General features: G+C 40.2%; 18 protein-coding genes and 2 long non-coding RNA genes across 22 annotated transcripts; 17 read left to right on the top strand and 3 right to left on the bottom strand.

Annotated features, from left to right (window-relative positions):
• The first annotated feature begins 7578 nt into the window (after positions 1-7578).
• On the top strand, positions 7579-8326 carry LOC135934836 (uncharacterized). Its single transcript, XR_010574144.1, has 2 exons — positions 7579-7720; positions 8157-8326. It is a non-coding gene; the product is annotated as an uncharacterized LOC135934836 (long non-coding RNA).
• Positions 8327-20102: 11776 nt separating this feature from the next.
• On the top strand, positions 20103-33091 carry LOC135942985 (transcriptional repressor CTCFL-like). The gene is made up of 4 exons (XM_065489370.1): positions 20103-20108; positions 20162-20854; positions 32290-32521; positions 32997-33091. Exons 1-4 carry the CDS (start codon positions 20103-20105, stop codon positions 33089-33091), a joined length of 1026 nt encoding a protein of 341 aa, XP_065345442.1.
• Positions 33092-36502: 3411 nt separating this feature from the next.
• Positions 36503-36978, top strand: LOC135942982 (uncharacterized). The gene is made up of 2 exons (XM_065489356.1): positions 36503-36804; positions 36861-36978. The coding sequence occupies exons 1-2, from the start codon at positions 36536-36538 to the stop codon at positions 36976-36978; spliced, it is 387 nt and encodes a 128-aa protein (XP_065345428.1). The 5' UTR covers positions 36503-36535.
• A 7250-nt stretch (positions 36979-44228) lies between these two features.
• Positions 44229-45244, top strand: LOC135942974 (uncharacterized). Its single transcript, XM_065489346.1, has 2 exons — positions 44229-45069; positions 45127-45244. The coding sequence occupies exons 1-2, from the start codon at positions 44798-44800 to the stop codon at positions 45242-45244; spliced, it is 390 nt and encodes a 129-aa protein (XP_065345418.1). The 5' UTR covers positions 44229-44797.
• Positions 45245-53955: 8711 nt separating this feature from the next.
• LOC135946830 (zinc finger protein 490-like) lies at positions 53956-55960 on the top strand. Its single transcript, XM_065495250.1, has 3 exons — positions 53956-54333; positions 54390-54484; positions 54549-55960. Exons 1-3 carry the CDS (start codon positions 54086-54088, stop codon positions 55706-55708), a joined length of 1503 nt encoding a protein of 500 aa, XP_065351322.1. The 5' UTR covers positions 53956-54085; the 3' UTR covers positions 55709-55960.
• Positions 55961-56696: 736 nt separating this feature from the next.
• Positions 56697-58573, top strand: LOC135937969 (oocyte zinc finger protein XlCOF6-like). Its single transcript, XM_065481388.1, has 3 exons — positions 56697-57083; positions 57142-57236; positions 57293-58573. Exons 1-3 carry the CDS (start codon positions 56845-56847, stop codon positions 58366-58368), a joined length of 1410 nt encoding a protein of 469 aa, XP_065337460.1. The 5' UTR covers positions 56697-56844; the 3' UTR covers positions 58369-58573.
• A 419-nt stretch (positions 58574-58992) lies between these two features.
• Positions 58993-61342, top strand: LOC135946483 (zinc finger protein 182-like). Its single transcript, XM_065494712.1, has 3 exons — positions 58993-59856; positions 59913-60007; positions 60070-61342. The coding sequence occupies exons 1-3, from the start codon at positions 59618-59620 to the stop codon at positions 61314-61316; spliced, it is 1581 nt and encodes a 526-aa protein (XP_065350784.1). The 5' UTR covers positions 58993-59617; the 3' UTR covers positions 61317-61342.
• A 460-nt stretch (positions 61343-61802) lies between these two features.
• Positions 61803-64579, top strand: LOC135937968 (zinc finger protein 569-like). Its single transcript, XM_065481373.1, has 3 exons — positions 61803-62981; positions 63038-63132; positions 63197-64579. Exons 1-3 carry the CDS (start codon positions 62743-62745, stop codon positions 64438-64440), a joined length of 1578 nt encoding a protein of 525 aa, XP_065337445.1. The 5' UTR covers positions 61803-62742; the 3' UTR covers positions 64441-64579.
• A 1151-nt stretch (positions 64580-65730) lies between these two features.
• Positions 65731-67961, top strand: LOC135937951 (zinc finger protein 814-like). Its single transcript, XM_065481332.1, has 3 exons — positions 65731-66115; positions 66174-66268; positions 66328-67961. Exons 1-3 carry the CDS (start codon positions 65877-65879, stop codon positions 67608-67610), a joined length of 1617 nt encoding a protein of 538 aa, XP_065337404.1. The 5' UTR covers positions 65731-65876; the 3' UTR covers positions 67611-67961.
• Positions 67962-69698: 1737 nt separating this feature from the next.
• LOC135947675 (zinc finger protein 761-like) lies at positions 69699-71721 on the top strand. Its single transcript, XM_065496568.1, has 3 exons — positions 69699-70075; positions 70134-70228; positions 70293-71721. Exons 1-3 carry the CDS (start codon positions 69837-69839, stop codon positions 71537-71539), a joined length of 1581 nt encoding a protein of 526 aa, XP_065352640.1. The 5' UTR covers positions 69699-69836; the 3' UTR covers positions 71540-71721.
• Positions 71722-73365: 1644 nt separating this feature from the next.
• LOC135937963 (zinc finger protein 814-like) lies at positions 73366-78333 on the top strand. The gene is made up of 5 exons (XM_065481361.1): positions 73366-73753; positions 73809-73903; positions 73964-76812; positions 76868-76962; positions 77024-78333. Exons 3-5 carry the CDS (start codon positions 76574-76576, stop codon positions 78271-78273), a joined length of 1584 nt encoding a protein of 527 aa, XP_065337433.1. The 5' UTR covers positions 73366-73753; positions 73809-73903; positions 73964-76573; the 3' UTR covers positions 78274-78333.
• A 648-nt stretch (positions 78334-78981) lies between these two features.
• LOC135945888 (zinc finger protein 354C-like) lies at positions 78982-82121 on the top strand. The gene is made up of 3 exons (XM_065493828.1): positions 78982-79605; positions 79661-79755; positions 79814-82121. Exons 1-3 carry the CDS (start codon positions 79337-79339, stop codon positions 80962-80964), a joined length of 1515 nt encoding a protein of 504 aa, XP_065349900.1. The 5' UTR covers positions 78982-79336; the 3' UTR covers positions 80965-82121.
• A 75-nt stretch (positions 82122-82196) lies between these two features.
• LOC135945946 (zinc finger protein 600-like) lies at positions 82197-84226 on the top strand. The gene is made up of 3 exons (XM_065493899.1): positions 82197-82689; positions 82748-82842; positions 82904-84226. Exons 1-3 carry the CDS (start codon positions 82445-82447, stop codon positions 84148-84150), a joined length of 1587 nt encoding a protein of 528 aa, XP_065349971.1. The 5' UTR covers positions 82197-82444; the 3' UTR covers positions 84151-84226.
• Positions 84227-85237: 1011 nt separating this feature from the next.
• Positions 85238-87387, top strand: LOC135937957 (oocyte zinc finger protein XlCOF6-like). Its single transcript, XM_065481346.1, has 3 exons — positions 85238-85735; positions 85795-85889; positions 85952-87387. The coding sequence occupies exons 1-3, from the start codon at positions 85467-85469 to the stop codon at positions 87199-87201; spliced, it is 1614 nt and encodes a 537-aa protein (XP_065337418.1). The 5' UTR covers positions 85238-85466; the 3' UTR covers positions 87202-87387.
• Positions 87388-87912: 525 nt separating this feature from the next.
• Positions 87913-89944, top strand: LOC135946368 (zinc finger protein 37 homolog). Its single transcript, XM_065494581.1, has 3 exons — positions 87913-88321; positions 88377-88471; positions 88533-89944. Exons 1-3 carry the CDS (start codon positions 88053-88055, stop codon positions 89750-89752), a joined length of 1584 nt encoding a protein of 527 aa, XP_065350653.1. The 5' UTR covers positions 87913-88052; the 3' UTR covers positions 89753-89944.
• Positions 89945-90611: 667 nt separating this feature from the next.
• On the bottom strand, positions 90612-112008 carry Atg1 (serine/threonine-protein kinase unc-51-like protein Atg1). Its single transcript, XM_065497564.1, has 16 exons — positions 111521-112008; positions 102609-102701; positions 100669-100719; positions 99427-99459; positions 99320-99356; positions 98712-98894; positions 98581-98654; positions 97994-98154; positions 96352-96885; positions 96031-96295; positions 95876-95965; positions 94147-94776; positions 93793-94090; positions 93585-93730; positions 92483-92618; positions 90612-92426 (listed from the first exon to the last, which is right to left on the bottom strand). Exons 1-16 carry the CDS (start codon positions 111617-111619, stop codon positions 92353-92355), a joined length of 2904 nt encoding a protein of 967 aa, XP_065353636.1. The 5' UTR covers positions 111620-112008; the 3' UTR covers positions 90612-92352.
• Positions 112009-112348: 340 nt separating this feature from the next.
• LOC135948368 (zinc finger protein 436-like) lies at positions 112349-115318 on the top strand. The gene is made up of 4 exons (XM_065497599.1): positions 112349-112504; positions 112561-113220; positions 114078-114508; positions 114591-115318. Exons 2-4 carry the CDS (start codon positions 112584-112586, stop codon positions 115266-115268), a joined length of 1746 nt encoding a protein of 581 aa, XP_065353671.1. The 5' UTR covers positions 112349-112504; positions 112561-112583; the 3' UTR covers positions 115269-115318.
• LOC135948346 (mediator of RNA polymerase II transcription subunit 15-like) lies at positions 115275-122168 on the bottom strand. Of its 3 annotated transcripts, none has more exons than XM_065497575.1 (14): positions 122002-122168; positions 121862-121949; positions 121750-121801; positions 121538-121648; positions 121207-121425; positions 120247-120341; positions 120078-120188; positions 119863-120026; positions 119690-119790; positions 117962-118242; positions 117732-117907; positions 116727-116826; positions 116502-116661; positions 115275-115542 (listed from the first exon to the last, which is right to left on the bottom strand). In XM_065497575.1, exons 1-14 carry the CDS (start codon positions 122064-122066, stop codon positions 115367-115369), a joined length of 1899 nt encoding a protein of 632 aa, XP_065353647.1. In that variant the 5' UTR covers positions 122067-122168; the 3' UTR covers positions 115275-115366. The 3 variants fall into 3 exon arrangements, with proteins under 3 accessions (XP_065353647.1, XP_065353654.1, XP_065353662.1); XM_065497582.1 differs by having other exon boundaries at positions 121583-121648; XM_065497590.1 differs by lacking the exon at positions 121538-121648.
• A 2424-nt stretch (positions 122169-124592) lies between these two features.
• On the bottom strand, positions 124593-124956 carry LOC135935782 (uncharacterized). Its single transcript, XR_010574250.1, has 3 exons — positions 124829-124956; positions 124689-124776; positions 124593-124629 (listed from the first exon to the last, which is right to left on the bottom strand). It is a non-coding gene; the product is annotated as an uncharacterized LOC135935782 (long non-coding RNA).
• A 1041-nt stretch (positions 124957-125997) lies between these two features.
• LOC135934366 (uncharacterized) lies at positions 125998-127951 on the top strand. The gene is made up of 4 exons (XM_065476063.1): positions 125998-126308; positions 126367-126831; positions 126896-127143; positions 127201-127951. The coding sequence occupies exons 1-4, from the start codon at positions 126117-126119 to the stop codon at positions 127493-127495; spliced, it is 1200 nt and encodes a 399-aa protein (XP_065332135.1). The 5' UTR covers positions 125998-126116; the 3' UTR covers positions 127496-127951.
• The last annotated feature ends 4625 nt before the right edge of the window (positions 127952-132576 follow it).

Raw genomic sequence — 132576 nt, 5'->3', positions numbered from 1 at the left:
TTCTTTTAACTTGAAATTATATGTCTATAAATTACAAATTATTAGGAACAAGCATAATTTCCAGGTTATGCCGTTTTAATTTTTGAGAAAATCGCTAGAATGTCATGTTTTTATCAAAATTTGTCTGCCTACCGTAAAAATACGATTTTTTTCAATATTCCATTTTTTACGTAAAATTTTGCACATGGATCGTAAAGAAAAGGATTCAAATCATGTGAAAAATAGCAAAAATATGTTAATTTTTTCTAGATATTTCGCAAAATCTTAAATTTAAATGTTCCGCCACGCTGTTTCATTTTTGTCCATTTTTAAGATACCTGGGAGTCCGGCTTGCGTTCTGTGTTAGTTTTTTCCGGTTCAAAGTGAAGCTGGCATCGAAATGGAGGATGTTTCCTAAAAAACGTTAAAAACTTTATATTTGTTTGTGTATACGCCCATTTTCAAGAAGCGCAATAAACTTGTTCGTATCTCAAGCATGCGCGGCATGTTCAGATCGCTTCTTCGTCTATACAGGGAGTTCTAATCTCATTACTGCGCATGCTTGACCCAAATTATAACCTTCTTGTTTGCGAGTTGCGATCTGTGTTGGTTCCCGCCGGTCAAAAGTCATGATGGCGTCTTAATAATGGAGACCTATCAGGAGACAGTCCAGCGGCCAATAAGAAGCGTCAAAAAGGGGCGTGCCGAATCCCGCGTATTTTGTTTCATTTCCAATTACCTGATGTGCCATATAAATATCAATTCACCAACTGCTGGGCGAATTTCGTGATGAATTTTCCAAGCTATTAATTTCATTTTAGGTCTTAAATGTTCTAGGCGCTAAGTTTCAGACACTTTGTTTGACTAATGGATCATTTTTTACGCGGCAAATAAAGAGAATACCTTGAATTCCTTGCTTGTTTTTAATCACTTTTTTACTGTTGTATTATATTCAAGGTGTTATTGTAATAAATGCAGCTCAGGTAGAATAAAAAGTTCAATACTTTTTGTTGCAACCAAATAATAAATCAAAAAAGATGGCTATTATTTATTTTTCTAACATTCTTTATAGAATTGTTAAAACCTTTCTCAAGCAGGACCTCTATAAGTGGAATGATTAATGAATGAAACAACTTGAATATTTCAATCTTTTAAACTGACCTGACCGGTAATCCGGGTTCAATTTACGAGGCAACAATAAATATTATATTCCAGCCATTTGAGTGAATTTGACTTTTCCTTTCCCCACATTGGTGCTTGGTGCTGCCCGAAATGACAACTGAAGACGAGATGCCAGACGAAATGCTAGCCAAATCCTCCAAGGGATTTTTCAAACCACCACCACTCGACCAACCACGCTGATAAATTCTTCGCAAATAAATTCCCGTTGCCTCCTCCCTCAAAGGGGGAGCCCCTGTGGGGGTCGCCTGGCGGCCTCGGCAACCTGCGGTGCAGGTGCCTAACGAGCGCAACGCGCATGCGGTACCTGTGCCGGCAGCAGTGCGAGTGGTGTAATTTAACCTTCGGAAATGGAGCGTGCATGGCATGTGTGGTGACTTAGCTAATTTCATGCTCGTCATTGAGTGAAACCCCATGCACTGCGACACGTTTAGCTCGTGACGTTTGACTGACCCTTTGAACAGCGTTCAATTGACATAATAAACGACACCAGATAGAGAACTAGTTGGAGTGGTTTTATTACATTACGTCCCCCACAGCATTTAACATTGCCAGCATAGGAAGAAAAAGCAGGGTATTGATACAGCCCAGCCCACTGCTTAGTTCGTGTCTTTTTCTTTATATACTTTAATGTTAAGGCTGTGAAGCAAAAGGGAGCGCGCTGCTCCAAAAGTATAAATAGATCACCCGCTGCTCAGATTTTTCCTTCTCATTGTCAGCCGACCACTTTTGTGTACCTTATGACAATGAAAAGATGAATTGAGAGTCGCGATGCTGGGAAAATGCGTTGAAAATCAAGACGTGAACAAAACAAAATATTCGTTTATTTGCTTGAATATTATATATATCTAGGGTTGGGACACTTAGACGATCGACTGTTTTTTCTTTGCTCTATTTCTTTCCAAACAAATGAAATCTTCACGAATCATGAAAAATGAATGTCGATTGACACAGACTTTAAACCGTCTAAATTGCCTAAAATCGTCTAAACTAACATAAAACCATCTAAACCATCTCAACTTCCCCGATATACTGTATAGGACATATAGGATGAGATTCTCTCATGAAAATTTCAAAATGCTTATCGTTATCTACCACTTTTTCAGCTTGGATGACGAGGAGAATTAATAGATGATCCCGACTCCTGGCGCACAAAAAATACAACAAATAATAATGAGATTATTCTTAAAGTATCTGGATTTCGCGCCAGTCAAAACGCACTGAACGCTGATTGGTTGCCTCCAAAAGTATGATAGTGAAAAGATAAGGAGTTAATAGCATAACTTGAATTTTTAAGTTTTAAAGTTGAAATATAGAGTTATTTTAGATAATCATCAAATTAGAAGAGCAAAGTAATAAAAATTAAACCAAAAAATATTAAATGAAACATGAAAAACATAAATAACAGCACAAAATTTCCTACTCCTTGTCGCACACTCCACTGCGAACGTGGGAGGCGTTGCTTCTAAACACGGTAAACACATGTGTTCACAGGAAGATGCAAGCAGCAAAAGTTCCGCTTGAAAAAATTCGCTTGTTTTTGCCGAGCCGACCCAATCAGGAACTGGGAATAGCAATTTAACGGTTAAAACCATTTTGGGTGGAGACATGGAGAGACATTCCAAGACAAGAAGCTTAAGGAGCCGAGAGATGCAGCCGCCAAGAGTCGGAGAAGCAAAACCTGCTATTCAAAAGCCGTTGTGCAGACTGTGCGAGTGTCCGACGTCGGACGGCCACGTCCTCGCGTCGCAGGTGGACAGGTTCAAGCTGAGGAAATGGGCCATGGAGGTCATGAACCTGACGGAAGAAGACGAAAACCTGCCGGAAATGGTCGAAGAAGACACTTTGATTTGCTATTTTTGCATCTGGCAGGCAGAGTATGTTATTTCACTATCTTTAAAATTTATTTAGTTCAACTTGTTTTTAAAGGTTTGGGGACGAGTCTGGAGACGAGGCTGTTGCTTGGTGGCCGAAAAACCTTGATTTGGAAGAACCCGCAAAGGTGCTGCGGGAGAATTATTCAGGTAGGGAATTTTTAACTAAAATTTCATCATGGTGGTTACTTTTCTCCAAATTTGACAGTTGGAGAAGTTGAACAGTGTTGGGTGCAGTTGGAAGAGATTGATCTGGTCAAATACGAAAAGGAAATCCCTAAGAAGAGGAAAGCCATCAAATGCGGAATTCGGGGCTGCACGACTTACTTTCACGCCATGGAGGAAAAAGAGCGGCATATGCAGAAGGATTTTCACGAAAAACTTGAAAAACCATGCGAGAGCAGGAAAATTCGTTGCAAATATTGTGTAATCATCAAATTGTATTCCAAAGTAAAATCGTGGAGGGAGCACATGAGACTCAAGCATCCAAAACTGGTGGCGTGCACGCATTACGGCTGCATTGAGTACTTCAAATCCAAGCCTGAGATGATTCTCCATGTCAACTCATTCCACAAACGTGGCATGAATCAAGGTCTTTTCGAGTGCGGGCATTGCGAGTATTTCACAACGAGGAAGGACTTCATGGTGCTACACCAACAGTCGAAGCACTTGCCAAAGAGGTTCAAATGTGACAGCTGCGACGCCAGATTTGGCTCGAAAGACCTGGTTATCATTCACTACAAAAATTGTCATACATTCGACAAGTGCGAATCTTGTGGCCAGGACGTTGCTCGCGGACAAAATGCACCCCACAGAAGGCCATCGGTTTGCTCCAAATGCAAACTCAAATTCAAGTGCTCGGGTCTGTTTCAACTGCATATGAAGAGCTGCAAACAAGCCCCCTATATTTGCGAGGAGTGTGGAGAATCGTTCACCTTGAATAGAGAGTTTAATCGCCACGTGAGAGAATTTCACAGCAAAACCCCAAATATTCGCTGCGACCATTGCGACTATTCCACATTTGAAAAGGGCTACATGGCGAATCATATGCAATACAGACATCTCCCAAAGACTATTAAGTGTGGAGAGTGCAACCAATTGTTTGCCTCTGAATCATTACTCAAGGATCACAAAAACAAGCGGCACAAATACGTTCGTTGCTCACAATGTGTCCAGGAGATGATTCGTCAAGCCATGTCTAAACATCGGACCATCAAGACTTGCCGCCGGTGCAAGCGCAAATTCAAGTGCTCAGGACTTCTTAAAAAGCATGTCTGTCTGCAGAGCAATAATTTTCATTGTGACAAGTGCCCGAAAATTTATATGAAAAGGAATCATTTGTACTGGCATATTGTCAAGAAGCACATTGGCGTGTAAATAAAATGAATAGCGGCATTCTAAAAAGTTGTTGCCTATTAAATTAAAACCTCCCACGATATTTTGCTTTGATTTGTGTAAAAATGTTTTTGTAATTGGGCTATTCTGAGTCTAAACAATATTATTCAATTGACCAGTGGCATAAACCCAAAGTGTTCGAAGCCACCAACAGATGGCGCCACCGTAGACTTTCGCTTTTAAGACACTTTCACTGCGATTTCAGACTCAATCCTGCCATTTTGCATTCCTCACTTAATTTTCTTTCTTTTGACGTACTGAAAACCAAAAAAGGTTCAGTTAATCGCTGGATTATCTTGAAAATCAATTTTGTTCTAAAAAAAAAATATCCAAAGTTTCTACGCCATTTGGCAGGTTGTATGCATCGCAATGGGAATCGTATGGCTTCAAACGTGCCTAAAATATAGTTTGTTTTATGTTTTAAACCGTTTTGGAATAACATATGAATGTATATGAATTTACCATTTTGCCGGTGTTACATTAGAACGCATTCGTTATGTCCTGACTCCTGGCGAGTAAAAAGAACCACAAAAAATAAGATAATTCTTTAAAATTATCTGGATTTTGCGCCAGTCAAAACGCATTGAACTCTGATTGGTTGCCTCCAAAAGCATGATAGCGGAAAGATAAGGAGTTAAGCATAACTTGAAAATTTAAAATTTAAAGTTGAAATCTAAAGTTATTTTAGAAAATTATCAAATTAAAAGAACAAAGTAATTAAAATAAAACAAAAAATATTAAAAAAACGTGAAAAAACATAAAATAGCAAAATTTTTCCTTCTCCTCTTCGCACACACCACTGCAAACGTGGGAGGTGTAACGAAGGGGTTGCTTGTAAACACGGTAAACACATGACTTCACAGGAAGATGCAAGCAGCAAAAGTTCCACGTGAAAAAATTCGCTTGCTTTTTCCGAGCCGACCAAATCAGGAACTGGGCATAGCAATTTAACGGTGAAAACCATTTGGGTGGAGACATGGAGAGACATATACCAGGACAAGAAGCTTAAGGAGTCGAGAGATGCAGCCGCCAAGAGTCGGAAAAGCGAAACCTGCCATTCAAAAGCCGCTGTGCAGATTGTGCGAGTGTCCGACGTCGGACGGCCACGTCCTCGCGTCGCAGGTGGACAGGTTCAAGCTGAGGAAATGGGCCATGCAGGTCATGAACCTGACGGAAGAAGACGAAAACCTGCCGGACGTGGTTGAAGAAGGCGCTTTGATCTGCTATTTTTGCATCTGGCAGGCAGAGTATGTTATTTCACTATCTATAAAATTTATTTGGATTTTGACACGTGTTTTTGTAGGTTTGGGGACGAGTCTGGAGACGATCAGGCTGTGGCTTGGTGGCCGAAAAACCTTGATTTGGAAGAAAACGCTAAGGTTCTTCGGGAGAATTATTCAGGTAGGGAATTTTTATTAAAATAATCAACGGTGTCATATTTATTCTCCAAATTTGACAGTTGGAGAAGTTGAACAGTGTTGGGTGCAGTTGGAAGAGGTCGATCTGGCCAAGTACGAAAAGGAAATTCCTAAAAGGAGGAAATGCGGCAGTAAAGTGTGTCTTTACTGTGGAAAGAGATACGACCATCTGACACATCACGTCAAACGAATGCACAAAGAAGCCATCAAATGCGGAATTCGTGGCTGCACGACTTACTTTCACACCGTGGAGGAAAAAGAGTTGCACATGCAGCAGGATTTACACGAGAAACATGGCAAACCATGCGAAAGCAAGAATTTTCGTTGCAAATTTTGTGAAAATGGAAAATTCTATTCCTCATTTCAAACGTGGAGGCATCACAGGAATGTCAAGCATCCAGAACTGGTGGCGTGCACGTATTACGGCTGCAAAGAGTACTTGAAATCGAAGCCTGAAATGATTCTCCACATCAACTCATTTCACAAACGAGGCAAAAATCAAGTTCTTTACGAGTGCGAGCATTGCGAGTATTTTTCAACGAGGAAACACTGGATGGTACACCACCAACCGGCGAAGCACTTCCCAAGGAAGTTCAAATGCGACAGTTGCGACGCCAGTTTCGGCTCGAAATACCTGGTTAATTTTCACTACAAACAATGTCACACATTCGACAAGTGCAGATCTTGTGGCCAGGACGTTTCTCTCGGGTACAAGGCAGCGCACAGAAGGCCATCGTTTTGCACCAAATGCAAACTCAAAATCACCCGCATAAAAAAATATAACCCAGGAATATTCGGAACAATCCTAGATTAATCGAAATTTACCCGAAAAAATTAATCCAAAAAAAATGATCCAGGAATAATCCTGTATTAATTGAGATTAATCTATGAATGTTTAAGATCAATCTAGAGATTAATCTAAAAAAACATCCTCAAATTATTCTTTGGATCATTCTCAGATTAATCCAAAAAAATAATTTTTGGAATGTTCGTGGATTTAACCCAGATTAATCTTAGAATGTTTTAAAATCAATCTAGAGATTAATCTTCAGGAATATCCCTAGAATATTCTCAAGGGGCGAAATTAGAATAATGTTAATGGATTATCCCCAGAATGTTCTATGGATCATTCTGAGATTAATCTAAAATATTATTTTTTGGAATGATCCTGGAATATTCTTTTAAAAACCCTTAAAGAGAAGAACTTAGAAATTTTTCTTGAAATTGAAAACACAAAATTAAATATGAAACATAACTCAATCAAGAAAATTAACTGCAATATTGTTAAATGTTTTGAAAATCGTTATCACAAAAATATTTTGCTCGCTAATATTTTTAATTACTGCAACGGATTAAATTTTAATAATAAAACCTAACATTTTTCATTATCTAACACAAAATAATGATGCCTTTTTTCAAAGATGCTGCCCGATTAAAAAAGGTACAAAATCATAAATTCGATTGAATATATGAATTTCTTAACACAAAAAGTCCTAATTAATGCCACCGACAAACGGGCAAATTTGTAAAACAAGGTCCGAAGGTCAAAAAAGGGTTAAAAGGACGATTTAAGTCTGTTCGCGGGAGCTGCGGCTGCACATGCATGCACGCACTTGCATGGAATGCCTGCTGCTGCTGCTGCCTGCCTCTGTTGTGGAGCGGGGGAGGGGCGACGGGCGGTGGCAGCAGGACTAGCGAGCAGCAGCAGCAAGAGACTTACAAAATCCTGCCTCGCTCTTTGTCTAACGCGTCAACGGTCAACCGCCGTTCAAATCAAAGTTATTAACGGACGCAGGACGCCGGACGCCGCCAGTAAGGGACAACACGGACGTCCCGCGGACTCGGACGGATGGCCTGGATCTTGCGTTTAACAGGGTAAGTCTCATTTTATAGATTAGCGTCCAAAGAAATCAGAATAGATCGCGCAACTTTGACATCCAACGGTTTTATGGTAAAATTACACTTTTCGCCGCTACTTATGCAGTTTTCGCCACCAATATTTTGATATATGGGATTCTCGCCAGTCCTTAAGTTATCAATTAGAACCCCGTAAATAAGTTTGGGTGGCGGAAACTGTGAATCGGTGAGGAAGAATGTAATTTTTCCGTGTAAATTACGGTGACATTTCTTTTTCGCTTGCGAGAATTTAGAATGGCATGCCTTACACATTCTGATTCAATTGGCGTTGCAAGGAAAATGGAAAAATATTATGCTTGAACTTTTAATACTTGAACCTTCCATTTTCCAAGCAAAACTAATTGAAATAAGCTTTTATTTATTTTTTCCTATGAGTCGCTTCCCCTTTTTTTAGCTTCAAGCCATCCGCAGATATTTTGCACGACGGAAAAAGATGTAACCGTTGAAGTTCTGCAGTTTGGGCATCAAGATCGGCGATGCTGGCATCGTAAAATAAAAAATTTTGTAGCTGTAATATGTGATATGGTTGAAAACTAATAAATTTTGCATATTTTGTACATTAAATGAAGTTTGTAATTTTTTTAAATAATTCCAGATAAATCGCAATAACAAATTATTTTGGTATATTCTAGGAACATTCTGAGGGTAATTTTAAGAATAATATAGGGATAATTTTTGTCACACTTTATGTTAACCTTAAAATGATATTAGAATCACCTAAGAACATTCTTAGATTAACCTAAAAGAATAATCCTATGTAAAGATTTGTAACGCAAAATATTAATCCTGGATGAATCTGTAGATTAATCTAAGAGAATATCCTTAGAATGTTCTAGGATCATTCTTTAGAGCTTTTTGAAACAAACCCCGGCAGAATAATCCTGGAACATTCTAAGGATATTCTCTTAAATTAATCTACAGATTAATCCAGGATTAAGAAAACGCGTTACATAAATTCAAATAATATTAATTTTTTAGATTAATCCTGGGCGAAGTCGGTATATTCTTAGAATATTCTCAGGCGATATTTTTTTATGCGGGCAATTGCTCGGGTTTGTATCAACTGCATATGAAGAGCTGCAAACAAGCCGCCTATAGTTGCAAGGAGTGTGGAGAATCGTTCACCTTAAATTGGAAGTTGAATCACCACGTGAGAAAATTTCACCCCAAAACTCCGAATTTCCGGTGCGACCATTGCGACTTTTCTTCCTCTGAAAAGGTGTACATGCAGCAGCACATTCAACGCAGACATTTACCAAAGACGTTTAAGTGTGAAGAGTGCAACATATTGTTTGCCTCTGAATCATTTCTCAATAGTTACAAGTACAAGAAGCACGAGTATGTTCGTTGCGCAGAATGTGATAACGAGATGAGCCGTGAAGCCATGTTTAAACATCGGACCATCAAGACTTGCCGCCGGTGCAAGCGCAAATTCAATTGCTCAGGACTTCTTGAAAAGCATGTCTGTCTGCAGAGCAATAATTTCTTTTGTGACAAGTGCCCGAAATTTTATAGGAAAAAGAAACAACTGTACCGTCATATTGTCACGAAGCACATTGATGTGTAAATAAAATGAATAGTGGCATTCTAAAAATTGTTGCATATTAAATTAAAATCTCCCATGATATTTTGCTTTGTTTTGTGTAAAAAATATTCGTCATATAAGACTTTTTTGAATCTCAACAATATTATTCAATTCACCAGTTGCATAAACCCTGAGTGTTCGAAGCCGCCAACAGATGGCGCCACCGTAGACTTTCGATTTTAAGGCACTTCCGCTGCGATTTCAGACTCAATCTAGCTACTGTGCATTCTTCAATTAATTTGCTAATTTTTAACGTACTGGAAACCAAAATCGGTTTAACCAATCGCAGGAGAAACGTGAAAAACCATTTTTTGAATTATTATAATATATTTTCCATCGTTTCAACGGCGAATAGCTGAACTGGTTTTGGTTTTCAGCAAGTCAAAAAAAATATATGTGAAGAATGCACAGTGCGAGGATTGAGTCTGAAATCGCAGCGGAAATGCGTTAAAATTAAATTTACTACGAAAGTTTACGGTGGCACCATCTGTTGGTATACAAACTCTTAGGATTTTATGGAACTGGTGAATTTCAATCGAAAATAAAAAAAATTTGGGGGTGGGGGTAGTGGGCAGCTGTGGCTTGGAGGGACGCAAAAATGAACAGTCCCGGGCAGAAAATCTGGCACCAGTCCGGGCCAGAGAGGAAGAAAAGGCAGGGTAGGGATACAGCCCAGTCCACTGCTTACTTTCTTAGTCCGTGTCACTTTTCTTTATATAAACTTTAATGTTAAGGCTGTGGAACAAAAGGGGGCGCGCTGCTCCAAAGTTATAATTAGATCGCCCGCTGCTCAGATTTTTTCTTCTCATTGTAAGTGGGCCACTTTTGTGTGCTTTTTGACAATGAAAAGAATTGACGATCGCGATGCTTGGAATGCGTTAAAAACAAGACGTGAACAAACAAATTATTCCTTTATTTGTATGAACATTATATATCTAAAAATATCTGCAATCTTCTCTTCATTCTAGTTTAATTTAAAACTTTTATGGATCTCGATTTCGCCCATTGTCAAATATAATTGCGCGTGTCCAGAAATTACACATCTTTCCACTTTGTTTGGAGGGTGAAGTTAAGACTGCAGCCCTTTCAAAACGGACAATTAGAACAGCCAAAAGCAAAGTTATTTTTCAAAATCTGACAATCCAAACCGTGGGAAAATCATGTTTTTTAATAAATTCCTGTCCTACAAATTGAACAAACAACATTATCAACGGGCGGTCAAAAAGGATGGGAAGTTACTTGCCACGCTGACTTTAGAAGGGTGGCAAACAGGAAGAGTGACTCATTATTTTCTGACAATCCTCGATTCCCCTTTTTCCCCTACCTTTTGAATCTTACGGATGGTCTTATAGTTGCCATAACCGTGACATATTCGCAGGTACAAGCGGATTATAGCTCATAAATATTCTTTTGACAGCTTCTTCGTCCCTTGGGGGCTGCAGGCTATCGCGGAGGCGAGTGCGTGCCTGCGCGTAAGGAATTTGGCTCTCGCGGCACACAATCGCTCAATGAACTGAGCCATTGTTGAGAAATCGGGAAAAAATCTCACAAGCGAAAATCAACTTATTCAAAGGAATTTTATATGTGGCTCGGTTGAAGCAATAAAAAATATGTTGATCAATTACTTCACTTAATAAATAGTTTAGAAATGAAATAAAACCCAGAAAGAAATATTTCGCCATTAAAAAAATTTAAGTTTATTCAAAAACAGAGCATTCACAAAAAATTGATAATTTTAATCAGAATATTCCATTGTTGCGATTCTAAAACACTTTTAAATGCTTTTTTGGGCGAAATAATGAGATAAATTTGACATAAAATTCCAGGAGATAGATTTCGAGCAGGAGTAGAGGCTGGCATGTTCGTGAACCGGAAATGAAGAGCGTGATTTATTAAAATATTAGAAAAAGCACACAAAATACAACCTTTTGAAACTTATTATATCGTGCCTTCTGTTAGACCAAATTCATTGAAACAAAAAATTTAACTCCTAGTGAAAGCAGAATGAAAAATCAGACCATAATTTCTGACCGTTGAAATAATTAAATCTGTAAATGTCTCATTTTTAGTTTAATTTTGAAATATACAACAGGAAAAGTAAACTTACGCTGTATTTTTATGTTCCAAATAAATTAAAGCTAATAAAATTTAAATTAAAAATACGGATTCGTAAATATTCAGCTGAGAGCGTATGAACATAATTTTATTTGAAAACTTGCCCTCCTACCTTTTATTTATCTCTCATTCACAACACTTTTCTCCCCTTAATTCATTCAACCACGACATAAAACATTATTATTTATGATTCCTGGGCCACACAACAAACATAATGGATTATTTTTAGGGAAAATAAAAAAGCCCTGCATTCCTTACTTGTTTTTACTAACATTTTTTGGCTTCTCAATTATATTCAGGGGATTATTTTAATAAATGCAGCTCAGGTAGAATAAAAGGTTCAATACATTTTGTTGCAACCAAATATTAAATCGAAAGAGATGATCATTGAGATTTTACCAACATTTTATTTATATTTGAAAAAACCTTTCTGGACCATGACATCTATAAGTGGAATGATTAATGAAGGAAGCCACTAGAATATTTACACGACATACGACATGGTGGGTCTGTTCCCGTACGCAGCTCCCCTTCTGTGGGAAATTCCATCCACCAGCCTTTGCATGGGGTGTAAGGCAGTCAGGGGAGGGGAAGAAGTCAGCCTAGATCGTTCTTTCAACTCAACACGGTATCAACGGGGACTGGCAGCCACCGCCATATTTAAAATCGGGTGAATACACCCTCCTCCAATTCCATCACAAACTTCCAGCTAAAGCGGCGCTCGCTGTCGGTGACGTCATTGGGAGAGGGAATTTACAGGTCTTTGAATATGGCGGTGGCTGCCAGTGCTATAGTTGTACCGACTTAAGGAGAGCAAACAGCAAACAGCTTGCTCCTCTCTCTCCCCAACTCAATCAGATGAGTTCGTTGCTTGTGCGGAGCTTCACGTCTTGTTCCTGTGCAGCTCTTTAACTTCAATTTACGAAACAGGTTTCCTCTCGTTATTTTCCTCTGAAATCCCACAATTATTATTTTTATTATCTTTGTTTAGTGTTGAGATAGAAAATATTTATTCCTGGCCACAAATTGGCTGAATTTTCATGCAGCCGTTATAAAATTATGACGCTCATCCTGACATAATTTTATAATTAATTTTTTTTACTTATAAATAATCCAAAGTGCAAGTGATAGAGATTTCGAGATGATTTTGGGAGGCTCAAAATGAAAGATTGTATCGATTGAGAAAAGCTAACAATTTTGGCAAGAAGCTCGGCACGTCAGGAAAAAAGCACGCGGCTTTGGAAGCAGTTTTGATTTTAGCTCGAACTACTTTTAAAAAAGGCCTATTTTTATAATTTCAATATTCAGGGGAGAAATTGATAGAGTTCTCATCAAGATGCGGTCCTTTTCAGCGGCTGACAAGATTTTAATCTTGAATTTTTATAATGCCTCCTCGTAAGACATTTTTTCCAATGTACTTTTTAAATTTTGACCCTTTTCTCATCGGCCGTTAGTGCAGAGTGGCAGACAACGTGATCTCCAAAATTATTTTTAATTTTTAATAATTTATTGAACTGTTCGCGAAGGCATATGCTTCTAAAAAAAATATCCCCGTGAATTGTTTTCTTAATTGTGATGTTTTGTCTTGCCATTTCAGAAGCGTAAACATCAGGAAATCTGCCCTTGGAAAATGCACGTATTGTCCCAAACGAGCAGAGGAAGAAAATACTGGTAATTGAAATTTTTATTTTAGTAAAACAAATTTTAAATGACGAATTACGTGATGAATTATAGGTGCATTTCTGATATTTTATAGCTTTTATTTATATTTTTTTGATAGGTCTGTAAAATAATTTATTTTTAATTCTTTCTTTGCTTTTCATATTCCTTATTTGTATAATTCGTTGAACTGTGATGACACCCTAAACTGATTCATTCAATTTTATTCTTAATTATATTTTATAATGAATTTCAAAGCCGACAATTAACCAAAAAGATTTCAGATGTGCCCCCCCCCCCCCCATCATCCTAAGCCATCCTGGAAAGGTGCGTCCGATGCAGCTGATTGAGTGCTTCCCTCGGCGGCCTGACTCTCAAAAGCAGAGATGATGAAATTATGTTGACTGAAGAATTTCAAGGTGATTGAAACTTTTATGCTTTTTAGATCAAATAATTCTTACATGATGAATAAAAGTTGAGATCAATCTGATTTTTTCACTAGTTGTGACGACAACTTTAATCTGATCAATCTATAAAACTAATTCATCATTTGCTTATAAAGTAATTCAGAGCCAGCAATTAATCCATAGATTTTTCAGGTTATCTTCTCGGTCATCCTATATCCCTTGCCGCGAGATGTCTCCTCTCTGATGCCAAGCGGATTCAGTGTTTCCCTCGACACGCCTCTATAAAAGCAGAGATGTGACGAGATTGTTGGCAGAACAAATTCAAGGTTATTTTAATTTTTAATTAAGCTCATTTAATTCTTACATGATGAATAAAAGTTGAGATCAATCTGATTTTTTCACTAGTTGTGACGACAACTTTAATCTGAACAATCTATAAAACTAATTCATCATTTGCTTATAAAGTAATTCAGTTCTAGCAATTAATTAAAGATTTTTCAGATTTGTCACTGATCAACCAGATGCAGCGTTTCCTCAGCCAGACTCTAAAAAGCAGAAATGGTGATTTTTAGCTGTTAATTGAGTGCCTATTCTGCAATCTCAAGGTCATTATAAATCATTTGTCACAGAAGAGTAGTATTAAATTTTTAAGATTTTAAAATCTTTGTTCGTAGGTTGAAATTAAGCAAATGCGCGTGGTCTCTACATTTTTACTTCTCTTGCTGTCAATAATCGTAATTATGTTACGCTTTGAGTTACATTTTAATAAAATTTATTTTAACTTTTAATTTTCAATGTTTTTACTTGATCATATAGTCCTAATAAAAATGAAAATAAGCAGTCATTTTGTCCAAAGTTTTTTTAATTGAGTATAGATACCATTATCTAAATTTTTAATAATCATTTAAAGTTTGCGGATAAACATCCGGAGTAAAATATTTTGTAATAGTATAATAGATTCTTTTAACTTGAAATTTAATCTAAAAATTAGACAATGAAGTATTCAGGAGAGAAGGAATGCGCAGGGCAGTGAAAAGCAGTGGCTTTGTGAGAGTTGATTCATTCGCTCGAGTGAGTGTGGTATATAAGAACTGGAAAAAAACAAATTGAAATCAGTCAACAATCCATTAACTATTAACAGTCATTGTTTATATCACTTGTTGAACATTAAATTTTTTGTTCTAGATTGAGCATTTAATTATTTATCTTTACAATTATCACATTGGATGAAAAGAATTGGTCTTATGTTACACATGGCATTTATAATCATTATTTATCTTTGAGATCTTGCTTTGTCATTGAACTTAAATCACTTTTACATATTTTTAAAGAGTTACATAATTAAATTACTATGCATTAGGCATTTAAATTAACTTACTTCTACGGTGGGTTCACAGATTTAGTCAAGCGAGCGACTAGCGTCGGTACATGCGGTTTGTTTGTCGACCATTCATACACATAATCATGGCGAAAAACAAAAGGAATACACTGTATCACACGCAAGCGCCAAGAACACGTGCGAAGGGGCGCGGCCACTACAACACAAGCAAACTTTCAGAATTTTGAGAACATTTTATCATGAAATACGCGAAGATTGCTGTATTTTAGAGAGAATGCGGTTTTTTTACAGCGTTTTACACCTTACTTGTGAGTTTCTAATTTTGAGAATGGGCTGTCTTCAAAAATAGTTAAGCGCAGCTAAGTGGCTGGAAGCCATCTGAGCTCGAAGGCCAGCCGCCGATCAAATTAAAGTTTGGGTGGCTCAAGATCTCAAGATGTCTACTCTTGACAGACGATAATATATGTTGATGTGCCTGTGTGCCATTCTACCGCTGTTGCACTATATTAAAGCGCGTTCATTATGTCCCGACGTGTAACGTGCATTTAATAATCAGATAATTCTTAAATATCAGGAGTACGCCAATCAGATTGCAGCAATAAAAAAGCGCTGAACGCTGATTGGTTGCCTCTTGAAAACTGAGAGTGTTTAGAAAAGGAGTAGATATCGTAACTTGAATATTTCAGTTTTAAATTAAAAACTCAAGATATTTTAGAAAATATCACTTAAGAGACTCAATATTTATTATAAAGGTGAAAATACTGAAAAAATGGAAAATTGGAAGATACCAGTTTCAAATTTTCTTCTCCTTGTCGCACACACCACTGCGATCGGAGGCGGTGGGCGGTGTCGTTTGTAAACACAAACACACGACTTCACACTTCACACCTTCACTCCTTCACAGTCAGCAACTCAGCAGTCAGTCAGTCAGTCACGAGTCAGTCACAGTGATGCAGCACGAGTTCCGCTTGAAAAAGTTGCTTGTTTATGACTGCGCCGACCCAAAACAAGCAAGGAACTGGGCACTGGGCATTGAAATTTAACGCTTAAAACCTTTTTGGACGGAGACATTGAGATGGAGAGACGTTCAAGGAGCTTAAGGAGTCAAGTAGGAAAATCTCAGATTCAAAAGCCGCTGTGCAGACTGTGCGAGTGTCCGACGTCGGACGGCCACGTCCTCGCGTCGCAGGTGGACAGGTTCAAGCTGAGGAAATGGGCCATGGAGGTCATGAACCTGACGGAAGAAGACGAAAACCTGCCGGAGGTGGTCGAAGAAGACGCTTTGATCTGCTATTTTTGCATCTGGCAGGCAGAGTGAGTTTTTTCATGAGCCCTGAATATTTTAATTTGATTTTAACGCTTGTTTTTTTAGGTTCGGGGACGAGTCTGGAGATGAGGCTGTTGCTTGGTGGCCGAAAAACCTTGATTTGGAAGAAAACGCCAGGGTACTGCGGGAGAGTTATTCGGGTATATTAGCATATTTAATAAAAATTTCATCATGGTGGTAACTTTTCTCCAAATTTGACAGCTGGAGAAGTTGAACAGTGTTGGGTGCAGTTGGAAGAGGTTGATCTGACCAAATACGAAAGGGAAATCCCTAAGAAGAGGAAAGCCATCAAATGCGGAATTCGGGGTTGCACGACTTACTTTCACACCATGGAGGAAAAAGAGCAGCACATGCAGCAGGATTTACATGAGAAACGTGACAAACCATGCGAAAGCAAGAATTTTCGTTGCAAATTTTGTGAAAATGGAAAATTCTATTCCTCATTTCAAACGTGGAGGCAGCACAGGAATGTAAAGCATCCAAAACTGGTAGCGTGCACGCGCGTCGGTTGCAAAGGGTATTTCAAATCCAAGCCTGAAATGATTCTCCATGTCAACTCGTTTCACAAACGTGGCAAAAATCAAGGTCTTTTCGAGTGCGAGCATTGCGAGTATTTTTCAACGAGGAAACACTTGATGGTACACCACCAACAGGCGAAGCACTTCCCAAGGAAGTTCAAATGCGACAGTTGCGACGCCAGTTTCGGCTCAAAATACCTAGTTAATTTTCACTACCAAAAATTTCATACATTCGACAAGTGCAAATCTTGTGGCCAGGATGTGGCTCTCGGACTCCAGAGACAACACAGAAGGCTATCGCTTTGCACCAAATGCAAACTCCGTTTCAAGTGCTCTGGTTTGTATCAACTGCATCGGAAGAGCTGCAAACAAGCCCCCTATAGTTGCAAGGAGTGTGGAGAATCGTTCATCTTGAATAGAAAGTTGAATTACCACGTGAGAAAATTTCACACCTCGAATTTCCACTGCGACCATTGCGATTATTCCACATTTGAAAAGGCACAAATGGCGAGGCACATGCAATACAGACATTTACCAAAGACGATTAAGTGTGGAGAGTGCAACCAATTGTTTGCCTCTGAATCATTACTCAAGGATCACAAAAACAAGCGGCACAAATACGTTCGTTGCGCAGAATGTTCCCAGGAGATGAGCTGTCAAGCCATGTTTAAACATCGGACCATCAAGACTTGCCGCCGGTGCAAGCGCAAGTTAAATTGCTCAGGACTTCTTGAAAAGCATGTCTGTCTGGAAGGTAATTTTTTCTATTGTGACAAGTGCCCGAAATTTTATAGCAAAAAGAATCGTTTGTACCGTCATATTGTCAAGAAGCACATTGACGTGTAAATAAAATGAATAGCGGCATTCTTAAAAATTGTTGCCTATTGAATTAAAAAACCTTCCAGTATATGATAATTGCTTTGTTTTGTGTAAAAATGTTTGTGAAATTTAACTATTTTTTATCCAAAAATATATTCAATTCCATGGATTTTAAATACAGATTGAGTCAAAATTTCTTTTCACTTGAATTTCAGTCTAAAAATTAGAAACAAGCATAATTTCCAGGTTATGCAGCTTATATATTTGAGAAACTCAGCTAAAAGGCCTGTTGATCAAAATTGGTCTCATTTCCCTAAAAATACGATTTATTTTTCAATCATGCAAATTTTTCCTCTAAATTCACACAAGGATCGTAAAGAGAAGGATACAAATCAATAGAAAAATTAGTTAATTTTATTCTAGAAATTTGGCAACATGTTAAATTGAAAAGTTCCGCTACCCTGTTTTATTTTTCGTTCTGTTGATTTCAACTGGTCAGAAGTCAGAAGGGAAGATGGCATTGAAATTGCATGAGGCTTTTTGCTTAAACAAACTTTATATTTGTTTCTGTACACGCCCATTTTGAAGCTGCGCAGTATGTTAATAAGATCGCTTCTTCGTCTCACATGACGTCTTAAACTCATTACTGCGCATAAGTGTGACCCAAATCAAAACGCTCTGCGCAGACGTAATTCCCACCGGGGTGGCCGTGTTTCGATCTGTGTTGGTTTCCGCTGGTCAGAAGTCAAAATGGCATGAAAATAATGAAGACCAATCAGGAAACAGTCTAGCGGCCAATCAGAAGCGTCAATTAAGAGGCGTGCCGATTCCCGCGCATTTTGTTCCATTCCCATTTACCTAATGTGCCATCTATCTGTCAATTTGCCAGCAATTGCTGGGCAAATTTCACGATAAATTTGCCAAGGTTATTTCATTTTGAGTTTTAAATGTTCCCGCCGTAATATTCGAGACTCCATATAATCAGCTGTCGTCTGTTCCCGCCCCCCGGTGTTTTGAGCTGAGTGTTTGCTTAATTTCGCAAATATCCGGGAAGAGATAAGGACGTTGATCCGCGCAGGGTGAACGCGCGTTGCATCAGCCAATCAGCGTCGAGGATTTTGTGAACCCTATATTATCGCTACACGTTATTTCGATTCATTCAAATTTTAATCATCTTTTTATGTTCCTGCAATATTATAATTTGGAAAATCCAGCCGAGTCAACGGAACTTTGCCAGCCAGCCGCCAACGTCTGTATTGACGGTTTGGAGCTGGAATTAGGGTTGCCAGACAACCAAAAAGCTAAAAAACCGGAGATTATTCATGAGCAAATGTTAAATATTAGGACCGTAAACCGGAGATCCCTATGCTCCCGTGTGAAATTTAAAAAAAGAACCGTACACACTTCAGTCCCAAAACGGGATATCTCATATCCTTCGGTCGAAAACCGGAGGTTATGGCTTCCAGCCAAGTATATATATAATTATGTATATATAGCCATTTTGTTGGAATGCCAGACATACCGATCAAAATTTGGGCGGCTTAGATCTCAGATGTCTACTTTTGACATAATATATAATATAATTATGTGGATGTACACCATTTTCCCGCTGTTGCATTGAAGCGCATTCATTATGTCCCGACTCCCGACGCGTAAAAAATAATTACAAATAATGAGATTGAGAATATTCTTTAAGTATCTTGATTTCGCGCCAGTCAAAACGCACTGAACGCTGATTGGTTGCCTCCAAAAGCATGATAGAGGAAAGATAAGGAGTTAATACCATAACTTGGATTTTGAAGTTCTTAAGTCGAAATCTAAATTTATTTTAGATAATTATTAATTCAAAAGAGAAAAGAAATAAAAACGTAAACAAATGAACATTAAAAAACTTGAAAAAACATATAAACTAGCAGAAATTTTCCTTCTCCTTGTCGCACACACCACTGCGAACGTGGGCGGAGTAACGAAGGTGTTGCTTCTAAACACGGTAAACACATGTGTTCACAGGAAGATGCAAGCAGCAAAAGTTCCGCTTGAAAAAATTCGCTTGCTTTTTCCGAGCCGACCCAATCAGGAACTGGGCATAGCAATTTAACGGTGAAAACCATTTGGGTGGAGACATGGAGAGACATACCAGGACAAGAAGCTTAAGGAGTCGAGAGGTGCAGTCGCCAAGAGTCGGAAAAGCAAAACCTGCCATTCAAAAGCCGCTGTGCAGACTGTGCGAGTGTCCGACGTCGGACGGCCACGTCCTCGCGTCGCAGGTGGACAGATTCAAACTGAGGAAATGGGCCATGGAGGTCATGAACCTGACGGAAGAAGACGAAAACCTGCCGGAGGTGGTCGAAGAAGACGCTTTGATCTGCTACTTTTGCATCTGGCAGGCAGAGTAAAAGTTTTTTCACCATCTATAAAATTATTTTGATTATGACGCGTTTTTTTAAGGTTTGGGGATGAGTCTGGAGACGAGGCTGTTGCTTGGTGGCCGAAAAACCTTAATTTGGAAGAAAACGCCAAGGTGCTTCGCGAGAATTATTCAGGTAGGGAATTTTTAATTAAAATTTCATCATGGTGGTAACTTTTCTCCAAATTTGACAGTTGGAGAAGTTGAACAGTGTTGGGTGCAGTTGGAAGTGGTTGATCTGACCAAATACGAAAGGGAAATCCCTAAAAAGAGTGGAGCGTGTCTTTACTGCTGCAAGAGATTCAACGTTCTTAGGCAGCACATCAGAATGATGCACAAAGAAGCCATCAAATGCGGAATTAAGGGCTGCACGACTTACTTTCAAACCGAGGAGGAAAAAGAGCGGCATATGCAGAAGGATTTTCACGAGAAACAGATCAAACCATGCGAGAGCAGGAAAATTCGTTGCAAATATTGTGTAATCATCAAATTGTATTCCAAAGTAAAATCGTGGAGGGAGCACATGAGACGCAAGCATCCAAAACTGGTGGCGTGCACGCAATACGGCTGCAAAGGGTATTTCAAATCAAAGCCTGAAATGATTCTCCATGTCAACTCATTCCACAAACGTGGCAAAAATCAAGATCTTTTCGAGTGCGAGCATTGCGAGTACTTCACAAAGTGGAAACACTTGATGGTGCTACACCAACAGGCGAAGCACATTCCAAAGAAGTTCAAATGCGACAGTTGCGATGTCAAATTCGGCTCGAAAGGGTCATTTGGAAAGCACATCAAACAATATCATAAATTCGACAAGTGCAAATCTTGTGGCAAGGACGTGGCTCTCGGACTCAAGAGACGCCACAGAAGAGGCCATCTGTTTGCTCCAAATGCAAACTCAAATTCACGTGCTCTGGTTTGTATCAACTGCATATGAAGAGCTGCAAACAAGCCGCCTATAGTTGCGAGGAGTGTGGAGAATCGTTCACCTTGATTAGGAAGTTGAATCGCCACGTGGGAAAATTTCACCCCAAAACCCTGAGTTTTCGCTGCGACCATTGCGACTATTCCACATATGAAAGGAGCCACATGGTGAGGCACATGGAATACAGACATTTACCAAAGACGGTTAAGTGTGCGGATTGCAACAAATTGTTTGGCTCGGAATCCATTCTCAAGATTCACAAGGGTAGATCGCACAAATACGTTCGTTGCTTAGAATGTGATAACGAGATGAGCCGTCAAGCCATGTATGAACATCGGACCATCAAGACTTGCCGCTACTGCAAGCGCAAATTCAAGTGCTCAGGACTTCTTAAAAAGCATGTCTGTCAGCATAATTTTCATTGTGACAAGTGCCCGAAAATTTATAGGAAAAAGAACCAACTGTACGTTCATATTGTCAAGAAGCACATTGACGAGTCAATAAAATGAATAGCGGCATTCTAAAAAATTGTTGCCTTTTGAATTAAAGAAACCTTCCAGTATATGTTAATTGCTTTTAAAAATATTTGTGAAATTTAACTATTTTTTATCTAAAAAAAATGTTCGATTCAATTGACTTGAAATATATATAGCTTGACTCAAAATTTCTTTTCACTTGAAATTCAGTCTAAAAATTAGGAACAAGCATAATTTCCAGGTTATGCAGTTTCTATTTTTGAGAAACTCTACCCGCACAGAAAATTATATTCCAAAAATATCCGGAATAATCTTGGGCTATTCGATTTTTATCCGAAAAGATTAATCCGAAAAATTAATCCAAGATTATTCCACGATTATTCCAGGTTAGCCACAGATTATTTAAAGTTCACCCTAAAAATTAATCATCAGGAATATCCCTAGAATATTCCTGGCGGTGAAAATTGTATTAACCATGCATAAATATTCCAGGAATATTCTTTTGTATCATTCCAGGGTTAACCCAAAAAATTAATCTTATTAAATGTTCCAGAAATATTCTTTTGGATCATTCAAGGGTTAACCTAAAAAATTAACCAAATGAATATTCCAGGAATATTTCTTCAAGATGCCCACTAGAATAATTAACTACTTCCCCAGATTTTTCGAGCGGTTCTTAATTATTAAAAATTAAATACATGCATTCCACGTTTTTATAGATTTATCAAACTTGTACGCGCAAAAAATATTCTCGCAAATATTTATTTATAATTTTTTGATGTTGTATTTAATTAAAATATTACGACCAAACAATTTTTTGATTATTTAACTAAAATTTATGAAGCCCCAGAGTCAAAAGTTGAAACTTTGCTTTAAATTCATTTAAATGAACTTATTTACTATCACTAAAGCCAAATAAATTTTCCTAATTAAATTTAACGACAAACGGGCAAATCTTTAAACACAGATCTGGTCTTGACGAAGGACAAAAAAGGGTTAAAAGGACGATTTTATTCTGCGCGCGGTAGCGGCGGCTGCACAAGCATGCACGCGCTTGCATGGAATGCCTTCTGCCTGACTGTGTTATGGAGCGGGGGAGGGGGCGACGGGCAGCAGGACAGACAGGCAAGAACAAGCAGGCGACTTCCACTTCCATAATTCCTGCTTCGCTCTCTTCCCTACTTCCCTAGTCTAACGAAAGAGTCAAGCGCAAGCGAGTCGTCAACGGCCGTTCAAAGTTTAAGTTCAAAGTGTTTTAACGGTTTTAACGGACATCGGACATCGCTAGACGCCAAAAGTGATAGTGAAGGACAATCGGACAGCCGGCGGTTCGGACGGATTGCCTGGATCGGCTAGACAAGGACGCGTCGGACGCTTATTTGCCAACGGCTGCCGCGATCCTCAGTTTTGAGTTAGGCCTCAAGATAAACGATACCGGCGTGTTAGAAAATTTTGTACATGGAAAAATTTCAGTTTCTGCCGGACTTCATTGTCACATCTCGCCAGTTCTTATGAGAATCCAACATAAAAGTATTATGGGAGTCTTGCAGGAACTGGCGAGTTGTGTAGCCCGGCGGAAACTTTAATTTTTCCATAATTTTTCGTAATATGTATGTAATTGTTTGGATAAAAATAAATTATGCTATATTTTAAGTAATAAAGAATAAAGTTTTTGCTATTTAAATCAACAATCCTAAATAAAAGCAAAAAAATAAAAATAAAATAAATAATATTCCAGGGTTATTCTCTAGGAACAATCTAGGGTTAACTTAAAAAAATAATCCAGGGATAACTTATGTCACGCTTAAAGTTGTTCAAAGAATAATCGAAAGGTTAACCAAAATATTGTTCCAAGAATAACCCAGGGTTAATCCAAGAGGCAGAAAATAATTCTTCTCCAAGAATATTCCTGGGTTATTCCAGGAATATTTTTTCTGATTAACCAAAAAGGTTAACCTTGAACAAGAAAAAGCGTGACATTAGTTAACTTTCGGACATAAAAAAGTCATTCCTGGCGGTTAATCTTTGGTGAAGATGGTATAGCCCAGGGTTAACTTTGGAACATATTTTTCTGTGCGGGTAAGAGGCCTGTTGATCAAAATTGGTCTCATTTCCCTAAAAGTACGATTTATTTTTCAACCATGCAAATTTTTCCTCTAAATTCACACAAGGATCGTAAAGAGAAGGATACAAATCAATAGAAAAATTAGTTAATTTTATTCTAGAAATTTGGCAACATGTTAAATTGAAAAGTTCCGCTACCCTGTTTTATTTTTCGTTCTGTTGATTTCCACTGGTCAGAAGTCAGAAGGGAAGATGGCTTTGAAATTGAGGCTTTTTGCTTAAACAAACTTTATATTTGTTTCTGTACACGCCCATTTTGAAGCTGCGCAGTATGTTAATAAGATCGCTTCTTCGTCTCACATGACGTCTTAAACTCATTACTGCGCAAGTTTGACCCAAATCACAACCCTCTGCGCGGTCGTAATTTCCACCGGGGTGGCCGTGTTTCGATCTGTGTTGGTTTCCGCCGGTCAGAAGTCAAGATGGCGTCAAAATAATGAAGACCAATCAGGAATCAGTCTAGCGGCCAATCAGAAGCGTCAAATAAGAGGCATGCCGATTCCCGCGCATTTTGTTCCATTCCCATTTACCTGATGGGTCATCTATCTGTCAATTTGCCAGCAATTACTGGGCAAATTTCACGATAAATTTGCCAAGGTTATTTCATTTTGAGTTTTAAATGTTCCCGCCGTAATATTCGAGACTCCATATAATCAGCTGTCGTCTGTTCCCGCCCCCGGTGTTTTGAGCTGAGTTTTTGCTTAATTTCGCAAATATACGGGAAAAGATAGGGACGTTGATCCGCGCAGGGTGAACGCGCGTTGCATGAGCCAATCACCGTCGAGGATTTTGTGAACCCACGCTACACGTTATAAATAAATATACATGGAAAAATTTCAGTTTCTGCCGGACTTCATTGTCACATCTCGCCAGTTCTTATGAGAATCCAACATAAATGTAATATGGGAGTCTCACAGGAACTGGCGAGTTGTGTAGCCCGGCGGAAACTGTAATTTTTCCATAATTTTTCGTAATATGTATGTAATTGTTTGGATAAAAATAAATTATGCTATATTTTAAGTAATAAAGAATAAAGTTTTTGTAATTTAAATCAACAATCCTAAATAAAAGCAAAAAATAAAAATAAAATAATAAATAATATTCCAGGGTTATTCTCTATGAACAATCTAGGGTTAACTTTAAAAAATAATCCAGGGATAGCTTATGTCATGCTTAAAGTTGCTCAAAGAATAATCGAAAGGTTAACCAAAATATTGTTCCAAGAATAACCCAGGGTTAATCCAAGAGGCAGAAAATAATTCTTCTCCAAGGATATTCCTGGGTTATTCCAGGAATATTTTTTCTGATTAACCAAAAAGGTTAACCTTGAACAAGAAAAAGCGTGACATTAGTTAACTTTGGGACATAAAAAAGTCATTCCTGGCGGTTAACCTTTGGTGAAGTTGGTATAGCCTAGGGTTAACTTTGGAACATATTTTTCTGTGCGGGGAATTGATTTTTACCCTTTCTGTCAACAAGAAAATTCACGTTTGGTTTTTTTAAAGTTGCGCAATTTTAATGGAACCAGGCAAGATGTGTCTAATACATATAAGAATTTCGGTTTTCAGTTGATTCACTTTTTGCAATCGAATTTCAAAAATTTCATAGCTCAGTTTGGTCCGAAAATGTAAACTCTAAATTAAGGCCTTTATTTTCTAAGGAGACACGCAGATTTCATACAAAAAATTAATTAATTTAAAATTTGTAGTTTATGAGTAAAGCACGAAACGCATCTCTTGCAGTTTTTACCAGGATATTCAACAATTATATTCTAAAAATATTAAGCACCAATTTTTTGCTTTAAAAACCTTTAACAGTTTCAGGTTTTTCTGCACTGTTCCAAAAATCAAACTTTATTGCCTCAAAATATAAGTCAGAAATTTTGTAAAAATACAAATGAGACCGCCAGTCAAAAGCGTTGAACCACGCTCGCGCTGAACGCTGATTGGTTGCCGCCAAAAAAGACCGATAGAGGTAAGATAAGGAGTTTATAGAACAAACCAAATTTTTAAGTTTCAGAGTACAAAAACAAGTTTATTCTAAAAAATTATTAAACTTAAAGAGCAATTTTTAAAAAAAAATTAAGCAAAATATATTAAAAAACGAGGAAAAAAGAGATAGTATTTACTAATTTTCTCCTCCTTGTCGCACACACTACTGTGAACGTGGGCGGTGTCGTTTTTTATACACAAGTCTCTCGTCCGCGCTAACCAATTCCATTTTGAGAAATAAAAACCAAACAACTCCAATTTAGAAGCACAATTCACTGTCTTTGTCTTTCACCTTGACCAGCAAAAATATAACAAAGCATTTTTTTATTTGTATAAAAATAATGCTAAAGAAAGAATTCCGTTGGGCTAGACTTGAAATATTTAAATGGATTTTCCTGATTCCCCCTAACAAATAATTGCAAAGGCAAAAGGGATGTCAATAATGGTTATTTGCAACGCTTTCCAGCAGCTTTTATGGAAAATTCGTTTCGATGTGGATGGGAACGATGAAGGGAAAGAAAATGCCTGAAGCCAACCATTCAACTATAAACGAGAGAATATTCGAGAAACATTTATCCACGCTTTGATGGAGACTATAGAGAAGCGGCTCATTGTCAGCCGACAACGCATTGTCCGATCACGAAAAATAGGCGCAGGAATTCCGAAGAATAACAACAGCGTGGGTGGTAAATTGGGAGAGCGTCGCATCGACGTAGGGGGATACTGAAAGGAGCATTCATTCTCCTGTAAAAGCAAGCATCAGGCTCGTCGCAGTCGTGTTTTCGCCCTCGCTCGCTCTCTACGTGTGTGATCTCGCACCCTCTGCAACACAAGCGGTAAGAATATTTTTAGAACTGGTATTTCAGTTCATTTCCGAAATATATGAGGTGATTTTCAAAGTACAAATAGTAAGCCGTGCTCCGATTTGAAAATTGGCTAGAGAACGTATATGGTTGGCAGAGAAAGCTTTTTAGAGAAAAGCGGAGACGGGAAAGCGTAAAATAAAATAAATAATGCTGCGGATAGCTAATAAGTCCATGAGATGGTTTGAAACGTGACCCGACCCACACTCCGACTATTAACAATTAGAGTGTGTCCTTCTTATTATAAATATATAACAAAAATTTTGAATTCAAAACTGTAACAAAACAGGGCAGGAAACGTATAGCAAAACACTATGTGCTTAAATTGCACCATCCGAAATGGTCTGAAACGCGGTTTCGGACCGGTTTCACCCTTCAGGCTAGAAACGGCGTTTAACACGATGAGCTGGTTGCATAACCCTCTTAATTCAAAGCGGGTTGCATACATTTATTATTATTATTGCTTTACTAGAAAAGGTGATTTATCAAAATGATAGCTGCACGTATTGATGGGATGATTATTATTTATTTCAATTGACCAGTTGCATACACCCTTAGTTATTGAAGCCGCCAACAGATGGCGCAACCAAAGACTTTCTTAAAAAATTTGTTTTAAGTGGTTTTAAGGCACTTCCGCTGCGATTTCAGACTCAATCTAGCTACTGTGCATTCTTTAATTAATTTGCTAATTTTTGACGTGCTGAAAACCAAAATCGGTTCAGCCATTCGCCGTAGAAACGTTGGAAAATATTTTTTTATTTCAAAAATAGTTTTTCACGATTCTACGGCGATTGACTGAACCGATTTTGGTTTTCAGCACGTCAAAAAATAGCAAATTAATTAAAGAATGCACAGTAGCTAGATTGAGTCTAAAATCGCAGCGGAAGTGCCTTAAAATCGAAAGTCTACGGTGGCGCCATCTGTTAATTGGCGGCTTCGAACACTTAGGGTTTATGCATCTGGTGAATTAGCCACAACTACAGTTCAGTTTTCACGCGCTCGTCGTTGAGTGGTTTCAAATTTCTTCCAGGCTGTTATGGCTCTCTGCAACTCAGCTTTCCCTGATCTACCATTGACGCTACAATAGCCTATCACGAACGCTGAAAAAAAATAATTGCATTTTAATATAAAGTTTCGCTAGAAATAAATTTTTAAAAATTAAAAATTAAAACTTATTCTGCTTTCAAGAGAGGTTAACGCAATATAATTAACAATTTATCGTCAAAATTTTAGTACAAAAATTAAATGTGCATTAGTTTATTTTCTTGCGAAATTCTTCACAAGGAAAAAAGCTCACCTACTTTTATAGTTTTTGAGTCGTTTGGGCAGGTTGTTGAAAAAGTAAGTTGGTATATTTTCTCAGGGTTGTACTCCTTTACGTCAATGAGTAGCAACCTGGAAGTAACAGAGGAAATATAAATCATGGACACAAATAATATCAAAATAATTTTATAAATTAATCAGAAAATATGTAAAAATTTATTTTATGGAAAAAAATGTTCTCTATCTAAAAATCTCTATTGAATTATGAATTTTCCAGTAAATTGGCATCAAATGATCAAATGCTTGGTTGATTTTCCACTCCGGCCAGACTAAAGGTTTGCGGGGCAACCTTGGCTGATTGCTGGTGTGCGACCCCTTTTTATCAAACAATGGTTTTGTGCGCATATATCATTAGCCAGCAGCCTTCCAACTGAGAGATTTTAGCGCCGGGTTAATATTTTAGCAAAATTGCGTGCTGCGCGCAGCCCGGGTGACGAAAAATAACCCGTTTTGCCGGCACTCTTGGTGGTGCAGGATGTGCGATTCTGACAGTGCAATTCAAAACACGGAGGTTTTTTACCTTCTCGTCAGGGTAGGGTCCCAGGGTCGGCCGGTCAGGGTTCAGATAAGAGCGTAGCTGGGTCTCTGCTGCCGGGCCGCGGTGGCTCCGATGTGCAACCCGGCGCGGGTGCGATCAGCGGCAAAACGAAATTTTCTTTCTTCTCCTTTCTGTTCAGGACAAAGCTCAAAATAATTTTTAAGTGCGATTGGTGAAAAGTTCTTACCTTGAAGAGAAGCCTGGCGTTGTATGCTCTTCCGCGGAACCATTTTTGCGCGCTAAAACTGACCCGGCAAAACGCGGGAGGCTGTCGGTCGGCTTATTCGATACACACTTCGTGCAACTCAATGAAAGAAACTGACTTGAATGGTGTTGTTGCACATGGCCGGCCGGTACATCCCTGACAAAATTTTTATTCCCTCAAACACCCCTCGATGAGGTGAGTGCCCGCTCTTAGGCCGATTTGCCTGCAACCACAATGCGCCACAGCGCCAGATGCGCGGCGAAACAGCCTTTTGTTGTCACCCGCTGCGATGCAGGCGAGCGGGCCAAGAGCCGCGCGAAGGACACGAAGTGACAAAAGAGCATCTCTCCCTTCTCGAGCCAGCACTGCTTGCTATTCGAGTTAAATTTTATCTCAAAATCAACTATTCTCAGAGTGGTTAATTAAAATTGAATTTAAATTTGACTAGTAGAACTGTTCCGATAAAATGCCAAAATATTAAAAAATAAGGGTGTAACGAGTAATTGTATATCACTCGTTTAATTTCTTGTATGATTGATATGTTTCGCCATCTGAGGGATATGTTTGGAAATATTTGTAATTCACTATTAGAATGTTTGTGAGCCGGCAAGAGCGAATGCTCAAGCCTGGCATTGGGAGTGCGTGTCTGGCCGAGTGCAGCACGTAGCTCGTTGAAGGTGGAATGGCCACGACGGGCCATGTCCACAAATGACGCACGCTTTGATGCGGATCTGCGTACCTTTGTAATTTGAACTGATGTTCAAATTAATTTTTGCAACCTGGCCGATAGGCTGTAGCGTGGACATGGACCAGCTACTACTGTTAATTAAGGACGAATCATTAGGATGTTTAATGCTCGGATCGGATCTGTACGAAGATGAGATTAGCTCCATTGAAGATCGTCGATTGAAGACCAATTTGTATATTTGTTGAGTATGATTGTGAATTACTAACCATGAGCTGAAATTTATAATTTAATTGCCACACGTCACTTAGAATTAAATCTGACGGTCTTTATAATTGTTTTAAACAAAACATTCAGTCTATTTCTTCTCTCGCCCCAAAGAAACTTCTATTCATTAGAAGGGCATAGAATTTGTCAAGAGGGCAGCGGCTGACCTTGACCTTGGAGGTGGATGAAAATATTATTAGTCGTTTCCAAATTGGAATTGAAACTCAAATTGACTAAAATGGTGTTAATCCAATAGCTTATTGCAAAGATATTAAGCCTGACAGCTTTTCATGTTCGTCCCATTTTCTTTTTAATTATTTTTTAGTTGAATAGCATAAGGATTGGGAAAACAACCCTTGAATTTTGTTCCCACATATTCGTGCTGTTCGCAAAATTTTGTATGCTTTATTGAATCTACTAAAACAGCCAATAACTTCACCTCAAAAAATTAAATTCAAAATAATTAAAAAGTTTGAACTTTTTTCGATAAAATCGATACGAACTTTTTGATATAAATCTTGTGTGAAAAAATAACCTAAATCAATATGATAGAGAACGAGGAACTTGGGCAAAAGTGATATTTTGAATAAAACCAATTCTCTCGTGCAAGCCGCGTTGCTCTCACTCAAGAACAGACACAGATTTTTTCTTCAAAATCTAAAAATTGGTAACTCCGGTGCTAATCAACGTAGACCCTTCGAATTTGAAACATTTTATTTCATTTTATATTCTTAACGTTTTAAGTTATTTTCATCATTTAGCTAAATCCAACAGGAGCGAAGATAATAATAAAAAAAGTCAATTTTACAATTATTTTAAGAAAAAGTCAATCCAAATAAATGGACCAAGAGTGGCTTGACAACACTACACGTTAACTTAAATTGTTACAATTTTTGTGTGAATGAAGCAATATTTTTCTTCAAATATTTCAAATTATAATGAATTATTCAAACTTTGAATTCCGATTTTGATAAGTACCAAGCGCAATAAATAATATTTCAAATTCACCTTTAATTTAGTTAAATGATACACTTATTTTTAAGGTTCAAACCTTTTAATTGCGAGCTTCTTTTTCTAAATTATAAGTAAATTTTTAGTGTCTATTTGCCGCGCCTGGCTGTACGTTTCACGAGAATAAGAGGTTGCCGCGCGCGCGTGCAACGAAGGAAATTTTTTAAATTAAATAATCAAACCGATTTCGGTAAATCTGGCATTTCAAATAACAATCAAGATTGTATTATTGAAGGGATTAATTGCCTGCTGCTATTTATTTCCATGCAGATTGCCAGCAAATTGAACGCTAGAAATGCCGTTCGTAAAATTAATTCAGGCATGCTGGAAAGGTGCACAGCAACAAAAAAGCAAGTCGTAATTTTTGAAAATTTCACTTACGAAAGCATTAGTGCGGTTTTGAAGCTAATTCAGAATTTTCCTTTAGAAAATAAAATTTTGTCTTAACGCAACTCGGCTCCTACTAAATTCTCATAAATTGAGTTGAAACACTCAAATTTAATCAACGAAGAAAATCGTCTTACTTCCTCATCAACAAATTAAATTTATTCCTAATTGCTCAAATATCTTAAACTATAAATAGAAACAATATTCAAAATTAGATTACGAGTATTAGAATTAATCGTATATAATATTTTTTAATCAATCGTAAAAAATCACTCATTGCCAGAGTGTGTAAAATCCTTAACTTGGAGTTTTGGTCGACTTGATTTTTGTTTCTTTAAGTCTCTTTTGTTGCGAGGAGGCTATTTGACCCTGTTCCCTCGCCTGGCATCCCGCTGTTACCCACGCTTTGTTCATGTAGCGCGAACGAATGTATTGTGCCGGCTGGAGAAACCAACCTCGCTGCCCCGTAATATTAAAAAGAGAGATCGAAGCGACGGACGGCAACACTAACGCATCCTACAGGCCATAATTTCGAACCATCTTACAAATTTAACACTTCATTGACACCCTCTTACTGACTGGCAATATAGGCATATCTGTGGCGCAACAATGCAACGCAGGTTGCATAGTTCCGGGTTTGTTTCTGTCTTTAAAATTTAAATCATTTTAATCTATTTGTATTAATACATATATAATTTAACTGAATTCCTTTAAATGAAATTAAAGTAAAACATTCTTGGTGTGTGTATATATTTATAATAGTAAATTAAAAACAGTAAAATTAAATAAATATTAAACTATTAATTAAATTTAATTATCAAATTTATATAGATAAACTTTTTAATGTAATAATGTATTTTATAGAATAAAAATTTCGATACCAAAATTAAAATATAATCATTAAATCAGCATTTAAACAAATACTGCAGGTGTGTGTTTGCCATATATATATATATATATATATATATATATATATATATATATATATATATATATATATATATATATGCATATTTTGATTTATTAAAACAATTCATAATGCGCGTGAAGTGCTAGATTAGCATATATCATTTACACACTGCGCGCTGAGCCGTGTGGTATGTGTGTATTAGACTCTCCCATCCAGTTTGCTTAATACTAAATTTTATCCAATTCTTAAATCCAGTTTAGAGGGTTTTAACCAATTGTTATCCTTTTTGTATAAATCCCGTTTAGAGAAAAATCGGGGATCCGTTTAGATCTGGCGTTTAGAGCAGTATAAATCCATATTTTAGGACGTTTTACAGGTTTATTCCCATATTACATCAAATTTAATCCCACTTTTACAGGAAAAAGTTTTGGTAGGGAAAATAAATATCAGATTAATAAGTGTATTTTTCTGTTTATTGCAATCAACATGTTGAATCTCCTGCTATAACTAATTATTTGATTTTTTTCAGTTTCCTCTGTGTGTGCTCTGCTTTAAAATTCTGCAAGATGTCTACCAAAGTATGTCAATATTAAACCCCCTTTTGGCTTCATTTTGATAAGTGCATTTTTTTTGTTAAAATTTCCAGTTGCGAGAAATTATTAAAAATCATCAAGTTCGTGTCTCTAGTGAAGCCATTAGATGTTTCGAGGACATAGTCAAGGACTCGGATCCAAGCAAGCTCGCGTGTTGTGGCAAGACGACGGCGCTCAAACTGTTGGCCTATGTCATCCAAGATGAAAACATGGCAAAGCAAAGTTTCAGGTCCAGCGACGAAGGTTGCACGCGTCCTGATTTAAAAGCCTTGAATTGCATTCAAGGTGAATTATTTTCCTTTTTTTCAATTTACTTTGTTTAATAATTTTTATTGTTTTAGAAATTATGAACTCAACGCCTGAGTTTGGAAAAGTTGACGTTTGTGACGTATTTCAAGAACGTGGAGATTTACTACGCGCAAATAAGAAAAGCCTTTCCCTTAAACGAAAAAGGATCGTAACCTACAAGGCGGGAGCAGTGGCCACAAAAAAACGCCAGGCAAACAGCGTTGAAAAAAATGATGCAAAGAAAAGGTAAGACATATAAAGCTTCAATTCAATACATATCTCGTATAAAAATCTATCACGCGGTGTGTGTGAATTTTTAAGAAAAATTCCTGAAATGCGATCAAAATCTTTGAATAAGTAAAAAATGCTTCTATTTTTTTTTAAATAAATGGTATGCCAAGAAAGTTGTTGAATTTTTTTCACTATAATTCAGTGATTCACAATTAAAGTTAAAAGTTCCAATTTCCGTCAGGTGTCCTGGCAGGAAAGCCTCATCAAGTTTGGTTCAACCTGCAGTTGCTCATCAAGACTCGTGTGTCGCACAAGAACTCAGTGAATTTCTGGTGATAAACAGAGTTGCACCGAGCGATTCCAACAATGAAGGGCACGGTTGTGTTGCTGAGAACATTCGAATTGTTACCGGGGAGAGATCCGAGAGCAACGTTCAATACCTAAGCATGCCCGACCTTTTTTCCGATTAAACGCTCACTCCGACAGTCTCACTTCACGCGCCTTGTGTAAACTTCACAAACTTAGGATCAGGTTTTGAAAATCTAACCGTGTTAGTGGATTAAGTACAAAACTCTTGGAACTAAACTAAGCAAGAGTTTAAGTGAACAAAGAATCGTGTGTTGGTACTTCGCTGAAATTACATCAAAACGTTTGGCAAAGCCCGGAAGCGATAGACCAGCAAGACTGACAAGAAGGAAAAGAGGAAGAGCAAGAAGATGTCATCTGCATTTTCAGGTTCTGCAGCAGGACCACTCAAACTTATTTAACTAAGGCGAGAGTAGAGCTTTTCTCTCCTCTCTCCTTAAATAGCGTCTATGACGATGTTTCTAAGCACACCGTCGGTAATTCAGTCGGATTATGGTTGAATGTCACGAGTCACGATAATGATTTCTTCATAAATACTGAAAAACCGTGCATGCTTATTTTCCAACCGAGTATGAGAGCTGATCTATCTCTAGAAATTGTGTGCCACAATACCGAAATATGCTCCTCGAGTTTTTGGGTAAATTATAATTGCTCAAACATCACGCAAGTGGGATTGACTAAATACTTAGAATTATATTAGTTATTGTCGACCAACATTTTACGTGGAAACCACATATTTTATATTTTATACATTTCAAAGAAATTACGTAAGAAGTTATTTGTGAAATTTTTTTAAATCTTATATGCCGTATTATGTGAAATGAATTATGTATTTTTCGTTATTTTCGCTAGTTCATTGTTATTCAAATTATGGCATTACTTCCTGGGGCACTTTAAACTTGACGATTTTAAAAAACCTGCTAGAAAGAGTTTTATGAAATGTGTCCAAAAAACTCAAGTGAATTTTTTTAAGTTTTGGAACAAAATGCCTATTGATAAAATTGATAAATCTTACTTGTTAAATGAGAAAAATATATTTAGGATGGCGATTTTCACACTGAGCAGACGTACCAATATTGCTGAAGACTGATTCAATTAAAAACAGTAGTTGGATCAATAATTGATTGTAAATATTTTGCTCAAACATCATATTCGCTGTGTTACCAGCTGCCACGCAAATTGAAAAACCTGTGAGATGAAAATGTAGTGAAGAAAAAGTGATGTATTGGTTGTTATCATGCGACTTGTTTTGTTTTTCTTTTCGCAAACTATTTTGAAACTGTAAAATTGCATGATTTCAACTTTTGTTTTGTTAAATAGCTGCTGCGATGCAGCTGTTGAGCGAGCACCAGCCGAAAATTCGTCCTGAATCGGCTAGACTTGTAATATATTTTCCAATAAAATTTATTTCCGAAAATAGCCTTTCGTTTTGGCGGGAAAAATAGGTGGAGTATGGTCCAACAAACAGTCACGTGAAAATGCGCGAAAAGAAGCAAGCTTTCGTCAATATTGTGACATAATTTGCATTACTTGTACTAATTTTGTCTTTTGGATCGTGACAAATTCGAGAAAATTTGCTCACAAGGAAAAAACTTTAAATGTAATCAGCCTTCTGAATATCGATTGTTTTTGACGCTACTATCAACTGCTGAATTTTAATGTGGCCAAACACCCACCCCTTTCCAAATTCTGCAATTTTTAAAAATAAAAAATAACTTTCAGCTCACCAGCATGAAGCGGAGTCTTATAGTGACACTTCACGCTAACAGTGGGAGCGATCAGCAACCAATCAGCGCGCTCGCCTGGGTCACGTGACCACTGGAGAGAGCATGCAATGTATATCCGCTAATTTCTCAAAATCTGTTCATTTTTCCTGTTTAGTACTGACATATATGTTAGAGGTCCAATCTTCAGCTTCCCATTGGTACCAACGAAATACTTTTTTGGCCAAAACTATTGATTTCAAAATAAATTTTAAATATTCTGGCAATTTTCATAGAAAATCCTGTCAGTTCTCGGCTTTAATTGTATTTTTGTAATTAATTATATAGTTAAAAATTTAATTCAAGCATAAATGCGCCAAATAAAATATATGTAAAACGTTTTTTTATTTTTTTATGCGAAAATAAAGAAAGATTAATATGAATGCAAATAAAATGTAATATATATGTCTCAAATTTTGAGCTCCTGCAAATTTTGCAAATTTTATTGCATTAAATAGAAAAAAACAATAATAAAACTGCATGGATACCATTTTATTTAATTTCACGTCTGCTAATAAAATTGTAAAAAAAAGCGGGATTGATTTTTAAAAGAACAAATGGTCGGCAAGGATCCGAGTGGCTGGTCGACGGCGAGAAGAACCTTGCCGACGAGGAGCTGTCACCTGATCTTGTTTCTTGTGGAGTAAGAAAATTAAATCGGATTAAAAAACCCTACAAAAATCTTACTAATCATCAAATATCAAAAATTTCGTTGCTCATTTGGGCCTAAAATGTAAACTCTAAATTAAGGCCATTTTTTGAGGAGAAACACAAGTTGTCAAATACAAAAATTTATTAATTTAAACTTTTTCTTTTAAGATTAAAGCACAAAACGCAATTCTTGCAGTTTTTACCAGGATATCTGCCAATTTTTTGCTTTAGAAAACATTATTAGTTTCAGGTTTATCTACATTTTTCTGATAAATCCAATTTTTTCGCGTCAAAATAAGTTAGAAACTGTGGAAAAATACAAATGAGACCGCGAATCAAAAATCGTTGAACCACGCTGAACGCTGCGATTGGTTGCCTCCAAAAACAGTTCGAGGAAAGATAAGGAGTTTATAGTAGAAATCGAATTTTTTAGTTTAAAAGCATAAAAACAAGTTTTTTCTAAAAAATTATTAACTTAAATTGCAATTTTTTTTAAAAGAAAAACAATAAATAATTAAAAACGAGGAAACACAGAGATACTAGTTACTAATATTCTTCTCATTGTCGCACACACCTATGCAAACGTGTGCGGTGCTGATTGGTTGCCTCTGAAAACACGACCAAGGTAAGATAAGGAGTTAAAAACAACAATCAAATTTACAAGTTCTAAGTAAAATACTAAATCTAGTGAACAGTATTATCAATTAAAAAAAATAATTTTATTTTAAATGTAAACAAAAAATAATGATACATGTCGGAAAACAGACGACACGTTGAAATAATTCTTCTCCTTATCACACACACAACTGCGAACGTGGGCGGAGTAACCAGGAGTAACGGATGTATTGCTTGTAAACACACGATATCACAGGGAGATGCAAATAATGTAAGCAGCAAAAGTTCCGCGTGAATAAGTTTGCTCGTTTCTAATTGCCGACCCAATAAGCAACTAACTGTGCATTGAAAATTAACGCAACCTTTTTGGGTGGAGACATGGGACATGGAGAGACATTGCAGAACCAGAAGCTTGAGGAGTCGAGAGATGCAGCCGCCAAGAGTCGGAGAAGCGAAACCTGCCATTCAAAAGGCGCTGTGCAGACTGTGCGAGTGTCCGACGTCGGACGGCCACGTCCTCGCGTCGCAGGTGGACAGGTTCAAGCTGAGGAAATGGGCCATGAAGGTCATGAACCTGACGGAAGAAGACGAAAACCTGCCGGACGTGGTCGAAGAAGACGCTTTGATCTGCTATTTTTGCATCTGGCAGGCAGAGTGAGTTTTTTCACCATCTATAAAATCGATTTGGATTTTGACGCGTGTTTTTGTAGGTTTGGGGATGAGTCTGGAGACGAGGCTGTTGCTTGGTGGCCGAAAAACCTTGATTTGGAAGAAAACGCTAAGGTTCTTCGGGAGAATTATTCAGGTAGGGAATTTTTATTAAAATAATCAACGGTGTCATATTTATTCTCCACATTTTACAGTTGGAGAAGTAGAACAGTGCTGGGTGCAGTTGGAGGAGATTGATCTGGCCAAATACGAAAAGGAAATCCCTAAAAAGAGGAAATGTGGCAGTAAAGTGTGTCTTTACTGTGGAAAGAGATACGACCAGCTGACACAACACGTCAAACGAATGCACAAAGAAGCCATCAAATGCGGAATTCGGGGCTGCATGACTTACTTTCACACCGTGGAGGAAAAAGAGCTGCACATGCAGCAAGATTTACACGACAAACGTGAAAAACCATACGAAAGCAAGAATTTTCGTTGCAATTTTTGTGAAAATGGAAAATTATATTCCTCAAGAACATTGTGGAAGCAGCACATGAGACGCATTCATCCAGAACTGGTGGCGTGCGCGCATTACGGCTGCAAAGAGTATTTCAAATCCAAGTCTGAAATGATTCTCCATGTCAACTCGTTGCACAAAAAAGGCATAAAACGAAATCTTTTGCAGTGCGAGCATTGCAAGTATTTTACCACTGAGAAGCTCATTTTGAGTAAACACCAACAGGCGAAGCACTTCCCAAAGATGTTCAAATGCGACAGTTGCGACTCCAAATTCGGCTCAAAATTCCTGGTTACTATTCACAACAAACAATATCATACGTTCAACAAGTGCAAATCTTGTGGCCTGGACGTGGCTCTCGGACTCAAGAAACAGCACAGAAAGCCATCTGTTTGCTCCAAATGCAAAATCAAATTCGAGTGCTCTGGTTTGTATCAACTGCATCGGAAGAGCTGCAAACAAAACCCCTATATTTGCAAAGAGTGTGGAGAATCGTTCAACATGGGTTTGAAGTTGAATCACCACGTGAGAAAATTTCACAGCAAAACCCCTAATTTCCGCTGCGACCATTGCGACTTTTCTACTTTTGAAAAGAGATACATGCTGCGGCACATGCAATACATGCATCTCCCAAAGGCGATTAAGTGTGCGGATTGCAACAAATTGTTTGGCTCAGAATCCATTCTCAAGATTCACAAGTACAGATCGCACAAATACGTTCGTTGCGCAGAATGTGATAACGAGATGAGCCGTCGAGCCATGTATGAACATCGGTCCATCAAGACTTGCCGCCACTGCAAGTGCAAATTCAAGTGCTCAGGACTTCTTGAAAAGCATGTCTGTCCGCAGGGTAATTTTTTCTATTGTGACAAGTGCCCGAAAATGTTTAGGAAAAGGAAAGGTTTTTATCACCATTTTGTCAGGATGCACATTAATCAATAAATAAAACGAAAAAAGCGTTATTCTAAAAAATTGAAGCGTGTTAAATTGAAAAAAACTTCAGTATATTTTGTTTTGTTTAGTGTAAAAAATTCTTCTGAAATTTAACTCTTTGGAATCTAAAAATATATTCAAATCAATGGATTATAATATATATATATATATATATATATATATATATATATATATATATATATATATATATATATATATATATATGGAAGGATCCATATTAAGTGAACCCCTGTTTGGCAAGTGGTCTTCAGATCTTGATGAAATTCGGTGGAGATGATGCCCTAGGGAACCTAAGTTAAACCATAAAATATTAGGTCAAAATTCCAAAAATTGTTCATTTTACAGGGGTTCAAAATTTGAGATTTTTGAAAAAGGTGATGTTTTCGGCGATTTGTAACTTGGACTCTGTTTATAGTAAACACAAAAATTAGGTATCCAAAATATTTTACGTTTGATGCCAAACAACTTTCCCACGATGACCAACTTCGTAGGTCAAAGGTCAAGGTCACTAAATTGGGGTCAAACTTTTCAAAAAAATCCCACATACCCAAGTACATAAAATTTGGGAAATTCAAAATAGCCAAAATGTGCCTCATATCCATGGTAACAACATATAAAAAATTGGCGATACGTTTTTTTTTCGTTTTCGAGATATTTTGAATTGAGTGTTTAAAATCGATGTTTTCCGAGTCTTCTGATCATCAATAAAAACACGTTTTCCGCTTAATCTCAGCTTCTATGGGTCCGATTTACAAAAACCGCACACCGTTTGATACGTAATGACCTCCCCTAGGTAATGCAAGTGATCATAAGGGTGCCCACCCCCTTCAAACCCTTAACCACCCCCTGGAAATCCGAAAAATTAATTTTTTCATATTTTTAACCTCTATCTCGACAAATTAAGCGTGACACCAATCAAGTATGTCGCAAAATAGTTACAATAATAAATATTATTATTTTCTTTGTAGAGGAAACCTCAAAAAAAATAAAGTTGCTAATATGAAGATATTAAAAAAATTATTTAGGTTTATTTTAAAATAGCATTATATTTGGTTTTAGTTTATTTAAAATAACTTGATTAATCTTTATTTATTAATATTTTAAAAATAAATTTAACATTTCACACTGTTCTTTTATTATTATAAATAAATGCAACCAATACAATATGTAGAACCATCATAATTTGGTGCATATTGTGTGCAATTTCAGATATTTGAATTGGTTGCATTTATTAATTTATTTTTAAAATATTAATAAATAAAGATTAATCAAGTTATTTTAAATAAACTAAAACCAAATATAACGCTATTTTAAAATAAACCTAAATAATTTTTTTAATATCTTCATATTAGCAATTTTATTTTTTTTAAGGTTTCCTCTACAAAGAAAATAATAATATTTATTATTGTAACTATTTTGCGACATACTTGATTGGTGTCACGCTTAATTTGTCGAGATAGAGGTTAAAAATATGAAAAAATTAATTTTTCGGATTTCCAGGGGGTGGTTAAGGGTTTGAAGGGGGTGGGCACCCTTATGATCACTTGCATTACCTAGGGGAGGTCATTACGTATCAAACGGTGTGCGGTTTTTGTAAATCGGACCCATAGAAGCTGAGATTAAGCGGAAAACGTGTTTTTATTGATGATCAGAAGACTCGGAAAACATCGATTTTAAACACTCAATTCAAAATATCTCGAAAACGAAAAAAAAAACGTATCGCCAATTTTTTATATGTTGTTACCATGGATATGAGGCACATTTTGGCTATTTTGAATTTCCCAAATTTTATGTACTTGGGTATGTGGGATTTTTTTGAAAAGTTTGACCCCAATTTAGTGACCTTGACCTTTGACCTACGAAGTTGGTCATCGTGGGAAAGTTGTTTGGCATCAAACGTAAAATATTTTGGATACCTAATTTTTGTGTTTACTATAAACAGAGTCCAAGTTACAAATCGCCGAAAACATCACCTTTTTCAAAAATCTCAAATTTTGAACCCCTGTAAAATGAACAATTTTTGGAATTTTGACCTAATATTTTATGGTTTAACTTAGGTTCCCTAGGGCATCATCTCCACCGAATTTCATCAAGATCTGAAGACCACTTGCCAAACAGGGGTTCACTTAATATGGATCCTTCCATATATTTTAAGAGAATATGAGCTAAAATTCTTGTTAATCAAAAATTTCTCTCCCTATAGAGTAAATTTTGGAATTATTTTTCCTCATTTCGCAACGATCGTAAAGATGCACAAAATCATGAAAGAATTGAATTAATTTATGGGATTTGTTGATATAGCCACCTATCTGTGAAAGAACTGTGTAATTTTATGAAATATATTAGACATTTATTTTATTAAATTAAATATTTGAAAAAATCCAATTTTAATTTTGAGAAGCGTTTTGAAGATTCTAGAAAATTATGCCGATTTATTTGTTCATTTTCATCATGCTACGCGGTTTTTTAAAAGCTTTTCTTATTTAAGACTTTACTAATAAACCGAAATAATTGCATTTAATTTTAAATAATATGATCCACGAGAGCAGTGTAAATCAGATGTTTGTTTGTAAAAATTAGATTTAAAATAAAATTAACACTGAAAACTAAACCAAAAAATTTGCGCCGAATTGTGATGAAAATTTGGATTTCAAAATATTTTTTGGCCATTTTATTTTTACGTTAAAATAATAAACTAAATTTTATAAACAAAGTAGCTTATTTGAACTTTTAACAATAGACGCAACAAAAAGACTTTCGTTTAAAAACTAAAATATTATTGCTTGTAAAATCGTAACAAATACATAGTTTAAATTCCACATATAAAAACGTATTATTGGAGAAAATATAGAGATAGATAAATGGAGAATTCTCAACGTTATCTTGCAATCGCGATTTTTACTGAAATTCCACATTTCCCCCAAAAAAAGTCTGGCTGTCCGATAGATCTGGATGAGAAGATTCCAAATCAGTGGTCTAGCACTGTAAATTTCGGAGAAAATTGGCAAAAACAATCTGATTGGTCAGCACCCAGCGCTGCTGGCCAACAGAGGGGGGCGTGGCACGCTGCCGCTTCCTGTTGGCGCGCAACTTGACTTCGCTCAATTATCATTTTACGTACGTTTTTAATTATCAGATAAATTTGAAATTTTGGAAATTTTCGCACATGGTAACCATAATGAATCTGTCCTTGAAAATAAAATAAAAGTTTCTTTGTATTATACGCAGTCTCTGATAGACACAAGAGAGAGTCCGAGTCCGAGTTTGCCTCTGGAAATCATTTAAATTATTAAAATGAAAAAAAAACCAGAGATAATTCTTGAATAAATTATCTTATTATATTGATTTTTCCCAAAAAAATTGTAAGGTACTTGGCAAGCCTGATTACTAAATAATTGTATGACTGTAAGTTGGCAACATTGACAATATACTTAATCGCATGACACCACTGGGAAAGGACGTGTTTTATTTCACTGCTCTTAAAGGCTGGCTGTAGGATTGGACAGCCGATTTCGTTTGAGTACCTTTGGCTCTTTGTAACTGTTGCCGAGGCTCTTGTCATTGATTACATATATGACCGCCAAGTACCTGCTTGAGTTGAGCCTGATGAGCGACGACAGGTTGTTTGGGTGCGTCCATCACTGCTAGCCGCTGCAGCTCTGTTATTGGCTAACAATGAGAGTGCACAAATAAGGTTTACAACTTCATATCCACCATATTTACCACGGACTTGCAGGAGATAACGCCGACACCAAACGCCGTACCCTGTCGGTAAAACGTCGGCACTTAATTGCCGACGTTTTCGGCGCCGAAATCGACTCGTTAACGGCCTTGCCGAGCCGAAATCGGGGCGTATAAACGATGTAAACAAACATCTGCAGGCTCACTGATGCACACGCCTCTTTTCACGTTTACGCTTAGTTTCGGCCTTATCCACGGCTGAATGGCTGTAAAAATGCTTGTCGACGGATGCAAAGTCGATCATCCCAGTCTCCTTGGCCAATTACGTCGATGTTTCTGCCCAGAAGCCAATCGGTGGACTCAAACCTATACCTCGCCTAACTAAAGGATAGGCACTAAAGGGTCCTTAACAGCTTTCGCTCAGCGCCACGAGGTGGCGCTCGCGAACTTGTTTTTTCGGGCGCGCGAAGTAAAACTCCGTTCGGCCCTGGTTTTTAGGATTCATAAAACATAAATTTTTTAATTCTTTCCTTGCTTTTCATATTTTAATCAAGTTCTCTATTTCTTTCAACTGTGATGACACCCTAATCTGATCATCCGGAGCTGTGAATTTTAGACAATTTTTTTGGCCAAAATAGTCGACCATATTTAGACTGTTTATTCTAAGAGCCAAATTAGTCGTTTTTAGACGATTGTAGCCAATTTAGACTGTTTTATTTTTCATTGTTATTATTTAATGTAAAAATCGTTTTTATTATGAAGACGGGAACTAAAGGGAAAGAAAATGCGTGAAGCAAAAACCATGCAAGCATAACGAGAGAATATTCGAGAAACATTTATCCACGCTTTGTTGGAGAGTAAAATGCGGACGAGCAAAAAGAACGCATTGTCAGATCACGAAAATAGGCAGGAATTCAGAAGAATAAGAGCGTGGGTGGTAAATTGGGAGAGCGTCGCAGCGAAAAAGGGGGATGATTCAGGGTCAACGCTCTAGGCACTGAAAAGACGCCCCTTAATTCTCATGTAAATGCAAAAGCAGCAACTCATTGTCAGTCGTGTTTCCACCCTCACTCGCTCTCTACGCGTCTGCTGTGATCTCTCCCCCTCTGAACAAGTACCAACAGGTAAGAAACAGAACTGGAATTTCATGAGTAAATATTCATAAAATATATTTCATACCTGTGAAATAATATGAGGCGATTTTTTTAAGTACTAATAGCAAGCCTCGCTTCGGCCGATTTGAAAATTGGCTAGAGGACATGGTCGGCATGAACTAGCCAGCTTTTCAGAGAAAAGCAGAGACGGGAAAGCGTATATCCTTACTTATAATTAGAGTACAAAAATGAAGGTTTTATTTAGAGAATGAATTGACCGGATTTAAAATGGAATAAGCGACAGAGCACACCTGCTCTTTTATTCCCCACTAAATAACAGTCCAAAAATTAGGTTTTTTATTTGGAGAGTGAATTGATCGGATTTAAAATCATCAATCATTCATCTTCACTAAGGAGAGTAGAGACTATAGGAGGCGACATTCGGTATCAGAGCTGATACCCCACTATATGCACGCCAGCTTTATTTGCACGGTGTTAGTATGTTGCTAAGCAACGCGACTGATTCCTAGTAAACAATCAGTCTAACAATGGGTCGCAATCTCGAAAATAGCAGGAAAGCCCCAAAATCTCGCGTTCGGGACAGTCGGACAGTCGGATGGATCGCCAATAACAGCAAAAGTGTCAGCCGCGAGTCATAATAGTAAGTGAGCTAAACAAGCTTCTCGTCTAGTGTGCACCAGGTGTGCAAACACAAACAGACTAACCTGAAGACTTTTGCTGTTATTGGCGATCCATCCGACTGTCCGAAGGTCTGTATCCGTCCCGAACGCGAGATTTTGGGGCTTTCCTGCTATTTTCGAGATTGCGACCCATTGTTAGACTGATTGTTTACTAGGAATCAGTCGCGTGTCGCGTTGCTTAGCAACATACTAACACCGTGCAAATAAAGCTGGCGTGCATATAGTAGGGTATCAGCTCTGATACCGAATGTCGCCTCCTAGTCTCTACTATCCTTAATCTTCACTAAATACGGCAGTCTCATCGATCATAGGGGGCGTGGAACTCACGCTTCTGTTGCCTCTGCTGCTTAATAAGCTAACGCATTTTTGTACATTATTCAGAGCGCATGTTTTGACCTTTGGGAGCCAATCTCGGGCCCAAACTATAGTTTGATTTTTGTTCTTTTCAGAGCCCAAAAGCTCTTTTCTTAAATTTGATGGCGCGCCCTGCAAAGAAAAGAGGGCCAGCGCCGCGGGCAAGAAATGTTGAACATGACTAGCAAAATAAAGCTAAAACTAAATTTATGGGATTATTAAAGCTGACAATAAGAAAGGAATCGCCTCAGAAGCATCGTAAAATATCAGGAGTACGCCAATTAGATTGCAGCAATCAAAGAGCGCTGGACGCTGATTGGTTGCCTCTACAAACATGAGATAATTAAGAAAAGGAGTTGATATTGAACTTGAATTTTTAAGTTTTAAAGTTTTAAAGTAGAAATCTGAATCTATTTTTGAAAATATTGTCTAAATGACTTATTTAATATAAATGGCAAAGAGAAAAATACCGAAAAAAAATACCAGTTTCAAATGTTCTTCTCCTTGTCGCACACACCTCTGCAATCGGGAGCGGTGTCGTTTGTAAACAGTAAACACATGACTTCACAGTGCATGCACATGCAGCAAGAATTCCGCGTTCCGCCTGAAATCATTTGCTTGTTAATAATTGCCGACCCAATCAGGAACTAACTGGGCAATGAAAAATAACGCTAAAAATCTTTTTCGGTAGAGACATGGAGAGACATTGCAGAACCAGAAGGATACGAGAGATGCAGCCTCCGCAGCTGCCAAGAGTCGGAGAAGCAAAACCTGCCATTCAAAAGCCACTGTGCAGACTGTGCGAGTGTCCGACGTCGGACGGCCACGTCCTCGCGTCGCAGGTGGACAGGTTCAAGCTGAGGAAATGGGCCATGCAGGTCATGAACCTGACGGAAGAAGACGAAAACCTGCCGGACGTGGTCGAAGAAGACGCTTTGATCTGCTATTTTTGCATCTGGCAGGCAGAGTATGTTTATTTCACTATCTATACAATTTATTTTGATTTTGACGCGTGTTTTTGTAGGTTTGGGGATGAGTCTGGAGACGAGGCTGTGGCTTGGTGGCCGAAAAACCTTGATTTAGAAGAAAACGCAAAGGTGCTTCGCGAGAATTATTCAGGTAGGGAATTTTTATTAAAATAATCAACGGTGTCATATTTATTCTCCACATTTTACAGTTGGAGAAGTAGAACAGTGCTGGGTGCAGTTGGAGGAGATTGATCTGGCCAAATACGAAAAGGAAATCCCTAAAAAGAGGAAATGTGGCAGTAAAGTGTGTCTTTACTGTGGAAAGAGATACGACCAGCTGACACAACACGTCAAACGAATGCACAAAGAAGCCATCAAATGCGGAATTCGGGGCTGCATGACTTACTTTCACACCGTGGAGGAAAAAGAGCTGCACATGCAGCAAGATTTACACGACAAACGTGAAAAACCATACGAAAGCAAGAATTTTCGTTGCAATTTTTGTGAAAATGGAAAATTATATTCCTCAAGAACATTGTGGAAGCAGCACATGAGACGCATTCATCCAGAACTGGTGGCGTGCGCGCATTACGGCTGCAAAGAGTATTTCAAATCCAAGTCTGAAATGATTCTCCATGTCAACTCGTTGCACAAAAAAGGCATAAAACGAAATCTTTTGCAGTGCGAGCATTGCGAGTATTTTACCACTGAGAAGCTCATTTTGAGTAAACACCAACAGGCGAAGCACTTCCCAAAGATGTTCAAATGCGACAGTTGCGACTCCAAATTCGGCTCAAAATTCCTGGTTACTATTCACAACAAACAATATCATACGTTCAACAAGTGCAAATCTTGTGGCCTGGACGTGGCTCTCGGACTCAAGAAACAGCACAGAAAGCCATCTGTTTGCTCCAAATGCAAAATCAAATTCGAGTGCTCTGGTTTGTATCAACTGCATCGGAAGAGCTGCAAACAAAACCCCTATATTTGCAAAGAGTGTGGAGAATCGTTCAACATGGGTTTGAAGTTGAATCACCACGTGAGAAAATTTCACAGCAAAACCCCTAATTTCCGCTGCGACCATTGCGACTTTTCTACTTTTGAAAAGAGATACATGCTGCGGCACATGCAATACATGCATCTCCCAAAGGCGATTAAGTGTGCGGATTGCAACAAATTGTTTGGCTCAGAATCCATTCTCAAGATTCACAAGTACAGATCGCACAAATACGTTCGTTGCGCAGAATGTGATAACGAGATGAGCCGTCGAGCCATGTATGAACATCGGTCCATCAAGACTTGCCGCCACTGCAAGTGCAAATTCAAGTGCTCAGGACTTCTTGAAAAGCATGTCTGTCCGCAGGGTAATTTTTTCTATTGTGACAAGTGCCCGAAAATGTTTAGGAAAAGGAAAGGTTTTTATCACCATTTTGTCAGGATGCACATTAATCAATAAATAAAACGAAAAAAGCGTTATTCTAAAAAATTGAAGCGTGTTAAATTGAAAAAAACTTCAGTATATTTTGTTTTGTTTAGTGTAAAAAATTCTTCTGAAATTTAACTCTTTGGAATCTAAAAATATATTCAAATCAATGGATTATAATATATATATATATATATATATATATATATATATATATATATATATATATATATTTTAAGAGAATATGAGCTAAAATTCTTGTTAATCAAAAATTTCTCTCCCTATAGAGTAAATTTTGGAATTATTTTTCCTCATTTCGCAACGATCGTAAAGATGCACAAAATCATGAAAGAATTGAATTAATTTATGGGATTTGTTGATATAGCCACCTATCTGTGAAAGAACTGTGTAATTTTATGAAATATATTAGACATTTATTTTATTAAATTAAATATTTGAAAAAATCCAATTTTAATTTTGAGAAGCGTTTTGAAGATTCTAGAAAATTATGCCGATTTATTTGTTCATTTTCATCATGCTACGCGGTTTTTTAAAAGCTTTTCTTATTTAAGACTTTTTACTAATAAACCGAAATAATTGCATTTAATTTTAAATAATATGATCCACGAGAGCAGTGTAAATCAGATGTTTGTTTGTAAAAATTAGATTTAAAATAAAATTAACACTGAAAACTAAACCAAAAAATTTGCGCCGAATTGTGATGAAAATTTGGATTTCAAAATATTTTTTGGCCATTTTATTTTTACGTTAAAATAATAAACTAAATTTTATAAACAAAGTAGCTTATTTGAACTTTTAACAATAGACGCAACAAAGACTTTCGTTTAAAAACTAAAATATTATTGCTTGTAAAATCGTAACAAATACATAGTTTAAATTCCACATATAAAAACGTATTATTGGAGAAAATATATAGAGATAGATCAATGGAGAATTCTCAACGTTATCTTGCAATCCCGATTTTTACTGAAATTCCGCATTTCCCCCCAAAAAAGTCTCTGGCTGTCCAATAGATCTCGATGAGAAGATTCCAAATCAGTGGTCTAGCACTGTAAAGTTCGGAGGAAATAGGCAAAAACAATCTGATTGGTCAGCACCCAGCGCTGCTGGCCAACAGAGGGGGGCGTGGCACGCTGCCGCTTCCTGTTGGCGCGCAACTTGACTTCGCTCAATTATCATTTTACGTACGTTTTTAATTATCAGATAAATTTGAAATTTTCGCACATGGTAACCATAATGAATCTGTCCTTGAAAATAAAATAAAAGTTTCTTTGTATTATACGCAGTCTCTGATAGACACAAGAGAGAGTCCGAGTCCGAGTTTGCCTCTGGAAATCATTTGAATTATTAAAATGAAAAAAAAAACCAGAGATAATTCTTGAATAAATTATCCTATTATATTGATTTTTCCCAAAAAAATTGTAAGGTACTTGGCAAGCCTGATTACTAAATAATTGTATGACTGTAAGTTGGCAACATTGACAATATAGTTATAGTTAGTCGCATGACACCACTGGGAAAGGACGTGTTTTATTTTACTGCTCTTAAAGGCTGGCTGTAGGATTGGACAGCCGATTTCGTTTGAGTACCTTTGGCTCTTTGTAACTGTTGCCGAGGCTCTTGTCATTGATTACATGACCGCCAAGTACCTGCTTGAGTTGAGCCTGATGAGCGACGACAGGTTGTTTGGTGTGCGTCCATCACTGCTAGCCGCTGCAGCTCTGTTATTGGCTAAGATCGTCATCCTTGATCACGAGCTCTATGAAGGAGTCCTCTCCGTGAACTACTATGGCTTGGTTTTGAGAATCCTCAAAAATCTATGGAATACATGCTTCATTAGTTCGTATTCTGGAATAGATTATGACAATATCGAGATTGTCATTGCTCTTCTCGCAGATGTCATCCTGGAACTCGATGAGCGCAAAAGATTCCAGGTTTGTTTGCAAAATATCCTGAATTTGTGTGATGATATTTCAACGCGGCGTTTTTTGTATGTTTTAGATTTGGATGATGAAATACTCTGGTGATTTTATGCGTAATTATATCGAATTGAACAAGCAAAGGGTCGAATTGATCTCAAAGGAATATAAAAATCTGTACACATCTCAGGATAAAGGGAAAACCAATTTTAACTAATTCAATATTATATGTCATACACAGTTTAATAGGAACGAATCAACCGTTTGATGGCACATCAGGCTGATGGAAATGTAAAATAATCACGGGAATGAAATTCTTAGGTCGGCACGCCTCGTTTTTGACGCTTCTGACTGGCCGCTGGACTGTCTCCTGATTGGCCTCCTTTATTTCGACGCCATATTGACTTCTGACCAGCGGGAACCAATACAGATTTCAACGCGAGAGCAAGAATCATTCAGGGGCGCGCCCTGCGAGACGACAGCGCTGCACATCCGCGCCTCCTGCCGCCCCCGGCAAGAACAGCGCCTTTTCTTACAGGATATGCAAGCCCTGGAACGACCTGCCACTAATTTTGAAAGACTGTGATGCATTAAAATTTCCACCCTTTTGCGAGAGAGAACAGTAGTCCCTGTGGTGCAACTTTTAAAGTGTTTGTGAATGTGATTTTAATTTTCAACTACTCAACGGCGCGAGACAACGTCGAATCAACCTTTTGTTTCGCGCGTTTAATGCACATCCTGCTTGTCATTTTTTGCCTTTGTTCATGTAATTTTCTTTACTGGAACGAAATGTTATGAGTCATGAACAACAAACATCAATAAACATACAACAATCGGGACACCGGTACCACTAATGAGTCCTAGTCGTGTTGCAAAGTTTCTTGTTTTCTCTTGTTCACAGGTGGAAAACGAGCAGATGCGGACTCAATAATTAGACTTGTGTAAAGCTTATTGAGTGGTATATTTTATTAAAAGTTATTTCAACTTTAAAATTTGAATGTTTTAACTCGACCATATTCCTAACAAAATGAAAAAAGCAGTAAATTTGTTCCATTTTTTAAAAATCATTTTTAAAACGCGGCTTCAAGTCTATAATTCAATAGATAAACCCAAGAATTTTCATTTGAAGAGAATTGAAAGAAATAAAGTATAGAACATTGAATTTCGAAAAATGGCTTCCATATTCTGCAGTAAAAACCTCTCATGAATCTTTGAATAAATGCAAAACGCAATTTTTTGGAGTCTTCATGCATTAAAAGGGAAGGTTGTCAAACGAAACACAATTCGCATTCGATAAGAGTGCCCCCTTTCGCCTGAGAAATCAGCTAGTCGCAAGAGTAGACATCTTCTCACATCCAGAAAGAGCAGTGAAGCACACAACAGATGGCACAGACAGTACCAGTAGTCACGTGACTCAATCCCGCCATCCCATTGGCCAAGAGCAAGCACGCACTGCTTGAATTAAGAAGAAGAGAGAAGCATGAGATATGATCGACTGCTTTGCTTATATCAGCCAATGATGTTGGTGGATCGAGTCACGTGACTTTTTCTAACTTTGTGTTAAGATTAACTGCTTTTGCTGGGTAAGAGCAGATGTCTCTACTGTCGCCTGAAGCAGAAAGATACGGAGTTAAGAGAACAACTCGAATTTTGAAGTCTTAAAGTATAAATCGAAGGCTATTCTAAATTTACTAAACTAAATGAGCAATCTAATACAAAATGTAAATCTAATAGCAATAAAAAACAAGGAAAAACAGAGATACAGGTTAGTACTTACTTTTTTCTCCTTGTTGCACACACCACAGCGAACGCAAACGGGGGGCCAGAGGTGTTGCTTGTAAACACATGGCTTCACTGCTTCACAAGAAGATGCAAATAATGCAAGCAGCAGATACCGCGTGGAAAAATTCGCTTGTTTACGACAGCCGTGCCGACCCAATCAGGAACTGGGCATTGGCAATTATTGCTTAAAACCTTTTTGGGTGGAAACATGGAACGTAATTCCAGAAGCTTAAGGAGTCAAGACATGCAGCCACCAAGAGTCGGAGAATCAAAACCTACCATTCAAAAGGCGCTGTGCAGACTGTGCGAGTGTCCGACGTCGGACGGTCACTTCCTCGCGTCGCAGGTGGACAGGTTCAAGCTGAGGAAATGGGCCATGAAGGTCATGAACCTGACGGATGAAGACGAAAACCTGCCGGACGTGGTCGAAGAAGGCGCTTTGATCTGCTATTTTTGCATCTGGCAGGCGGAGTATGTTATTTCCCTATCTATAAAATTTATTTTGATTTTGACTCGTGTTTTTGTAGGTTTGGGGACGAGTCTGGAGACGAAGCTGTGGCTTGGTGGCCGAAAAACCTTGATTTGGAAGAAAATGCTAAGGTTCTTCGGGAGAATTATTCAGGTAGGGAATTTTTAATTAAAATAATCAACGGCGTAATTTCTATTCTCCAAATTTTACAGTTGGAGAAGTAGAACAGTGTTGGGTGCAATTGGAGGAGATTGATCTGGCCAAATACGAAAAGGAAATCCCTAATAAGAGGAAATACTGCAGTGGAGTTTGTTTTTACAACCAGCTGGCGGATCACGTCAAGAAGAAGCACAAAGAAGCCATCAAATGCATAATTCGGGGATGCACGACTTACTTTCACACCGAGGAGGAAAAAGAGCAGCACATGCAGCAGGATGCACACGACAAACGTGAAATACCATGCGAAAGCAAGAATTTTCGTTGCAATTTTTGTGAAAATGGAAAATTATATTCCTCAAGAACATTGTGGAGGCAGCACATGAGACGCATTCATCCAGAACTAGTGGCGTGCTCGCGTGTAGGTTGCATTGAGTACTTCAAATCCAAGTCTGAAATGATTCTCCATGTCAACTCGTTGCACAAAAAAGGCATAAAACGAAATCTTTTGCAGTGCGAGCATTGCGAGTATTTTACCACTGAGAAGCCCAATTTGAGGCTACACCTACAATCGACGCACTTGCCAAAGAAGTTCAAATGCGACAGTTGCGACTCCAAATTCGGCTCAAAATGCCTGGTTAATTTTCACTACAAACAATGTCATAAATTCGACAAGTGCGAATATTGTGGCCAGGACGTTGCTTACGGAATCAAGGCACGCCACAGAAGGACATCGATTTGCTCTAAATGCAAACTCAAATTCAAGTGCTTGGGTTTCTTTCAACTGCATAGGAAGAGCTGCAAAGAAGCCTCCTATAGTTGCAAAGAGTGTGGAGAATCGTTCAACGTGCGTTGGAAGTTGAATCGCCACGTGAGAAAGTGCCACACCAAAACCCCGAATTTTCACTGCGACCATTGCGACTTTTCCACATTTGATAAATATCCTATGATGGAGCACATGCAACGCAATTATTTTCCAAAGACGATTAAGTGTGGAGACTGCAACCAACTGTTCGCCTCTAAATCATTTCTCAAGAAACACAAATACATGCGACACGAATACGTTGGTTGCGCAGAATGTGCCCAGGAGATGAGTCATCAAAAGATGTTTAAACATCGGACCATGAAGACTTGCCGCCACTGCGAGTGCAAATTTAAGTGCTCAGGACTTCTCGCAAAGCATGTCTGTCCGCAGGGGGATTATTTTCATTGTGACAAGTGCACGAAAATTTATAGGAAAAAGACAAGTTTGTATAATCATTTTGTCAGGACGCACATTGATGCATAAATGAAATGAAAAGCTTTTTCCAAAGAATTGTAAAACGTGCTAAATTAAAACAATTTTCCAGGATAATTTTGCTGCAGTTTTAATTTTTGCAGGTGTTTTGAGTAAAACAAATTTGTGAAATATGAATCTAAAAATTTATTCAATATTCAAAACACCAAATAATCTCATTGAAAATATATTATTCATAAACCCCTAATTATGCTCTCTCTGCAATTTACACAGTAAAAACGATTTTGCAACCTCCAAAAGGGTCTCCTTGGGCAGTAGCTCGGGGGTGATAAACGTGATGGGGCCGTCGGAGGCCGCAGTGGCGGCCGCTGGGGGCGAGGTGCTCAGGAAGCCAGGGTCGACCTGCTCATGGAAGAAGCCTCCTCAGTTCGGCGGCCAGCTGCGAGGTGAGCTCGACGTGGGTGCGGCAGGCGACCTGATTTGCCCCAACATGCACCTGCAAACCTAAGGATGGCTGCCGGACGCTCCGCAGCAGCTACCCAAGAACCACACACAGTTTTATGTATAAAATTGGTCTTTCTTTTATTTTTTCTAAAACGACCAGCCGAGCGCAGTTTAACTTAAAGTAACTTTGGCGCCCCAAACTGTATTTTTCCCCATCACTGACTGGCACGTGACACCCCAGAGGTGTCAAACCACCCCCAAGCTTCGAGGTGGCTATCGCCGGCTCGGAACGGAGACGTTTTCCTGGCCTCTGCCTACTTGTTGACCCTCTTTTGCCTTGCCAGTCAAAGTAACAATTTGTCTTTTATTTTCAAAGTCTCGTCCGCGTTAACTTAACTTCAGAGTAACGTAATTATGGCCAATTTCACGATTGAAAGTCTTTTCCTCTCTGAATAATAAAAATCAAACAACTTAATTTCTAAGCACAATTCTCCGCTGTTTGTCTTTCACTTGACGAGCAAAATATAATTAAAGAAATCTGAATATATCATCATAATTAAAGGCTCACTTAAAGGCAGCCTTTTCTGTCTTAAAGCTTATTGAATATTATTTAAAGTGATTTAAATTGATACAACCGCGGCATGTCCTGATTATTCTCGGCTTGTGGCCTCGCGTGGCTCTCGACGTTGAATAATTAAGATAATTAAGATTGGCTCCGGGACTTATCAATTGTTTACGAGGAAATCTTAGTTCGACTGATCCTGTTTGGGCCTCCTGGCCAATGGAGGAATTAGAGCAAAATATTAAGAATTAAATAATATCTGAGACAACTGAGACGCTCCAGTTCTGCGGGCTGTAAGCCAAGGGGTCGGAGGGTAATAATCATGTATTTTGGTATACGCTGTGTTGCAGATATTCGCAACAACCCCAAAACTGGTGGATTTTTGGCTCATTTCAAAATTGGCGCAATCTGCTATTCAGTTGCTCCATTACTTCCTGGGCGCTGTAAAATAACGTGATTCTTATAACAAAAGATCCATAATTTTCACTGACGAATTGATTTTTTACCCTTTTTTGCAACAAGGAAATTCAAATTTGGTTATTGAAAGTTGCGCAATTTTACCGGGGCCAGGACATTATCAGAAAGAACGCCAATCAAAGCGCGCTGAACGCTGATTGGCTGGCTCGTAAATTCCGATAGAGTTAAGATAAGGAGTTTATAGAATAACTCGAATTTTTAAGATTTAAAGAAAAAATCTAAAGCAATTTTAAAAAATAGCGTCTAAATGACTTATTTAATATAAATGGTAAAGAGAAAAATACTGGAAAACGTGGAAAAACATAAGATACCAGTTTCATACTTTCTTCTCCCTGTCACACACACCACTGCGAACGGGGGCGGTGCCGTTTGTAAACAAAACACACGACTTCACAGTGCATTGTATGCATCAAAAGTTCCGCGTGAGAAAAATTTACTTATTTATGACTGCCGACCCAATACAATCAAGGAGCTGGGCACGGAGCATTGAAATTTAACACTTTTAAAACCTTTTTGGACGGAGACATGGAGATGGAGAGACAATCAAGGAGCTTAATAAGGAGTCAAGTAGGAAAAACTCGGATTCAAAAGTCGCTGTGCAGACTGTGCGAGTGTCCGACGTCGGACGGCCACGTCCACGCATCGCAGGTGGACAGGTTCAAGCTGAGGAAATGGGCCATGGAGGTCATGAACCTGACGGAAGAAGACAAAAACCTGCCGGACGTGGTCGAAGAAGACGCTTTGATCTGCTATTTTTGCATCTGGCAGGCAGAGTAAGTTATTTCAAGATGATATAATTACAGCTATTTAATTTTGACGCGTGTCTTAGGTTTGGGGACGAGTCTGGAGACAAGGCTGTGGCTTGGTGGCCGAAAAACCTTGATTTGGAAGAAAACGCAAAGGTGCTGCGGGAGAATTATTCAGGTGCTTAAGCATTTTTAATAGAAATTTCATCATTGCTATATTTCTATTCTCTTAAATTTGACAGTTGGAGAAGTTGAACAGTGTTGGGTGCAGTTGGAAGAGGTTGATCTGGCCAAATACGAAAAGGAAATCCCTAAAAAGAGGAAGTACGTCAGTGGAGTTTGTTTTTACTGCGGCAAGAGATATACCCAGCTGGCGGGTCACGTCAAGAAGAAGCACAAAGAAGCCATTAAATGTGGAATTTGGGGCTGCATGACTTACTTTCACACCAAGGAGGAAAAAGAGCAGCACATGCAGCATTATTTACACAAGAAACGTGAAAAACCATGCGAAAGCAAGAATTTTCGCTGCAATTTTTGTGAAATCGGCAAATTGTATTCTTCGCTAAAATCGCGCAGGCAGCACATAAATCGCAAGCATCCAGAGCTAGTGGCATGCTCGCTTGTAGGCTGCATTGAGTACTTCAAATCCAAGCCTGACATGATTCTCCACATCAACTCGTGGCACAATAGAGGCACTAATCAAAATCTTTTCCAGTGTGAGCATTGCGAGTATTTTACCACGTCTAAATACGTGTTGAGAAAACACGAACAGGCCAAGCACATGCCACAGACGTTCAAATGCGACGGATGCGACGCAAGTTTCGGCTCAAAATGCCTGGTTAAATTGCACTACAAAAAATTTCATACTTTCGACGTGTGCAAATCTTGTGGCCAGGACGTTGCTTACGGAATCAAGGAACACCACAGAACACCATCTGTTTGCTCCAAATGCAAACTCAAATTCACGTGCTCGGGTTTGTATCAATTGCACAGGAAGAGCTGCAAACAAGCCCCCTACAGTTGCAAAGAGTGTGGAGAATCGTTCAACGTGTGTAACAAGTTGAATAACCACGTGAGAAAATTTCACACTCTTTTCAAAAATATCAAGTTACGCTGCGACCATTGCGACTATTCCACATTCGAAAAGGGCCGCATGGCGGAGCACATGCAATGGAGACATTTACCAAAGACGATTAAGTGTGGAGAGTGCAACCAATTGTTTGCCTCTGAATGTATTTTCAAGAAACACAAACACATGCGACACGAATACGTTCGTTGCGCAGAATGTGATAAGGAGATGAGCCGTCACAACATGTTTAAACATCGGACCATCAAGACTTGCCGCCGCTGCAAGTGCAAATTCAAGTGCTCAGGACTTCTTGCAAAGCATGTCTGTCTGTAGAGCAATAATTTCTTTTGTGACAAGTGCCCGAAAATTTACAGGGAAAAGACAAGCTTGTTTTACCATAATGTCAAGAAGCATATTGATGTATAGTTAAAATTAATAGTGACATTCTGAAAAAAAAACTGTTGCTTATTAAGTTATAAAAGCCTTCCAGTAAATTGTCCATTTTGCGGGTATTTTGCTACAGTTTCAACTTGTGTAGGGTTTTTTGTGTAAAAAAATATTTTTGATATAAATAATTTGAATCCAAAAAAATGTTTATTATTCAAATTACAATTTTCTGCTTAGATAATAATTCTTTAACACCGAGGTCAGGGTTGCGATCTGTGTTTGTTTCCGCTGGTCCGAGATCAATATGGCGTCGAAATTTTCAGTTTCAATATTCGCTCATTATGAAGCTGTGCAGTCAAGTTGTGGGCATCTTACAATTTGACTCTACTTGCTGTGAATTGCGCTGTCTTCAAAAACAGTTAAAAGCGCAGCCCTAGAGGCTGGAAGCCGTCCGAGCTCGAAGGCCAGCCGCCAATCAAAACTTGGGTGGCTCAGATCTCAAAAAATGTCTACTCTTGACAGAAGATATTGTTGATGGACCATTTTCCCTCTGTTGAATCATTAGAGCGCGATCATTATGTCCCGACGTGTAACGTACATTTAATAATCAGTTAATTCTTAAATATCAGGAGTACGCCAATCAGATTGCAGCAATGAAAGAGCGCTGAACGCTGATTGGTTGCCTCTTGAAAAAACAGAGAGTTAAGAAAAGGAGTTGATTTCATAACTTGGATTTTTAAGTTTATAAATAGAAATCTAAAGCTATTTTTGAAACTATCGATTAAATGACTTATTTAATATAAATGTTAAAGAGAAAAATACTGAAAAACGTGGAAAAAATAAAGATACCAGCTTCATTTTTTCTTCTCCTTGTCGCACACACCACTGCGAACGGGGGCGGGGACGTTTGTAAACACTTAACACAGTAAACAACACACGACTTCACAGTGCATGCAGCAAGAGTTCCGACTTCCAAATGATTAAATTAGCTTGATTATGACTGCCGACCCAATACAATCAAGGAACTAGGCACTGGGCATAGAAATTTAACGGTTAAAACCTTTTTGGACGCAGACACGGAGATGGAGAGACGTTTAAGGACCTTAAGGAGTCAAGTAGGAAAAACTCCGATTCAAAAGCCGCTGTGCAGACTGTGCGAGTGTCCGACGTCGGACGGCCACGTCCTCGCGTCGCAGGTGGACAGGTTCAAGCTGAGGAAATGGGCAATGAAGGTGATGAACCTGACGGAAGAAGATGAAAACCTGCCGGACGTGGTCGAAGAAGACGCTTTGATCTGCTATTTTTGCATCTGGCAGGCAGAGTGAGTTATTATTCAAAGTGATAAAATAGCAGTTATTTAATTTTGACGCGTATTTTAGGTTCGGGGATGAGTCTGGAGACGAGGCTGTTGCTTGGTGGCCCAAAAACCTTGATTTGGAAGAAAACGCTAGGGTGTTGCGGGAGAATTATTCAGGTACTTGCACATTTAAAAAAAAATCATGGCTATTTCTATTCTCGTAAATTTTACAGTTGGAGATGTAGAACAATGTTGGGTGCAGTTGGAGGAGATTGATCTGCCCGAATACGAAAAGGAAATCCCTGAGGAGGAGGAGAGGAAATGCGACAGTGCAGTTTGTCTTTACTGTGGCAAGAGATACAAGCGACTGGTGGAGCACATCAGACAGATGCACAAAGAAGCAATCAAATGCGGAATTCGGGGCTGCACGACTTACTTTCACGCCGAGGAGGAAAAAGAGCATTACATGCAGCATTATTTACACGAGAAACGGGACAGCAAACCTGACGAAAGCAGCAAAATGAGTCGCAAATTCTGTGAAAACTGCAATTCGTATGTCTCAGTAAGTTCTTGGAGAAAACACATGAATCGGAAGCATCCAGAACTTCCGGTGGCGTGCACGCATCATGGCTGCCAAGAGTACTTCAAATGCAAGCCTGAGATGATTCTCCATATTAACTTCTGGCACAAACGTGGCATAAAACAAAAATTTTTGCATTGCGAGCATTGCGAGTATTTTACCGCCGAGAAGAAGCATTTGAGTATACACCAACAGTCTAAGCACTTCCCAAAGATGTTCAAATGCGACAGCTGCAACGCCAGATATGGCTCAAAATTCTTGGTTAATTTTCACTACAAACAACATCATACGTTCGACGTGTGCAAACTTTGTGGCCTGGACGTGGCTCTCGGACTCAAGAGACAACACACAAGGTCATCGGTTTGCTCCAAAAAATGCAAACTCAAATTCAAGTGCTCGGGTTTGTCTCAATTGCATAGGCAAAGCTGCCAAAAAGTCGTTATTCGCAAAAATAGTGGAGAATCGTTCACCAGGAGTATAAGAAGGTTGAATCGCCACGTGAGAAAACTTCGCACAAAATTCCCGAGTGTTGACTGCGACCATTGCGACTATTCTACATTTGATAAATATCTGATGCAGCGGCACATGCAAACCTTACATCTTCCAAAGATCATTAAGTGTGTATTTTGCAACAAATTTTTTGTCACGGAATTTCTCAAGCATCACACATACGTGCAGCACGGAGCCGCTCGTTGCGCAGAATGTGCGCAGAATAAGATACGCCGTTAAAACCATGTTGCGACATCGGATCATCAAGAATTGCCGCCACGGCAAGTGCAAATTAGAGTGCGATGGACCTCTTGAAAAGCATGTCTGTCTCGTCTGCAGTGTAATAATTTCTATTGTGATAAAGACATGTTTGTATCAATATTAGTCAGGATGCACATTGATGGATATATAAAAAATAAAAAGCTTATTCTAAAAAATTGTAGCGTTCTAAATTATAAAATCTTACCGAGATAATTTTGCTACATTTTCAAATTTGGTAGATGTTTTGTTTAAAAAGTATTTTGTGCAATTGAATTATTTTGAATCTAAAAATCTATTATTCATTATCAAATTACAATAAAATCTTTTAAATTTTAATGCTTTTTTTCTTATACATATTGTTTAATGCCAGGGTCCAGATTGCGATCTGAGTTTATTCCCGCAGTTCAGAAGTCAATATGGCGTCTAAATAATGCAGGCCAATCAGGAGACGGTCCAGCGGCCAATCAGACGCGTCGAAAAAGAGGCGTTCCAACCTAGTAATTTCCCTTCCGCGCATTTTGTTACATTTCCATTAGCCTGATGTGCCATCTAATGGTAAATTAGCCACTTCAAAAACAGTTAAAAGCGCAGCGCTAGAGCCTGGAAGCCGTCCGATCAAATAAAAATTTGGGCGGCTTAAGATCTCGCAAGATGTCTACCCTTGACAGATGATAATATGTTGATGTACCATTCACCATTCTACCGCTGTTGCATCATTAAAGCGCGTTCATTATGTCCCGGTGCGTAACGTACATTTATTAATCAGATAAAAGTTCTTAAATATCAGGAGTACGCCAATCAGGTTGCAGCAATAAAAGAACGCTGATCGCTGATTGGTTGCATCTTGAACTATGAGAGAGTAAAGAAAAGGAGTTGGTATCACAGCTTCAATTTTTAAATTTAAAAGTAGAAATCTAAAGCTAGTTTAAAAACTATCGACTAAATAACTTATTTAATATAAATGGTAAAGAGAAAAATACTGAAAAACGTGGAAAAACTAAAGATTCCATTCGTATATTCTTCTCCTTGTCGCACACACCACTGCGAACGGGGGCGGTGCCGTTTAAAAACAGTAAACACTGTAAACACACGACTTCACAGTGCATGCAGCAAGAGTTCCGCATGATTAAAATAGCTTGATTATAACTGCCGACCCAAAACAAAGCAACAAACTGGGCACCGACCATTGAAATTTAACGCTTAAACCTTTTTGGACGGAGACATTGAGATGGAGAGACAATCAAGGAGCTTAAGGAGTCAAGAAGGAAAAACTCCGATTCAAAAGCCGCTGTGCAGACTGTGCGAGTGTCCGACGTCGGACGGCCACGTCCTCGCGTCGCAGGTGGACAGGTTCAAGCTGAGGAAATGGGCCATGGAGGTCATGAACCTGACGGAAGAAGACGAAAACCTGCCGGAAGTGGTCGAAGAAGACGCTTTGATCTGCTATTTTTGCATCTGGCAGGCAGAGTGAGTTTTTTCATGAGCCCTAAATATTTTAATTTGATTTTAACGCTTTTTTTTAGGTTTGGGGATGAGTCTGGAGACGAAGCTGTGGCTTGGTGGCCGAAAAACCTTGATTTGGAAGAAAACGCCAGGGTACTGCGGGAGAGTTATTCGGGTATATTAGCATATTTAATAAAAATTTCATCATGGCTTTTTCTATTCTCTTAAATTTTACAGTTGGAGAAGTTGAACAGTGTTGGGTGCAGTTGGAAGAGGTTGATCTGGCCAAATACGAAAAGGAAATCCCTAAAAAGAGGAAATGTGGCAGTAAAGTGTGTCTTTACTGTGGAAAGAGATACGACCAGCTGACACGTCACGTCAAATACATGCACAAAGAAGCTATCAAATGCGGAATTCGGGGCTGCACAATTTACTTTCACACTGTGGAGGAAAAAGAGCAGCACATGCAGCATGATTTTCACAAGAAACGTGAAAAACCATGCGATAGCAAGAATTTTCGCTGCAATTTTTGTGTAATCATCAAATTGTATTCCAAAGTAAAATCGTGGAGGGAGCACATGAGACGCAAGCATCCAAAACAGGTGGCGTGCTCGCGTTTAGGCTGCATTGAGTACTTCAAATCGAAGCCTGAAATGATGCTCCATGTCAACTCGTTTCACAAAAAAGGCATAAATCAAGATCTTTTTGAGTGCAAGCTTTGCGATTATTTCACAACGAGGAAGGACTTCATGGTGCTACACCAACAGGCGAAGCACTTCCCAAAGAGGTTCAAATGTGATAGCTGCGACGCCAGATTTGGCTCGAAAGACCTGGTTATCATTCACTACAAAAATTGTCATACATTCGACAAGTGCGAATCTTGTGGCCAGGACGTTGCTCGCGGACAAAATGCACCCCACAGAAGGCCATCGGTTTGCTCCAAATGCAAACTCAAATTCAAGTGCTCGGGTCTGTTTCAACTGCATATGAAGAGCTGCAAACAAGCCCCCTATATTTGCGAGGAGTGTGGAGAATCGTTCAACGTGCGTTGGAAGTTGAATCGCCACGTGGGAAAATTTCACCCCAAAACCCCAAATATTCGCTGCGACCATTGCGACTATTCCACATTTGAAAAGGTACAAATGGCGAGGCACATGCAATACAGACATTTACCAAAGACGATCAAGTGTGGAGAGTGCAACCATTTGTTTGCATCTGAATCATTTCTCAAGAAACACAAATACATGCGACATGAATACGTTCGTTGCACAGAATGTGCGCAGATGATAAGCCGTCAAGACTTGTTAAGACACCGGACAGTAAAGACTTGTTGCCAGTGCAAGGGCACGTTAAATTGCTTAGGACTTGTTGCAATGCATGACTGTCCGCAGGGTAATAATTTATATTGTGACAAGTGTCCAAAAATTTATAGGAACAGGACCAGTTTGTATAATCATATTGTCAGGAAGCACTTTGACGTGTAATTAAAATAAAAGGCTTTATTCTAAAAAAATGTCGCGTTCAAATTGAAAAAAAATAACCAGGTTAATTTGGCTGCAGTTTCAATTTTGAGTAAAAACAATGTGTGAAGTTTAATTTGAATCTAAAAATATATTCACTATTTAAATTTCATTAAAATTTTTTGATTTAATATATTTAAGCGCCTCATTATGTTCTGTCTGATATTTTCACAGCAATAAACAGGGCATTTAAAAAAGAGTCTCCTTTGGCAGCTCGGGGGGCGACAAACGTGTCGGAGGCTGCAGCGGTGGCAGCCTGTTCGTGGAAGAAGCCGTAGCTAATCCTCCTCAGTTCGGCGGCCAGCTGCGAGCAGAGCGTCCATCGGGACCGGGAAATATTTCGTTTCCCGGAAAATTTCTGATCCCGAGCAGAAGAAAAAGCGGTCGTTATATGAGAATCGGGGCGGGATCGGGTATTTTTTTCGGGACAGGAATTCCGATGAGCAGTTCCTGGCGAATTTGACTTTTAAATTTGGAACGTAGGTTGAACGGGACTTTTGGCGTTTAAATTTTTAGGCGACACTTATGTTCGCTTAAATTTGGTTGTTAATAGATGGAGAAATTCCAAGTTTGAAGCTCAGGAATGGGGACACAGTCAAGAGTCCACTTTTCATACGCAGAACTCGATTTCCACTGCTCATTATTTGCTCAACTTCAAAGAGAATTTTTAATCTCCATTAAAAAAGCATTATATGTGTTCCGGAAAGAATCGGAAAGTCGGCCAACGAAATTTTCCCAAACAGCTGCCGATGTCTCTTTTGGCTTGGAGCTCGAAAACCAACAACCGCCGATCAAAATTTGGGTGGCTCAGATCTCTGATGTATAGTCTCTACCTTTTACAGAAGATGAAAACGTGAATGTACCATTCTCCCGCGGTTTCATTATGTCCCGAATCTCGAAGCGTAAAAAGAACTACAAATATGGAGATAATTCTAAAGAGTTAAGATTTAAGATATCTGGAGTTAGCGCCAATCAAAGCAAACTGAACGCTGATTGGTTGTTCCTAAAACTAGATTGAGTTTAGAAAAGGAGTTCAAAACTTTACTCAAATTTTTAAGTTTTAAATTAAATCTCTAGCTGATTTATAAATTTTCTCGACTAAAAAGTAATTCAATTGAAAAAGTGAGGAAAAGAATTACAAATGTTGGAAAAGAGAAATACCAATCCTTAATTTTCCTCTCCTTGTCGCACACACCACTGCGAACGGGGGCGGTGCCATTTGTAAACACAGTAAACACACGACTTCACAGTGCAATGTGCATGGTATGCATCAAAAGTTCCGCGTGAGAAAAATTTACTTATTTATGACTGCCGACCCAATACAATCAAGGATCTGGGCACGGAGCATTGAAATTTAACGCTTTAATCAGTTTTGGACGGAGACACGGAGATGGAGAGACGTTCAATGAGCTTAAGGAGTCAAGTAGGAAAAACTCCGATTCAAAAGCCGCTGTGCAGACTGTGCGAGTGTCCGACGTCGGACGGCCACGTCCTCGCGTCGCAGGTGGACAGGTTCAAGCTGAGGAAATGGGCCATGGAGGTCATGAACCTGACGGAAGAAGACGAAAACCTGCCGGACGTGGTCGAAGAAGACGCTTTGATCTGCTATTTTTGCATCTGGCAGGCAGAGTGAGTTTTTCCGAGCATATTAAGTTGCAGTATTTTAATATTGACGCATGTTTTAGGTTTGGGGACGAGTCTGGAGACGAGGCTGTTGCTTGGTGGCCCAAAAACCTTGATTTGGACGAAAACGCAAAGGTGCTGCGGGAGAATTATTCAGGTACTTGGGTGTTTTTAATAAAATTAAATTCATCAGAGTGATATCTATTGTTTGAATGTTACAGTCGGAGAAGTAGAACAGTGTTGGGTGCAGTTGGAGGAGATTGATCTTGCCAAATACGAAAAGAAAATCCCTAAGAGGAAATACGGCAGTGAGGTGTGTTTTTACTGCGGCAAGAGATACGACTATCTGATGCAGCACGTCAAACTGATGCACAGAGATGCCATCAAATGCGGAATTCGGGGCTGCACGACTTACTTTCACACTGTGGAGGAAAAAGAGCTGCACATGCAGCAGGATCTTCACGAGAAACGAAACAAACCATGCGAAAGCGGCAAAATACGTTGCAAATTTTGTCGAAACAGCAAATTGTATTCCTCAAGAATATTGTGGAGGACGCACATGAAACGCATGCATCCAGAACTGGTTGCGTGCTCGCGTGTTGGCTGCCAAGATTACTTCAAATCCAAGTCTGAAATGATTCTCCACATCAACTCGTTTCACAAACAAGGCATAAATCAAGATCTTTTCCAGTGCAAGCATTGCGATTATTTCACCACTAAGAAGTTTAGGTTAAGGCTACACCAACAATGGAAGCACTTGCCAAAGATGTTCAAATGCGACAGCTGCGAAGCCAGTTTCGGCTCAAAATACCTGGTTAATTATCACAACAATCAATTTCATAGATTCGACAAGTGCAAATCTTGTGGCCAGGACGTTTCTCTCGCATACAAGGCAGTCCACAGAAGGCTATCGCTTTGCACCAAATGCAAACTCAAATTCAAGTGCTCGGGTTTGTATCAACTGCATCGGAAGAGCTGCAAACAAAACCCCTATATTTGCAAAGAGTGTGGAGAATCGTTCAACGTGTATTTGAAGTTCAATCGCCACGTGAGAAAATTTCACAGCAAAACCGCGAGTTTTCGCTGCGACCATTGCGACTATTCCACATTTGAAACGGGCCGCATGGCGTGGCACATGCAATACAGACATTTACCAAAGATCATTAAGTGTGGAGATTGCAACAAATTGTTTGGCTCGAAATCTATTCTTAAGAGTCACAAGGAGAGATCGCACAAATACGTTCGTTGCGCAGAATGTGCCAAGGAAATAAGCAATCAAAACATATTATTTCACCGGAAAGTAAAGACTTGCCGCCACTGCGAGTTCAAATTCAAGTGCTCAGGACTTCTTGCAAATCATATCTGTCTGGAGGGTAATAATCTCTTTTGTGACAAGTGCCCAAAAGTTTATAGGAGTAGGAAAGGTTTGTGTGCTCATATTGTCAGGATGCACATTGATAAATAAAAAAATGAAAAGCTTTAATCTTAAAAGTTGCTTTAAAAATGTTTAATAAAAAGAAACTAAGCAGGATAATTCTGCTCCAGTTTCAATTTTTGTAATAGCTGTTTAGTGTAAAAAAACATTTGTGAAATTCAATTTGAATCTAATATATATTCATTATTCAAATTACAATAAAATATTATTGGTTATATATTTTTCAACACCTCATTATGCTCACTCTGCAATTTTCATAGTAAAAAACGGGTCATTCAAAAAAAGGTCTCCTCGGGCAGCTCGGGGGCGACAAATGTGAAGGGGCCGTCGGAGGTTGTCTGCGGGGGCGAGGCGCCGAAGACACGGGGTCGGTCTGCTCGTGGAAGAAGCCTCCTCAGGTCCACAGTTCGGCCGCCAGTTGCGAGGTGAGTTCGACGTGGGTGCGGGCGAGGGCGGCCACCTGGTTATCTGTGGCCACATCGCGCGCCAACAGCTTCCAGTCGGGCAGTTTGGCCACTGACTTTTTTTTACGTAAAATTGAGAAAAATGTGGTTAACCCTAAAACAGGTTGATTTTCTAGTTTTTTGGCGCATTGCAAAATTTTCGAAATCTGCTATATCAAGTTGTTTGATTGCGACTTGGCTGCAGTAAAATTGCGTGACTTCTAACAAAATTAAGCTCCTAAATTTTGATTGTCTCTAATTAATTTTCATTTTCACCCCTTTTGCAACAAGGAAATTAACGTTTTCGGGTTTTGAAAGTTGCACAATTTTTCTGAAACTAGGCAGAATATAAAAATATATAGATGAATATCGGTTTTCAACTGATTCACTCTTTGTATTCCGATTTCGAAAATTTCATTGCTCTAAACTTAGGCGGCTCAGATATCAGATGTCTACTCTTGACTGAAGATAATAATGCGTTGACGTACCATTTTGCGGCTGTTGCATTATTAAAACGCGTTCATTATGTCCCGCAGACGAGTTTCTTAAATTTAATAATCAGATAAAAGTTCTTAAATATCAGGAGAACGCCAATCAGATTGCAGCAATATAAGAGCGCTGAACGATGATTGGTTGCCTCTTGAAACATGAGAGAGTGAAGAAAAGGAGTTGGTATCAAAGCTTGAATTTTTAAGTTTTAAAGTATAAATCTAAAGTTATTTTGGAAAATATCGACTAAATAACTTATTTTATATAAATGGTAAAGAGAAAAATACCAAAAAACGTGGAAAAACATAAGATACCAGTTTCATATTTTCGTCTCCTTGTCAGACACGCCACTGCGAACGGGGGCGGTGTCATTTGTAAACACAGTAAACAACACAACTTCACATTGCATGCAGCAAGAGTTCCGAATGATTAAATTATAGCTTGATTATAACTGCCGACCCAATACAAAGCAAAGAACTGGGCACCGACCATTTGAAATTTAACGCTTAAACCTTTTTGGACGGAGACATTGAGATGGAGAGACATTCAAGGAGCTTAAGGAGTCAAGAAGGAAAAACTCGGATTCAAAAGCCGTTGTGCAGACTGTGCGAGTGTCCGACGTCGGACGGCCACGTCCTCGCATCTCGGGTGGACAGGTTCAAGCTGAGGAAATGGGCCATGGAGGTCATGTACCTGACGGAAGAAGACGAAAACCTGCCGGACGTGGTCGAAGAAGAAGCTTTGATCTGCTATTTCTGCATCTGGCAGGCAGAGTGAGTTTTTTCGTGAGCCCTGAATATTTTAATTTGATTTTAACGCTTGTTTTTTTAGGTTTGGGGACGAGTCTGGAGACGAGGCTGTGGCTTGGTGGCCGAAAAACCTTGATTTGGAAGAAAACGCCAGGGTACTGCGGGAGAGTTATTCTGGTAGGGAATTTTTATTAAAACAATGAACGGCGTCATTTCTAATCTCTTAAATTTTACAGTTGGAGATGTTGAGCAGTGTTGGGTGCAGTTGGAAGAGATTGATCTGGCCGAGTACGAGAAGGAAATCCCAAAGAGGAATTACGGCAGTAAAGTGTGTCTCTACTGTGGAAAGAGATACGACCATCTGACACATCACGTCAAATACATGCACAAAGAAGCCATCAAATGCGGAATTAGGGGCTGCACAACATTCTTTCACACCGTGGAAGAAAAAGAGCATCACATGCAGCATGATTTTCACGAGAAAGGTGACAAACCAGGGGAAAGCAGCAAAATTCGTTGCAAATTTTGTGAAAATGGCATATTGTATTCCTCAAGAACTTCATGGAGGGTGCATGTGAATCGCATGCATCCAGAACTAGTGGCATGCTCGCGTGTATGCTGCATTGAGTACTTCAAATCGAAGCCTGAAATGATGCTCCATATCAACTCGTTTCACAAAAAAGGCATAAATCACGATCTATTTGAGTGCAAGCTTTGCGATTATTTCACAACAACGAAACACTTGATGGTGCTACACCAACAGTCAAAGCACATGCCAAAGATGTTCAAATGCGACAGCTGCGACGCCAGTTTCGGCTCAAAATACCTTGTTAATTCGCACTACAAAAAATTTCATACATTCGACGTGTGCAAATCTTGTGGCCAGGACGTGGCTCACGGGTACAAGGCAGTCCACAGAAGGCCATCGGTTTGCACCAAATGCAAACTCAAATTCAAGTGCTCGGGTTTGTATCAATTGCACAGGAAGAGCTGCAAACAAGCCCCCTACAGTTGCAAGGAGTGTGGAGAATCGTTCACCAACAGTAGAAAGTTGATTCGCCACGTGAGAAGATTTCACCCCAAAACCCCAAATATTCGCTGTGACCATTGCGACTATTCCACATTTGAAAAGAGATACATGGGGGGGCACATGCAATACAGACATTTACCAAAGACGATCAAGTGTGGAGAGTGCAACCATTTGTTTGCCTCTGAATCATTTCTCAAGGAACACAAATACATGCGACACGAATACGTTCATTGCGCAGAATGTGCCCAGGAGATGAGCCGTCAAAACATGTTAAGACACCGGACAGTAAAGACTTGCCGTCAGTGCAAGTGTACGTTAAATTGCTCAGGACTTGTTGCAAAGCATGTCTGTCCGCAGGGTAATAATTTCTTTTGTGACAAGTGTCCAAAAGTTTATAGGAGTAGGAGAATTTTGCGTGCTCATATTGTCAGGATGCACATTAAAATAATGAAAAACTTTAATCTTAAATGTCGCTTTAAAAGTGTTTAATTAAAATAAACTTAGCAAGATAATTGTGCTTCAGTTTAAATTTTTGCAATAGGTGTTTATTGTAAAAAACATTTGTGAAATTCAATTTGAATCTAAAATATATTCATTATTCAAATTACAATAAAATCTTATTGAAAATATATTGTTTTTCAACACCTCATTATGCTTATTTTCATAGTAAAAAACGGGTCATTCAAAAAAGGGTCTCCTCGGGCAGCTCGGGGGCGAAAAACGTGAAGGGGCCGTCGGAGGTTGCCTGCGGGGGCGAGGTGCCGAAGACACGGGGTCGGTGTCTGCTCGTGGAAGAAGCCTCCTCAGGTCCACAGTTCGGCCGCCAGCTGCGAGGTGAGTTCGACGTGGGTGCGGGCGAGGGCGGCCACCTGGTTATCTGTGTGGCCACATCGCGGGCCAACAGCTTCCAGTTGGGCAGCGTGACCACTGACTTTTTTGACGTTAAATTGAGAAAAATGTGGTTTACATGAAGTAAAATTGCGTGACTTCTAACAAAATTAAGCTCCCAAATTTTGACTGTCTCAAACTAATTTTCGACCCTTTTGCAACAAGGAAATTAACGTTTTCGGGTCTTGAAAGTTGCGCAATTTTCTGGAACCAGGCAGATTGTATAAATATATAGATGATAATTCAGTTTTCAACTGATTCACTTTTTGTATTCCTTCGAAAATTTCATTGCTCATTTGGTCGTAAAATGTAAACTCTAAATAGAGCCACTTTCTAAGGAGACACACAGATTTCATACAAAAATTAATTAATTTAAAATTTGTAGTTCAAGATTTACGCACGAAACGCATCTCTTGCAGTTTTTATTAGGATATTAAATTAAATAACGTAAGTATATTTGAGACAATTTAATTGTCAAATTTATAAATTAATTTTTAAAATTTACAGTAAAATAAATTATTTTTAACGATAGCCTTACTCGAAAAATTATTACTAAATTTCTTTTTACTTGAAATTGAATTTAAAAATGAGAGATCAGCGAAATTTCCAAAATTTAGAGAATATTGGATCATAAAAAATTCGCATATTTGAGACAAATATGCAAAATTGTAGCAAAATTTTGAAAAAACGCAGCGTTTTACACCTAAATTTCTATTTGCAAAACTTGAGAGTGTGCTGTTTTCATAAAAACAGTTAAAAGCGCAGCGCTAGAGGCTGGAAGCCGTCCGAGCTCAAAAGCCAGCCGCCAATCAAAACTTGGGCGGCTCAGATCTCAGACGTCTACTCTTGACAGAAGATAATAATGCGTTGACGTACCATTTTCCGGCTGTTGCATTATTAAAGTGGAATGATACAGGGCAACAATTGAAAATTATTTGAATTGTTGCATGCCATCGACAATTGATCGATAAACAATTTGTTCAACAATTTGCATTAGTAAAAAAGGACCTACCTACAATAAAAATTCAAATTTTGCCAATTTTCTCCAAAATTTACAGTGCTTGAACATATTTTCTTGGCATATTCCGATTCCTCTCGTCGAGATCTGTCCAACGGTGTATGCCACTTATTGGGGAAACTCTTGCTTTTGAAATTAAATCGGATTTCAAGTAAGGAGACAGCCATTACCATTTGAAAAGCACGCTAACTTTCCAGCCAATTTTCTCAAAAAATCACAGCGCTCCTTAGGTTAATTTAGGCTTTAACAGAATCCTAAGGGATGAGTTTATACATTGGCAACAAGCATTTTCCAGTATCATTCCTCTTTAAAGCTGAAAGCGCGTTCATTATGTCCCGACCTACACCAGATAGTACTTAAATATCAGGAGTACGCCAATCAGATTGCAGCAATAAAAGAGCGCTGAACGCTGATTGGTTGCCTCTTGAAAAATCAGAGAGTTAAGAAAAGGAGTTGATTTCATAACTTGAATTTTTAAGTTTTGAATTAGAAATCTAAAGCTATTTAAGACAATATCGATGAAAAATCGTATTTCATTTAAAAGGTAAAGACATAATAGTGAAAACCGTGGAAAAACAGAAGATATCAGTTTCAAATTTTCGTCTCCTTGTCGCACACACCACTGCGAACGGAGGCGGTGCCATTTGTATTTTGTAAACACACGAGTCACACGACTTCACAGTGCATGCATCAAATGTTCCGCGTGAAAAAATTTGCTTGTTTATGACTGCCGACCCAAAACAAGCAAGGAACTGGGCACTGGGCATTCAAATTTAACGCTTTAAACATTTTTGGACCGAGACCTGGAGATGGAGAGACGTTCAAGGAGCTTAAGGAGTCAAGAAGGAAAAACTCGGATTCAAAAGCCACTGTGCAGGCTGTGCGAGTGTCCGACGTCGGACGGCCACGTCCTCGCGTCGCAGGTGGACAGGCTCAAGCTGAGGAAATGGGCCATGGAGGTCATGAACCTGACGGAAGAAGACGAAAACCTGCCGGAGGTGGTCGAAGAAGACGCTTTGATCTGCTATTTTTGCATCTGGCAGGCTGAGTGAGTTATTATTCAAAGTGATAAAATAACAGTTATTTAATTTTGACGCGTATTTTAGGTTCGGGGATGAGTCTAGAGACGAGGCTGTTGCTTGGTGGCCCAAAAACCTTGATTTGGAAGAAAACGCTAGGGTGCTGCGGGAGAATTATTCAGGTACTTGGGTGTTTTTAATAAAATTAAATTCATCAGAGTGATATCTATTGTTTGAATGTTACAGTCGGAGAAGTAGACCAGTGTTGGGTGCAGTTGGAGGAGATTGATCTGGCCAAATACACGAAGAAAATCTCTACAAAAGGGACACCCGTCAGAGGAGTGTGCATTTACTGCGGCAAGACATACAACCAACTGATGCCGCACGTCAAACTGATGCACAAAGAAGCCATCAAATGCGGAATTTGGGGCTGTACGACTTACTTTCACACTGAGGAGGAAAAAGAGCAGCACATGCAGCAGGATCTTCACGAGAAACGAAACAAACCATGCGAAAGCGGCCAAATACGTTGCAAATTTTGTCGAAACAGTAAATTGTATTCCTCAAGAACATTGTGGAGGACGCACATGAAACGCATGCATCCAGAACTGGTTGCGTGCACGCGTGTTGGCTGCCAAGATTACTTCAAATCCAAGACTGAAATGATTCTCCATATCAACTCGTTTCACAAACAAGGCAAAAATCAAGATCTTTTCCAGTGCAAGCATTGCGAGTATTTCACCACTAAGGAAACCACGTTAATGCTACACCAACAATGGAAGCACTTGCCAAAGATGTTCAAATGCGACAGCTGCGACGCCAGTTTCGGCTCAAAATACCTGGTTAATTATCACAACAATCAATTTCATAGATTCGACAAGTGCAAATCTTGTGGCCAGGACGTGGCTCTCGCATACAAGGCAGTCCACAGAAGGCTATCGCTTTGCACCAAATGCAAACTCCGTTTCAAGTGCTCTGGTTTGTATCAACTGCATCGGAAGAGCTGCAAACAAAACCCCTATAGTTGCAAAGAGTGTGGAGAATCGTTCAACGTGTATTTGAAGTTCAATCGCCACGTGAGAAAATTTCACAGCAAAACCGCAAGTTTTCGCTGCGACCATTGCGACTATTCCACATTTGAAACGGGCCGCATGGCGTGGCACATGCAATGGAGACATTTACCAAAGATCATTAAGTGTGTAGATTGCAACAAATTGTATGGCTCAAAATCTATTCTTAAGAGTCACAAGGACAGATCGCACAAATACGTTCGTTGCGCAGAATGTGCCAAGGAAATAAGCAATCAAAACATATTATTTCACCGGAAAGTAAAGACTTGCCACCACTGCGAGTTCAAATTTAAGTGCTCAGGACTTCTTGCAAATCATATCTGTCTGGAGGGTAATAATCTCTTTTGTGACAAGTGCCCAAAAGTTTATAGGAGTAGGAAAGGTTTGAGTGCTCATATTGTCAGGATGCACATTGATAAATAAAAAAATGAAAAGCTTTAATCTTAAAAGTTGCTTTAAAAATGTTAAATTAAAAGAAACTTAGCAGGATAATTCTGCTCCAGTTTCAATTTTTGTAATAGGTGTTTAGTGTAAAAAACATTTGTGAAATTTATTTTGAATCTAAAATATATATTCATTATTCAAATTACAATAAAATCTTATTGAAAATATATTGTTTTTCAACACCTCATTATGCTCACTCTGCAATTTTCATAGTAAAAAACGGGTCATTCAAAAAAAGGTCTCCTCGGGCAGCTCGGGGGCGACAAATGTGAAGGGGCCGTCGGAGGTTGTCTGCGGGGGCGAGGCGCCGAAGACACGGGGTCGGTCTGCTCGTGGAAGAAGCCTCCTCAGGTCCACAGTTCGGCCGCCAGTTGCGAGGTGAGTTCGACGTGGGTGCGGGCGAGGGCGGCCACCTGGTTATCTGTGGCCATATCGCGGGCCAACAGCTTCCAGTCGGGCAGCGTGGCCACTGACTTTTTTGACGTTAAATTGAGAAAAATGTGGTTAACCCTAAAACTGGTTAATTTTTTTGTGCATTGCCAAATTTTAGAAATCTGCTATATCAAGTTGTTAATAATTGCGACTTGGCTGCAGTAAAATTGCGTGACTTCTAACAAAATTAAGCTCCCAAATTTTGACTGTCTTGAATTAATTTTCACCCTTTTTGCAAAAAGGAAATTAACGTTTTCGGGTTTTGAAAGTTGCGCTTTTTTTGAAACCAGGCAGATTGTATAAATATATCGATGAATATCGGTTTTCAAGTGATTCACTTTTTGTATTCCGATTTCGAAAATTTATTTGATCCTAAAATGTAAACTCTAAATAGAGCCATTTTTTAAGGAGACACAGATTTCATAAAAAAATTAATTAATTTAAAATTTGTAGTTTAAGATTAAAGCACGAAACGCATCTCTTGCAGTTTTTACCAGGATATTCGCCAATTTTATTGTACAAAATTAAGCACCTATTTTTTGCTTAAAAAACCTTTAACTGACCAGTTGCATAAACCCTTAGTGTTTGAAGCCGCCAACAGATGGCGTACCACAGACTTTCTTAAAAAAATTTGTTTTAAGCGGTTTTAAGGCATTTCCGCTGCGATTTCAGACTCAATCTAGCTATTTGGCTTTTTTTAATTAATTTGCTAATTTTTGACGTGCTGAAAACCAAAATCGGTTCAGCAATTCGCCGTAGAAACGTTGGAAAAGATTTTTTATTTCAAAAAATAGTTTTTCACGATTCTACGGCGATTGGCTGAACCGATTTTGGTTTTCAGCACGTCAAAAAATAGCAAATTAATTGAAGAATGCAGAGTAGCTAGATTGAGTGTAAAATCGCAGCGGAAGTGCCTTAAAATCGAAAGTCTACGGTGGCGCCATCTGTTAATTGGCGGCTTCGAACACTTAGGGTTTATGCAACTGAAGTATTGTTTCAGGTTTTTCTGCATTGTTCAAAAATTCAAACCTTTTTCCTCAAAATTAGTCCGAAATTTTTGGAAAATACAAACGAGATCGCCAATACGGCCAATACAAAGCATTGAACCGCGCTGAACGCTGATTGGTTGCCTCCTAAAAACCGTTAGAGGTAAGATATGGAGTTAAAAGAATAAATCGAATTTTTAAGTTTTAGATTATTAATCCAAGTTTATTCTAGAAAGGTATTAAACATAAAGAGAATTTTTTTAAAAACAAAGAAAAATATGATAAAAAAACTAGAAAAAAAGATAATATTAACTAATTTTCTTCTCCTTGTCGCACACACCTCTGCAAACGGGGCGTTGCCGGCGCGGTGTCATTTCTAAACACACTACCTGACAGTGCAAGCGGCAAAAGCTCCACGTAAAAAGATTTGTTTGTTTATGACTCCTGACCTGCTGCCGACCCAAAACAAGCAAGGAACTGCGAGCACAGGGCATTAAAATTTAACGCTTTAAGCCTTTCTGGGCTGAGACATGGAGATGGAGAGAAATTCAAGGAGCTTAAGGAGTCAAGTAGGAAAAGCTCCGATTCAAAAGCCGCTGTGTAGACTGTGCGAGTGTCCGACGTCAGACGGCCACGTCCTCGCGTCGCAGGTGGACAGGATCAAGCTGAGGAAATGGGCCATGGAGGTCATGAACCTGACGGAAGACGACGAAAACCTGCCGGACGTGGTCGAAGAAGACGCTTTGATCTGCTATTTTTGCATCTGGCAGGCAGAGTATGTGTTTTCATGAGCTTTAAATATTTTATTTTGATTTTATCGCTTTTTTTAGGTTTGGGGACGAGTCTGGAGACGAGGCTGTGGCTTGGTGGCCGAGAAACCTTGATTTGGACGAAAAAGCTAAGGTTCTTCGCGAGAATTATTCAGGTACTTGAGGAATTTATAATAATTACATCATGGCGATTTCTATTCTCTTTAATTTTACAGTTGGAGAAGTTGAACAGTGTTGGGTGCAGTTGGAAGAGGTTGATCTGGCCAAATACGATAAGGAAATCCCTAAAAAGAGGAAATACGGCAGTAAAGTGTGTCTTTACTGTGGAAAGAGATACGACCATCTGACATATCACGTCAAATACATGCACAAAGAAGCCATCAAATGCGGAATTTGGGGCTGCAGAACTTACTTTCACACCGTGGAGGAAAAAGAGCATCACATGCAGCATGATTTTCACGAGAAAGGTGGCAAACCATGGGAAAGCAGCGAAATTCGTTGCAAATTTTGTGAAAATGGCAAATTGTATTCCTCAAGATTATATTGGAGGCAGCACATGAAACGCATGCATCCAGAACTAGTGGCGTGCTCGCGTGTATGCTGCATTGAGTACTTCAAATCGAAGCCTGAAATGATGCTCCATATCAACTCGTTTCACAAAAAAGGCATAAATCAAGATCTATTTGAGTGCGAGCATTGCGATTATTTCACACCGATTAGGAACTTAATGGTGCTACACCAACAGTCAAACCACATGCCAAAGATGTTCAAATGCGACAGTTGCGACGCCAGTTTCGGCTCAAAATACTTTGTTAATTCGCACTACAAAAAGTTTCATACATTCGACGTGTGCAAATCTTGTGGCCAGGACGTGGCTTACGGGTACAAGGCACGCCACAGAAGGCCATCTGTTTGCCCCAAATGCAAACTCAAATTCAAGTGCTCGGGTATGCATAAACTGCATCGGAAGAGCTGCAAACAAGCCCCCTATAGTTGCGAAGAGTGTGGAGAATCGTTCAACGTGCGTTGGAAGTTGAATAGCCACGTGAGAAAATTTCACAGCAAAACCCCTAATTTCCGCTGCGACCATTGCAACTATTCCACTTTTGAAAAGAGATACATGCCGCGGCACATGCAATACAGACATTTTCCAAAGACGATTAAGTGTGGAGAGTGCAACCATTTGTTTGCCTCTGAATCATTTCTCAAGGATCACAGAAACTTGCGACACGAATACGTTCGTTGCACAGAATGTGCGCAGAAGATAAGCCATCAAGACTTGTTAAGACACCGGACAGTAAAGACTTGTTGCCAGTGCAAGTGCACATTAAATTGCTTAGGACTTGTTGCAATGCATGACTGTCCGCAGGGTAATAATTTATACTGTGACAAAGTGTCCAAAAATTTATAGGAACAGGACCAGTTTATATTCTCATATTGTCAGGAAGCACTTTGACGTGTAATTAAAATATAAATCTTTATTCTAAAAAAAATGTCGCGTCAAATTGAAAAAAATCACCAGGTTTATATTGCTGCAGTTTCAATTTTGAGTAAAAACAATATATGAAATTTAATTTGAATCTGTGAAAACATTCATTATTCAAATTTCATTAAAATTTTTTGATTTAATATTTTTAAAACGCCTCATTATGTTCTCTCTGATATTTTCACAGCAATAAACAGGGCATTTAAAAAAAGTCTCCTTTGGCAGCTCCGGGGGCGACAAAAACGTGACGAAGGCTGCAGTGGTGGCGGCCTGTAGCTTAACCTCCTCAGTTCGGTGGCCAGCTGCGAGCAGAGCGTCCATCGGGACCGGGAAATATTTTTTTCCGGGCAATTCTGATCCCGAGCAGAGTTAAAAGCGGTTATACGAAGAATCGGGGCGGGATCGGGTATTTTTTTCGGGACAGGAATTCCGATGAGCAGTTCCTGGCGAACGTAGGTTGAACGGGACTTTTGGCGTTGAAGTTTATGTTCGCTTAAATGTGCTTGTTAATATATGGATAAATTCCAAGTTTGAAGCTCAGGAATGGGGGACACCAGTCAAGAGTCCACTTTTCATTCGCAGAACTCGATTTCCACTGCTCATCATTTGCTCAACTTCAAAGAGAATTTTTCATCTCCATTAAAAAAGCATTTATGTGTTCCGGAAAAAATCGGAAAGTCGGCCAACGAAATTTTCCCAAACAGCTGCCGATGTCTCTTGGCTTGGGGAGCTCGAAAACCAACAACCGCCGATCAAAATTTGGGTGGCTCAGATCTCTGATGTATAGTCTACCTTTTACAGAAGGTGAAAACGTGAATGTACCATTCTACCGCGGTTTCATTATGTCCCGAATCTCGAAGCGTAAAATGAACTACAAATAATGAAATAATTCTAAAGAGTTAAAATTTAAGATATCTGGAGTTAGCGCCAATCAAAGCAAACTGAACGCTGATTGGTTGCCTCCTAAAACTAGACAGAGTTCAGATAAGGAGTTCAAAACTTTACTCAAATTTCTAGTTTTTAAATAAATTCTCAAGCTGATTTAGAAATTTTCTCGATTAAAAAAGTAATTCAATAGAAAAAGTGAGGAAAAGAATAAAAAAAAGTGGAAAAAGAGAAAAACCAATCCCTAATTTTCTTCTCCTTGTCGCACACACCACTGCGAACGGGGGCGGTGTCACTTGTCACTTGTAAACACACGACTTCACAGTGCATGCAGCAAGAGCTCCGCATGATTAAATTTGCTTGATTATAACTGCCGACCCAATACAAAGCAAACAACTGGGCACTGACCATTTAAAATTTAACGCTTAAAACATTTTCGGACGGAGACACGGAGATGGAGAGACGTTCAAGGAGCTTAAGGAGTCAAGTAGGAAAAACTCCGATTCAAAAGCCGCTGTGCAGACTGTGCGAGTGTCCGACGTCGGACGGCCACGTCCTCGCGTCGCAGGTGGACAGGTTCAAGCTGAGGAAATGGGCCATGGAGGTCATGAAACTGACGGAAGAAGACGAAAACCTGCCGGACGTGGTCGAAGAAGACGCATTGATCTGCTATTTTTGCATCTGGCAAGCAGAGTGAGTTTTGTCACAATCTATAAAATTTATTTTGATTTTGACGCGTGTTTTGTAGGTTTGGGGACGAGTCTGGAGACGAGACTGTGGCTTGGTGGCCGAAAAACCTTGATTTGGAAGGAAACGCAAAGGTTCTTCGCGAGTATTATTCAGGTACTTGTGAATTTTTGATAATATATTCGTCAAGATTATTTCCTTTTTCTAAATTTTACAGTTGGAGAAATTGAGCAGTGTTGGGTGCAGTTGGAAGAAATTGATCCGGCCGAGTACGGAAAGGAAATCCCTAAAAAGAGGAAATACGGCAGTGGAGTTTGTCTCTACTGCGGCAACAGTTACAACAAACTGACGGACCACGTCAAACTGATGCACAAAGAAGCCATCAAATGCGGAATTTGGGGCTGCTCGACTTACTTTCGCACCAAGGAAGAAAAAGAGCAGCACATGCAGCAGGATTTACACGAGAAACGTGAACAACCACGCGAAAGGAAGAATTTTTCTTGCAATTTTTGTGAAATCGGCAAATTGTATTCCTCATTGAAATCGTGGAGATGGCACATGAAACACAACCACCCTGATCTTCCGTTTGCTTGCACGCATTACGGCTGCAAAGAGTACTTCAAATCCAAGTCTGAAATGATTCTCCATATCAACTCTTATCACAAACAAGGCAAAAATCAAGATCTTTTCCTGTGCAAGCATTGCGAGTATTTCACCACATTTAAGGGTGTTTTGAGAAAACACGAAGAGGCGAAGCACATGCCAAAGGTCTTCCAATGCGACCTTTGCGACGCCAAATTCGGCTCAAAATACCTGGTTAATTTTCACAACAATCAAATTCATAGATTCGACAAGTGCAAATCTTGTGGCCAGGACGTTTCTCACGGGCATAAGGCTGACCACTTAAGGTCATTGGCTTGCTCCAAATGCAAACTCAAATTCACTTGCTCTGGTTTGTATCAACTGCACAGGAAGAGCTGCAAACCAGCCCCCTATTGTTGCAAGGAGTGTGAAGAATCGTTCAACGTGTGTTGGAAGCTGAATTGCCACGTGAGAAAAGTTCACAGCAAAACCCCTAATTTCCGCTGCGACCATTGTGATTTTTTTACATTTGAAAAGAGCCACATGGCGAATCATATGCAATACAGACATTTGCCAAAGATGATTAAGTGTGGAGAGTGCAGCAAATTGTTTGGCTCAGAATCCATTCTCAAGATTCACAAGGACAGATCGCACGAATATGTTCGTTGCGCAGAATGTGCCCAGCAGATAACCCGTCCTTACATGCGTTTCCATCGAACTGTCAAGAGTTGCCGCCGCTGCAAGTGCAAATTCAAGTGTCGTGGTCTTCTTAAAAACCATGTGTGTCTGCAGAGTAAAAATTACTATTGTGACATGTGCCCGAATTTTTATTTGGATAAGAGAAATTTGTATTGCCATTTTGTCAGCAAGCACATTGGTAAATAAATTAAATAAAAAGCTTTATTCTAAAAAATTGAAGCGTGTTAAATAAAAAAATTGCCAGTACATTTTCTTTGTTTTATATAAAAAATCATGCTGCAATGAAACTATTTGGAATCTAAAAATTTATTCAATTCAATGGATTATATAATTTTATAAATGTAGGCTTTATCAAAATTTATTTTAAGTTGAAACTTTGGGAAGAAGCATAATTTCCAGGTTATACCGTTTAAATTTTTCGAGAAAATGAGTTAAAATGCTTGGTAATCAAAATTTCTCTATAAATTTTCGATTAATTTTTCAATATTGCGAATTTTCCTCAAAATTCGCACAAGGATCGTATAGAGAAGGCTCTCAAGTATAATTAATTTCCTATGTGCAATCAAATCTTGCTACACCCAACAAAGACTTAAACAAAATCCTCAATTCATTTATTGTGATATTTTATTTTCCAGTTTTATATATATATACGCGCTAAAAGTGAATACACGAGTTTCTTGAGACAAACAGTGTTTTTCTTCTCCGACATCACTCTCTCTGCAACCAAACTTAGTCGAGCATCTTATGAGTTTGGCTCCTATGTACATAAACAGATAAGAGATAATTATTGTTTCTTAATTCTTAACAGGAGTACGCCCATCAAAGAAAGTGCTAAACCGCGCTGATCGCTGATTGGTTACCTCCTTAAAAACAATAGAGGTAAGATGAGAAGTTAACAATAAAACAACAAATTATTTCGTTTAAAATAATAAATGTAACTCTATTTAAAAAAAATATTAAACCAAAAGAGTAATTTAATTAAAAATGAAAATAAAAAATATTAAATAAAAGTCGAAAACCAGGTGACAGCTTGTAAAAATTCTTCTCCTTATCGCACACACCACTGTGAACGTGGGCGGAGTAACGGAGGTGATGCTTGTAAACACGTTAAACACATGACTTCACAGGAAGATGCAAATAATGCAAGCAGCAAAAGTTCCGCGTGAAAAAATTTGCTTGTTTATGACTGGCGACCCAATCAGGAACTAACTGGGCATTGAAAATTAACGCAACCTTTTTGGGTGGAGCCATGGAGAAACATTCCAGAACCAGAAGCTTAAGGAGTCGAGAGATGCAGCCGCAAAGAGTCGGAGAAGCGAAACCTGCCATTCAAAAGCCGCTGTGCAGAGTGTGCGAGTGTCCGACGTCGGACGGCCACGTCCTCGCGTCGCACGTGGACAGGTTCAAGCTGAGGAAATGGGCCATGAGGATCATGAACCTGACGGAAGAAGACGAAAACCTGCCGGAGGTTGTCGAAAAAGACGCTTTGATCTGCTACTTTTGCATCTGGCAAGCAGAGTATGTTTTTCAAGATGATAAAAATGCAGTTCGTTAATTTTGACTCGCATTTTAGGTTTGGGGACGAGTCTGGAGACGAGGCTGTGGCTTGGTGGCCGAAAAACCTTGATTTGGAAGAAAACGCTAAGGTTCTTCGGGAGAATTATTCAGGTACTTAAGAATTTTTTTAAAATAATAAAAAGGAATTTCCATTGATAAAATTTTTCAGTTGGAGAAGTTGAACAGTGTTGGGTGCAGTTGGAGGAGATTGATCTGGCCGAATACGAAAAGAAAATCCCTAAAAAGAGGAAATGCGGCAGTGAGGTGTGTCTTTACTGCGGCAACAGATACAACCATCTGATGAAGCACGTCAAATACATGCACAAAGAAGCCATCAAATGCGGAATTTGGGGCTGCACGACTTACTTTCACACCGTGGAGGAAAAAGAGCATCACATGCAGCATGATTTTCACGAGAAAGGTGGCAAACCAGGGGAAAGCAGCAAAATTCGTTGCAAATTTTGTAAAGACAGCAAATTGTATTCCTCAAGAACATTGTGGAAGCGGCACATTAGACGCATGCATCCAGAACTGGTGGCGTGCTCTCGTTTAGGCTGCAAAGAGTTTTTCAAATCCAAGTCTGAAATGATTCTCCATGTCAACTCGTTTCACAAAAAAGGCATAAATCAATATCTTTTTGAGTGCGAGCATTGCGATTATTTCACAACCAGGATGAACGTGATGGTGCTACATCAACAGGCAAAGCACTTCCCAAAGATGTTCAAATGCGACAGTTGCGACGCCAGTTTCGGCTCAAAATTCCTTGTTAATTTTCACTACAAAAAATTTCATACATTTGACGTGTGCAAATCTTGTGGCCAGGACGTTTCTCTCGGGTACAAGGCTGACCACAGAAGGCTATCGTTTTGCACCAAATGCAAACTCAAATTCAAGTGCTCGGGTTTGTATCAACTGCATCGGAAGAGCTGTAAACAAGCCCCCTATAGTTGCAAGGAGTGTGGAGAATCGTTCAACGTGTGTTGGAAGTTAAATCACCACGTGAGAAAATTTCACAGCAAAATCCCTAATTTCCGCTGCGACCATTGCGACTATTCTTCATTTAACAAGACATACATGGGGGGGCACATGCAATACAGGCATTTTCCAAAGACGATTAAGTGTGGAGAGTGCAACCATTTGTTTGCCTCTGAATCATTTCTCAAGGATCACAAATACGTCCGTTGCGTAGAATGTGCGCAGAAGATGAGCCGTCAACACATGTTTAAACTACGGACAGTAAAGACTTGCCGCCAGTGCAAGTGCACGTTAAATTGCTCAGGACTTGTTGCAAAGCATGACTGTCCGCAGGGTAATAATTAATATTGTGACAAGTAGTCAAAAATTTACAGGAACAGGACCAGTTTGCATTCTCATATTGTCAGGAAGCACTTTGACGTGTAATTAAAATAAAAAGCTTTATTCTAAAAAAATGTCGAGTGTCAAATTAAAAAAAAAATCACCACGTTAATTTTGCTGTAGTTTCAATTTAGAGTAAAAACAATATTATGTGAAATTAATTTGAATCTAAAAATATATTCATCATTCAAATTGTATTAAATTTTTTTGATTTAATATTTTTAAACGGCTCATTATGTTCTCTCTGATATTTTCACAGTAATAAACAGGTCTTTTAAAAAAAGAGTCTCCTCAGTCAGCTCCGGGGGCGACAAACGTGACGGAGGCTGCAGCGGTGGCAGCATGCTCGTGGAAGAAGCCGTAGCTTAACCTCCTCAGTTCGGCGGCCAGCTACGAGCAGAGCGTCCATCAGGACCGGGAAATTTTTCATTTCCCGGGAAATTCTGATCCCGAGCAGAAGTAAAAGCGGTTATATGAGAATCGGGGCGGGGTCGGATATTTTTTTCGGGACAGGAACTTCGATGAGCAGTTCCTGCCGAATTTGACTTTTAAATTTGGAACGTATAGGTTGAACGGGACTTTTGGCGTTGAAGTTTATGTCCGCTTAAATGTACTCATTAATAGATGGAGAAATTCCAAGTTTGAAGCTCAGGAATGGGGGACACAGTCAAGAGTCCACTTTTCATACGCAGAACTCGATTTCCACTGCTCATCATTTGCTCAACTTCAAAGAGAATTTTTCATCTCCATTAAAAAAGCATTATATGTGTTCCGGAAAAAATCGGAAAGTCGACAAACGAAATTTTCCCAAACAGCTGCCGATGTCTCTTGGCTTGGGGAGCTCGAAAACTAACAACCGCCGATTAAAATTTGGGTGCCTCAGATCTCTGATGGATTGTCTAACTTTGACAGAAGATAAAAATGTGAATGTACCATTCTCCCGTGGTTTCATTATGTCCCGAATCTCAAAGCGTAAAAAGAACTACAAATAATGAGATAATTCTAAATAGTTAAAATTGACGATATCTGGAGTTAAAGCCAATCAAAGCAAACTGAACGCTGATTGGTTGCCTCCTAAAACTAGACAGAGTTCAGATAAGGAGTTCAAAACTTTACTCAAATTTCTAAGTTTTAAATTAAATCTCAAGCTGATTTAGAAATTTTCTCGATTAAAAAAGGAATTCAATTGAAAAAGTGAGGAAAATAGTAAAAAAATGTGGAAAAACAGAAATACCAATCCCTAATTTTCTTCTCCTTGTCGCACACACCACTGCGAACGGGGGCGGTGTCGTTTGTCGTTTGTAAACACACGACTTACGACTTCCTGTTCAGTTCCGCGTGAAAAAATTAGATTGTTTATAACTGCTGACGTCGACTAAATACAATCAAGGAACTGGGCACTGGGCATTGAAATTCAACGCTTAAAACCTTTTTGGACCGAGACATGGAGATGGAGAGACAATCAAGGAGCTTAAGGAGTCAAGTAGGAAAAACTCGGATTCAAAAGCCGCTGTGCAGACTGTGCGAGTGTCCGACGTCGGACGGCCACGTCCTCGCGTCGCAGGTGGACAGGTTCAAGCTGAGGAAATGGGCCATGAAAATCATGAACCTGATGGAAGAAGACGAAAACCTGCCGGACGTGGTCGAAGAAGACGCATTGATCTGCTACTTTTGCATCTGGCAGGCGGAGTGAGTTTTTTCATGAGCCCTAAATATTTTATTTTGATTTTGACGCGTGTTCCTGTAGGTTTGGGGACGAGTCTGGAGACGAAGCTGTGGCTTGGTGGCCGAAAAACTTTGATTTAGAAGAAAACGCACAGGTGCTGCGGGAGAATTATTCAGGTACTTGTGAATTTTTGATAATATATTCGTCAAGATGATTTCCTTTTTCTAAATTTTACAGTTGGAGACGTTGAACAGTGTTGGGTGCAGTTGGAAGAGATTGATCTGGCCAAATACGATAAGGAAATCCCTAAAAAGAGGAAATACTGCAGTGGAGTTTGTTTTTACTGCGGCAAGACATACAACCAGCTGGCGGATCACGTCAAGAAGAAGCACAAAGAAGCCATCAAATGCGGAATTCGGGGCTGCATGACTTACTTTCACACCGAGGAGGAAAAAGAGCAGCATATGCAGCAGGATTTTCACGAGAAACGTGACAAACCATACGAAAGCAGCAAAATTCGTTGCAAATTTTGTGAAAATTGGAAATTGCTTTCCTCAAGCACTTCGTGGAGGCTGCACATGAGACGCATGCATCCAGAATTGTTATCGTGCAAGCATAAAGGCTGCCAAGAGTATTTCAAATCCAAGCCTGCAATGATTCACCATATAAACTCGTTTCACAAACAAGGCACAAAACAAGATCTTTTCCACTGTAATCATTGCGATTATTTTACCAAAAAGAAAACCAGGTTGAGGTTACACCAAGAGTCGAAGCACATGCTAAAGACGTTTAACTGCGACAGCTGCGACGCCAGTTTAGGCTCTAAATGCCTGCTTAATTTACACTTCAAAAATTGTCATACATTCGACAAGTGCAAATCTTGTTGCCAGGACGTTTCTCTCAGGTACAAGGCAGTCCACAGAAGGCCATCCGTTTGTTCCAAATGCAAACTCAGTTTTAATTGCTTGGGTTTGTATCAATTGCACAAGAAGAGCTGCAAACAAACTCCCTATAGTTGCGAATGGTGCGGAGAATCGTTCACCTTCAGTTGGAAGTTGTATCGCCACGTGAAAAAATTTCACCCCAAAACTCCGAATTTACGCTGCGACCATTGCGACTATTCCACATTTGTAAAGAGAAGCTTGGAAGGGCACATCCAATGCTTACATATTCCAAAAACGATTAAGTGTGGAGAGTGCAAGTTACTGTTTGGCTCTGAATATTTTCTCAAGGATCACAAAAACAAGCGTCACAAATACGTTCGTTGCGCAGAATGTACCCAGGAGATGAGCCGTCAAAAGATGTTTTACCATCGGACCATCAAGTCTTGCCGCCACTGCAAGTGCAAGTTAAAGTGCTCAGGACTTCTTGAAAAGCATTTTTGTCCGCAGGGTAATAATTTCATTTGTGACAAGTGTCAGAAAATTTATAGGAAAAAGAATTATTTGTACGGTCATATTGTCAAGAAGCACATTGATGTATAAATAAAATTAATAACGACATCCTGAAAAATTATGCTGCGTATTAAATTTAAAAAGCCTACCAAAAAATTGTCCCTTTTACGGTAATTCTGCTTCAGTTTCAGTTTTGGTAGGTAAGCACAAATCTGCGAAAACAACAAATTATTGTCCAGGGGTCGATGAATATTGACTTAAGATTGTTTGCTTTGACTGCCCCAATTGACCAACAAAACAGTAGAAAAATCTCCAACTTTCCATTTTTCGTGGGGTTTGCGGGTGTTCCAAAGTCAAAATGTGGGAATTTTGAGTACTTTCATCAGGGTATTCGCAGAACAAAAATTAGAAAACCGTTTAACTCGTCTCAAGAAGTCAAACAACTTTTAAATTGTCCTCAAAGTGGTAGGTCAAAGGTTAACAAAGGTCATCAAAATTAATATTTTATTTTAAACTCAAATTTGAAAATGAATATATATCGAAAATTTAATTTTTTCATAGCCAATTTCTGGCTCTTTTTATTCCTGTCCTCGGAGCGGGAAGAACGCGCACTGCACTAGCACGAAAGCTGAAACCCTGGTCCCAATAACACCTTGAACGGATAACATGGGCGCACCAGGCCGCACATTTCAGGGACCCAGGGGTCGAAACTCTGTGTCACCCGAATATCTCGGGGGTTGCAGTGGTACATTTACAAAAAATACGTACTGTTTGACTCGTGTCTCATCGTTGCTTAACTTCGGTGATTTAATTAGAAGTAAACGAGAACCGGTGTGTCCTACATGGTACACCATGTTGATGTACCATCATTTTCCCGCTGTTACATTAAAGCGCATTCATTATGTCCCGACGCGAAAAAAGAACGAAAAGAACTAGAATTAATAAGAAAATTCTTACAATTCAAATATCTGGAGAACGCGCCAGTCAAAGCGCGTTGAACGCTGATTGGATGCATCCAAAAGAATGATAGAGGTAAGATAAGGAAATAACAGCATTACTTGAATTTTGAGGTTTTTAAGTCAAAATCTAAAGCTATTTTAAATCATTAGCAAATTTAAAAAGCAATTTATTAAAATAAAGTAAACAAACAGATATTAAAACCATAAAAACGTAGAAAAAACTATAATTGCTCAAAAATTTCATTCTCCTTGTCGCACACACCACTGCGAACGGGGGCGGAGGTGTTGGTTCTGCTTGTAAACACACATGGCTTGGCTTCGCCGGACGATATGCGAGCAGCAAGTTCCGCGTAAAAAATTTGCTTGTTTACTTTACTATTGTCGAGGCGACCCAATCAGGAACTGGGCATAGGAATTTAACGGTGAAAACCATTTTTGGGTGGAGACATGGAGAGACATTGCAGAACCAGAAGCTTGAGGAGTCGAGAGATGCAGCCGCCAAGAGTCGGAGAAGCGAAACCTGCCATTCAAAAGCCGCTGTGCAGACTGTGCGAGTGTCCGACGTCGGACGGCCACGTCCTCGCGTCGCAGGTGGACAGGTTCAAGCTGAGGAAATGGGCCATGGAGGTCATGAACCTGACGGAAGAAGACGAAAACCTGCCGGAAGTGGTTGAAGAAGACGCTTTGATCTGCTATTTTTGCATCTGGCAGGCAGAGTATGTTATTTCCCGAACTTTTAAAGTTGCAGTTTATTAATTTTGACTTGTTTTTGTAGGTTTGGGGATGAGTCCGGAGACGAGGCTGTGGCTTGGTGGCCGGAAAACCTTGATTTGGAAGAAAACGCTAGGGTGTTGCGGGAGAATTATTCAGGTATGATACTTGCGCATTTAAAAAAAAATTCATGGCTATTTCTATTCTCGTAAATTTTACAGTTGGAGAAGTAGAACAGTGCTGGGTGCAGTTGGAAGAGGTTGATCTTGCCGAGTACGAAAAGGAAATCCCTAAGAAAAAGAAATGCGTCAGTGGAGTTTGTCTTTACTGCGGCAACAGATTCGAACGACTGATGGGTCACGTCAAAGCTATGCACAAAGAAGCCATCAAATGCGGAATTCGGGGCTGCACGACTTACTTTCACACCGAGGAGGAAAAAGAGCAGCACATGCAGCATGATTGTCATAAAAAACGTGAGAAACCAAACGAAAGCAGCAAAATTAGTTGCAAATTTTGTAAAGACAGCAAATTGTACTCCTCAAGAACATTGTGGAAGCGGCACATGAGACGCATGCATCCAGAACTGGTGGCGTGCACGCGTTTAGGCTGCATTGAGTATTTCAAATCCAAGTCTGAAATGCTTCTCCATGTCGACTCGTGGCACAAACAAGACACAAATCTTTTCGAGTGCAAGCAATGCGAATTTTTCTCCAACTCTAAATTCGTGATGAGAAATCACCAACTGTCGAAGCACAAGCCCAAGATGTTCAAATGCGACAGTTGCGACGCCAAATTCGGCTCAAAACAGTTGGTGAATAGGCACTTCAAAAAATTCCATACTTTCGACGTGTGCAAATCTTGTGGCCAGGACGTTTCTGTCGGGTACATGCCAACCCACAGAAGGCCATCGGCTTGCTCCAAATGCAAACTCAAATTCACGTGCTCGGGTTTGTATCAATCGCATTGGAAGAGCTGCAAACAAAACCCCTACAGTTGCAAGGAGTGTGGAGAATCGTTCAACGAGCGTGGGAAATTGTATCGCCACGTGAAAAAATTTCACACTCTTCGCATAACTAAGTTACGCTGCGACCATTGCGACTATTCTACAATTACTAAGAGCCACATGTTGTGGCACATGCAATGCAATCATCTTCCAAAGACGATTAAGTGTGCGGATTGCAACAGATTGTTTGGTTCTGAATCAATTCTCAATAATCACAAGTACAAGATGCACGAGTACGTTCATTGCGCTGAATGTGCCCAGGAGATAATCCGTCAAAACATGTTTAATCACCTGATCATCAAGACTTGCCGCCACTGCGAGTGCAAATTCAAGTGCCAAGGACTTTTGGAAAAGCATGGCTGTCTGAATCTGCAGAGCAATAATTTCTATTGTGACAAGTGCCCGAAATTTTATAGCAAAAAGTTATGTTTGTATTCTCATATTGTCACGAAGCACATTGATGTCTAATTAAAATTTTCACGTATTGAATTGTAAAAATTTACCAGAAAATAGTCCCTTTTACGCGGTTATGTTGCTACAGTTTGAATTTTGGTATAGGTGTTTTGTGTAAAATATCTGAATATTAATTATTTTGTATCTACAAATGTATTATTCATTATTCAAATAACAATAAAATATATCCTTTTCTTTTTATCTTATGGATATTATTTAACACCAGCATCCTAAAGTCTGATTCGTGATCTGTATTGGTTCATGCTGGTCAGAAGTTAATATATAATTTTAGGCTCAAAAACCGGAGATTCCTATACTCCCGTGTTAAATTTTCACAAACCGAACTGGACACACACTCCGGTTGAAGCAGTCATTATTCATTATGTCCCGTTGCGTAAAAAGAACCACAAATAGTGAGATAATTCTTAAAATATCTGGAGATTGCGCCAGTCAAAGAGCATTGATTGAACGCTGATTGGTTGCCTCCAAAAGCATGATAGAAGTAAGATATGGAGTTTATAGCATTACTCGAATTTTAAAGTTTTTAAGTCGAAATCTAAGGCTATTTTAAAAAACTATCAAATTTAAACAGAAAATTAAATAAAAAAAAGTAAACAGACAAATATTAAAAACCTTAAAAACGTGGGAAAAAATATAATTGCTCAAAAATTTCATTCTCCTTGTCACACACACCACTGCGAACGGGGGCGGAGGTGTTGGTTCTGCGCTTGTAAACACACATGGCTTCGCAGGACGATATGCAAGAATCTAGTTCCACGAGGAAAAAATTCGCTTGCTTTTTCCGAGCCGACCAAATCAGGAACTGGGCATAGAAATTTAACGGTGAAAACATTTTGGGTGGAGACATGGAGAGACATTGCAGAACCAGAAGCTTGAGGAGTCGAGAGATGCAGCCACCAAGAGTCGGAGAAGCAAAACCTGCTATTCAAAAGCCGCTGTGCAGACTGTGCGAGTGTCCGACGTCGGACGGCCACGTCCTCGCGTCGCAGGTGGACAGGTTCAAGCTGAGGAAATGGGCCATGAAGGTCATGAACCTGACGGAAGAAGACGAAAACCTGCCGGAAGTGGTTGAAGAAGACGCTTTGATCTGCTATTTTTGCATTTGGCAGGCTGAGTGAGTTATTTTCATGAATTTTAATTTAATATTTTAATTCTGACGCGTGTTCTAGGTTTGGGGATGAGTCTGGAGACGATGGTGTTGCTTGGTGGCCGAAAAACCTTGATTTGGAAGAAAACGCTAAGGTGCTTCGCGAGAATTATTCAGGTACTTGGGAAATTTTGATAATATATTCGTCAAGATGATTTCCTTTTTCTAAATTTTACAGTTGGAGAAGTTGAACAGTGTTGGGTGCAGTTGGAAGAGGTTGATCTTGCCGAGTACGAGAAGGAAATCCCTAAGAAAAAGAAATACGTCAGTGGAGTTTGTCTTTACTGCGGCAAGAGATACGACTATCTGACATATCACGTCAAATTGAAGCACAAAGAAGCCATCAAATGCAGAATTTGGGGCTGCACGAAATTCTTTCATACCGAGGAGGAAAAAGAGAAGCACATGCACGATTTTCACGAGAAAAGTGACAAAATTCGTTGCAAATTTTGTTTAACCGACAAATTGTATTTCTCAAGTTCATCGTGGAAGCAGCACATGAGACGCAAGCATCGAGAACTGGTGCCTTTAGGCTACAACGAGAATTTCAAATCCAAGCCTGAAATGATTCTCCACGTCAATTCATTTCACAAACGTGGCAAAATTCAAGATCTTTTCCAGTGCGAGCATTGCGAGTATTTCACAACGATCAAGAACGCGATGGTGATACACCAACAGTCGAAGCACATGCCACAGACGTTCAAATGCGACAGTTGCGACGCCAGTTTCGGCTCAAAATACCTGGTTAATTATCACTACAAACAATATCATACATTCGACAAGTGCAAATCTTGTGGCCAGGACGTGGCTGTCGTATACAAGGCACGCCACAGAAGACCATTGGCTTGCTCCAAATGCAAACTCGAATTCAAGTGCTCTGGTTTGTATCAACTGCATAAGAACCGCTGCAAACAAAACCCCCATAGTTGCAAAGAGTGTGGAGAATTGTTCAACATGGGTTGGAAGTTGAATCGCCACGTGAGAAAATTTCACTCTCTTCTCAAAACTAAGTTACGCTGCGACCATTGCGACTATTCTACATTTAATAAGAACTACATGTTATGGCACATTCAATGCTTACATTTTCCAAAGACTTTCAAGTGTGCAGATTGCAACAAATTGTTTGGCTCTCAACCAATTCTCAATAGTCACAAGTACAGATCGCACGAGTACGTTCGTTGCGCAGAATGTGCCCAGGAGATTACCCGTCAAAACATGTTTAGACACCGGACAGCAAAGACTTGCCGCCACTGCAAGTGCAAGTTAAATTGCTCAGGACTTCTTGCAAAGCATTATTGTCCGAAGGGTATTAATTTCCGTTGTGACAAGTGCCCGAAAGTTTATAGGAGTAGGAAAGGTTTGTGTGCTCATATTGTCAAGAAGCACATTGATGTATAAATTGTACCAAATTCAAATGAATAGTGGCATTCTGAAAAATTGTTCCGTATTGAATTTTAAAACCTACCAGAATACGGTAATTTTGCTACAGTTTGAATTTTGGTAGGTGTTTTGTGTAAACAGTTACTGTATATTAATTATTTTGTATCTTCAAATGTACTATTCAAAAAACAATTAAATATTTTCTTTTTATCTTATGAATATTATTTAACACCAGTATCCGAAAGTCTGAACCGTGATCTGGATTGGTTCACGCTGGTCAGAAGTTAATATGGCGTCGAAATTTAAAGTTTTTGAATATATGCCCATTTTGTGCGCATCTTAAGCATGCGCAGTACGTTCAGATCGCTTCGTCATCTCACAGGAAGGTAAAAACTAATCACTGCGCATGCGTGAACCAAATTGAAACCTTCTGCGCAGTCGCAATTCCCACCAGGGGCCCGTGTTGCGATCTGCGTTGTTTCCCGCCGGTCAGAAGTCAATATGGCGTCGAAATAATCGAGGCCAATCAGGAGACAGTCCAGCGGCCAATTAGAAACTTCGAAAAAGGGGCGTGCCGACCTAATAATTTCATTCCCGCGTATTTTGTTACATTTCAATTAGCCTGAAGTGCCATCTAACGGTCGTCGATTCACCAATCATAATAAATAATTAAGGCACGTGGATCTGCGCAGGGTGACATGCGCGTTGCGGCAGCCAATCAGCAGCGTATATTTAATTCATTCACATTTAAATCATCTTTTTATTTGTTTCGCGATGGAAAAACACTACTTGATGATTTATTTCTGTCGGTATCAATTGCATTTATTTATTTATTTATTTATTCTTTTGGTGGTGAAACTTAAAGAAAGGCGAGTGGTAGTTGTGAAAAGGCTTGCTATATATTTTGGATTCATCTCAGAGGTACAGTACATACACAACTGATACAAAGTCAATTGGGGTGAGTGTGGGGGGAGAAAACAATAAATTTGCCTCGCGCGCGAAATCATAGAAAACGCATCGCACTCACTCTCTCGTCTCCGCTCGGCGCGCTCCCTCCCTCGATCAAAAAATACATTTCAGCACGCAATTTGCGTATTTTTATCATCACTCCTGGATAATCAACAACAGCAACAACTAACAACAACACATCAAGGCGTTCAAATCAAAAGCAGCGTGACTGACAAGACGAGAAAAGTGGCTTTTTCAATTTATTCATTATAATTACAGAGAGATAGAGAAAAGCCACTTTCAGAGTTTGTTATTTTGTTCGTACACTCAGCTACTTAGGACATTGATATAATTATATTTGTATAGGCTTTGAAACATATATCACTGTTTAAACAATCAATAAACGAGCTGCAAAAAATAGCGGAAGACGCAAAACTTTTTGGAACAGAGAAAGCAGCACAACCACAGCAGTTAATTACAATAATTTTAAATGTCGAATGGAGAGCAGCAAAATTGAATTAATTATCGTGGATGTGGGCATTTGATGCTCCGCCTCTAATCTCAGACTAACACAGTGAGTTGTATAGTAATAAAACGGAAAATCAAACCGCCGTCGTTAGATTATTGTTTATAATTATTTGCAGGTGTTTGCTTGCGGGTCGGTGGACTAGATTACAAATTTCCTCTACGTGTGTATCGTTTTATCATTAATGTATCGTAATATATAGCTATACATAATAGTTATTAAAGTAGAGTGTGAGTGTGATCGGCAGCAGAAATCATATAACATACAGCGTATGAGTGTGTTTTATTATTTTAAAATATATATATACGATTTATACAATAGTGTGTGGGTGTTACCATACTGCACCTTGCTTCTTTTAATTCTTTCATTATTTTTTTTTTCAATTCGACATACTCTACGGGCAGTTTACTTAACGAGATCAGTGTTCATTTGTCATCCATGCCTCTACGCATTTATTTATTATGTATGTAAAAGCAAAATGCAGCGTGTCCGTCATCAAAACTGAAAAGTGGGTGTGTGCTCTGTCCGGTTATTATCGCTACCAAGCTATTTACAATGAGATAAATTCACTTTTTTAGGTACACTCGGTTATTATTCGCGGCTTCGCTTGCTTTTCTTTTCTTTTACTGCGTGTGTATTTACAAGAATTTCAAGCGAATCTGTTTGCCTACGACGTTCACGTGAATTCGCAGCGCGGGAAGGTTTAATTTGGATGGATTCTTGAGGCTCAATTCGTTTCCCGCCAAAATTAGCTAAGAATTTCCGACAGGACGAGAATTCTTGTTTGGAATTCATGATTATCTTACATTGTGATTGGCCGAATATCCCCGAAATTCCATGGCAACGGTTTTTCCCGCCACCCCAAAGAATCCATCTGAAAGAATTCCCGCGATACTCAACTCACGCCTAGAAAGTGAGTGTTTTTCGGTTAAGAACTGGACTGTCGAGGTCTCCGAGTACGCGTGCTCTGTAGTATTTTTGTATATTTATTTCTCCTTCTTTGTTTTGCTAAGTGAGTTTACGTTGCAAATGTTTCCTTAGTTTCACTACTTTGAGGACTGGCTCTTGGCGAAGTTGGTTTGTGGAGGTGCGGGACTGGCAGGTCAGTGGGTCCGACGCCGAGCAACCACGCCAAGAGCACCAATCAGGTCGAGTCGTAAGCGTAAATGTAGCCCTGCTGCTGCAGCACGTACAGTCTCTTCTCGACTGCGTCTTTGTCTGCAAATTTTATAGAATTCTATCAGTGGAATAAAGATGGCTGCCGCGTGTGTTACATTTCGAGAGGAGGGTCCGGTCGTGCTCGTGCTGCACTTGCTGCGACAGGCTGTGCAGCAAAATCTGTGCCGTCTGATACCGGTGGAAACACTCCTGCGGGTTGCCGAAGAGCTCGTCCAGCGCGGCTGACTGACACTGAAAATTTTATTATATTAATAATGGTCTCTTCGTGCTAGAGAGAGGCATCCGTTTCTTCAAAATTTGATTAATGCGAATTTCTTGATTAAAAAATTTGAGATTTTGATGGATCCTTGAGGCTGTAACCGTTTCCCGCCAAAAATCCGTTAAGAATTTCCACGGCAGAGAGAATTTGAATGGCTGATTTCCCACGAATTCTCACAAATCACGAGATTGGATGCAGGAAATCGGGATTCTTGATCAAATTTCGCGCCAAAACCACATGATTGAGGATTTTGACTAACTTAAAGCGAGATATGAAATACTTTCCTCACTTAAACAGGGCCAAAATAACGTATTATTTGGGCATATTTCAGTTTTAAATTTGAATCAGCCAATCAGCATGCAGGAATGAACAAGAGCGAGTATTCTTGCCCGAAATTCGCGCCAAATCTGCATGATTTAAGAATTTGACGAATTTCAATTGTTATGATTTATTTTCCCCACTTAAAAATGCAAAAAACACGTACGACTGACATGTTTTCAGACTTTAATTTGATTATTAAATTAAATCAGCCAATAAGAATGCAGGAAATAGGATAAAACGAAAATTCTTGTACAGAATTCGCGCCAAATATTCAATTTTTGCTCGCTGAGAGCCAACAAAGGTTCAGAATGCGACAGCAAGAATTTTTACAGGCTTGATAATTCGTTTTTAGGTTTAAATTTATCTGTTAGCGACTCAAAATGCGGTTTATGTTTAAAAAAGGGGCGTGTAAAAGAGGTGTAATGAACAGAGTTGAAGAAAATTCGTCGATTCTTGGGCCAAAAAGTTTCTTCAGTCGAGTTTTGAGGAAACGACTGGGTCTTTCCTTAATTAGTTAAAAATACCAATAATATTGACGGTTTTTAAGCCAAAAATATTAATTTTAGAGCATTTCAAAGGGAATTTTCAGTGGTAAATGTGATAAAACGGCCACTCACCATTTCTATTGCGTAATTGTAGAGGATCCTGTCCGCCGCGATGCTTGTGTTGGTGTCAACTCCCGCCTTTTGCAGCAACCCGGGCATGTTGAGCTGCTTGCACGTGGACAGGCAGTAGTGGAACTTTTCGTTCAGCTTCGAGACCACTGAAAAACAACAATTTTCACATTTAAATTGCTTTCGTTGAATTAAAAATTGTTAAGCAAACCTGATTTGACGGTGGAGGAGGGCTGGAGGCGTCCAGCCTTGAGTTCCATGTTCGCCAGGTTGAGGCCAGACTTGAGCAGCTGCAGGGCGCGCACCAGCAGCACGAGCTGCTCGGCCCTGCGCGTGCCGTCCGACAGTTTCGCCTGGCCTGGCGAGCACGGCGAGCCGGCCGTCGGCACCGCGGCCACGCTCTCGGCCAGTCCGGGCAGCGGCGTGGCGCGCGTACGAGCCAGCTCGATGACGCAGTCCACCAGCGCCAGCACGAAGTTCAGTTTCGCTAAAGTCTCATTATGCTCTCTCTGCAATTTTAATAATTAATAAATTGTAATTTTATGCAAAAAATGTATTTTAAAACCTCCAAAAGGGTCTCCTCGGGCAGCTCGGGGGCGACAAACGTGATGGGGCCGTCGGAGGCCGCGTTGGCCGCAGCGGCGGCGGCCTGCGGGGGCGACGTGCCGAAGACGGGGTCGGCCTGCTCGTGGAAGAAGCCGTAGCTGGGCCTCCTCTGCAGTTCGGCGGCCAGCTGCGAGGTGAGCTCGACGTGGGTGCGGCAGGCGGCCGCCGCCGCCGCGGCCACCTGGTTGTCGGTGGCCATGTCGGGCAGCGTGGCGGCGCGCGCCACCAGCTTCCAGTCGGCCGGCGAGGCCACGTTGCCGCACCTGTCGCTGCCGCCCGTCTGCGCGAACGCGTTGTCGAAGCCGCCGCCGCCGCGAGTCGGCGAGCCGAGGATCGGCGCCAGCGGCGCGGCGCCGCCGCCCGCCGGCACCGGGGCCGTGAAGCCGGCCAGCAGCGGCGACGAGCAGATGCCCGAGCGGCGCATCGGCGAGCTGTTGGGCGTCGCGTGGCGCGCCGACGACGCCAGCACCGCGTACTGCGTCACCGGCGACACCTGCCACGTCGTCACCGGCGGCGGCGTCCCGCACGAGCTGCCGGACGCCGACCGACGACGACCTGCGCTCGGCGGCGTGCCCAGCGTGAACTGCACCTGCGAACACGAACAAAAAATATTCAGAATTAATTAAAAATCAGCTGAATATTTGTTAAAAGGGACTTTAACCAATGGGGAAATAGCCCAAAAGAGCCTAATCAGGTACGAAAGTTGTCCTGAAGGACTTTTTCAGGTACGGTAGGATCATAAAGGACTTTATCAGGTAAGGTTACTGTGACGAAGGACTTTATCAGGTGCGAAAGTTGTCCTAAAGGTCTTTTTCAGGTACGGAAATTGTCCTGAAGGACTTACTCAGGTGAAGAATTTGTCCGAAAGGACTTTATCAAGTACGGAAGGTTCCTAAAGGACTTAACCAGGTACGGAAGTTGTCCTGAAGGACTTATTCAGGTAAGGTTGCTGTCCTTAAGGACTTTATCAGGCACGGAAATTGTCCTGAAGGATTTTATCAGGTACAGAATTGGTCTGAAAGGACTTTATCAGGTGCGAAAGTAGTCCTAAAAGTCTTTTTCAGGTACAAAAGTTGTCCTGAAGGACTTATTCAGGTAAGGTTGCTGTCCTTGAGGACTTTTTCAGGTACAAAAGTTGTCCTAAAGTAATTTAACAGGTACGGATATTGTCCTGAAGTACATTACCAGGTACGGAAATTGTCCTCAAGGACTTATTCAGGTACAGAATATGTCTGAAAGGACTTTATCAGGCACGGAAATTGTCCTGAAGGATTTTTTCAGGTACAGAATTGGTCTGAAAGGACTTTATCAGGTGCGAAAGTAGTCCTAAAAGTCTTTTTCAGGTACAAAAGTTGTCCTACAGGACTTCATCAGGTGCGAAAGTTGTCCTGAAGGATTTTTTCAGGTACAGAATTTGTCCTGAAGTACTTTACCAGGTACAGAAGTTGTCCTGAAGGACTTATTCAGGTACAAAATTGTCTGAAAGGACTTTATCAGGTACGGAAATTGTCCAAATGTTATTTTCCCAGTCAGAAATTGACGAAAAGAGGCGGGAATTTTTTTTAACAAATCGGACTACAAAAATCATTAAAATATTTTTCCTCTGCGATCAATAAAAAATAAATTCCAAACCAGATATGATAATAATTTAGGTCAGCTAGTTAAAAAAAATGCAAAGTCAGACTCACAGCTGGCGGCGAGATGGAATTGAGCTCGACGCCGTTGTTGCGTTCGCTTTGCCGCCTCATACTGATGGGCTGAGATCTTGGCACCGAATTCTGCCAACACACACACACAAAAACGAGAATTAGTGAGGCAACCGCTGACGTGAATTGGCACTCACTCTGACCGGCGACATGTTGTCCGCGACGCCGCACGCCTCCACGTTGTTGTTGTCTGACTGCAGGCTGCCGTGGATCTGCTGGTAGGCGCTGCGCTGCGTCGGCACCGGAATCGGCTCCGAGCCCAGCTTGCGCGCCGTCGAAGAGGCCGCGGCCGCCGGAGCGCCCGACTGGTCGCTCACGGGGAGGAAACTCGGCCGCGGAGGACTCGCCTGCGTGAAGTTTGTCCTCAGGAAGCCGCCACTCTTTGGACTCCTCGAAGAGTGACTGGAAGGAAAGAAAAAAATGAGAATTTATAACTTTTAAACAGTTGTAATTATTACTCTGATAATTCTGTCGGCGTGCCGCTCATTCTGGGCGAGCGGCCGAGGATGTTGCTGCCGTCGCTCGAGTTCTCGTCCGACGGGATGTGGTTTGGGACGAGCACGAAGTCGTCCTGCTCGATCGAACTGCTGGTCAGGTTCTGTCCGGTCGTGGTCGCCGTCATCGAGGCGATCGACGAGGAAGAGTTGCACGGACCCTCGCCGCCCTGCGCCTCCATCGGACTCTTGAACGTCTCCGTGTAGAGCAAAGTACCTGGCGAAGGCGGCAAATGGCCTACCACGGGACTGGACGAAGGCGTCGTGCTGTTCGACGGCGGACTTCTGGCCGAGGTGCCTGGTGTGGTCGAGGTGGGCGTGCCCTGCTTCCGCGAGGGCACCGCCATCGGCGCCGTCGAGCTCTTCGGGCTGCGCACCGAGCCCTTTTTCAGGAAGGGATGGCCGAAAAATTGGTCAAAGTCCATCCGGTCCCTCGCGTTGCGCTTCAGCAGACCCATCAGAAGGTCGGCCAGATCCTGCGACGTCCCAGACGGAATCCTGTGGGACAAAATTGTAATTTTTAAAAATAATAGGTGGATTGCGCCCCACGGGCTTCCCGACGGGCGCTTTTAACTGACTGTCGAGGAGGCGAAATTGTCCAAAAAGACCCAAAAATAAGCGTCGGCGCTCGCAAAACTACAAATCTTTGCCTAGTAACTCACATTTAGTGAAAAAACGCATTAAGAACTGGTCTTGGAGCAAATATCAGGTCGGGGTACCCTGAAAAAAGGTCGTTAAGGTACCGCAGGTCAAAGCCCCGTCTGAGACCTGTCTAATGAGGGGTCGCGGTCGACCATCGGACAAACGGTTGAATTTTAAGAAAAATAAATCCATTTTAGCACGAGTCGAAAAGCCAAGAAATCCAAGAAAATAATTAATTTTAATTTTTCTATGGCCGCAAAAAATCTGAAAATTGGTTTCTAGACCGGCAGTTGTCTTTAGCGTGTAATGAAGTCGTTAAAAAACTTTAGATTCCCTGTTTGGAAAAAAAAAATTATTTCCCATGCTAAGATATCACGCTTTTAAAAAGTTAAAAAAATATATCCTCCGAGGATTTTAATTTTATGGGCTCGTATTTGATCTGAAATGATCCAAGATAAATTTCGCGTCGATTGAGAGGCAATTTTTCCAAGTTTCGCCCTAGACCAGCGGAAGCCATTTAAAATTTTGACTTTTTTTGAAAAATCGGCCGATATATTTTTTTAAAAATTCAGAAAATGGTCCGATTTTTAAAAATCAAACACAGGCAGACGTGCCTTGCCATGGAGGGTCGATTAGTACTAAAATCATCGCCGACAGGCCCATAGGGCCCCGCCTGGGCCCCCAAAACGACAGTTGGCAAGTGTCACAAATCGCGTTTTTTCGACTTTAAAAATTAATTACTCGGCTCCTATGGGTCGCACGACGGAAAACCAAAGTTCATCAGACTGGCCGTGAAATTCTCCATTTTTTAGGCCCCAAAATCTGCGCAATTTTGAAGTACATGATTTAATTTAATTTTTTAATCCAGAAATTTGATTTCCAAGTTGCGCCAAATTTCGCAAAAATGGCGATTTTATTACACGGGAAGATAGGTTTATGTAGGGAAAATCAAGAAAAAACTTACTTTGGCGCCAGGTTGGCGTTTTTCTCGTAGAAAAGTTTGAGAGCTTGCGGCGTCTGGGCCTGGAAGGGCGCCTTTCCAGTCAGGCACTGGAACACGATCGTGCCCAAACTCCAGAGATCGGCTTTGGCGTCGTACTGCAGCGACATAATCACCTCTGGAGCCTGAAAAAAAAAACATTTTGCATAAGTCTGAAATATACGCTAGAACCTTCTTGTTAATTTTTCTCGGGAAATCCGTGTGAATAACAAGCAGCATGTTTTCTTTAATCTCGATTCAAGTTCAACGCCTCGCAAAGTGGTTATCAGCATCAGCACGACGACGCGTCTTTCTGTTGTTTCCAATAATCGAGATCGCAATATTTAAATTGGATGTCTTTCTGTATCTTTGACGCAATCAACCCAGTTTAAAACAAAAGATTGCCGAATTTCTTTGATTAAAACCTAGTGGAAACTAGTTCATTATTGCGTTTCTGGCACATTTCACCGTGTTTTTGTTTTATCTAATCGGATTTAGGTGCAATAAAAGTCCTCGTTGAACCGATTAAATTGCAATTATTGCGTTAAAGAAATTTCTCGAATTATTATTACCATGTACATCGGAGATCCGCAAAGAGTGGCTGCCATCACGCCGTCCTGCAGAAATCGGGCGAACCCAAAGTCCGCTGAACCCAGAAGGAAAATTAATTTTATTTAAAAAAAATCATTAATTTGAAACGCACCGATTTTGAGTCTAATTTCGTGGGGCTGCGGGCAGGACTTTGCACTGGTGATGTTGTGGCTGAGGAGGATGTTCTGCGGCTTCAGGTCGCGGTGGACGATGCCCTTGGCGTGCAGCGCCTTCATCGCGCCGGCCAGCTGCCGCAGGAAGAGTCGAATCGTGTCCTCGCTCAGCGTCCCCTTGGCTGCCGATTGCACATAAAAAATATCAATTAATATAAACACGCTCCGCATCAAAAGCATTCCGAAAGAAATTTGCGTACCCTTGAAAACCTCTAAACGGAAATAGGGAGATTTTTCGTGAAACTGCATCATTTTCCTCACATGAAAGTAAAAAAAAAAATTGTGCCAAATTTATATCGTGACTTAATAAAAGCAGAACAAAAAATATGAGCTACAAAAAAATAAAAAATAAAATTAGTGAGCATTTCTTCTGTTTTTCTCAACCGTCGAGATAGAAAAACTGGTGGCACCAGAAGAAGAAATTCGCTGAAATCCTTAAGGTATTGTTTTCAACAGCTAGATTTTGGCATAAATATTTGATGAATAAATAATTATAATTTTTCGTAGTTTGCATCGATGTAAGAATATTAATATTATATAATCTTACCGTGCAGATAATCCGCCAAGTCGCCACCGTTGCAATACTGAAAGAAATCAAACACGGAATTGGTTATTCAAGAGGGTCTCAGTTATGCGGAGGAATCGTTATCTCACCTCCATCACCAGGTACACGTAGATCGGCGTTTCCTGAAACATAATTCAGCGTTTTATAATGGTGTAAGAGGAATAAATAAATAAATAAATAAATGGTTGCATAACAAATTCAATATATTTTCAATGCCGGAACGCAAGAAAACTCGGAGTTAACATGCCTGCCGTAATAGTTTATGGCTGAAAAATTCGCTTGACACGCCCCTTTTTTAATTTCCTAGGAAAAAACCACTAACGCACTCTGAAAATTGGTGAATAATATAATTTGACGCGTTGTTAGGGTCTAAATAATCTCTTTGTGATCCGTTTTTGCACTTTAAGAGACATATAAAGCACAAATCTTGAAATTTTCTGATTTAAAAATATTCAGTCTCAGTTTAAAAATGAATATTTCTCACGATATCGACTAAAATGCCGGCTAATCAACTAACTGATGAATATTGCAATGGATTCTCCCGTTAATTTCAGTAAAAACTTCAGATTTCTACGTTTTACGCGTTTTTTACCTTGACACGCCCCCTTTTTAAATTTCCCGGGAAACCACGCCCCTTCAATTACGCGTTGCTGGTAGCTAAAAAATCTCTTTTTGTTCAATTTAATCATTACGTAGACAGTTTTACCACTTGAAAGAGACATCTGGAGCAAGAATCATGAAATTAATATAATTTTGTCTAATTTTAAAATCGATTTTTCTAACGATATCGACAAAAATACCGATTAATCGCAATGAAGATGAATTTTTCAATGGATTTCACCCGTTAATTTCATTCATAGCCAAAGATTTTTACATTTTACGCGGTTTTTACCTTGACACGCCCCCTTTTTAAATTTCCCGGGAAACTGCACTGAGGTTTAAAACAGTCCCTGTCAAAAACAAACTAAACTACCGCATTTTGGCGGTTAAATTTAGATAAAAAAATCATTTATGTAAACAAGCCGGAAGATAAATGCAAAGCAATTTAAATTTTAAATCAGTATACGCCTAAAAACCTGATAAACACGTGTCTGAATAAGGGGGAACGAGTCGCGCATTACATTGAATAATTCTTTTTTTTATCAAGCAGCAATGAAGTGTGTAATAATTGCGTGTGTGGGATGTGAACGCAGAGATGAATCGTGTAATGGTAATTGTTATTCTAGTGGTTGACCTCACGCGCGGCGGGCGGGAGGGCTGCAGTGCGTTATTATTTCTATTTGCACCATGAAGAGATCGTTCGATCGCGTGAGGAAATTGCCTTTGTTTACCTTGCAGTCCAGGAGAGCCACGACGTTGTCATGATGCAGCTCGGTCAACTCCTACAACAGAAAGAAACGATTAGCTCAATGCTAAGAGAAACACTCAGCCGTGAAGAATTATTAATTTAAAATAATATCAATTTCGAGTCAGACGCACAAGCTGTCATAATTATTCGCACAATGCATGAATGAAGAAATTGCGGCCGCGGCGCGGCTGCTAAATATAGAGGCACTCGTGTGTGCGCGCGCGCGATCCAAGGTCCCGATCTCCGCATGTGTGTGTGTTTGAAGTTTGAAGAGCCAGCCAGCGGCATAATGACCCGGCAGCCCGCCCGCCCGCCTTCCGCAATCCTCGCAGTGCGTCCGAAAAAGGAGCCGAAATAAATTGTGGGTGTCAGCCGTGCAATAAAAATCGCCGAGCGAGGAGCGGGCGAGCGAGCGAGTGAGTTTTCGCAGCGAGCCATTTGATCCCTCGCGCAGCCTTGGTTCCAACTCGGTAATTACGCCGAGCGAGCGAGCGAGCTCAAGCTAGCCAGCCAGCCAAGCCACACAAACGCCAAAAGCAGCACTGCTCATTTATTTATTTATTTACTAGCCGGGTTGCATATTTTGAACTGCGATTACATAAATTGATATGAGTTTCAAAATAAAGAGGAGATTTTTTAATTACAGTGCGGTACAATGATATTTATATGAACCAAAACACACTGAAATTAAATTTTATCAAGTTAATAAACTATTATCCGAGAATTCAGAACTTCCAGACCCAAATAGACATTAATTTTCAATGCCGTTTATGGAATATAAAATAAGAAACACTGTTAATAAAATTAATCAAGAGAAATTCAACCATCCACGTGGCATTTTGGCATTAAATACCATCTTTTAAGAAGTTTCTGAGCACACCAATCGATTCCTGAGGGTCGAATTAGGTAAAGTGGATAGTTTTTCAGACCAAAAAGTCGAGCGCGACGTAAGAACCTTTTTCCCGCCAAAACAATATAAACGTATTTGCGAGAACTGCGCATGCGTGAGAGCTGGTTCGAGCACTTGCAGAGAGACCATTACTTCTTTGTCAAATCCAGCCAGCTCTGACGCATGCGCACTTCTCGCATTCAAATTGTTTTGGCGGGAAAAAAATTCGCACGTCGCGATGTACGTTATGGTCGGAAAAAATATATTTTCTACCTAATTCGACCCTCAGGAATCGATTGGTGAGCTCAGAAACTTCGTCAAAGACCGTCTTTAATTTTCCCGGAATGCCATTAATTAATTTAATTAGACCATTTAATTTAAAAATTAAGCATTTTAACGTTTTTAACCGTCCATCCTGTTCACATTGTGTGTCTTCAAGGGAGCGTAATGTTAAGGACAAAATTACCCCCTATTGTTGCGCGGTTTATTTCGGTACTCGAAAGGCCAGAGTTTAAAATGGACGACCCCCCGGCGTTTCATATGAATTATTCTAAGGGCTAGAGGATGCTCTGCGCTCGCGGAGAGATAAGGTGGGCTTGGGCTGGCTGCGTCAACCGCACGACTCGTTTGTTGGTTCGCTCGCTGTATGGATTCGCCGGGTCGAGCGAGCGACCTTGGCGCGCGAGAGAAAGGCACTGTCTTAATTCTCATCATATGTCAATGCCGTCCTTTAAATTTATTTCTATATCTAGACACCATTGTGGTGCCCCGCCGATGGAATACATTCGGACCAGGAAGCAGATAGATATTTGCAAGTCAAAATGGGAGAAACTTCGAGACGAACGAACAAAAAAAAAACTCGAGAAGAATTGGCAAGGCCACTCTGTCGGATTAGTCGCATTTTGAGAAAATATTTCCTTGGGCGGTCCTTTTACGGATGCAACACAAACAGCTGTCGTGTTGCATAACAAATTGTTTATTTATTTGCTATTCCGGTTGGAATCTGCATGGCATGTTTTCAATGTTTTGCTCACCTTCAGGATTTTGATCTCCTTGCCGAGCAGGTTCTGCGATTTGGCCAGGTTCTTCTTGGTGATCCTTTTAATAGCTACCACGCAAGACGGGCTCTGCAACACAAAATCAATCCGAATAATTTTTAATTCAAGGAAGCAATTATTTATATATTCGTAAAAACCGGTTACACAAAATTAATGACACAAAAACCTTGAGATTAAATATTAAATTTAATTCAAATAAACACAAGTCATGTTCTAGCTATTACTGAAGAATTATATTTAGAAGTTCATTCACTCCTTGCAAATTTTAACCACAGTCACGATGTCAGCATCATTGGCAACAAGAAGTCTGATGAATCACCGAGATAACCTTTTTTATTATCTCGAATGACGAGAGCAGGCAGCGAGTGTTCTCTTTTTTGATATAAATTCCCCGTGCTGATTGAGGAGAGGATCGCATCATCTGGCTTTCTTCAATGTCTGGGTCAGCCGCGCCATTATTTTCGGGTCATCTACTCTCGTGGCCTAATAACGCCGACGACGACGACGCAGTTTCTTCGCCAAACTGCGCCGGATTTTGGGAATTTGTTATTGTTGTTGTTTTCGAGCGGAGGATTTCTTTCTCGGTAGATGCCATTGTGAAGCAGTAAAAGTATATATTACGGCGAGTGAGGGCAATTTAAATTCATTGCCGCTGGACGCGTGGGTTGAGCAACCAACGAACGAACGAATAATGTAACCGTCACAGCCGGTTAACCCTGATCGTTTATTATTGTCTTTGATCAATTATTTCAATTATTTTGACATTTTACAGAAAGGAGTTTGATAAATCAGTTCCGTAAATCGAGAAGGAAACCTAAGAAACAATGTTTCAAGGCATTCAGCACGTTAAATTAATTTTTTAAAGCAAAGGATGCACAGGAAGAAGGTTTTAAGTATGAAATAGGAAGTGAAATTTGAAATTTAACGGTGGTGCCATCTGTTGGCGGATTAAAAACGCGTTTCCCCCACCAGTTTAATAATCAAGGGGTGTAACGAAGGGAGTTGAAGAACATTTCCGGGATTTTTGGTCAAATTGTGATTGATTTTAATTTTTAATTAGATAAATTGATAAAAAAACCGATTTTCAAGTTGAAATTTATTTAAGTTTTTGACAGAATTTAATAAACATTTAATTGAGGACCTTGCTAGAGAAATAATTCACCCGTTGCATAAACCCTAAGTGTTCGAAGCCGCCAACAGATGGCGCCACCGTAGACTTTCGATTTTAATTAACTTCCGCTGCGATATCAGACTCAATCTAGCTACCGTGCATTCTTCAATTAATTTGCTATTTTTTGACGTGCTGAAAACCAAAATCGGTTCAGCCATTCGCCGTAGAATCGTGAAAAACTATTTTTTGAAATAAAAAAATCTTTTCCAACGTTTCTACGGCGAATGGCTGAACCGATTTTGGTTTTCAGCACGTCAACAGAAAAGCAAATTAATTAAAAGAAGCAAAATAGCTAGATTGAGTCTGAAATCGCAGCGGAAATGCCTTAAAACCGCTTAAAATAAATTTTTAAGAAAGTCTGTGGTTGCACCATCTGTTGGTGGCTTCAATAACTAAGGGTTTATGCAACTGGTCAATTGTTTCAAATTTTCTCTAATTCAATTCAATTCCTCTCGTCGAGATCTGTCCAACAGTGTGTGAAACTCTTTTTCGGGAATTAAAATCAGATTTCAAGTAACGAGACAGTCCTCAAAATTAAACAGACACTTTTCTATATGAAAAAATTACCAATTTTGACACGAATATTTAAAATTGCGTGCGTCCGTTAGTCAAAAGTTACCCTCTGCTGGCTCAATAAATTGCATTCGTGCAGCTCGCCAGAAAAAAATTAATTCACCGTTTTGTGAGAAAAGATCGCTGGTTGACCACCAAACCGAAAAAAAGTGTCAATTCATGGCCGCAACAAAACTCGATCTTGTGAAGATGCAGAAAAAGACGTTGAGAATGTGGTAGTTCCATAAAGGCATTAAATCGAGCAGGTTCGTAACCCGATGCTAGAAGAAGAAGAAGAAAGGAGAGTGGGTCACAAGAGCAAGATTTATCGTGAGAGAGCGTGCGTGTGCACCCTGCTGCACTAGTTCAACAATCTCTTGCGTTTATCAACCAACTCGAAGGAGCAAAACATCTCCAGCCTTTCTCGATTAGTCAACAAAACAATAATTCCAATTACATCAGTCCTATTTTAGGCGAGTTGATTCAGTAGGGAGACAACTTTGAATCTTTCCCTAATTAATAAAAACAAAATTTTCAGTGCAGATGCACTCAAGAAAAAGAAACACCTGGACCAGCACACTGCAGTGCGGGTGCATTGAACTTTCCGCTGCTGTGTGTGTGTGTTGTTTCAAATGGCCGGTTTGTCTGTCTGCCCGCCTGCCGGGATGCATGAAACGGCAATTCTGGCTTCTGGCTGGCTGGCTGGCAGCATCGTGTGCGCCTTCGGCTCTCTGCTCTCACGTGTACAATTATTTTTATTGAGCGAGTGAGTGCTGCAGTTGCCAGCCTGAGTGCCTGTCTCACGGATAATTCGAACCTGATTCGCGGTGTCGCATTCGGAAAGCACGCTGCGCTTGTTGACTTGTTGCTACCTGCCGCGTGCAAGTGCAATTAACCAATATTGCGGTCTGTAGGTTGTAAACAGGCTGAAAATTACTTGCAAATTGGGCCAATGACCTGATTGTTTTTTATTTTGATGGTTTTTTGTTATAAAATGAGGTTAAAATTAATTTAAAATAGACGAAACGAGCTTTGACCGTGGAAAATCTTCAAGAATATTTGTTATTATTACCAACGGGGCTGGATTCACGGATTCACGCGACGCGCAGAAATGGCGGCTGGTGGAGTGCGGCGGGAAAGTTACAAACAAGCTGATTAGCCCGGTAATTGGCGAATCGACCGTTAGATGTGCACGTTAGGCTGATGGAAATGTAACAAAATACGCGGGAATGTAATTATTAGGTCGGCACGCCCCTTTTTCGACGCTTCTGATTGCTCGCTTGATTGTATCCTGATTGGCCGCCATTATTCTGACGCCATATTGACGTTCTGACCGGCGGGAACCAACACAGATCAAAATCTGGACCCCCTGTGAGAATTTCGACCGCGCAGAAGGTTTTAATTTGGGTCACGCATGCGCAGTTATGATTTTCAGCCTCCCTGTGAGATGAAGAAGCGATCTGAACCTACTGCGCATGCTTAGGATGCGCACAAGTTTACTGCGCAGCTTGGAAATGGGCGAATTAATTTAATCACTTTGAAAATCGTCATTACTTTGACGCCATTTTGACGTTCTAACCGGAAAGAAACCAACACAGATCAAAATCTGGACCCCTCGTGGGAATTTCGACTGCGCAGAAGGTTTTAATTTGGTTCACGCATGCGCAGTGATGAGTTTCAACCTCCCTGTGAGATGAAGAAGCGATCTGAACATACTGCGCATGATTGAGATGCGCAAACGTTTACTGCGCAGCTTCAAAAGGGGCGTAAATTCAAATAAACTATACATTTCGACGCCATATTGACTTCTGACGGGCGGGAACCAACTCAGATCGCAATCCGGACCCCGGTGTTAATCACTAAAAAATTATTTTTAATTTTTAAACTTAACAGAAAATCAGGGAAAAATATTTTTTGAAATTTTCACATAACATCTGCAGCCCCAGAGCATCTTTATCGATTTTAAATCTCTAAAAATATTTTCTAATAGGATTTTAATTAAAATTATAAAAATTTTGAGAAGTGTTTGATTATTTTTAGGCACTGCCACGTCAAGAGTGACGAGTAAAGATTCTCAATTAGTCATACACGCGGTCGATTACGTAACAGCGCATTTGTTTATTTCGAGTTGCGTTGTTTGGTAATGGGACCAAGCACAAGCAGCAAGCAGCTCGGCGCAGAGGAAGATTATTGGGAACGGGTTCGAGCAGAATACACGTGCGAACGACTTTTGGAGGCCATGCGTGTGCTCTCACGCGTCATTCACGTGCACACACACTGCCAGACTGACTGACTGGCTGACTGAGTCGCCGGGCGGGCGCGGATGCTTTATGCGGATGCAAACGGATCAACGCGCGCGCGGCAAAAAAGAATGCAACTTTCTTTCTTTCTTTCAGTCCACCTGCTGCACTCTGGTCATACTGGATTTTTCCGACCTCGTTATTTGAATAAATGTTTGTCAGTGAAAGCAGAAGATGTATGTCTTCCTGATTCTTTATATGGTCTGACAATAAGAAAAAGTAGTCGGACTTTTCGCTTATCAGTGTTGTTTACTGTGAATTCGCACAATCTGACTGAGAGAAAATTAAATTGCGAGTTGATGTTACAATGGAAATTCACGTTGCGTCACTCGATGAATGAGTTGCCATTACAAAACCGCAAAAATGCCTGGATTTGAAATACTTAGGGCATTTCTGGATAGTTAATAAAACAAAATAGGTCGTAAAATTAGAGCAAATCGAAAAAAACGACTAAAATCGATTATGTAACGCCAATTTCGTTTTCAGCAGCGTTAAATTTGAAATCAACGGTGGTGCCATCTGTTGGCATCCGATTACTCTAAAAGGGGGCGTGTCAATAAAGTAAAATGCACCGGTGACCAGGTTCCTGAGTGTCAGAAGTCAGTATATGACGTCGAAATTTAAAGCTGTTTGAATATTCGCCCATTTTGAAGCTGCGCAGTAAACTTGTGCGCATGTTAAGCATGCGCAGTACGTTCAGATCGCTTCTTCATCTCACAGGCAGGCTAAAACTCATTAATGCGCATGCGTGAAACAAATTAAATCAACTAAATTGAGAGCACTATACCGGAATACAGACAGGATTTAACATTAAATGAATTCGACTTGCCAAAAGTCCCAAAAGTGAATTTAAGAAAAGAAATAGTAAGCTCAGTGAAATCATTATTTCTTACCACACTCATTCTGCCAACCACTCCCACGCAAGCCCGTTGTTAACATGTGGAAAAGTAAGTCTCAAGTAACCCGAGGACTATTGAGTCCATGCTTAAAAGCAAATGTGGTTACCGCCCAAGAGACGACACATTCTAAGAGCATTGGAGTGAACAATGATTTCACGAAATTTGTACATTTGAACAAATAGTTATTATTACAAAAATAACATCCTATCCTAACTAACAAGAGTTAAGTGCCTTCTATTGTATGTCTTTATTAAATATTCACACTTGATCATAGAAAAACATTCTGACTATAATCGAGAGTTAAGCAATTTCGAATGTAATCCTGTATTGGTACAATAAAAGCGATTCACAATTCCCGCTGCATCAAAATTTATAGTTATTTGAATATTCGCCCATTTTGAAGCTGCGCAGGAAACTTGTGCACATCTTAAGCATGCGCAGTATGTTTAGATCGCTTCTTCATCTCACAGGGAGGCTGAAACTTACTACTGCGCATGCGTGAAACGAATTCAAACCTACTGCGCAGCCAAAATTCCCACCGGGGGCCGGGTTGCGATCTGTGTTGGTTTTCCCGCCGGTCAGAATTCAATATGGCATCGAATAACTGAGGCCAATCATTAGACAGTCCAGCGGCCATTCAGAAGCATCAAAAAAGGGGCGTGCCGACCTGATAATCTCATTCCCGCGTATTTTGTTCCATTTCCATCAGCCTGATGTGCCATCTAACGGTCGATTCGCCAATTACCGGGCTAATCAGCTGTTACTAAAGTAAACACAACAGAAGCATTCGGCCTCCAGTAGTGTAATGAAAGGAGCAATGGAACATTTAGGCTTTTGCGCCATTTTTTTATAAGAAATTCATCAAAAGCAGCACATTTTTTCCCATTTCCCTTGAGTGGATAAAAGTAAATTGGCAAATCCTTCGACGCAGAAAAGGCAATTTCATTGCGCGAGTAAACAAGCGCGGCGGGAAGGAATAAATAAATAGAAAAATAATTATATATAAATGCGCGATGTGGAAAAGGAGTGGTACGGGTTTGTTTGCAGAACACCTGCAAAGAGCCGGACGGACATCTGCAACGCATCTCGCACGATCGAGGCCAGCTGGAGCGAATTTTAGACAACTGTTGCATCAGAAAATAAATGAAACACTTCTGCCGACGACGACGACGGCCTTTCTTCACTCCGCGCGCGCCTTTCGTTCGCGGAAGAGAGAAAAAACAACATCTCAACGTCCAAACTCGTCGCTCCTCGAAATAGAATCGAGAGCCGTTTTTTTTTCACCACTTCCTTATTGTGACTTTTGAAAAAAGGGATTCCTTCAAACGACATTCGATAAACTCGTCTGGTTTTAAAATTAAAATTGTTTTTCAGTGTTTGATCGAGCGAGCGAAGGGAAACGAGTGTGGATTGCACGGTCGTAAACGATTAAATTATGTTTTCGCGTCGGTCACGCTCGAGCAGGCCGAAATTATCTGTATTTTCCCATCTATACATGATTTTCCTGAGGCCGAGAGCAACAACAAACTCAAGAACTCGGTCGGTTCAAATGCATTCACAACATCACAGGCAGGGTCTTTGACTCGATTCCATTCGACGAGCACTGCGCCGTGAACGGAGCAATTAAAAAAAATCAGGAAAACAATGTGCAAGGCAACCAACAGAAAGATATATTTCTGTCTAGCGAAACGCGTTTAAAGTTTAAACAAGGGCCATAAAATTAATTTGTTTTTCGAGGGAAGAGACCTTCATTTTATTCTCCGGAAATAACATGCTAAATTTAAACAGTAAAAATAATTTTTGATTTATTTCAGCGGGGTCCAGATTTGCGATAAAATTGGTTTGCTCTGCGCAGATCCAAGATGGCGTCTGAATGTGGGAAACAATGGATTGCCGTATGAGTGTCAAGAGATTGTTTTTACGATCCAAAAGACACAATTAGTCCACAAATTTTGATTATTTTCGCGCATTTTCACGTGACCATTTTTTTCGAGCCATACCTCCCGCTGATTTATTTAATTTCTTTCCCTCAAAAGTCCCCCATTGCGGCGTTTGTTTGTGTCAATTCGCCTCTTCCTCTTGCAGTTTATTTTTAAAACGCTTTTCGATCTCTCTCTCTGTTTCTCGAGAAGGAATTTCGAAAAGAAACACGAGTCTGTGAGTGTTGCGGCATTTAATTTTCTGGTCGGTTCGAGTAATTGGCATTTCCTCGGCGGCGTGGACGCCAGCATTCACGGGCATTATCGATTAGCAAGGCTGCTCTGCTTTTTATCAGCTCGGCACAGCGAACGCGGAGTCAAGTGCCGTGTCTTTATCGAGACTTCGAGAGAACAGCAAAAGAAATTATTGAAACTGTGCCCAAAGCTAATTCCAATTGCAATTGGCACCTTCGCCTAATTGCTAACCCACTTTACGGATAAATATATATTGCAACGCGAACGCAATTGCCGCGCAAATATGGCCGCCAATAGGGTCTGACGGGGGAAAATGGAAGTCAGCGGGGTCCAGATTCGTGCGACGCGCAGATGTGGCGTCCGGTGGCGTGAAATTGTGACGTAATTTGCATTATTGTTCTAATTGTGTCTTTTGGATCGTAAAAACGAACTCTTGACACACGAACGGCAATCCAAAAAGAGCTTTTTGCTTCCCACGTTCAGACGCCATCTTGGATCTGCGCAGTACGAACCAATTTCATCGCAAATCTGGACCCCGCTGATGGGAAAAATTAAATTTTGCTTCAAATCCGATTGAAATCTGAATTAAAATCGTCAAAACCTGGCGGTGAGATTCTGAAATTATAGGCGGGAAATTTAAATGCTACCAAAATTCAATTTTTAACTGTTTAGACGCTTACGGCGGCCATTTTGATGCGCAAACTGGACGAAAAAATTTAAATTGTCAGATCCCATTGAGATAAAATTAAATCATTGCCGGGAAAAAAGGAAAGCCACAAGAAATAGCAGTTAGCAGATGGAATAAATTTGCCGGCATCAGTTAAGTGTGCAATAATGCATGCGTATATAGAAAGTAAAGCTGTGTGTTGCACGCAATAAACGGCGACGGCAGCTGCGCTAATTATCGCGACAACTTTTCTGCTACTTCCCGTCGGCAACAGTCGAATTATTATGCAGGGAAATGGGCGCACAGCACCACAGATAAAGGTGCGAAAACAATGCTATTGATAGAGAGACAGAGAGAGCTGTTCGTTTGCTTTTGCAACGAGACCGCCGCCACAGAGTAATAATTGTGTCGAGCTAATTTCAGTGTGTCACAGCACAGCCACCGAGGCCTCGACAAAATGAAGGAGAAGATCATTTCAACGGGGCAACAAATAAATTTCGGCAACAACAACGACGAAAACGGAATTTCCTGAACAGATAAAGCGCTTGTCTATTATCATTCGAAGGTCTGAACGAACAAAACAAAGCGTGATTGCGGTTTAGAGACGCACGCAGGTAACAGACATTTCAAAACAACGTTTCATACGTTGAGAAATAAACAAACACTGGACAAAAACCGATCGAAAAATTAATTTTCTTATTTTTAACTGTCCAAAATTAATTTTAAAAATGTTTTTAGGGTTTCTAGCCCGAAAAAAACTGATTTGAATGTAGCCACTTTGGTGAGTGTTTTGACGAGTCCAAATTAGGCACAATTTCACTCGCTGTAACTCTCATTCCGCCACATCTGACGCAGATTGCGTCAGTTAATAAATAATCGCAAAGAACACCACACGTGCGAGCGAGGACGAAAATAAAAATAAATAAACACATACACGGCAAATAATGCGTAATAATTATGCAAACAAAACGGAAAAGGAGCACCTCCACTCGTATGTAATTATTATTATTTGCTTGTCGGCGAATTAGTCACTCGATGCGCAGCAAAAACCGGCTGTCACTGCCCCAATTTGGCCCAATTAAGGGTGTGCCCGGTAATTTACCCCTGCAAATAATGTGATCTCACCTTAATTTTGCGTCCTTTGAAGACGACGGCGAAGGCGCCGTGACCAATGAGGTCGTTTTGGTTGTACTCGAAGTCTCCGACCTCCTCCGACGTCGCCATGGTTCTGCGCGTTTTGTTCGCCAACTTGACTCGCGACTACTTAGTCCATGTGATCATCCTCGGGACACGCACCTCGGGGACGCGTCTCACTGCGTAAACATCGGCGTCGCTCTATGCTCGTCCAAGTTGGGCCAAACGGATCGATAACCTCGCTCACCGAACCGAAGCTACACCCTGTGTGTGATGATGACGACACTGCAGACTCGCTCTCGCGGGCCACTCGCACTCGGGCTGCTCCTTCTGATTCACTCTTTCACGCGTCCGGACCTCGGAGAACAGTGTAATCAGCCCGCGATCCTCGCAGTCCGCCTGTCGTCGTTTAATTGCACGCCAAGGTTCGCTCTTCGCCTCGTATTTTCATTGCACCTTCCACCGAAAGTCGCTAAAGCCGGAGGCTTACGTAACGTTCGTGTCGAGTGAGGCGGGCCGCGCTCAAACAGCTGGTAAAAAGTTTACGTCAGCCGTTATTGTTGTTCTGAACGATCAAGCGCAGTTAGGGACTCTCCCACTCTGCGAATTTTTAAATATCCTCCGCATCGAAAAGAAGGGCAGAAATTCTCGACCATTTGGTGCTTTAATCTAATGAATTCTCGATTGAAAATTACTTTAAACTGATTTTAAATGCTTTCTTTAGGATTTAAAAGGCAAAAGGGTCTCAATTAATGCTTAAATCACTTCGTGAATCCCGTGAAAATAGTTCCTCCGCGCATCGAATCGGTCTGTCGCAGATGGAGGGGCATTTAAACTTTGATTCGCACCTCGCACGGAGGGGAGGCTAGATAAACATAATAAACAAAGCCATCTGTCAGGTGCAGTCAGGTGTTCTTTGCGTTTGAGGCCATTTAAATCTTTAAATCATGCCGCCGGACATTTTCAGCCTTAAATGTAAGCGACAGGCCGTGAAATTCCTAACAACGCCTAACAAAAAAATACATTTTCAGAGAATCTTTCATCATTTTCTACCATGTCGAAGGGTTACAAGGCAGTTTCTTACCAGGAAATGTGCCGGCTGTGCGCGCAGGTGACCACGAAGCGTGTGGGCATCTTCAGCGAGGAGGGCCGCATGCGGGGCGTCGCCAAGAGCATCCAGCAGCTGCTGTGCATCAACGTGACGGAGGAGGACCCGCTGCCCAAGACGGTGTGCACCTTCTGCCTCAACAGGGTGGACGAGTTCCGCGAGTTCCACGCCAGCTGCCTCAGCGCCTCGCACTTTCTGCACCTGAAGCTGCCCAGCGTGGAGGAGGCGTCCGGCCGGTGCTACGTCAGCGTCAACGGCCCCGTCCGACCGGCCTGCTTCCGCCGAAAGGCCTTCCGGCACCTCAAGGCGCCCATCGACACCGCCGCAATTCCTTCGGCCGCGTCCGAGCAGCCCGAGGATGAACAGGAGGAGGACGCGCCCGTGGAGGTGCGCGAATACGAGGAGTGTGTCCAGCAGCCCAACTCGGCGAGTGAAAATTACACCAGCAACGACATCCTCCAGCTCTTCGAAGACACGGTGGACACGGATTATTTTAATCAGGACCACGACTACATGTCCATCGACCCCTCGATAAAGGAACTGCTCACGCCCAAAAAGCTGCCGGTCCCTGTCAAGAATTTTGGTAATTTTTCGGAGAAAATTGAAGCCAGAAAACCCCAAAATTTAATTATCTCCGTTCATTACACCCCAGAAACACGCCCATATTTTAAAAAAAACATCCCAATAGATGGCGGCACTGGTTATTAGCAATTTCAGATTCTTAAGCGTGGCAGAATGGATTTGTTTTTCTAGAAAATCTTTAGAATTTCTGGAATTTTAGCCCAAAAGAGCAATAAAACTCTAGAGATTTCAGTATCTCCGTTCCTTACACCTCTTAGACACGCCCAATTTTTCAAATTTATAGGTTGAAAACACCTTCGTAGGCTCTTAACAGGTGGCGCCACTGTTTATTTGCAGTTTTAAATACTTCCAGTGCAATATCATAGTTAAATTATGCTTTTTTTGCATTCTTGACGTTTAAAAATTAATTTTGACGTAACAAATAAACATTAAAAATGTTTTAACGTTAAAATCATTGGTATTTTGGACCAAAAGTACCAAAAACCCCGAAAATTTCATTTTCTCCGTTCGTTACACCCCGTAAACACGCCCATATTTCAAATAGGCGGAAAATATCATCTTCCGAGCCCCCAAAAGATGGCGTTTGTAATATTTTGGTCCTTCCAGTGCGATTTATTAGATTTTTAAACGCAGCAATACATTTTATTTACTAGAAAATCTGCATCTCCGTCTGTTACACCTCTCTGACACGCCCACTTTACAAAATTCTTTGAGTTTAACACATTCGGAGCCGCCAACAGATGGTATCACTGTAGATTTGCAGTTTAAGGGGACTAAAATCTGCTGTTTTCTCCATTTTGAGACATAACAAAATTATTTCCCTGTACAAATTCATCTAAAAACAATTTAAATTTGCAGAAAAGGTGATGGCTGTGCAGGACCACGACTACCTGAGCGCCTACGAGAACCCAATGACCCCGAGCGTGGTTCCTTCCCTGGGACCATTCGCGGACAACCTGGTGAACCTGCTGGACTGCAAGGAGCAGGGCGAGTTCATCGAGCACAACTACTTCCTTCCCTCGGTGCCGTCGGCTTTCGAACCTGAGAAACCGGTGGACAGTCCGCAGGAGGAGGCGGCGGCAGAGGAAGTGGTGCCTGCCGAGGAGGAGCAGTGCGAGTTGTGCGGAAGCCTCTTCGTCTCGTTCGACGGCCACGACTGCTCCGCAGACTTTGAGCGACAGTGCGAGACCTGCGGATGTCTTTTCCAGACCAATACAGACTTTTTGGCACACGAGTGCGCCAACCCTGATTTAGTTAAGGAGTTTCAACAGGCCGAGAGTGAAAATTTGGTAATTTAAATTCCCAAATTGCCTTCCTTGACAAAATCCTGCAGTTTTTTTCTAATAATTCAATTTTTAAATTAAATTTCAGGTGCAGTGCGAGGAGTGCGGTTCGTTATTCCGGGTGAGCAGCCACCACGACTGCCTGGCGGACTACGACCGGCAGTGCGACAAGTGCGGAATGGTCTTCCAAACCAACAGCTTATTCCAGGAGCACGGCTGCTTCGTGCCAGGGCAGAAAACCTGCGAGCTCTGCCGAAAGAAATTCAGGTCAAGAGCGAAACTCAAGAGACATTTGTTGAAAACCCATTTAGCCGTGAGGAAAGGCCCGTTTCAGTGCAACATCTGCAACGCCGTGTACACGCGGCGCGCCTTTTTCTCGCAGCACATGCAGCAGCGGCACTTCAAAAACCCAAAACTGAAATTAAATTTCGAAATCTCGTCCGAGCCGAGGAGCAAGCGAATCGAGTGCAGGGAATGCGGCAAAAACTTCTCAAGCAACTCCAGTTTGGCGCTGCACAGGCGGCTGCACACCAAGGCTTACTCAAAGTTTACGTGCGAGATCTGCAATCTGCGGTTTATGAAGCAGATGGATTACTGCAAGCACGTGTCGGCTCACTTGGTGCAGCACAAATTTCCCTGCGACGAGTGCCATAAAGGGTTCGAAACCAAGAAGCAGTGGGACAACCACAAAGTCAGGCACAGTGCCAACAGGAAAATCAGGGCTGTTCAGATCTCCAGGAAGGAAAATAGTGACTCTAATCATTAAAAATGGTCAGCGTTGATGTTATGATTATTAAATGACTTATTTTCCAAAGAAACACGCTTTTTAACCAACAATTTTCACAGTCATAGATCTAAGGTTTTTTAAAGGCCGAGGGAGACGCTGACTTGAGACATTTCGGCAGTGTGTGCGGGCGAGGAGGCCTGTCGCACGGACATCTCCCAAGTGTCCAGCAGCTGCGACACCGAGTACGAGCTCGGCAGCATGTGGATCCGCGCTGCCAGAGCCTTCTGAACGGCACTCAGGAACGGCGTCGATGCTGAAATCATTTTTGCAAAATTTAAAAAAAATTAAAATATTAACGTCACAATTATTTAAAGAACCGGCTCAGAGAATTTTTGGCATTTGATTTGAGTTTTACACACGAGAAAACCTATAAAAGGACACGAAGTTCGACGAAATTTGGAATTTTCGAAATTTTTTATCTCAGGGTCAAGTCAGGTACATACCCTGAGGGTCGATTTTGACCTTCCCAGGTCTAACCTAGGCCTCTTGGTGTTTTTTAAGCAAATGAAATGCCAAAAAATGGCATATACGAACGAGAAGCGAACTGCGCATGCGCGGTCAGCCAGGTTTTTTAATTTAAAAATTAGAATTGCGGCCAAACTATCGCGATTACACCTTTGAAATTTGGTGTGCTTGTGCAAAATTTCTCAGGCTACATTTCAGCCCTGAAGCCCGAAAAAATCGGAGGGGGATATCATCCCTTAATATTGAATCTTCGAAAAAGGTCGCAAAAGTTGACCTTGACCTTCGGCCTGCGAATTTTTCGCAAATTGAAAAGTTGTTCCGGATCGAAAACTAAGTTGGGTAGTGAAAATTTCAGGGTGATATCTCAACCCAGTCAAGTTACAGTTTAAAAATCGTTTTTTGGGGAATTTTTAAATTACGAAAAAATTGGGAACGCTCCCTTTCCTCAGCTAAATATCCTAGAATTTCCAGGATTCGCAAAAAATCTGCATTTTTGCATTTCAAAAAACTTATTTTGCGTGTTTTTCTGCAATTTTAAAAAAAAAATCTAACCACCGACAGCAAAAATTGGGGATTTTTTTACAAAATGAATTTAATAAGCCACTGGTTTCACTGAAAGACCAAAAATTTTACTCTTTGCAATTTTCCAAATATTTTGGACAATTTTGGGCACGAAATTCATGATTAAATTCGGAAAAACAGTGATGAATTTTTAAGAGTCACCAAAAAATTCGAGTTATCTCTCACCGTATTCGTCAGCAGCCAGGTCACACTTTGGATTGCTGGAAGGGTAGTCCTCAGGGACGGTCAGGTTGATGGGAGGTACGATCGGAAGGTGCTTGTCGTCCAGCCAGCAAGTCAGGTGAATGGCCAGCGACCCTGGGTGCTGGTTCGGATTCAGACTCACCTAAAACCCAAATATGTATTAACACCCTGAGATAAAAAAAAATGTTTCGCCTTTCAAAAATTTACCTTGAATCTTTGGTCCAGCCGGGCGATTTCTCCTTGCAGGGCTTCAGGAGTCTCGTCCGGAGGGTCGGCAATTTTTCGCTTTCGCGTCACAGGCAGCAGACTGAAATTAAAGTCGAATGTTAGTGATTTTTTTTAAATTAAAAAATATGGAATTTCATGAAAAGTTAACCGTAATTCTCATTTGTCAATTTCGCACAAAATTCTTCTGAAAATTTCCTCTTTAAATTGTTTTTTGGGAAAAAAAAATAACCAAAATTAAGCTACTCATCTCAGTAAAAATTACGACCCATAAGAGTGGAGTAATAAATTTTTTAAGTGGAAAAAATGATTTGTGACAATTCAAACTTTTGATTTCAGGACCCAGGCGGGGCCCTGTGGGCCGGATGGCGCCGATTTTGGTACCAAGCGATGCCCCTCGATGAGGCGCGTCTATCCATGTTTGGTTTTTCAAAATCAAACAATTTTTCGAATTTTCACGAATTTAGTTCGAAATTTTCAAAGATATTTACCAGTCATAACCCCGGATAAAGAAAAATTTTCAAAAATGGCTCCACATGCGACGCTAAATTTTTCTGGGATAATTTTAATACTAAATTCGTACCGATCCGATCAAAATCATAAGAGGTAACGGATTTTTAAGTTTGAAAAATGTGATTTTTGCACTTAGGGAATCCGAAATTCTTGATTTTATAAAAAACAAATTAGAATTTAAGGGTTTTACCGACTCCATTGCACGCACCAGAGCATTGCTAGTCTGGAAACCAATATTCAGGTTTTTTGCGCCCATAGAAAAATTAAAAATAGTTTTTTCGACTTTTTCGGCTTCGCGCTGTTCACATGGGCAAAATTGGTTTTATTTTTCATAAAAATCGGCCGCTCGTCCAATCGTGGACCACGACCCCTCATCAGATAGGTCTTGGGATAAGCTTTGACCTGGGGTACCTTAACGACCTTATTCAGGGTACCCTGACCCTCAGGTCCACTCCGAGACTGGTTTTTTCTTACCGAGCAAGGTCATTTTTGACAAGAGCGTCGACGACGGGTCCAAAAGTGCGTTGCAGAGTGTGGTTGAAGAGAGGGTTGCAAACATTGGCGGAAATGACGTCCATCAAAGGACTGAACATGTCGTGCTCCTTGTACACGTTCAACTGAGGCGCCGGAGGAACGGACACGACTTCACCCTGAAAATTCCAAAATAAATCTGAACATTTTTTATTAAAATCTCAACTTTTTACCCTTTTAAAATCGAGTTTTTCCAAGACCTTTTCGCACTTGATCAGCGTGTCGATGGGCATGCGCTTGGTCGGGTTTGTCAGCAACTCGAGCAGATTTTTCATCTTCTTGTGGCGCTCGGCGTCCTCTTCGTCGATGCGCGCCACCATTTTGCGCAACGGCTCGATGTACTTGCTCAGCTGACGCACCTTTTCCCTGTAAACGTGGTCCTCCTGCGTGGCGCACGGACTCGAATTCGCCATCGCCGGCGTGTTCAAAGAGCTGGAAGGCGACGCAACCATTGCTGCAAGGGAAAAATAAAAGATATTGCGTCAGAAAAACATTGCCACATAATCTTGATCCCCTAAAGGTGTTGTGAAATAATCTTTTTGAGGTTTGGTAAATAAATAAAGCTTGCCATTGTAGAAAATTAGGATTTTTTCACAATGTGGCGAAGAAAAAAAACGTTTAATTCGGCAAAATCTGAAGTTCATCTCTCTGTCGAGGTGGAGAAATTGTCAGAAAGATTTAAAAAAAGCAGCGGTGCCGGCAAAACTAAAAATTAATAGTTCTCAGGTCACGTGACCTGAAGAAGGTCAGTGACAGGCAAGGGTAAAAAATTGTCGCAAAAATATTAAGATCAAAAGTACCGAAAAAGCATCAAAAACCGACTTGGGAGCGGATTTCAGGTCGCAAGGTACCCTGAAAAAGGTCGTTAGGGTACCGCAGGCCAAAGCCCTTCCCGAGACCTGTCCAATGAGATGTCGTGGTCGACAATCGGATGAGCAGCCGAATTTTAATAAAAAAACCTTATTTTGACTTTTTTAAAAACTGAAAAAATTCGTAAAAATTCTAAAAATGGTCAAATTTTAGAAAACTGCACAGAGGCGGACGCGCCTCAACAAGGGGCATCGATTGGTACTAAAATCGGGGCCGTCTGGTCCATAGGGGACGCGCCTGGGTCCCGAAAAAAAAATTTGGAATGTCACAAATGTTAAAAACCGGCCTGGGAGCGGATCTCAGGTCGGGGTACCCTGAAAAAGGTCATTAGGGTGCCGCAGGTTAAAGCCCTTCACGAGACCTGTCCAATGAGAGTTCATGGTTGACGATTGCAAGAGCAGCCGAATTTTGATAAAAATAAAACCATTTTCGCCCAAGCACGTTGCTTGTCAAAAAAGCCGAAAAACATAATTTTAATTTTTCTAAGGGCGCAAAAAATATGAAAATTAATTCCCAGGCCAACGTTGGACCTGCGCGTGCGATGGAATCGGTTGGTACTCATTAAGGGCACCCATACAGAAAAAAATCGCGAATTTACAATTTATCATTTCATCCCAGAAATTATCGTAAAAACAAAAAAGTTCATATACTTTAAAAAATAAACTTTGAAGTACAATTAAAAAAGTTGCTTCATGGTGTGCCTTGCTGAGATGACTAGGCCAGGATAAATCCAGATTTAAGTGAAAAAAAAAATTAATTTAAATTATTTTCGGACATTCAGCAGAAATACTCTTAAAAATTCGAAAAATGGTCCGATTTAGAAAAACCGCACATAGGCGGACGCGCCTCGTCGCGGGGAATCGATTGGTACCAAAAAAAATGGCCGTTCGGCCCATAGGGGCTAGCCTGGGCCCCAAAATAAAAAATATCTAGTGTCTCAAATCGCGTTTTTTCCAATTAAAAAATTATTAACTCCGCTTCTATGGGTCGTAGAGTAAAAATCTACGGTTTTTTAAAAAAGTTTTCCTCACCCATGGACCTTGGAGGTCCAACGCTTCCTGGCGGGCCGCCCAGGGGAGTGCCCATTTGTGGACTCGGGGATGCAACCATGGCCGGTGACCCCGCCAACGTGCTGTCAAGAAATTTTTAGTGAGAAATATTAAAAAATAAATTAAATTCATTTTAGTAATAAGAAAATGCTAACCCTGGCTGCAGACCAGGTCCCATGCCCCCTGCTGGGGAGGGGACAGAGCCTGGATTGACTGTAGGATTGGGGCTCTGGCCGAGGAAGGCCTGGTTCGGCGTGCCGGCCCTCGGACCAAACGGCGGCTGGTTTCCGGCGTTTGCGGCCATCGCCATCTCCGCTTGCTACAAAAGAAATTTATTTACGTTTCCTTCAAACCGTGAAAATTAATGTACCTTTCGTTGGGCGGCCTGTTGTTGTTGCTGTTGTTGCAACTGTTGCTGCTGCAGCTGCAATTGGGCCAGCTGATTCGGCATCTGTTGGGGAGACTGCACTTGATAACCGCTCTGCCGGACAAAGATCAAAAATGTTATCAACCAAATTAAAATTTAAAACTCCAATCACCATCTGGCCCATGGGGATGCCCATGTTGGGCGGCATCCGGTTCGGCATCCCTTGCATCGGCTGCACTCCGGGACGAGGACCAAACTGCTGCACCACTGAAACGGAAAATTCCAGATTTACTAAAAAAAAATGTTACCGAGGCTTAAAAAAATCATTTAAAAATTCCAAAATTGCCTTGTAATCATTTCGGAAGGTTTAAAAAATACAAAGAAAAAATTTAGGGTCCTTTGAAAGGTTCTTATCAGTTTAAAATCATTGTTAATTCCCAAATTTGTCGAAATACAATCATTTTATAGCATTTTTTTTGTTCGAGTCGCGGAAATTTGGCCTTTTGTTCGCCCTGCCCACTTTTATATCCCTCCGAGTCAGCTAATTGAAGCGAAGTTAGTATTCGGAGAGATCTATCACATGGAGCTAACTTCCAACCGATCAGCTGACTCAATCGGGAGATGTAAAGGGATATAAATGTGGGCGGGGCGAACAATCGGCCAAATTTCCGCAGCACGAACAAAACACTCTCCAAGCACAATCGCCTAGAGCCAACTTCACTCCAGTAAACTGACCAGGAACGTTTCCTTGGCTTTCGGTCCAGATTATTGGATTTAAAAAAAAAATATGAGTTCAGCGTTCAATCAGCCGCCAAAGAGAATACAATATGGCGGCACGGATTATGCCGCTTCTAGGGGGCGTGGTGCGCCACCATTATCTATTCCCTCGGTTACGCCCCCCGATTTTGCTTTTTCGACATCTAACGAACATTTTGGTTTCACGCACATCAAAAAATCTAATAGTTTTTAGTAAAAAAAAACGTTTGAAAGAACCATCTCTCTTTAAAAGGGGGCGGGGCGAACGGTCGGCCGAATTTCCGCGGCACGAACGATAAATATTTGGTAATAATAATTACATTCCTAAGCGCGAGAGAAATCTAAACGAAAAGATCAATCTCGATTCGAGCCTTACTAGCGGGGCTCATTTGTCCCTGCTGGGGGTTGGGCTGGGGCTGTCCGGGCATCATGCCCTGCTGAGGCTGCTGGCCCATCATCTGGCCGACCATCATGCCCGGCGGCATCTGCTGCTGGGCCTGCTGCGCCACCTGGCCCGCCATTTGCTGTCCGGGCGGCATCTGCTGCATCTGGCCCCCGGCCCCGGGCATCCCGGTGACCATCAGCGGATTCGCCCCTGCAAGAATTGATTAATGTCTCCGATTTCTCGAGTCCTGTCGGGCCGAGGGGACATGCAGGAGGGATCAAGGGCAGTGTGTTAAGCGGAGTGGTGAGGGGTTAGTACTCACCCTGCCGAGCGAGCGTCTGCAGGGCGTTTATCGGGTCTGGAATACCTTGCCCCACACCCTGGATGGAAGCACCTGCACCACCAGCTGTAGCGTGAGTCCCTTTTTTCGAGTCTGCACCACCACAAAGCGCGAGAATTCAAATTAGTTCGAAATGGATGGCTAATTCGATGGTTAACAAGAGCAGCTTTCCTCCGTAATTAATCGATACTCACTCATTTCCCTGACGTGCAGAATAAGTCGAGCCACATAGCCCAAATATTCCTCCTACAAAGACAGACGCCCATTAATTTATTACAATTGTAAACGTCCCAATTAAATAAAAACCTTGTTTTTGGCCTTCTGGAAGACGTGCGACTCCATTTCGATGCTGTTCCTGGTGGTCGGCATTCCTGAGACCCGGATTGCTTCATCTCTGCAAGTGCACGAATTCATTGAAAACATTGAATTTTCAAAACAATACCAACATTTTGGCGACGACGCTTTGGCGGAAGGCTGGCGTCCTCCACGAATTATCCTCGTTGGCGGCCATCGTGAGCCAAAACAGCGGCCGGAGGGGCTAAACCCTCGGAAATTAGGAAATTCTTGAGAGCTCCCTCGTTTGTTTTGGTTTTCCTTCGTTTACGTTTACGTTGTTTGATTGCAACGCCAACGTCGGTCGCTGAAGCTCAACGGCGCCACCAGTTTCCCTTCGGCTGCTTCCGAAACACTTCGCCTCAGCTGATTGAGATCGGGAGAATAGCTGCGCTGTCATTGGCCGGCTGCGGAACTACGTTCTATTTATGGTTGAATAAGCCCGCGGAATAGGTGTGCGCGCGAAAATCTCATGACTAATGGCGTTGGCGTTGCATTTTACAAGCCAACAATGAACAACTTTTCGTATTTTTGGCATGTACTTGATCATCTAGTCTTTATTCATTTGTGAAATTCTGGAACAACATATCTGTACAATATTAAATAAAGAAAATTGGCCATTTCCAAATAGCGTAAATTATTTTATGGATTTAAATTATTTTAAATTTATTTTATCAAATTTTAACAATTAATTTATTTTTATAAAACATTAATTTACTTCTATTTTACTTATCTGAACTCTTATATTACTTGTTTTTATGCATTTTGGACATTTTTAAATGTAAGGGGAGCCAAAATTTTTGCTTGAGCCGGAGTGTGTTCGATTAAGTTTTTTGAAAATTTATATTTCAACGCCATATTGACGGAAAACCAACACAGATCGCAACCCAGGCCCCGATGAGAATTGCAACTAATTGTAAGCAGGTTTTAATTTGAGTCACGCATGCGCAGTAATAGGTTTCAGCCTCCCTTAGAGATGAAGAAGCGATCTGAACATACTGCGCATGCTTGAGATGCGCACAAGATTACTGCGCAGCTTCAAAATAAGCGAATATTCATACAAACATGAAAATGTTAATTAAAGCACCATGAACCCATCCATTAATCCACGCCATATTAAATTCCAACCGGTGTGATCCAACACAGATCGCAACCCGGACCCCGGTGTTAAAAATATATTATTTAAGGTAATTGTAATTTGAATAAAATATGCATTTTTAGATTCAAAACATTCAAATTTCAGTATTAAATTTTTACTAAAAACACCTACCAAAGCTGAAACAGTAGCAAAATAACCGCATAAGGAACAACATTCTGGGAGGTTTATTTAGTTTAAAACGTAAGTTTTTTTCAGAATGACGCTATTCATTTATAGCCTTACTAGCGGGGCTCATTTGTCCCTGCTGGGGGTTGGGCTGGGGCTGTCCGGGCATCATGCCCTGCTGGGGCTGCTGGCCCATCATCTGGCCGACCATCATGCCCGGCGGCATCTGCTGCTGGGGCTGCTGCGCCACCTGGCCCGCCATTTTGCTGTCCGGGCGGAATCTGCTGCATCTGGCCCCCGGCCACGGGCATCCCTGTCACCATCAGCGGATTCGCCCCTGCAAGAATGAATTAATGTCTCCGATTTCAACCAGCCCGTTGGATCGCATTGTTAAGGCACTCTCAGGAGTGTCAAAGCAATGTTAGGTATTTGAGCAGTTTGGAGATCTAATATATGTCACAGGCGGATATCCAATGTCTTGCCAGGCTGATGTATAGAGTTCTAGATTAATTCCTTGTACAGGACTTCAGGGTCACCCACTTGCTAAATTAATAAGTTGGTGACCCCGGCAAGTTGACACCTACTTGGTGACCCCAACATAACCCGCAACAAACCAAAATTTCATCTAAGAAATACGCTCGCTCTATATAATCAAATTAATTCACCCTTTTCTAAGTATATTCTCTTAAATTAATCTACAGATTAATCCAGGATTAAGAAAACGCGTTACAAAAATTCAAATAATATTAATTTTTTAGATTAATCCTGGGTGAAGTCGATATAATCCTAGATTATCCTCAGACGATATTTTGTTATGCGGGTGGCTATACCCAATGTCAGAGATGGCAAAAAGTGGTTAGTTTATTGACTCGAAATGCTCAAAATGCTCAACGGGCTGGGAGGCGCACCGACGCCGACTCGCTATACTTGCTGGTTTGCACCTTTCCAGCATGCGTGATTTGGCTTCACGGGACAAATGTCTAGCGTTTCAATGCACTCCTCGGTGCGGAGGCAAGTGGCCCTTGAGTGGGCTGGGTCCCTGTGCGGCCTCCTGCGCCCATGTTATCCGTTCGCGGTGTTATTATCACCAGGGTTTCAGCATTCGTGCTAGTGCAGTGCGCGCCCTTCCCGGTCCTCGGACAGGGAAAAAAACAAAAAATTTCTCGATTCCTGTCGGGCCGGAAGACATGCAGGAGGGATCAAGGGCAGTGTGTTAAGCGGAGCGAGCGTCTGCAGGGCGTTTATCGGGTCTGGAATACCTTGCCCCACACCCTGGATGGAAGCACCTGCATCACCAGCTGTAGCGTGAGTCCCTTTTTTCAAGTCTGCACCACCACAAGCGCGAGAATTCAAATTAGTTCGAAATGGATGGCTCATTCGATGGTTAACAAGAGCAGCTTTTCTCCGTAATTAATCGATACTCACTCATTTCCCTCAAGTGCAGAATAAGTCTAGCCATACAGCCCAAATATTCCTCCTACAAAGACAGAGACGCCAATTTGTTACAATTATAAACGTCCGGAATTAAATAAAAACCTTGTTTTTAACCTTCTGGAAGACGTGCGACTCCATTTCGATGCTGTTCCTGGTGGTCGGCATTCCTGAGAGCCGGATTGCTTTATCCCTGCCAGTGCACAAATTTAATGAAAACATCGAATTTTCAAAACAATACCAACATTTTGGCGACGACGCTTTGGCGGAAGGCTGGCGTCCTCCACGAATTATCCTCGTTGGTGGCCATCGTGAGCCAAAACAGCGGCCGGAGGGGCTAAACTCTCGGAAATTAGGAAATTCTTGAGAATTTCCTCGTTTGTTTTGGTTATCCTTCGTTTACGACGTTTACGTTGTTTGTTTGCAACGCCAACGGCCATATGTAAAGTTTAAAATTTACCCGCTCTAACTCACAGGTAAGCCAGAGAAATCTATCCAGCTGATCCCATGCACTGCTGGGGTTGCCACATGTCAGAATTAACGCAAAGGGGTTTCATAACAAATAAGATTAGGATCGTTTGCGGCACGAAAGCTTACTTAATGTAGTTTAATTCCCTGGATTTGTCAATAAAATTCCAGTTTCAAGCACAGAACACTCGGTAAATTAATATTTTAAAGTAAATGCAGCTGGCATCCCTAGCTCCCATGCTCGCCCGCGCCACCACGCCGTAACTAGAGGATTTGTTTACATCCTCTCCTCTCGCCAACGGAGCTTCGCGTGCGCATTTGCTGGTTTGCTTTCAAATTTCGTGATTTGAACTAAATTTAAGGTGAGTTTGTTGCTCTACTTGATGATATAAACTCAATTAAACCTCATTTATCACTTTAAACACGTAGCGTTGCTTTCGTGGCGTCAAATAACGGCCAAATGACTCAATATATTCATTACTTTTTTAACGACACACTCAATAAATCGTTTGAAAACCGAAATTTCGAACTTTTTTTAGAGTTTAACCAAATCATTTCATTCTTGAGCACATATTAAATAAAAAACCAATATTCTAGAACTGAATGAAAGGCAAAGTAAGTCCAGTAAAGTATTTTTTTTTCGATTATAGTTTTTGGCAGGTGGCAAAAAATTAAAAATCAACCCACGCATCTATACATTATTTTTTTGAAAATCTCAAATTTCTGAATTAATTTCATTACGAAAAAAAATATTTTCTGGATAATTCTCAAAACTTAAGGTAAATAGGGAATGAGAAATAATTGCTTCGTTGAATTAACTGATTCGTCTAGACTCTTACAATTTCTAAGCAAAACGCCATTTATTTTTACAGATGAGTGGCAACGACTCAGATAATAAAGTAGAGAAATTCGTCCCTTCCCTTCTCTCCTTGCAACAATGGGCGATCAACACAATCGTAAAAAATATTGGAGGCTACAGAGACCTCATTACAAAGAAGATTGGTACTGTATAATCGTTATTTATTTGAGCTTTCCTATAATTTTAAAATATTTTCAGCTCCTCCCATGCGCAAAATTTTGTTTGATGAAGCAGTGGAAAGGATAAAAGAAATTGGAGCAGACCAAGTTTGGGCTGCTCTTCCATACCTTGGCCAGCAAAAAACGACTGAAAGATTTTCAACCAAAGATTTTGCTAGCATTTTCCGCTTGCAGTACAACTCAGGAGGGTTTTCTGAAGCTTGCGTTTCAATGGAAGAGGTAAAAAATAGAGCCGTGAAGCCGAAACATGACTAAAAATATTGCTTTTTACTTTTAGTTCCTTCAATATCTGGTTGAATTTGTTCCCAACTTGAAAGAGCTCGAGATTAAGGACCCAATTATGGCATACCCAGACTCCGAAAGGGAAATGTTCCAAAAAATTCGGCTACAGCCACTTGCCACTGACCTGCTCTTGAAGATGGAAAACTTAACTCGAGTCAGCATTATCGAAGTTACCATCACATTTACAGAATTTGTGCGAGTCTGCAGGGAAAGCCGTTACTTGCAGTGCATTCAAGCAAATAATATTCTGGTCGACGTGGTACCAATTCATTCCTTGGGATACATTCTGGAGACCCTCGCCTCTAAATTTGATTACCGAGTCTATATCGAAAGGGAATTTCCTAGAAAAATTCACATATTTTTGAGGGAGACAAACAATGTTAAACCTCTTCAAGAAGCAAAGGTCATTCTTTCGAGTGACTTCTTTGACCTGATCCCTATTGGTATGACTCATCTTCAGGTAATTTATATTTTTTGCCTATCCGTTGTGCAGATTTTCATTAAAATATGATATTATATTACAGATTTATGATAGGAAAAGAATTGACTTCCAAAACGAGAGACACCGTTTGCTGCGCAACCTGCGCAGAGTAGGAGGAACTCTAAAAGATCTTACCCTCGTAGACTTAAGGCAAGAATTGAAGATCACGTTCAGACATATCTTTGAACTCTGCCAAGATTTGGAAAATCTCAGTGTAGTAGACTCCTATTTGAGTCTTGAGGATCCGATAGTTTCTTTTGGTCAATTGAAAAGGTTTATCTGGACAAACCGGTAAAATATATTTTTGGATATAAATTTATTTAAAACTTACTCGATTGTTTATTACAGGATTTATGGTGAAGAATTACAGTACAGCACCTTACAACTTGACAGAATTTTGTCTGCGCCTCATCTGCAAGACATTTTCATCAGCACTAACCTCATATTAGATCTTGGTGACATAAGGTCACTTTTGAACCGGATTAGAAATCGTATGATTTTGACCAATTTGACCAAGATGAATATTTATTATTACGTTCATCGCAAATCCCAATGTTTCAAAGAAGCAGAATTATCCCATTTGGCTATTGAACTGCGCTCTTTAGGTTGTGATGCATCGGTTTCAATTTATAGACTACCATAGAACAGACCAATCACTTTACTGTAAATAGACAGTAGGCTGCGCTTGTGTACCCGCACAGAAAATTACATTCCAAAAATATCCGGAATAATCTTGGCCTATTTGATTTTTATCCAAAAATATTAATCCAAAAAAGGAATCCAAGATTATTCCACGATTATTATTCCAGGTTAGCCACCGAATGTTTTAAGTTTAACCTTAAAATTTATCATCAGGAATATTCCTGGTGGTGAAAATTTTAATAACCATGAATAAATATTCCAGGAACATTCTTTTGGATCATTCAAGGGTTAACCTAAAAAATTAACCTTATGAATATTCCAGGAATATTTATTCAAGATGCCCACTAGAATAATTTACTACTTCCCCATATTTTTCGAGCGGTTCTTAATTATTTAAAATTACATACACGCATTCCACGTTTCTATAAATTATTCAAACTTGTACGCGCAAAAAAACCCTCGCAAATATTAATTTATAATTTTTTGATGTTGTACTTAATTAAAATATTACAACCAAACAATTTTTTATTATTAAACTAAAATTTATGAAACCCCAAAGTCAAAAATTGAAATTTTGCTATAACTTCATTTAAATTAACTTATTTACTATCACTAAAGCCAAAGAAATTTTCCTAATTAAAATTAACGACATACAGGCAGATTTTTAACTGCAGATCTGGTCATGACGAAGGACAAAAAAGGGTTAAGAGGTCGATTTTAGTCTTTGCGCGGTAGCGGCGGCTGCAAAAGAATGCACGCGCTTGCTTTGAATGCCTTCTGCCTGCCTGTGTTATGGAGCGGGGGAGGGGCAGCAGGACAGGCAGGCGAGAACAAGCAGGCGACTTCCACTTCCATAATTCCTTCTTCACTCTCTAGTCTTAATGCCCGTTTCATGAACACAACACGTGGAAAATGCAGATTCTAATTGTAAGTACAGAACAGCTGGCAACCCCAGCCCCTATGCTCGCCAGAGCCACCAAGCAATAAATCGAAGGTGTGTTTGTTTACATCTCTCTCCTGTCGCTATCGCAAGGTTGTTTGCGTGCTCGCTGTTCGTCTGCCTTCAAATTTGTCAGTTCCAACAAAACGCAAGGTGAGTTTGCACTTAAACGTGATTAAATTAACTCAGTTTAAATGTGTGTTTTGGCTTGCGTGGCATCAAATAGTGGACGGTTGAATAAAAACATTCTCGAATTTTGAATCACGCGCTCGATTGAGACACCCGCGGAGAGCCGAAATGTACAGTATTTTCGTGGATTGATTTATATGAAATTTACCTCCGTTAAAAAACAAATTTATTAGGAAAAAACGATGTTAATTAATTAATTAATAGTTTATTTCTCTGCTACGTCATTTACATATATACAAAAAGAGTAAAAAGGCACATGTACAAAGTGATCAGGTCACTGAAACGTCGGCAATCAAAGAATCGTCGAGTCATACACAGCCTAAGCTAAAAAACACTCACAAACACGTTAAAACTCCCGCCACAAAAAATCTTTTAGCTCCGATGGGAAATGTGAATATTGCCGGTCTTGAAGTGGCTGAGACAAACTATTCCATAGCCTAGCGATCCTGAATGAAAAGGCTCGCTGGCCGAAAAGAGTTCTCACCGGAGGTGGCAGCAGAGGTGGCGTCACCCTCCTGCACAGGACCAGCCATCAAACGCGCGCCCGCATAGAAATCTGTCACGCCACTGGTACACTTCTTGTAGAACAGCAAGACGATGAACTGGAGCTGCATCTCGACTGGCATGATTTTCTGATTTTCTGGCGAAGGCAGATATTTCCCGTGAATGAACCTTAGCGCTTTGTTCTGTACCCTGATGAGCTTTTGCATGTTGGTCTGGGTGGCTGGGTGCCATGCCGGAGAGCCGTAGAACAAAAGCGCTTGACACGAGGGGTGCAGGCGCTAAGGTTGCGGGAAACGAAGGCGAGTCTTTGTGCAGCTTTGTTCTTCTGGACGTCCGTGTGGTAATTCCATCTCAAGTCGCTCGAAAAATGTAGGCAGAGGAGCCGTTCTGTCTGCACGTAGTCGAGGGTTGCCCCGCCGACCACGTAATCAACGAATAAAGGGGTGCGGGCGTGGGTGACGTCCATCACCTTACACTTCTGTGCGTTCAACTCCATCCCGTTGTTTGCGCACCACACATCTACATTTACCAGGTCTTCTTGAAGGTCGTTAATATCCTGCTCACAACCAATTTTCTTGTACAGCAAGCAGTCATCTGCATACTGAATTATTGAAAGGACTAAATGGCAAAAATTGAAAAAAAAACACATGGAAAAGACTGAGTAATAAAAGTGAAGGGAAAAACAAAACTAATAAAAAGTACAACGAGGTTATGTCATGTGAGATCAGGAACACTGAATTGAAACTGAGATTCTCAGTTATTAAGTTCTCATTTAAGGCATTCAAAGATAGTACAAAATTAAAAGTTCAGCAAGTACACCGCAACGATTTCTTGCATTAAGACAGAAACATTTCGACTTAAATAGGTCGAATTAATGAATCATAGATTTAACTCTATCAGTTTTAAAAATAATATGCCGTTTATTTTTCCAGATGAGTTGGCAACAATTCAGAATCCTGCTGCATGTGCAGCTCTTTTCCCTCCTCGATTTGAACATATGTCGTGCAGCGCCGAATGCCGAATTTGATGGCTTCTTTGTGCATCAGTTTGACGTGCTTCATCAGACGGTCGTATCTCTTTCCACAGTAAAGACACCTCACTGCCGTATTTCCTCTTAGGGATTTTCATTTCGTATTCAACAAGATCAACCTCTTCCAACTGCACCCAACACTGTTCAACTTCTCCAACTGAAAAATTGTAACAATGGAAATTACTCTGTTTATTATTTTTATTAAAATTTCCCTAGTACCTGAATAATTCTCCCGCAGCACCTTTGCGTTTTCTTCCAAATCAAGGTTTTTCGGCCACCAAGCCACAGCCTCGTCTCCAGACTCGTCCCCAAACCTAAGACACGCGCAAAAATGAACTAACTGCGTTTTTATCATCTTGAAAAAACTCACTCTGCCTGCCAGATGCAAAAATAGCTGATCAAAGCGTCTTCTGCGACCACTTCCGGCAGGTTTTCGTCTTCTTCCGTCAGGTTCATGACCTCCATGGCCCATTTCCTCAGCTTGAACCTGTCCACCCGCGACGCGATCACGTGGCCGTCCGACGTCGGACACTCGCAGTCTGCACAACGGCTTTTGAATCCGAGTTTTTCCTACTTGACTCATTCTTTAGTTCCTTGAATGTCTCTCCATCTCCATGTCTCGGCCCAGAAAGGTTTTAAGCGTTAAATTTCAATGCATAGTGCCCATTTCCTTGCTTGTTTTGGGTCGGCAGCAGGTCTTGAGTCATGAAGAAGCAAATTTTTTCACGCGGAACCCTGTCACCAGAAATTTGTTTGCAGTGCTTACATCTAAATAAATTGTGTATAAGGTAAATGTGAAGTTTAAAATTTACCCGCTCAAACTCACAGGTAAGCCAGAGAAATCTATCCAGCTGATCCCATGCACTGCTGGGGTTGCCACATGTGAGAATTAACGCAAAGGGGTTTCATAACAAATAAGATTAGGATCGTTTGCGGCACGAAAGCCTACTTAATGTACTTTAATTCCCTGGATTTGTCAATAAAATTCTAGTTTCAAGCACAGAACACTCGGTAAATTAATATTTTAAAGTAAATGCAGCTGGCATCCCTAGCTCCCATGCTCGCCAGCGCCACCACGCCGTAACTAGAGGATTTATTTACATCCTCCTCTCGCCAACGGAGGTTCGTGTGCGCATTCGCTGTTTTGCTTTCAAATTTCTCGATTTGAACAAAATTTAAGGTGAGTTTGTTGCTCTACTTGATGATATTAACTGAATTAAACCTCACTTATTACTTTAAACACGTAGCCTTGCTTTCGTGGCGTCAAATAACGGCCAAATGACTCAATATATTCACTACTTTTTTAACGACACATTCGATAAATCGTTTGAAAACCGAAATTTCGAGCCTTTTTTAGAGTTTAACCGAATCATTTCATTCTTGAGCACATATTAAATAAAAAACCAATATTCTAGAACTGAATGAAAGGCAAAGTAAGTCCAGTAAAGCACTTTTTTCGATTATAGCTTTTAGGCAGTTGGCAAAAAAATAAAAATCAACCCAAGCATATCTATATTGTTTTTTAAAATCTCAAATTTCTGAATTAATTTCATTACGAAAATAAATATTTTCTGGATAATTCTCAAAACTTAAGGTAAATAGGGAATGAGAAAAAAATTGCTTCGTTGAATTAACTGATTCGTCCAGACTCTTACAATTTCTAAGCAAAACGCCATTTATTTTAACAGATGAGTGGCGGTAACGACTCAGATAATAAAGTAGAGAAATTCGTCCCTTCCCTTCTCTCCTTGCAACAATGGGCGATCAACACAATCGTAAAAAATATTGGAGGCTACAGAGACCTCATTACAAAGAAGATTGGTACTGTATAATCGTTATTTATTTGAGCTTTCCTATAATTTTAAAATATTTTCAGCTCCTCCCATGCGCAAAATTTTGTTTGATGAAGCAATGGAAAGGATAAAAGAAATTGGAGCAGACCAAGTTTGGGCTGCTCTTCCATACCTTGGCCAGCAAAAGACGACTGAAATATTTTCAACCAAAGATTTTGCTAGCATTTTCCGCTTGCAGTATAACTCTGGAGGTTTTTCTGAGGCTTGCGTTTCAATGGAAGAGGTAAAAAAATAGAGCCGTGTAAACGAAACATGACTAAAAATATTGCTTTTTACTTTTAGTTCCTTCAATATCTGGTTGAATTTGTTCCGAACTTGAAAGAGCTCGAGATTGAGGACCCAATGATGGCATACCCACACTCCGAAAGGGAAATGAACAAAATAATACGGCTACAGCCACTTGCCACTGACCTGCTCTTGAAGATGGAAAACTTAACTCGAGTCAGCATTAGCGAAGTTACCATCACATTTACAGAATTTGTGCGAGTCTGCAGGGAAAGCCGTAACTTGCAGTCCATTCGAGCAAATAATATTCTGGTTGACGTGGAACCAATTCATTCCATGAG

The sequence above is a fragment of the Cloeon dipterum genome, chromosome 1 (genome assembly GCF_949628265.1).
Source record: "Cloeon dipterum chromosome 1, ieCloDipt1.1, whole genome shotgun sequence".
NCBI lineage: Eukaryota > Metazoa > Arthropoda > Insecta > Ephemeroptera > Baetidae > Cloeon > Cloeon dipterum.
Note: the sequence above shows the minus strand (reverse complement) of the source record. Positions and strands in the feature narration are given on the sequence as shown.

Coding starts and splice junctions, on each gene's coding strand:
- LOC135942985 (XM_065489370.1), top strand. Junction 20,855..32,289: donor ACTCAAATTCACGTGCTCTG/GTTTGTATCAAC, acceptor TAAAATTTCCAG/TTGCGAGAAATTATTAAAAA. Junction 32,522..32,996: donor AGCCTTGAATTGCATTCAAG/GTGAATTATTTT, acceptor AATTTCCGTCAG/GTGTCCTGGCAGGAAAGCCT.
- LOC135942982 (XM_065489356.1), top strand. CDS start 36,536: ATGGAGAGACATTGCAGAACCAGAAGCTTGAGGAGTCGAGAGATGCAG. Junction 36,805..36,860: donor TTTTGCATCTGGCAGGCAGA/GTGAGTTTTTTC, acceptor GTGTTTTTGTAG/GTTTGGGGATGAGTCTGGAG.
- LOC135942974 (XM_065489346.1), top strand. CDS start 44,798: ATGGAGAGACATTGCAGAACCAGAAGGATACGAGAGATGCAGCCTCCG. Junction 45,070..45,126: donor TTTTGCATCTGGCAGGCAGA/GTATGTTTATTT, acceptor GTGTTTTTGTAG/GTTTGGGGATGAGTCTGGAG.
- LOC135946830 (XM_065495250.1), top strand. CDS start 54,086: ATGGAGATGGAGAGACAATCAAGGAGCTTAATAAGGAGTCAAGTAGGA. Junction 54,334..54,389: donor TTTTGCATCTGGCAGGCAGA/GTAAGTTATTTC, acceptor CGCGTGTCTTAG/GTTTGGGGACGAGTCTGGAG. Junction 54,485..54,548: donor GCTGCGGGAGAATTATTCAG/GTGCTTAAGCAT, acceptor TAAATTTGACAG/TTGGAGAAGTTGAACAGTGT.
- LOC135937969 (XM_065481388.1), top strand. CDS start 56,845: ATGGAGAGACGTTTAAGGACCTTAAGGAGTCAAGTAGGAAAAACTCCG. Junction 57,084..57,141: donor TTTTGCATCTGGCAGGCAGA/GTGAGTTATTAT, acceptor CGCGTATTTTAG/GTTCGGGGATGAGTCTGGAG. Junction 57,237..57,292: donor GTTGCGGGAGAATTATTCAG/GTACTTGCACAT, acceptor TAAATTTTACAG/TTGGAGATGTAGAACAATGT.
- LOC135946483 (XM_065494712.1), top strand. CDS start 59,618: ATGGAGAGACAATCAAGGAGCTTAAGGAGTCAAGAAGGAAAAACTCCG. Junction 59,857..59,912: donor TTTTGCATCTGGCAGGCAGA/GTGAGTTTTTTC, acceptor GCTTTTTTTTAG/GTTTGGGGATGAGTCTGGAG. Junction 60,008..60,069: donor ACTGCGGGAGAGTTATTCGG/GTATATTAGCAT, acceptor TAAATTTTACAG/TTGGAGAAGTTGAACAGTGT.
- LOC135937968 (XM_065481373.1), top strand. CDS start 62,743: ATGGAGAGACGTTCAATGAGCTTAAGGAGTCAAGTAGGAAAAACTCCG. Junction 62,982..63,037: donor TTTTGCATCTGGCAGGCAGA/GTGAGTTTTTCC, acceptor CGCATGTTTTAG/GTTTGGGGACGAGTCTGGAG. Junction 63,133..63,196: donor GCTGCGGGAGAATTATTCAG/GTACTTGGGTGT, acceptor TGAATGTTACAG/TCGGAGAAGTAGAACAGTGT.
- LOC135937951 (XM_065481332.1), top strand. CDS start 65,877: ATGGAGAGACATTCAAGGAGCTTAAGGAGTCAAGAAGGAAAAACTCGG. Junction 66,116..66,173: donor TTCTGCATCTGGCAGGCAGA/GTGAGTTTTTTC, acceptor TTGTTTTTTTAG/GTTTGGGGACGAGTCTGGAG. Junction 66,269..66,327: donor ACTGCGGGAGAGTTATTCTG/GTAGGGAATTTT, acceptor TAAATTTTACAG/TTGGAGATGTTGAGCAGTGT.
- LOC135947675 (XM_065496568.1), top strand. CDS start 69,837: ATGGAGAGACGTTCAAGGAGCTTAAGGAGTCAAGAAGGAAAAACTCGG. Junction 70,076..70,133: donor TTTTGCATCTGGCAGGCTGA/GTGAGTTATTAT, acceptor CGCGTATTTTAG/GTTCGGGGATGAGTCTAGAG. Junction 70,229..70,292: donor GCTGCGGGAGAATTATTCAG/GTACTTGGGTGT, acceptor TGAATGTTACAG/TCGGAGAAGTAGACCAGTGT.
- LOC135937963 (XM_065481361.1), top strand. CDS start 76,574: ATGGAGAGACGTTCAAGGAGCTTAAGGAGTCAAGTAGGAAAAACTCCG. Junction 76,813..76,867: donor TTTTGCATCTGGCAAGCAGA/GTGAGTTTTGTC, acceptor CGTGTTTTGTAG/GTTTGGGGACGAGTCTGGAG. Junction 76,963..77,023: donor TCTTCGCGAGTATTATTCAG/GTACTTGTGAAT, acceptor TAAATTTTACAG/TTGGAGAAATTGAGCAGTGT.
- LOC135945888 (XM_065493828.1), top strand. CDS start 79,337: ATGGAGAAACATTCCAGAACCAGAAGCTTAAGGAGTCGAGAGATGCAG. Junction 79,606..79,660: donor TTTTGCATCTGGCAAGCAGA/GTATGTTTTTCA, acceptor CTCGCATTTTAG/GTTTGGGGACGAGTCTGGAG. Junction 79,756..79,813: donor TCTTCGGGAGAATTATTCAG/GTACTTAAGAAT, acceptor AAAATTTTTCAG/TTGGAGAAGTTGAACAGTGT.
- LOC135945946 (XM_065493899.1), top strand. CDS start 82,445: ATGGAGATGGAGAGACAATCAAGGAGCTTAAGGAGTCAAGTAGGAAAA. Junction 82,690..82,747: donor TTTTGCATCTGGCAGGCGGA/GTGAGTTTTTTC, acceptor GTGTTCCTGTAG/GTTTGGGGACGAGTCTGGAG. Junction 82,843..82,903: donor GCTGCGGGAGAATTATTCAG/GTACTTGTGAAT, acceptor TAAATTTTACAG/TTGGAGACGTTGAACAGTGT.
- LOC135937957 (XM_065481346.1), top strand. CDS start 85,467: ATGGAGAGACATTGCAGAACCAGAAGCTTGAGGAGTCGAGAGATGCAG. Junction 85,736..85,794: donor TTTTGCATCTGGCAGGCAGA/GTATGTTATTTC, acceptor TTGTTTTTGTAG/GTTTGGGGATGAGTCCGGAG. Junction 85,890..85,951: donor GTTGCGGGAGAATTATTCAG/GTATGATACTTG, acceptor TAAATTTTACAG/TTGGAGAAGTAGAACAGTGC.
- LOC135946368 (XM_065494581.1), top strand. CDS start 88,053: ATGGAGAGACATTGCAGAACCAGAAGCTTGAGGAGTCGAGAGATGCAG. Junction 88,322..88,376: donor TTTTGCATTTGGCAGGCTGA/GTGAGTTATTTT, acceptor CGCGTGTTCTAG/GTTTGGGGATGAGTCTGGAG. Junction 88,472..88,532: donor GCTTCGCGAGAATTATTCAG/GTACTTGGGAAA, acceptor TAAATTTTACAG/TTGGAGAAGTTGAACAGTGT.
- Atg1 (XM_065497564.1), bottom strand. CDS start 111,619: ATGGCGACGTCGGAGGAGGTCGGAGACTTCGAGTACAACCAAAACGAC. Junction 99,460..100,668: donor TGGCTCTCCTGGACTGCAAG/GTAAACAAAGGC, acceptor ATTATGTTTCAG/GAAACGCCGATCTACGTGTA. Junction 92,619..93,584: donor ACAATTACGCAATAGAAATG/GTGAGTGGCCGT, acceptor TAAAATTTTCAG/TGTCAGTCAGCCGCGCTGGA.
- LOC135948368 (XM_065497599.1), top strand. CDS start 112,584: ATGTCGAAGGGTTACAAGGCAGTTTCTTACCAGGAAATGTGCCGGCTG. Junction 113,221..114,077: donor GGTCCCTGTCAAGAATTTTG/GTAATTTTTCGG, acceptor TTAAATTTGCAG/AAAAGGTGATGGCTGTGCAG. Junction 114,509..114,590: donor AGGCCGAGAGTGAAAATTTG/GTAATTTAAATT, acceptor ATTAAATTTCAG/GTGCAGTGCGAGGAGTGCGG.
- LOC135948346 (XM_065497575.1), bottom strand. CDS start 122,066: ATGGCCGCCAACGAGGATAATTCGTGGAGGACGCCAGCCTTCCGCCAA. Junction 120,027..120,077: donor AACAGGCCGCCCAACGAAAG/GTACATTAATTT, acceptor TTTCTTTTGTAG/CAAGCGGAGATGGCGATGGC. Junction 119,791..119,862: donor GGACCTGGTCTGCAGCCAGG/GTTAGCATTTTC, acceptor ATTTCTTGACAG/CACGTTGGCGGGGTCACCGG.
- LOC135934366 (XM_065476063.1), top strand. CDS start 126,117: ATGCGCAAAATTTTGTTTGATGAAGCAGTGGAAAGGATAAAAGAAATT. Junction 126,832..126,895: donor TTGGTATGACTCATCTTCAG/GTAATTTATATT, acceptor ATTATATTACAG/ATTTATGATAGGAAAAGAAT. Junction 127,144..127,200: donor AGGTTTATCTGGACAAACCG/GTAAAATATATT, acceptor TGTTTATTACAG/GATTTATGGTGAAGAATTAC.